At 36.7% G+C, this 125,000-nt stretch overlaps 2 protein-coding genes across 2 annotated transcripts in view; one reads left to right on the top strand and one right to left on the bottom strand.

Annotated features, from left to right (window-relative positions):
- LOC139698416 (U-scoloptoxin(05)-Sm1a-like) overlaps positions 1–4,921 on the bottom strand; it is a 62,621-nt gene extending 57,700 nt beyond the window's left edge. The window contains exon 1 of the mRNA XM_071597317.1: positions 4,648–4,921. The gene's annotated coding sequence lies outside the window, so the exon portion shown is untranslated. The remainder of the gene's footprint in view (positions 1–4,647) is intronic.
- Positions 4,922–42,516: 37,595 nt separating this feature from the next.
- Tdg (Thymine DNA glycosylase) lies at positions 42,517–111,471 on the top strand. The gene is made up of 7 exons (XM_071597305.1): positions 42,517–42,981; positions 44,221–44,334; positions 61,453–61,636; positions 69,596–69,665; positions 97,606–97,755; positions 97,906–98,048; positions 106,263–111,471. Exons 1-7 carry the CDS (start codon positions 42,884–42,886, stop codon positions 108,249–108,251), a joined length of 2,748 nt encoding a protein of 915 aa, XP_071453406.1. The 5' UTR covers positions 42,517–42,883; the 3' UTR covers positions 108,252–111,471.
- The last annotated feature ends 13,529 nt before the right edge of the window (positions 111,472–125,000 follow it).

Below are 125,000 nucleotides of genomic sequence, written 5' to 3'. Positions count from 1 at the left end.
GCGAAGCCATTAAATATTTGATGGAGTGTGGAACATGGTACTCTAATTTCAAGAGCTTGTCCGGGCTTTAAGGGACCGAAACGAAGAATAACTTCCAGTAAATAAAAAGCTCAACCTTTTCGGGAAGTCAGTGTGATCAGGGGAGCACGGTGAGATGGGCGCGGGCCCAGGATTCCTCCAAGATCCGAATCTTCTGGATGCCTACTTTGTCCCGAAATATTTGTACATACTGTCAGGAACACTAGTTCTATGAACGTAATCGTAGGCAGTAGAGTGAATGTGAGCAATCACGTCGGAAATCCTTGAGTGAGATTAAATTGAAAGACATCGAAGAGAAGAAATATGCTGCCATGTAGAGATTGGCTGATGAAAGGAGAATTGAGTAGAGGAGCGCGTCGACTAAATTTTAGGGTTTGTTTTTACTTTCTAAAATTAAGTAATAATGAAATTTTGAGTTTATAAACTTCCATGGCGATTATATTTCTGATGTCAAACAGTTAATTTGAAATTACCATGAACTCCCGCACTTCACTTTTGGGTATATATTTAGGTCCGAGTCCCCAATGAATGCGCACTCGAATTCTTAAATCAGACGAAGCACATCCGTCACTTTGAATCTCCCCAGTAGTGGATGTGGAAGTATTATTTGCCGATTTGAATTCAAATCAGCAAAATTTGCTGCTGTATCCTGTAAGAGTCGCGGACAAGAGTGTTGTTGCGCCATAAGATATCCGTGAGTATCCATACGAACTGTCAACTGTTTCTTTAGCATTGCTTATAACTATTTCATTCGATCAAATATTTCTACAGTGCTGCTAAGCATGTTATTTTTAAAATCCTCCTTTAGTTGTATTTGTTTTGATTCTTAATAAGCCAGGGTGCGTTAAATTCTACCGAAGATTGGAAACCAATTCATAATAATGCTGAAGTGCACCACCAAGAAAAAGCGGAAAAGCGGCCACCATTGCACGTGGACACCTATTCGTCCGATTTTATCTTAGGATGAGTCCATTCCGTGTGTCGACGATAGTGTTTTAATAACCATTTCAAAATCAAATGCAACAGGCTTTTCTTGTATTAATGACACTCTATATATCTGAGACTTGAAGGAAGGATTCTTGACTGCCCCTAAAAAGGCTGCATGCGATCTTCCTGATTTTTTCATAGTTAATAATCATCCGACTGATAGTCTTTTAAAGAATGACTTCTATTATTCTATATGTTGGGAATACATTTTTCCTAACAAATTGGGTGGCATCAATATTGTTTTGGCCATTGATATTGACTTCTCATCTGTTTAAATATAAGTGCCATCGCCTCTTATCGTGAAGAAAAAATATTAATAATTTTATATGATTTTTTGATTATTTTGTAATCAATAATATTTAATTATAAGGTTTTTCTTCCTGTTTTAAAGTTCAAATAATACATTTTGAATAAAATTGATATTTTAACTTATAAAATTAACATAGCGTTTGTTTTTATTTCATTGCAAAGTCCCATTCGTACATTGAACAATGTGGCCATTGGAAAAAATGGCCACGTTTTTTATGGTAAATTAGGCCATATTGGAAGAATTATTGCATAAAATGTATTCAATTATAAATCAAATCAAATTAGGTAACAGTTCTATGAGCGTGAAATATCTATTAGGCATCATCACCCAAATATTCTGCACAAATATTTACCTATATATCAGTGAATAATTCAAATAATTAGGGAAAATACCAAAGACACTAACACTGATAGCAGCTCAAATTAATTCTTCATCATATATCGATTGCACATATCATGCATGGAAGAAATATTTCATAATTACACCTTTCATTTCTCCTAGTGTTACATTCAACACACTAATAAGACCCTTCCTTTTCTTCTGATACCTATAACTATGGCATTGATGATGATATTTCTTCGGCATGATTATTTGAAAATATGTCAATGGAAATTTGTGAATGACGGTGACGCTAACCAATAGAGCAGACTAATTCTAATGTTTAAACCAGACGCGGGTTCGGGAGCCATCTAAGGAAGGCTTTCCGAGGAGCCACGAAGTGCAAGAGAGTGCAATGAAAAGAAGACGTTAAATGGAGGATAGTAAAAGAAATAATGGCGTGTGCAAGGCTTTTGCCAGTGTCACTCCCTTCTTCCTAGGTCAAAGCAAAACAAGCAAGCTATGGAGTACCAGCGGACGATTTCCTACCACTGCCTAAACGGCCATAGTCTACCATCTCAGTCTCTCCATTTCTCCCTTCTTTGTCGTGACCCAAGAATCATGTGCAAGCTGATGAGAAGTTAAATCTTGCTGCCGGCACTATAGTGGTAACGATCTGAAAATTGTGGGGTGACATTTCCATCCCCGAGTAATAATAACGTAATTCACTCAACGAAAAAGGCGACACAGCTTTCAGTCCATTAGGAAATGAAAGTCAGAATCGCGGTCCTGTCAGATTGACATATTTGCGTGATCAGTTCCGGATCGTGAAAAACTGGGTTGCTTCAGCGTATATTCTCTCTCTCTCGACCTGATTCTTCTAACCCTGAGCTCGCACATGCAAATACAAAGAAGGGCCAAGGCAAAGGAGAGATTTTGAGGTTTTTGATCCGCTATTCAGACTACTGTTTCCCTTTTAATATTTTCTGTAATTCATGCATTTAAGGACCTCATTAATCAACGAGGTTGAGAGTTAACTCTGATACACAACCAGTGATTTCAGTCCAATGATCAAAGACTCAATCTGATATTCACTAATCAAGTCTGCCCATCTCACCCAGAGACAACAGATTAAGCATGAATTTTCAACCTTTGAGCATGTTGGTATACGCTTCAAATGCTTTAGGCTTCATCTTTCATGACGAGCTTAATGATTTTCTGCAGGCTGAGTGCATTCGGTTACCGTGCCAAGTGATATGAAGAGGGGAGAGTGTCGTCGCCCGCGGGGAGAGGGGCCTGTGGCCCCTGTCCTCTGCTTTTTAAAGCCGATCGAATCACAACATAAATATGGCCGCGTGCACATTTTTTTCTCGGAGAAGAGAAAAGGATGTTGCAGAAAGAGAGGAAAGGGAGGGTGGGGATGTTTTCCAGGCGATCGGACTCAGGTTCGACGAGGGCTGGCAAAGAACGTTGCGAGGAATGAGCGGCCGGTCAGTAATGACCTTTGAACCCTTACGCCGATGAATCTTCCGATTTCGTGCGAACCGCAAAGGTTCGCTGAGATTCTAGAAAGCCGCTCAGCCGCACCCGGGAGGTTGACCGAGCAATTACTCAAATAAATTTTGGGGTCCTTAAAAGAAATCATCCCGTCCACGTCAAGACGGAAGGGTGGCGCAACAAGGGGTCACGCGTCGCAGCGAATCTCCACGGACACACTTCGGCCCCTTCATGGGTCGAGGAGACCCACCAATTCCCCCCAGGGGTCCCTTAAGGGAACCGAATGCAAGGGGGAGAATGTTCACAACCCTATCGGTGCCCCATTTCACTGTGCTCGAACGCGATTCATTTTGTATATTATATTCATTTGCAAACGAAGCTGTGAGTAGGAAGGAATATTTTCGACGTTCTTGTGTCCTAGTGATGGGAGATGAGGAGGAAGGGAGTCAAAGGCATGCTGAATCAATTTGGATATTATGACTCAAATATTTCATCCCTTTAAGGACATTCGTCCTGCTGAATGCTCGGGATGGGACAAACTAGGGCATAGATTTCTCCAAAATACGATTACAGCTGATGGCGACGGGCGTACTCACATTTCAGGGAGGCCACGAGAACTTAATTGCAGCAAAATTGTTCAATCACATTTGAAAGTTCGATTTCGATTATCATTATCATTCATTACATTAAAGCGATCAAATTTGGATGAATTTTAAAACCAATTACTGTTTAAACTAATTGTAGGAAGTTTTTTGATGGAATGTATTAGGGGTAGGCCTGATACTTATGGTCAATTAATCGTAGCTGAAATTCCAGAGGTTGACGTCGCCATAGGCTTTACCGCATTATGCAAGAAACTAGTGGGAAATAGGAATCATTAGCGAATGAGGGTCAACCTATGGTCCAAAACATCGACTACTGAGTGTAGACGTACCCTGGGAACTGCGCCTCTTCTACATGGTCAGAAAAGGGTGAATACCGTGCAGTTACGCAGATGGGATATTTCGCAGTTTTCAAATGAGTGTTCCAGCACCCGGGGTGGTGCATTAATATTTAATGTCTCTTAAGCATGGCTATCAGGAAGCCATGAACCATGGCCGTACTAATTACGGGATATATGATAAACCTCGAACGAAACTTTAGAAAAAAGGGTACGGGTGTTTCCCAATGGTTAAGGGGATGCAAATTTGAGCATATGAGCGGACACGTGAACAGGGTTCAAGGGGGTTCCATATTTGCCAGGCCGTGGGAGTGCTTCGCGGGGGGAGTCGATCCCCCTGTGGATCCCCCAAAATACGGGGGGGGGGAGAAAGAGGGGGTGTGTGGGGACAAGCAGAGGATTATGCGGGTGGTCGAGGGGAGCGGGGGAGGGAGGGCTGGGGGGGGGGCGGGGCGGGGGTCGACGGTGGAGCGAGAATCGATAGGTGCGGCGGTGTGTCGACGGCAGCGCGGAGGACCCGCCGGGAAGTGGCGCGTGGGGGTCAAAGGAGGCATACCTAGTGGGGAAGCGCAGTCGCTGGCCAATTCCATATATAATCCCGTGGCGGTGGCCCTTCCGGCACCCTGGCCCTTCTGAGCCGCTCGGCGGGGGCCTTCTCAGTGTAGGGGGGTCGCACGCGCACCAAGAGGGCCGCTTCCTTCCTCTCCCCGTGGCTCCAGAGCGAGCGAGAGTTTCTTCCCTCTCAGAGCAGCAGTGACGGCAGCAGGGGCGGTAGCAGCAGGGCCGGAGCAAGGCTATGAGGGCACACGGCAGCCGTCATCCTCGGCCGGCACTGGTGGCAGCGCCACTGCCGCCTCGCGGGGTAACATGGCGTCGGCGGGTGCCAGGGCGGGGCGGTGACGTCACACGCCCTAACGACCGTTGCTACGGACGAGATCGAGCCGAGCGAGGCTGCGTCGCGCCGTTCCACCCCTCTCCCTATCCGGGCCTTCCCTCCCTCCACACCCGGGTGCGCGGAAACCACCGACCTCGCGCCGCCACCCGACCAATACCCCCTGCCCCTCCCCATGGATGGGGAGGGGGGCGTGGGTGTGAGGGGGAGTGAGGAGCGGGGGCTGCCCTTGCTGCGTGCGCGTGCCCCCCCCCCGGGCACGAATGGAAAAAGACAGGCCGTGGACGCTGCTGCGGCCCCGTGTCGAGGGGGCCGGGTGGGCGAGCTAGGCTGTGCGTCCATTGATTCGTGAGAGGCGCGGGGGTGCGTGCGTGCACTGGTGGGGTGTGCGTGGGTGGAAGGAGCGCCGCCGCTCATGGAGCATTCCGCCTCTAGGGTGTGTTGACGCTGGTGCACGAGCGTGGGGAGGGAACCGATGCGTGCCCCGTTATGGGTCTTACGTGGCACAGGCCTGGTTGGAGCTTCCCTTTGGTCGCTATAGCGTGGTCCCTTGGTGATCGAAGGTCATTCGGAATGGCGAATGTCATTAGATTATCGATAGCAGTTTTCTCATACGGAAATAGTTTCAAAGCTTTGTACCAAATTAACGCGGTGGGAAAACCAAGTAATTTTCAATTAGTTCGTAATGGCAAATAGTAACAAATTTAAATGATATAATTTTAATTTTTTTAATATTAAAAATATGTTTAATTTTTTTATAATTCTGCCAATTCTATGAAACTGAAGTCACCATTTCATACCTGTGGTTTTATTAAACTTTACTGCCATTCCGATGGAATTTTCAAGTTTTTTTTGTAGATGTATTCGTTATTGAATGAATGAAAATCATTCTGACTGACATGGCAGGATCATTGATTTTCGTCGGGTATGCAAGTATCACATCATGTGCTGTCTCCTGCTGCGACTACCTGGATGACAGCCCTTTCATCGCTCTTACTCCTCCTCTTTACTGCCAATGTCACCATTCATCTGAGCCACTCGGGAACTCCATTCGGGTGCCCTCTTGACCCCTTCCATATTTTTTTACCATTTTTGCGTTGCAGTCATTTATTTATTTATTTATTTATTTATTTATTTATTTGGGATACATTGCTGTTAGGCGATAAGCCGGGTGGCAATGACATGATATAACAAACAGTAGTCATTCTTAAAACATATCACAGTGTCATTAAATAGTCGCCATTAAATAGTGTCATTTAACAATCCCATCATGTATACCTTTTGCATTCACGCCTAAATGATTTAATGCTTTTGGGTAAGGGCTCAAAGAGTTCATCAGGCAGCTGGTTCCACTCTTTGATTCCCATATATATATATATATAACTTGGCGGTGTTTGTCCTTTGGGGCATGTATTTGATTTTAAGCGGGTGATCATTCCTGCCGAGATAACATGGCTTATTTACACTCTCGTTCAGTTCTTTCCAGCCTCCGTCAGCTTTCAATATTTTAAAAATGGCACACAGTCTATTCAGCTTCCGTCTGTTCTTTAGTGACCCCCATCCTAGTGAGCCTAGCATGTCACTTACACTGTCGGTCTGCCTATGTCGCCCTAAAACGTACCTGGCAGCCTTCCTTTGCACTGCTTCTAATTTTTTCACATGCCCTATTTCAAAGGGATCCCATACTGTGGTCGCATATTCGACAATAGGCCTTACAATTGTTTTGTAGGCCAATTCTTTAGTTGATTTAGTGCTTCCTTTGAGGCTCCGCATGACCCAGTGGAGCGATTTAAAGGCCTTGCCTACCACATAATCTGTGTGAAGTCCCCACCCTAAGTCTTTACTTAGGTGTACCCCTAGATATTTACAATTATCTTTTGTTACAATCGTTTCTCCCATTATTTTATATACCCTTCCCTCACCTGCCTTCCTTTTGGAGAATGAGATGTGGATAGTTTTTGCAATGTTTATCTCCATTTTGTTGATTTTGATCCAATTAGCCACGTTATCTATGTCACCCTGCAGAACGTCGCGATCACTGCTGCTGCTGATTTCCCTATAGAGTATACAGTCATCAGCGAACAATCGTATTTTGGAATTGACACATTCCGCAAGGTCATTCACGTAACAAAGAAACAGAGGAGGACCAAGCACGCTACCCTGAGGTACTCCGGATGTGACGCGGGTTTATTTATGATGTTGATAGGATTATAACGTGTCTATTTTAATTGCGTAAAGCAGGATCAAAGCGGTTTCAGTGACTGTGGGCCTTTTTGTGAAATTTCAAATAGAGTCGTGCTTATAGAAGCTGCATGCGTGTATGTATGTTACGAGGAAACAATCACGTAGGTTTCATTCGTAAATATTGGGTGACACGAACGAGACGACCTGACAAGACAGCACATACATACACAGATATACGTGTATATATATATATATATATATATATATATATATATATATATAATGTATAACACTTAGCACTAGTGGACACAGACAAAAACACAGAAACACACAAAACACACACTTTGTGTGTTTCTGTGTTTTTGTCTGTGTCCACTAGTGCTAAGTGTTATACATTATTATTCACGTCCGTGAGACTTTCAAAAAGTGTTATATATATATATATATATAATGGGCTGACACAATATAACACAAATAGAAAAGAATAGACACATTTAAAAGAACACTCACACGGTAAATTGTTCGAGCTTTCGGCCCTCTCAGAGGCCTTCTTCAAGAGAGATAGAGATTGTTACTGTGTTTTTGTTTTCGTCCAGGTGCAATAACTTCATTACACACACACACACATATATATGAGTGATTACACTTCGCAAGGGGGATTAAAGAACCAACATTAGAAATTCAGTACTAGATGCGCATCTAAATTGAGAATTCCTTGGGAGCATGCAATCGAAATAATTTAATGGTTTAACTGTATATATCATTTTAATTTTCTTAAAAGAGCAGATACTCTCATCTCTTGAAGTACACTGTTGCATTATTTAGAATAGTTTAATTCGTAGGTTCATCTATGATTAGCCCAAATATTGTTTGTAAATAAGAAAAGAAACGCGAATAGTTTTGAATATGAAAGCACAAAAATCCATATTATGATAAAAAAACGAATGAGCGTGAAAAATATATAGTTAATCGGGGATTCACAAATGATTGCATTCACCTAGTGGGAAGAGATATGCTTATGATGATGATTGCCACTAGAGAAATAAAAATATAGTCCACTGAAAAGCACTTTCCTTTGTGGGTTATGGAAAACAATTCACTAAAATGATTAATAATACATTTCATTTTCCGAATTTGAAAATTCCCAAATTCCAATTTCCATTCTATGAGCTTTGAGGGCGATCACTAAATATCACATTAAACAAAGGAGCAAAAATATGAGCATGAGGGGTAAGCATATTTCCGTTTTCGTCTAGAACTGACCCATGTCTTGTGGTCGATGAAACCGCATACGAAATACTCTAACACTTGATTTGCATGTAATCTGGTATTCCGTTCTGGGTACAACCATAATTTTTATTAATTAAAATACGAAATAAATGCTTTAGAGACTTCAAACTTGGACTTTTGTATGGAAAAAAGGTTGAAGATTTTTTTTTGGTCAACCTTTTCTTTACATATCCCAAGGAAGCTTGCAAGTAATGCTGATGGCATCAATACGTATTTTCTCTTTCAAATGGTCGTTTGCCATGGAGATCCAATGTTATTCCTGGCGAATTCGGCTGTATTAAAATATATGAGGTTACACGCTTATGCTCATACACAATCATTACTGAAGAGTCTAAGATTATTGAAACTGTTGGTGTGAGGTAGTTACCTGTATAATGCATGGAAGGTTATGAAAATGCCATTTGGTGGGGTTGCTGCGAGTGGGCAAGTGAGTTACGCGATTGGAATTAAAGGAATATGTAACCGCTGGATTTTTTTGATGCTCCTCACTTACCATCAGCTATGCTAATCTCCTGCATATTTATTTGCATTCATTGAATACTACCTGCTGCTTTGTGCAAGCGCCATGATTTTTGATTAACAAGGGACTACTGCAAAGAATTCAAGGGCCAACCTAAGCAACTTCATCTCCATGAAGTTATTGACGCCTTTGGTAGTATCTTTTCTTTCCTTTATTCTACTCGCTTCCCTTCCTCCTCCGCCATTTTGGTTCTCCTCAATTTTAACTCCATATTGTCCTTCCCTTAATTTTGAAATGGCCATAGTCTATGCCTTATATATATTTAAAAAAAATTATATACATATATATATATATATATATATATATATATATATATATATATATATATATATCATAGCGGCTTTCACAAGGAGGAGGGAGTTGATGACGGGGACGTTGAGTAAGGATGTTAAGGAAAGACTCGTAAAAACTTTGATATGGAGCGTAGCTATCTATGTACGGCGCGGAAACGTGGTCATTGAAGCAGGAGGATAGGCGTAGACTGGAGGCTTTTGAAATGCGGGCGTGGAGAAGAATGGAGGTGAAATGGACAGAGAAGAAAACAAACGAGGAAGTACTTGGTATGGTGGGCGAAGAGAGGGGTTTGTTGGGAGAAATCCTACGGCGGCAGGAAAAGTGGCTGAAGGGGGTATTGTCCGGCAGCGGGATGTTGAAGACTGTAATTGAGGGGAGAATGTTAGGCAAACGAGGAAAGGGAAGGAATAGGATAGGGACGTTGGACGGGATGAAGGGAGGAAGGAAGAGGAAGAAAGTACTCAGAGCTGAAGAGGGGCCTGCTGTAAAGTAGGATGTTGTGTTTTGCTAGCGGTCACAAATTATTTAATTAGTAATTATGCCCATCTAAAAACCTACCTTAACTGGTAGATTACCTAATAATAATAATATCATAGCATTTCTCTATTGAACTCGTGGGAAATGAAGGATCTGGTGTTTTTCCGGGGAATGTTATGGGTGATGTTCTCTCGGGTTTCCAACCGGGTCAGGCAATCAGCGGCCAACGTTTCGACGGCTAACTTTGCAATCATCATCAAGGCTTCGAGTGTCGAGGTGGGATTCTGCTCGAATGTGTGTGAAGGGCACAGAAGGTGCAGCAGACTACGGCATCTCGAAAAGTCAGCCGTTGCGGAACACAGCCTCAACCTGAACCACATCATTGTATTTGACAATGCAAAGTTACTTAGCAGAACCAAAGGTTATTGGGATCGTCTAACGAAGAAGGCATTAGAGGATCCAGTTAGAGGATAAAAAATTCAATCGCGACACGGGAAACGCCCGTTAAACCTGGAAACCCTTGCTTCATAAAATCAAGACTCTTAACGGAGAAACTGAGAAGGCAGGAGTGCTGACCAATCCTAAGGAAATTGACCACGGCACTAGAATATATAAACCCGGTAGAATATCAATTCGAATTTTTTCCACCATCGCTACACTATTTGTTGGCCAACCTTTTTCAGTCCCCTCCCCAAAGAGGAACCTATTCCTAAAACGGGGATTCTGGATCGTTATTGTTATTTGATATTTCATATTATCTTACTGTTATTCTTCGGTACCTATTACGATCGCGGAATAAAAAACCTTTTGAACTGAGCTCAACAGAACTTGTCAATAGAAACCCTGAGGACGACGGCAGAGTTAGCCGTGGAAATGTTGGCCGCTGATTACTTGACCCAGCTGGAAACCCGAGGGAACTTCATGCACCGTGAAAATATTTTGACTGTGTATTTTCTTGGTTTTAACGTTTATTTTCTGGGAGTTCTAAATGATTTATACCCTCGCTTCTGCGGTCAATTGCTTATGACCAGCATCTGGACAGTTAGATAGTTATACTTGAAATGACAACTTACCGGGACACCATTGTGATATAAATGTGCTACGACAGGTCATGATGATGAGAGAGTAAAAGATGACTATGATAGTGTCATGGAAGTAAGTTAGGATATGGGAAGGAAATATGATGTTGAGGGGAATAGGGCAGATCTTGTAGCCTGATGGACAGAGAAAAAGCCCGAAGGGAAATGTAGGCTAATAAAGCCATAAGTATAGATGACATCCATGGAGGAATACTCAAATGTTTAGGAAAACGCTGAATGCAGAGTTAGGTTGGGCTCATTTTTGCATTTTTGAGGTTCCATTTAGGCCTGACAACTTCTTAAGATCAGAATTAATTCCCATCCCAATAACGGAAAGTTACGTTTAAATATGAAAACGGTTAGGGCATCGAATGTAATGTCAATCGGTGCTGGATTCCAAATATAACAGCTTCATTGCCTTATATTTTTTCTGGGTTAATACAAAGCCTACCTCTAATCGGAAGGTTATTTCCAGTCATGGCTATCATACACATCACCCGACTTGGTCATTATCATAGTCCGTCGTTGGCCTGTAGACTTGTAGCGCTGAGAGATGATCAACCTTATCGCTTCTTTTAATGTACTACAGAAAGTTATTCAGTTAATGTGACCTTCTTCCACATTATTTGACTACGCTCTGCATAGTAATTGATGACCCATGGTTCATCCCATTTTCTGAGCTTACCGATTCATTTCTTTTTCAGGCCGTTTAACCACCTAAGTAAAGTATCCATGCTGTATATTTTTGCTTTAAAGTTATCCCCATTTACACGTATTCAATATGTCTTGAAATACGAGGTCCCAAACTTGTCGAATTTGACATTCTCGAGGTCCAATTGAAACGTTTCGCGGCCAAATTTTAGTGTCAGGTCATCACTTTTTGAATCAGACGATTCAGGCCTGAAGGAACATGACCCCCTAAAACACATGCAACCCCGGATACACCCCTGGCGACAGGGGTACCGGATGTATTAGGATTGGCATTTGGATGTTGAATTATGTTGGCAGGGAGAATGGCCTTTGAACAGCAGTATGCCACCACTGGTACGGAGGGAGCGTTCGCTTTGCGGGCGAACTTCATTCCTGACTGAACAAAAGAGCAGCACCCCTTTACTTACCTTTTTTCGCCTTGATGGTTTTGTTCAAATTTGACGCATGAGTTGTTGAAAACCGGTGACATATCTGAGTGGAGGTGTGTGCCGTCGCCGATGATTCTCATTATCCCGCCGATGCATTTTGAATGGCGCGCCGTCAGTCTTTTACATCGGCGGTGCGGTGCGACGGACTGAGCTTGTACTTTTTATTTTGGTGCCCAGCCTCTAATTCAGTCGAGCGTGGGGTTCATTCATCATTCATCCTCCTCGGTTTCAAAAGTGACCTGGAGCACCCAGTATTTTGCTTGCACACTGTGTGAATGAAATTTTGTATTTAGGGGTCAAATCTTTTTTTTTTAACCCTGGAGGCGAATTTTTCTTCATCGATTCTGCTTCCAACTTCAAAATTACTTCGCTCATTTATTGTAATTCTACTTTTCAAGTAAATAAATGAGTCTGTTTGTTTGAGGTGTTTATTACCGACACCAGCGTGTACTTAATCTTGTTCGTCCTGGGTTTGGGTTTTTTTTGGGGTTTTAATGCTTCGTTTTCCTTATTTTTCTTATTTTTATATTCGTCTAAAATATTATTCAATTGCTCAGTTTCTGTTAACATGTCCATGACTTCAGCATTTCTAACGGGCTATTCCATCATGTGGGTGATTTCGTTTTGATCGTTTCACAGGAGGTGGTTATCCCGAAATGTGTTTATTGTTCTCTTCGGTATTCATTGAGTTGCATCGGTCTTAAGTCCCCGTTCTACATAATCGCAAAATAGGACAGTTTTTATTATGTCCTTGTTTAAATTTTGGGTCCAATTTGCATGCGCGGTACAGTTCTAATTATATCTTTTCTCTCTTTCACCAATTGCAAAACTTCAAACTCTTTGTTTGTTCCATCGACAATGACCAAATTATGAGTGCATACCCGAGGAAAAGGCGATGCGGTTTGAATAGCTACTCGCGCCGATTTCTTTCCATTCGCACCGGCGTCAGACACTGCCTACGCACCCTTATTGCTCAAACTTTCCATTCTCTTTTCCTACCGATAAATTGTACCATTTTGTGTGAATTGTGGTCAGAGTAATTATAAGACAAGTTATCCTTACTCAGAGGACCCAATCATCGCGCTACACTCTTCCGGAAATTATTTGATATTAATGATTCTTAGGGCGTTTCGAATGATATGGATGATGTTCGCTTGTGCGGAGATATTCTCAGTGAAACCTTACTACTTCTACATGAAAAATAACTCTTTATTCAAATCAAGAATATAAAAGCGGAATAAACTCTCCTCGTACCCTTGGGATTCGGTCGGTGTTGATTTGTTTCATATTTGTCATTCGAGAGTTTTTTCCTCCTCGTATTCAGAGGAAAACATGCAGCTTAACAAGCAAACACCTCTTGCTGTGGAAACCACTGAAAAAGTTGCAAATAATCTTTCCTGACACAATGTGAAGTCAAGATTAACCTGCTTCGTAGAAACGAGAGACTATCCGCCTAAATCCAAAGATATAGTTCCTCGCACACTGTGTGAGGGAGTTAACCAGTCGGAATGCTCTTATGGCAAATCTTGCATTGGGCAGTCAGAAATGAAATCCACTGTAAATGACGGGAACATCAACGGGCCACGGAGAAGCAGTTAGCACACCTCTCTACAGTCTAGGGACGCGTTTGGTGAGGATCTAACCCCGCGGTGGACTTCGAGAAAGTAAACCTAAACTGTCTGCAATTGGAGATTAACCTCACCAATAGTGATAGTGAAACACCATGAAAACTGCTATAGGGATAATGGGCAACGCTATTTAACACATGGAAAACATGTTCAAGTTGGAGGAGAACAAGACAGTTGGGGGATTATAGGATCAATTCGACAAATCAGGTGTATCCGAGGGCTTAGGCACCCTCTAGAAGGCGAATTTAAGTACCACGGCGGCTCACATTAAAATTGAAACGCTGTCCAAACCAAACATTCCGATGTGTCACATGCAACTCTGGTAAGCAAGGACTGAACAATTACAGCGAGATCTCCAGTTACCGCCTATGAGTCCTCACCTCCATAAAATTCATGAAAACCTCTCCCAATAACTCAACAATACCTGAAATTATCTCATAGATATCCATTTGAACTATGTCACTTACGATACTCCCATTTCCGCCACAATCGCTCCAAACTTTCAAAACCATCTTGCTTCTACCCTCTTGCTCAACTCCTAGTGCTTCAGTGACCATGTTTCCAAACTGTACATATCTAAAACTACGTTCCAAATCAAAGTTTTCACGAGCCTTTTCTTAACATCCTCACCCAACGTCCCTATCGATAATTCCCTCCTCCTTGTGAAAGCCTCTTTGTCTTGCGCGATTCTTCTCCTTCGTCCCTACTGCTTTGACCGTGCTGGTCCAAAACACTTCCCAGATACGTAAACTGTTCCACTGTCCTAGTATTCTAAGTTCCTATTCTAACTAATGTTGTCCTCTTCTTCTGCGTTTTCTGTCCTGCTGCTGCCGGTTTTCCCCTGCAAGGGTTTCGTGAGATGACGACCGCGGAAGCCTTGCCTCTCCCGCTACCGGACACGACACACGGCCGATTGGGCCGAGCCCCGTAGTTGCCAGGACTCATATTCTCTGTATTGTTCATCATATTAATCTTGGGAATGATAATTGAGGTGGTTTCCCGTTGCCTTCCTCAATAGTGTTTTTAACGTGACACCATCACTTACTGGCCGCCCTACTGGGGTCAGACGCCTTTGCAGCCGCCTCACTGAGGAACAGACGCTGCGTGGACTACTTTTCGTCTGGCTCCTAACCTTCGACCTATCTGGCATGGGTGACCCTACCAGGAGCAATTATCATTGCTCCCGTCAGCACATCTCAAGAGGTCATCGGAACTTATAAGCTTTCTACCACATCAAGGTTGTAGGCCATGGGAGGGAAGATATATAAATATATGTGCATACATCATATTTTTTATATTTTATATATACATTGTATATAAGTTTACTATATTTATTAATTACTATGTTTATACTATGGTATTATTATAAAATTCAGAAAGCATCTCATCAGAGGAGATGATTTGGCACCTTTGCAACAAGTTTGTCACAAAAATCTGTGTCATTAGTTTGTTTTTTAATAATATTGAACCTAAAAGTGTTAAGTATGAATTTGAATGCATGAATAAACCACTCGTCTGAATAAATGGAAGACAGGAGCAAGAGAGGTCGACAGGCAACTCAAGAAGTATTGAATAGTATTTTTCTTCTTCTCCCAATTATCAAAAATATTTAGGCCCGTCCCGAACTTTTGATTTCTCAAAAAAGCTAATGAAGCTGCAATCCATTAGCTTCCATAACACCGGATGAATCAGTTTTTTAAGATTTGGCAATTTGTTGTGTTTATTCCTGCAAATACAGCAAAAAATATCTTTCTCTTCGTTCCGAAGAAGGCGATTGAGCTAACTCTGGCTTAAGTTCTACATCAACTTTGGCTATTCTCATCTTACAAGTTAAGCATTTCAGACAATCAAGTCTTTGCTCTATTTAAAGGTCCAGTGAATGCTGGTGTGTCGGTAATCGGTGTCGTAGTCGGTCTCATCTCTTATTACAAGATCCTACAAACACAAGTCGCATTTCATATTTTTCAACTAATTGTAGATTGTATGCTACGAAATTTGGTGTTGACCCAAAGTTTAACTGTGGTTTACACTTCAACGAGTTTACCAATGGTCTCTGCTTTCTTAAATGAGGATCACTGCCATCCGCTACAATTTATTTCAGCATCCCCATCCTGCCATATTAAGTGTCAAAAATCAACTCATCATTATTAGTAATAGTATTTTCATCTGTATCTTTCATACGTTATTCATTGACTAAAATGTTCATATTCTTGACTAATAAAATTATTTCCATGCTACGGTCAGCATTATTATAATAAATCAATTCAAGTCTTAAGCTAAATTGAGATAAAACTTCTCAATATCATAAATAATCTCTTATGCGGTTGAATTTCGCCACACTTATAAACATTCAGGGAAAATATTGTAATTATTCCCTCAACAACATGTTGTATATTGCTAGAAATTCATTCCATTAATTTCCTTTCCTTGCAGCTGAATCTAACTTTAAACTGAACATTTAACTATTAAATTTGACACAATTTTTTTTGCACTACCATGAATCTAAATACAGGCTATTCATGAATCGAAGAAATAGCATTTTCCTCTCGGCAATTAAAATATGAGAAACGGAAAATGTGATTTGAATCAAGATACGGCTTAAAAAATACCATTTCTTATTATGTTCATGTCCTTGTGTAAATCGATTTTGCATTATGGTCGCACATTTTGAAAAAAATCCTGATAAAACGCGATTTTGTGTCGATTTTATCGATATTTTGCGATGCCAGACTACCTTGTGACGCCGGAGACTTGCCTCCGTCGTATTTTATGTTGATCGTAAACTTTACGTTGTTGCCTTCAATTGGATAGTATCTCGAAGTGCCTGTCATTTACTTTGAGCTTGTGATCACTTAATGCATAAAGCATTATGCTAATGATAAGAATCATATTATTTTGGTAATCTATTATATATTATATTTATCTATAATCATATTATATTGGTATATATCAGGTATATAATGGTATGGAAATTATTGAATATTATGCATTGCATTTTCGAATGGAAAATAATCCTGAAGCTGCAATAATTAGACCCGAAGATTCCTTTTGCCGTTATGGACCGATATTATCACAATCAAGGACGATCATCACAACAACCAAGTCTCTTCCCACCATGTGAATGCATTCGTCATTTTGAATTTTCATTCCTTTTATCATTAGATAGGTTTTTTGCGTCCTGTACAAAAATAATTCGTGTTATCTCAAGCATTCTTTGACCATTTAGCGTGATCCGTCGCTTTTACCCACGGACGCGTGCTGGACCACGGGACGGCATATAGCATGATGTTTGATCGTCATTTTTAGGCAATTTCGTGCTTTAGGAAAAGTGTAGTCTTTGACTAAATATCTGTTGGCAACACTCAATGGCCTTTTTTAATGTACAGGGTTCGTCCGGAAAATAAGTGTACTGATTTTTTCCTGCCGCTCCAGGCGCGCCCAGCACCGCTCTGACGGGCTGCGATTGGAGGGGGGTATGTTGGCAAGCGACGCTGAAAAAGGCAGTCGGCTCTGAGCTGTGGTGTAGTGAGGAGCTCTGTTAACGCGAACCTCCACGCTCGACCCACGTCACGGAACGCGATGCCGAAGTTTTTGGAGCAGCGTTATTCCATCAAATTTGCGGTAAAGCTTGGGAAATCGTCTACCGAAACTGTCGGTATGATTAACAAGGCTTACGGGGAGTCAGCCATGTCCAGAAACATGATCTTTCGGTGGCACAAGATGTTCGTGGAGGGCAGAGAAGAGGTCGACGACGAACCACGGCCTGGACGCCCATCAACGACACTCACCGACGAAAATGTGCGAAAAGTTCGCGATGTACTGAACTCTGATCGTCGTCTTAGTGTTCGGATGATAGCAGAGCAGTGTAATGTGCCAAAAACAATAGTGCACGAGTCGCCCGCGTCCGGCCAGCGATCAAAAACATCTGGCGGCTGCATCACGACAATGCGCCGTCTCACACCGCGCTTGTCGTGTCGGACTTCTTGGCCAAGCACGGCGTGGCAACGCTGCCGCACCCGCCCTACAGCCCGGACTTGGCACCACCGGACTTCTTTCTGTTCCCGAAGATAGAGAGGAGTTTGAAAGGAACGCGATACGGGACTTTGGACGCCGTCAAAGAGGCCGTGACGACGTGTCTTCGAGAGGTTCCCGATGATGCCTTCGCGTGTGCGTTCCAGGAATGCGAACGCCGCTGGAACAAGTGTATCGACTCACAAGGGTCCTATTTTGAGGAATATTAGCTTAAGATATGTAAAAGTGTAATAAATTTTTTTTCCTGAGCTCAGTACACTTATTTTCCGGACGAACCCTGTACGTACATCTTCATTCGAATATTAATTTTGTTTCCTATTTGTTATGTTTCAGTATTTCGTATGTGTGATACGCTGTCGATGGAGACAGATTTTTTTTACACGTCTCAGGTGCAGTTTTTCAGTCGTCAGCGTGTATATGAGCCAATGAAATTTTAAATAATTCCCAATAGTACCCTCAACGTTATTCTACGATATCAAAAATGGTAACAACAGTGTTAAGGTTTACTTTCGCAAGAGCAGTGACTTAAGCACTGGGCTCATTTTACGTTTTAAACCATCTTTTATCCATGCTCTAGGGAAGAACAGACTCTTCATAAGTCTCTTGTAGCATTTCATACGCCTAGGCAGACAAATTGTTCAGGGAAAAGCAAAATTTCAATGAAGTGTGATATTCGTCTGTGTTACCTTCATCTTTTCACCTTTGGTAAACTGAACACATTTCAATTTCCACCGCTGACATAATGAACTGCTTATTTCACATTAATGAAACCCGCAGCACGTTTTCATTATGTATTAAGCTATCAGCATATCAAAATTTTCTTTTCAACAATAAATTGCGTTAATATTAATTTCATGATGACTCTTTACTGGACAGACCTCGCATGTCAATTTATTTGAAAGAGAGAAAACTGGTATACTCTTAGATGAGCCTTTAAGATTCGTTTTTTTTTGTACAAATCAATATTTTGCATCCTTCTGGTCATTCATCAAGCACGGACCATAAGGTTATTCAACCTGTTACTTGAATTTTAGTGATTAATATTTTTAAAAAAATGTTGTTCCGTTGATCGTACGAGGGCATATGAAAATATATGCGCTGCAAACTAACCAGAAATTTCTTTCAAAATTTTATTTTCCAAACTTTTTCATTCATTTAAAGCCATGTTGACGTTAAGCGAGCCCAGATGAGTTGATGGGACCATTTTTTTATTTGAAAAGAAAAACACGTAAAATGGTGGCTAATCTACGAAGTTGCTGGATCGAAGTATTGATAGACGACACTCATAAATAGACGGAGACTGTATTACTGAACTGTACTCAAACTTGCTATAAACAAGGAATTTTATATAAACTTTTATGCCAGTATTACTTTTATAATCTCTTGCTTTATCTGTAACCAATGCAGGAGTTTTTATTGCGGAACTTGTGATGGATTAAACAGTAAACTATGAATTACCTACAGTAAACGTATGAATGTTATGTATGTACACCTATCCATAGTTTAATCCTAACATAAACAAAGTCCTAGGTCCTTGAAATGGAAGCCTTAGTAAGTTTTATTGAGATAAAGGTAAATGTGTCGTGAAAAGCAGTGATTTATTAGGAGAAAATTATTTTTAGTAATCATCAATGACAGAAATGGGAGGCATACATTCATTGAGAAGCTGCTTTCGTGAGTAATTGTGAAATCCTTTCTCATTTCGTTAATTTATTTATTATTTTTTCAATGTAAGTTCCAATATTGTACCGAATTGTGTCCTCCGTGTAATACGAGGACTGAACAGAAAGTAACTTACGTTTCGGCCTAGCGTGGCGGTGGGTAGGGCTAGAGCCTGATGCCTTAGCCCAGAGCGCCATGGTATCTATACGCCCCCACATTAATCACGCATCATGTTGTGGTAGTGTGCAGGCTGTGGTTCTTTTACTTTGCTCACTGCGAACTGTTAAAATGTACGCTACATTAGAAAATCATACGAGTTGTGAAGTGAAATCTGTGATTTGTTGTTTACTGGAAAAAATCCTCAAGCCAAATGAAATTCATGTGCGACTTTGTGAAGCTAATGGATGCGGAATAATGAGTGAAGGCGGAGTGAGGCAGTGGTGTATTCAATTTATAAATGGCCGCACCAATGTTCACGAGGAGTACCGCAGTGGTCGGCCTAGCCTTGGGGCAGATGAATTGGCGTATGGACAGTTCTTGGTATCATGAACATTTGACCATTCACTCTTAAACTAACAACACCACTGAAGCATAACACTGTCATACATCAATTATGCGGTGCGCAGCACCAATTTTCTGATGAATGTCAGCATATTTGCAGTTTATTGCCAGTAAAAACCTTATTACTAAACGGATTTTACATTTGGCGGAATTAACAAATGTATTTTTCATTGTCACTCACTAGTGTAAACAAATGACGAGGGGTCCGGGTTCGAATCCCGGCAGCGGCAGAAATGTTTCAGTGGGATCTCGATCTCTGCTTGACAGCTTTGAGTGAGTACACCGTCCGTCAGATGGGACGTTAAGCTGTGGGCCCCTTGACACCTTTCGTTAAAAGAAGACTAATGCCATCGCCGGGTTTCTCTCCACCCTTCATCCTTTCCTGTTCATCCCTAATGGCACAAATGACCTCAGCTATCCGTCACCTCCCCTAAAACTACTACCAAAAACCATAAGTGCTTTCCAAACACGGCAGATAAAAGCGTACTACCCTAGTGTGTGTGTCAATACAGCAAACATTCCCTAATACTTCGCTAACTACAGGAAAACTTACTTTCCGGAAAGCCCTCGTGTGCCATTAATTTTACCACGGAACATCTTTAAATAGTATATAGAATATAAGTGAATGTAAATGATGAAAATGCACTGACGATATTTCTATATAATAATGAGTTTGGCAAGAGTTTGTGGGGAACTAAATTGCAATGGAATAAGCAGTTTTAGAATTCGAGTATACTATTAAATTAGGACGTATATATGGATCCAATTTATCGCAATAGGCTTCCATGTATTTTATTTGCAGATCAATTCCACATTAAAAGGAAGTGAATCACTGAATGAGATTCAATCTTTTTGTACGTTAATGGAGACTACCTGTTGATTTGATCCTAATAGAGATGTTTTGTAGTAGTGAATGTTACATTAATAACTCTTAACCCATCAGATAGAAAACAAACTATTAAGCTAGGAATTCAGATTTAGAAATAGTAATTTGATTCATAGTGAATCGAAGTCCGTTGGTGTTATTAAATGCCGATACTGTGTAAATTTAATGTAGCTTTATTTTCATTTAAGTGGAAAAACTCCTGTTTTAATTGATGGGCTATAATTTATAGTTAATGGACGCGACACAGTGAAAGGTACCGCAACAGTAATGTTAGTGGATGGAAACCTTGACTAGGTGATATTTTTTAGCAATGGCGGAATTCGAGGGGGAAAACACTCTTAGTAAAAGCATCGTATGACAAGAATTTTCCGTATAATCTAAAGAGTTGTTGAATGTGTTTTGGTTACTTTATCACTCGCTGATATTATGATCCTGAGAACAACTTTAGCTGCGTGGTATATCAAACTAATTGTCCTGTAGCCCTCACATGACGTTGCCTTTACCTTTTTCGGAATAGGAACTAAAACTGATCTCACAAAGTCTTCCGGCCAGATTCCTTCCTCATAGATACTACGAATCAGCACATATAGCCTCTTCCTCCCAATTTCCCTAAACATTTCAGTAGTTCCGCAGGAATGTTATCCACCCCCACAGCCTTATTTAGCTTCATCTCCCTTAATGCCCTTTCTATCTCATCGTCGAGTATGCCTGGACCTAAGCTATCTTCCTCCACGTCATGTTTCTATGTCTAACTTTGTTGGTCTAAGTTCTTTACTATACAGTTCTTCTATATATTCTTTCCATCTCTCTTGGATCTTCCCTGCGTCAACTATTATCTTACTCGCCTTATCTCTAACTGTTAGCATAGATCTTCCTTTCTTACTTCGCGATAAAGATTTAACTTTGCTGTACAGCGCACCGATTTCACCCTTCCTCTGCAGACTTTCCATATCCTCGCACTGCGTCTTCCACCATGTTTATTTTGCTTTATTTGTTGCCCGCCTCAATTTATTGTTTAAGTCTTTGTACTTAATTTTGCCTAACTCCGTGTGTACATTCTTCCATTTTCTCCTCTCTTCCATCATTGCAAACATCTCATCCGTGATCCATGGTTTCCTTGTCCTTTTCGCTTTAACAGTTCCAATAGTGCCGTTTTCGGCTTTCGATAACCCTTTCTTGATACTTTCCCATTTTTCTTCGATATTACTTAGCTCTTTACCATCCTCCATGATTTCCTCTACCGCCTGTTTGTATTCCTTCTTTTTCAAGCCATTTAATGCTTCTATATTCCATTTTCTAACTCGCCGCCCCTGCCTTATCTTTTTGAAACGGACTCTACATTTCATAACAACTAAATTGTGGTCAGAGTCCGCATCCGCTCCCGGAGAGCTGTGGGAATTAATTACACTGTTCCAAAAGCTGTGTCTAACCAGGATATAATCTAGCTGATACCTTTCCGAGTCACCTGGCATTTTCCATTCTTACCTGTGTCTTTTGTGGTGTCTAAATCAAGTGTTGGTGATGACTAACCCCTGTCTCCTGCATAACTCAACTGCTTTCTCCCCGCGGCCATCCCTTGTGCCTAAACCGTAGTCCCCAACCTCATCACCGTCTCTTCCTTCGCCTACCGTCGCATTCCAATCCCCCATCACTATCAAATGTTTCCCTGAAGGAACACACGCGATTATGTCCTCTAATTGATCGTATATCCTATCGACCTCTTCCTCCCTCTGATTACTCGGTGGCATATAAACCTGAATAATAACCAAGTTCGTCGGTTCTGCTATTATCTCTACTAGTAATATTCTATCCGTTACCTGTTATTGGTTGACTACGCTTCTTCCTACCTCTTCATTTAATACTATGGCAACCCCTCGTAGGCTCTCGTCCCCGCCGCTGTATATTATTCTATAATTATCACTCCAGTAATCCCAGCTATCCTTCAATCTCACCTCGCATAGACCTAAAATATGTATTTTTCCCATTTCCATCTCTCGCTTAATATTTTCCAATTTCCCTCTCCTCATCACATTCCTAACATTCCACGTTCCTATTCTAACTAATGTTGTCCTCTTCTTCTGCGTCTTCTGTCCTGCTGCTGCTGGTTTTCCCCTGCAAGGGTTTCGTGTGATGACGACCGCGGAAGCCTTGCCTCCCCCGCTGCCGGGCACGACACACGGCCGATTGGGCCGAGCCCCGTAGTTGCCAGGACTCAAAATCTGTGTATTGACCATCATTCAAATCTTGGGAATGATAATTGAGGTGGTTTCCCGTTGCCTTCCTCAATAATGTTTTTAACGTGACACCATCACTTACTGGCCGCCCTACTGGGGTCAGACGCCATTGCAGCCGCCTCACTGAGGAACAGAAGCTGCGTGGACTACCTTTCGTCTGGCTCCTAGCCTTCGAACTATCTGGCATGGGTGACCCTACCAGGAGCAATTATTATTGCTCCGGCCAGCACAGCTCTAGGGGTCATCGTAACCCACAAGCCCTTCCACCACGTCAAGGTTGTAGTCCGGGGAGGGAATCTAATAATAGTAATGCCTTAATTGAAAAATGGTAGGTTAAACTGATGCAATGAAACGATAATACGCGCATATTAAAGGGTATTTTACAGCTGGAATTGCAGAAACTTCCCGTTAATCACTTATGCGAGGGGAGAGTAACATACATCTACATGATACCCCGCAAGCCGCCGCAAGGGCGTGTTGGCGGAGGGTGTTTGGTCACCACCCGTAAATAGGGACAATACCACATGCAAAATCAACAACATGAAAAACTACACCCACAGCGGCGTATAAACTCAAGCAGAAATCCCTTTATCCAACACTCATGCAAACATACATAAACCAAAAAACAACTGCGCCCCAGGATGCACCACGAAAGCCACCCACCAACGCGCAAGCCAGAACAAAGCAAGCAAGTAGGCGAAACTCTACCACATGTGTCCTGTGGGTTAAATACTTTCGAACTAGATACTAATGGCTGCGTAAGGTAATAACAAGGTACCCCAAAAGTCGACCATTGAAATAAACTTAGTGACCTAGTGCTGCCACCTCCTCTTCTCCCCGCTGCGATTGTCAATTTTAAATGACGGCAAACGCCTTTTCTGCGGCGACGAAGAGGAGTTTTGAAGCCTATTAATACTGTCTTGTTGCCCAGTATCACTCGAAAACCTTATGTGAGTCCGAAAAATCATATCTATCGGGACTAATAAATGAAAAACGAAGATAATTGTGGCTTATGACTACTAGAATGACTTAATCAGCCTTCAAACGGAAACAATCCTTTCCACTGCATCGCAGACCGTTAGAACATCAGCGTCATTAGAATGCGTCTTTTTTTATTTATCAAGATACGTGCAGTTTAAAACAATGTATACAAAATTCAGTCTTACAAGATACAGTCTTCCTCCTAACGTATACGTACGAATCAAAAGTGCAAATGACTGTCAGTCGCTGTCGGTAGCCTCCGCTAAAACTACTACTACGAATTAAAAATTATTTGACGCATTTATAAAATAAATGCAATTATAAAGTGAAAAGAAAGAACTGAAAAATGAATCTAGAAAAAATAATAAAATGTGATTTTATTTCACCTACGGATTATCAAAATCTCTGTGATTATGAATTAAAATATTTAAACAGTGGATTAATAACTCAATTTTTACGTAACGCTCAAAGATTTATCAATCACATTATTTACACCGATGTTAACGTCGTTATAAAAGTGGGAGAGATAATTTCTTTTGTTGTATTGTAGATTTTAAGCACCTTAAAGCTGAAGTATCGAAATATATTATTATACGAGGGTCATCCGGAAAGTAGTACCCGTTCGTGAAATAAAGACACAAAAGTAAATATTAACAAACATAAAAAATTTTATTTGAAAGAGGATACTTTAAACTACTTCTCAACATAATCTCCAAGCAAATTAAGGCATTTGTCATAACGTGTGACAAGTTTCTGTATTCCTGCTGCATAGTCCTTCGCCGCCAGCTCATTGAGATACGCGAGGGACCCATCTTGCACAAATTTTTGCATAATGCAGATGGTGTTTAACAATTTCATGAACAATTGTTCGAGAAACATTGGGAAAATGCTCACAGATGTCATCAATTGTGACGCGCCGATCGTTCCTCACGAATTCGTCAACTGAGCTCACCAGTTGGTCTGTAATGACAGACGGTCTCCCCGAACGCTCATCGTCGTGTGTGTTCCCCCTCCCCATGTTGAAGTTGCGACACCACCGCCGAACAGACGACTCGTCCATTACATTGTCTCCATACACCTCCTTTAATTGGCGATGAATATCACATGGGCGAACGTTTCTTGCATTGAGGAATTTAATCACTGCCCTCACTTCACAACTAGCGGCGTTCTCAATTTTTTTAAACATTGTAAACAATCACAGAAACAACACAGGCAATGCTAGCGTCACGCAACTTGGCTCAGAGAAGGCAGACAAGCCACTGAAGCTATCTGACCTCGTCCAGCGGCTACTCGCGTCGTCAGCACTTCAGGCGGCACGAACGGGTACTACTTTCCGGATGACCCTCTATATGGTATTCTACAGCTAAATGTAGTTTTGGGAAGGATTATGATAGACAAACTGAACAACAGACTGATACATTCTTCTAACGATACCTAATCTGACACTACATTCGACTGCACAAATTTTCTTCTACCGCCCTTCATTCCTCCCAATATGCTAATATAATATCCCTTTCTTAATCAATTCTCGACTGCCTAACGTTCTATTCCTCAATCAGTGTCGTCAACCTCCCATCGCCAGTTAAAATCCTCTGTATCCACCTTTCCTGCCTTGTTTGGATTTCTGCAATTAAGCACTTCTACTTCTCCCAAATTCCTAGCTCTCTCTCGTTTGTTTTCTTTTCCATGCATTTCACATTTTCCATCCTTCTCCATATATAATTGGCGGCTTTTGAAATGTGGATACATTTCAAAAGCCTCCAGTCCTATAACTGTCGAATTTGTTTGGGATGACTCATTAAAAATATTCTGTTGAACTAAAACAGTTATTAGTTACAACTCCTGTTCTGGCTTTCAATGATCCTTCAAAAACAATTACTCTTTGGGTTGATTCCAGTTTACACGGCTTTGTGGCCGCAATATTCCAAATTGGCAGTCTTTGGTAAATACATCTCGCGCATTCACTGTTACTTTTAATTCGGTACGCTAAAGTGGAAAAAGCATTCCTTGCACGGCATTTTCGGGGTTAAATTAATCAGTGTGTGTATGTTTGGGCCGCATTATGCAGCCAATAAAATAGACTATAATTCACTCTTGGAGTTACATAAAAAGCACTCCATAAAGCTGCTATTAGGATGAAATGTACATTGCTCGGGCTGTAACCTTATAATCATGAAATAGTTCATAGGCTATAAAATATCTACATCTTGTAGATGCTTTAAAAGATATGCATTTCCAGCTAAAAATAATCATGAGAGTAAATGCAATGGAAATTGTCAGTAATTCTGTCGCATTCACAATGGGCAAAGAGTTTTGGTTAAAATTAAGTGAAGTTTAGTCGAAATGGAGTTAGTTTTTAATGAAAGGGATATATTATTCACGTGTGGCCTAAATGATACAATAATGCCCATCATATAATCATATTTTCAATCCATAAATGACGAAAGTATGATAAAATACATCAGTTGATAGAAGTTCCTAAGGTTACGAAATAAGTTTTAACAAGTGTTCATGTCTGACTGATGCATCGTGCAGATGTGTCAAATTACGAGCAAGCATGAATGAAATGAGAATAAAATGGGCCGTCTTCTTCCATCCGTCTTAAGTATCAACAAAGTAAACAATTCTAACATTGATAATGAATTCTGGCAACTGTGGGACAAGGCGCACTGGGGCCAGTATCGTTCCCAGCAGCGGAACAAGCAACACCTACATGGTCGTTCGTTCGCCAAGGCCATGCGCATCCGAGCTGATGGAAGTGAAAAAGAAGAAGTCGCAGTAGAGAACTTACGCAGCCAGAATGTGGTCATGTAGTGTTAGGGGGATATTGAGGAAGAGGAAGTTAAGAGAACATCAATAGAGATATGGAAAAAGGAAGTATGGACACCTGACGTCTCTGTGACGTCAGATGGGGGCCAGCGGGGACTACTGGAGCAATAGTTACGCAGCTGCGAGGGTGGGGATGAGAAGAGTCAAGAGTCTGTAGCCTTACTACTGAAAGGGAAACTAGGGAAAAGTATAGCGAAAGTAGAGAGGTGATGATATGAACATGGTGCAGGGCAAACAATAGGAAGTCCGCGAGACACGTAGTAGAGAATAGTTGTAAGGATTCTTCAAAAATCTAGTATTTACAAATGTATGCAGATTATCAATTAATAAAAATAATATAACTACGAGGTACAAACAATTTTCTTTGTTACCATGGGTTCAAGTGTGACGTGATACATTTTAACTAAACAATGGACACTATTTGTATGCTGTTCATTCACTTCTGTTAATAACCGTCCAAATGATTTTGGGGTAATTGTGTCATCTTAATAGTTCGTCTTTGATAAATAAAATATGATAAACACATTTTCGCCCGATTAGCATGATTAAATGAGTGAACAGATTGAAAGCTAGGTTGAATAACGTGTGATGGGATACTGGAGGAGATGCACATCTATTTGCAAAAAATCCTCAGGCATGTAACATCAAAATAATCCTTAGGTTAAAGAGTGTGTCACGTAAATCCTATTTAAAAAATACTTCCACCTCTTGACTACACTGATGGGTGAAGTTCTCGTAACTTAAGGTAATATGTAGGGAACTCCCAAAGTTTTTTGTGAATGCGGAAGGAAAACCCATCTACTACAGTTAAGAATTAAAATAAAACAAAACAGTTTCGTAAAAAATGTCACGAATAATTGGAGACAGTTTTGGTTGAAATAATAATCGAACTTTAATATGCCGATTTCGATGCATCATGGCGATCAGAGTCTTTGAATAATTATGCCATTCGCAATTAATTTCAACGCAGCTTGAATTCTCTGCCATAGACATATTGGTAACAAAAATATAAGTATAAAATGCACATATGAATTAAAAGGTAGTTTTTGCGAAAGTCCAGGGGTAGAGCGTTGAACTACTGACCGGAGGGCCCGGGTTCGATTCCCTGACAAGCCTCTCTGGGCACTTGCAGTATCCAGCTATGTGATTTTTCGGTTGCCAGATCTTCCTGCGAAACCGTAACCGGCCCCCTACCTTGATCTGTGAATTTCACGCGCCGTCGGGTTTAGTAGTGGGTGAGCTCTACCATCACCTACCAAACCGACCTTCGGGTTGATTACTGTGTTTATGGGTAATGGTTTATGAAGAACATGAAAATTGCATAATGATCGGGGCAGATGCATGATTAGTGTAGTGCGAGATAAGTTATTACCATTCTTGATTCATAACATTCATGTGTATGACCATTCATGTTAAGTATCAATGCAAGTTGTTTACCTATATCTAGATATTTATTTTTGCAATGTACTCCCTCGCTAATGACATTCTTCGGATAAAATATTCTATGCAGTAATATTCTGTATTAGAAATCGACAATGGTTTCACAAAAGCCAACATATTTCTTAGAGGAATCATCTCGTTAATACCATAATCTGAAACCCAATACTTGTCATCACTGTTTATCGCTTTGCTTTTCAGATATAGTTGGCACAATAATGATGATACTACAATAATTATAATACTTTTATTGTTTCTGGGTGTTAAATCAGGTAAACCCTTAACACCTCCACGACTGGTATCTGTATACATTGAAGACCGTTGAACGACACCTCATGATATTAATAGTACATTTCTGATTGACTTAGTCTAAAGCTCTTTTTGCTATCTTTTGAACCTTGCAAATTCTTCTTTGGTGGATAATTCAATAATTTTATCGTTGCCACATATGCAAATATAAGTTTCACTCGGCCCTGGATTTTACAGCAGGCCCTGATTTTTGAAGCAATGAAAATTCAGTGTCCGCCATCAAAGTGCATCCGCGGGCGACCCTAGATTTTTGTTCTAACCCTGAGCCCAACAGGCCTTGGTTAAGTCAACCGTTGCTAATTATTTAATTGACGAACATTCAAGGTTATTTGAACGTCCAAAACAACTAGCGGCCGGCTATCGATTTTCTTATCCGACCCTATTTTGTCAGTCACTCCTGAATTTTACGACCAGGTCCATTTTATAGTTATCTATTCCTTTTATATCAGGTAACCGCCCCTGAATTTTCATCATTGCTTTTTGGATGTCAAGCCCTGATTCTTTAATTCCTGTTGCTAGGTACTCGTCCCTGGAATTTGGTAACCGACCAGGATTTAATAGCTCATGTTATGTATCCATTCGGTGAGGTTTTCACAGGATATGGAATTTTAGAAAGGTTGTTTTATGCACAACTTGCCTGAGTTTACAGCCAGTTCCTTTTTTTACGCATTTTATGTTTTGTTGGATATTCGACCCTGTATTTTGGAGCCATCACGGTTTCCGGCAGCTGCAATTGTTTTTGGAAAACTCAACTTGGTTTTCAGCCCTAAGCCTTGCTTCATCGAGAACTCTTCATGTTTTTTTTAGAGTTTCTTATTTCGGTTTGCAGGGATTATGATTCTCGGGAGCCGCCGCTGACATTTGAACATTCAGTCTTAATGTATGTCTATCCCTATGTTTGAGGTCCGCCTCTTGCCCCCAACGGTTTTTTAGGTTAGCCGATCCTGTTGTTCGGCAGCCGTCATTTTGTTTAGAATATTACCGTAGTTTCGTAAAGTATCCTTCGTATTTTTATCCTGAGCTGAAGCCATTACTTCTCTGTAGATAAACCTTTAATTTTTATTTGTAACGGAAACAGAACACAAAACTATCGCTCTAGACGATTTATAATCGGGGATTTCCTTCTAAATTACGTTTCATTTCGCAGTAGAGTAGTTTCCTGGTCTGCGAGCATTGCATTTGAATAGTGGAATGTATTGCACAACACAAACGTATTCGTTCGATGCAACTAAAGGAGAATAAAAAAGACTCGGTTCCAAGAAAGTGATGTGTTTATATTCGAGTTGTTTAAAAAGGCTATTTTCTTCACGGACTTCCAGGGGACATGAGATGATGTGTCAGGGACTGGATTTCTATTTCTGTACATGACATTATCGTTTGTAAGCCGGTTGTCATTTTCGTCGAAGGAATCCAATGATCGATTCAAATGAAACTATAGTTTCTGAATTTTTTAGAGGAAATTTGAACAATCTATTGGGTGAAATGTCGTCTTGGTAGAGTTTGTTTAAGGAAGAGGTCTGTGGTCCTATCGAATTAAACGTAAAACGGTGTTTGCTCCTGTGCATTTCGACCCCACTCAGTGAGCATGGAGGCTAGAATAAGTTTACAATCTTAATTTTCTCGTTACATTAATAATTTTAAATACAAAAATATTCTAATTCTAAATTTCTACATTTATTTTCTAGCGAAAATGAATTTTGTATACATTGTTTTAAACTGCACGTATCTTGATAAATAAAAAAGACGCATTCTAATGACGCTGATGTTCTAACGGTCTGCGATGCAGTGGAAAGGATTGTTTCCGTTTGAAGGCTGATTAAGTCATTCTAGTAGTCATAAGCCACAATTATCTTCGTTTTTCATTTATTAGTCCCGATAGATATGATTTTTCGGACTCACATAAGGTTTTCGAGTGATACTGGGCAACAAGACAGTATTAATAGGCTTCAAAACTCCTCTTCGTCGCCGCAGAAAAGGCGTTTGCCGTCATTTAAAATTGACAATCGCAGCGGGGAGAAGAGGAGGTGGCAGCACTAGGTCACTAAGTTTATTTCAATGGTCGACTTTTGGGGTACCTTGTTATTACCTTACGCAGCCATTAGTATCTAGTTCGAAAGTATTTAACCCACAGGACACATGTGGTAGAGTTTCGCCTACTTGCTTGCTTTGTTCTGGCTTGCGCGTTGGTGGGTGGCTTTCGTGGTGCATCCTGGGGCGCAGTTGTTTTTTGGTTTATGTATGTTTGCATGAGTGTTGGATAAAGGGATTTCTGCTTGAGTTTATACGCCGCTGTGGGTGTAGTTTTTCATGTTGTTGATTTTGCATGTGGTATTGTCCCTATTTACGGGTGGTGACCAAACACCCTCCGCCAACACGCCCTTGCGGCGGCTTGCGGGGTATCATGTAGATGTATGTTACTCTCCCCTCGCATAAGTGATTAACGGGAAGTTTCTGCAATTCCAGCTGTAAAATACCCTTTAATATGCGCGTATTATCGTTTCATTGCATCAGTTTAACCTACCATTTTTCAATTAAGGCATTACTATTATTAGATTCCCTCCCCGGACTACAACCTTGACGTGGTGGAAGGGCTTGTGGGTTACGATGACCCCTAGAGCTGTGCTGGCCGGAGCAATAATAATTGCTCCTGGTAGGGTCACCCATGCCAGATAGTTCGAAGGCTAGGAGCCAGACGAAAGGTAGTCCACGCAGCTTCTGTTCCTCAGTGAGGCGGCTGCAATGGCGTCTGACCCCAGTAGGGCGGCCAGTAAGTGATGGTGTCACGTTAAAAACATTATTGAGGAAGGCAACGGGAAACCACCTCAATTATCATTCCCAAGATTTGAATGATGGTCAATACACAGATTTTGAGTCCTGGCAACTACGGGGCTCGGCCCAATCGGCCGTGTGTCGTGCCCGGCAGCGGGGGAGGCAAGGCTTCCGCGGTCGTCATCACACGAAACCCTTGCAGGGGAAAACCAGCAGCAGCAGGACAGAAGACGCAGAAGAAGAGGACAACATTAGTTAGAATAGGAACGTGGAATGTTAGGAATGTGATGAGGAGAGGGAAATTGGAAAATATTAAGCGAGAGATGGAAATGGGAAAAATACATATTTTAGGTCTATGCGAGGTGAGATTGAAGGATAGCTGGGATTACTGGAGTGATAATTATAGAATAATATACAGCGGCGGGGACGAGAGCCTACGAGGGGTTGCCATAGTATTAAATGAAGAGGTAGGAAGAAGCGTAGTCAACCAATAACAGGTAACGGATAGAATATTACTAGTAGAGATAATAGCAGAACCGACGAACTTGGTTATTATTCAGGTTTATATGCCACCGAGTAATCAGAGGGAGGAAGAGGTCGATAGGATATACGATCAATTAGAGGACATAATCGCGTGTGTTCCTTCAGGGAAACATTTGATAGTGATGGGGGATTGGAATGCGACGGTAGGCGAAGGAAGAGACGGTGATGAGGTTGGGGACTACGGTTTAGGCACAAGGGATGGCCGCGGGGAGAAAGCAGTTGAGTTATGCAGGAGACAGGGGTTAGTCATCACCAACACTTGATTTAGACACCACAAAAGACACAGGTAAGAATGGAAAATGCCAGGTGACTCGGAAAGGTATCAGCTAGATTATATCCTGGTTAGACACAGCTTTTGGAACAGTGTAATTAATTCCCACAGCTCTCCGGGAGCGGATGCGGACTCTGACCACAATTTAGTTGTTATGAAATGTAGAGTCCGTTTCAAAAAGATAAGGCAGGGGCGGCGAGTTAGAAAATGGAATATAGAAGCATTAAATGGCTTGAAAAAGAAGGAATACAAACAGGCGGTAGAGGAAATCATGGAGGATGGTAAAGAGCTAAGTAATATCGAAGAAAAATGGGAAAGTATCAAGAAAGGGTTATCGAAAGCCGAAAACGGCACTATTGGAACTGTTAAAGCGAAAAGGACAAGGAAACCATGGATCACGGATGAGATGTTTGCAATGATGGAAGAGAGGAGAAAATGGAAGAATGTACACACGGAGTTAGGCAAAATTAAGTACAAAGACTTAAACAATAAATTGAGGCGGGCAACAAATAAAGCAAAATAAACATGGTGGAAGACGCAGTGCGAGGATATGGAAAGTCTGCAGAGGAAGGGTGAAATCGGTGCGCTGTACAGCAAAGTTAAATCTTTATCGCGAAGTAAGAAAGGAAGATCTATGCTAACAGTTAGAGATAAGGCGAGTAAGATAATAGTTGACGCAGGGAAGATCCAAGAGAGATGGAAAGAATATATAGAAGAACTGTATAGTAAAGAACTTAGACCAACAAAGTTAGACATAGAAACATGACGTGGAGGAAGATAGCTTAGGTCCAGGCATACTCGACGATGAGATAGAAAGGGCATTAAGGGAGATGAAGCTAAATAAGGCTGTGGGGGTGGATAACATTCCTGCGGAACTACTGAAATGTTTAGGGAAATTGGGAGGAAGAGGCTATATGTGCTGATTCGTAGTATCTATGAGGAAGGAATCTGGCCGGAAGACTTTGTGAGATCAGTTTTAGTTCCTATTCCGAAAAAGGTAAAGGCAACGTCATGTGAGGACTACAGGACAATAAGTTTGATATCCCACGCAGCTAAAGTTGTTCTAAGGATCATAAACAAATGGATAGAGAGTAGGGCAAAGGATTACTTAGGGGATGACCAGTTTGCGTTTAGGAAGGGGAGAGGTACGCGTGATGCCATTGCAGTAATGAGATTATTAATCTAGAGGAATGTAGAATACAACCAGGAGGTATTTGCCTGTTTCGTAGGTTTCGAAAAAGCATTTAATAGAGTGAATTGGGAAAAAATAATGGGAATATTGCAGAAAATAGGAATAGATTGGAGGGAAAGGAGGCTAATCCGCAACCTGTACATGTCTCAGACTTCTTAGGTGCTGGTGGGAAGCGGGGAGTCCGGATGGGCAGTGTTCGGAAGAGGTTTAAGGCAGGGTTGCCCGTTATCACCGTTGCTGTTCAACCTGTATGCAGAGGAAATGATTAAAGAGGCATGGGAAGAACTGGAGGTAGGAATGAAAGTGGGCGGGGAATTCGTAAAATCAGTTAGGCTCGGTGATGACAAGCTTTAGTTTGTCAGTCAGCCAAGGGGTTGCAAGCATTGCTTAGTGAATTGGAAATTCAGTGCGACAGGTATGGGATGAGAATCAATATTAATAAAACAAAGGGTGTGCGATTTTCTAGAAAGAAAAAGGTTAAGCTAAACATTGAAATAGGAGGGCAAAATCTAGAGCAGGCAGAACAGTTTACGAATCTCGGTAGTGTTTTGGACCAACACGGTCAAAGTAGTAGGGACGTAAGGAGAAGAATTGCGCTAGGCAAAGAGGCTTTCACAAGGAGGAGGGAGTTGATGACAGGGACGTTGAGTAAGGATGTTAAGAAAAGACTCGTTAAAACTTTGATATGGAGCGTAGCTATGTACGGCGCGGAAACGTGTTCATTGAAGCAGTAGGATAGACCACTTGGTATGGTGGGCGAAGAGAGGGGTTTGTTGGGAGAAATCCTACGGCGGCAGGAAAAGTGGATGAAGGGGGTATTGACCGGCAGCGGGATGTTGAAGACCGTAATTAAGGGGAGAATTTTAGGCAAACGAGGAAAGGGAAGGAACAGGATAGGGATGTTAGACGGGATGAAGGGAGGAAGAAAATACTCTAAAAAAGCCGAATAAAATAAAAGAGCTGAAGAGGGACGTGATGTAGAGTAGGATGTTGTGTTTTGCTAGGGGTTACAAATTATTTAATTAATAATTATGTCCATCCAAAAACCTACCTTAACCGGTAGATTACCTAATAATAATTATTATTATTATTAGATTAGTAGAATGGAGATCATTAGATACGAGTAGCACTCGTAGATTAGTATTGGACCAAATGTATACATTTTCGAAGGACTCTTCGAAATCCTTCCAAAAGAATTCGTCGCAAGGTAGGAAACCGTTGACTAAGAATTTTTAATCCCTAGTTTATCAGTAAACCGAACATAAATAAGCACCGAACGTAGGCTTACCTTTTTACCCCGGGTTATCATGGTGTAAAAATCAGGTAACAAGATAAGGAAATGGAGGAAAAAATCTTGCTGGCAGTACTTTACCAGTTCTGCCAGCAGGATTGATTACACACACACACGTGGAGAATACACGGTCGGATTGGTCAGGTTTTATTGAGGAAGTGAATACTCAAGTTGCTAAAATGCCTACCTGGCAGTGACCCGGAAATTATTTCCTCTGAGGGCCTTTGGGAGTGGTGACCGCTGAGACAGGTAAGCCCATTCATTTATACTCTGTTAACGTCAGAGACTTTCATTTGACTGAAAAGACAACATAAATAGCAAAACTGTTTAGCTTAGTATACTGGTCACACTTTTGGTCTGCACCTTAGACAAATATTACTTGTACCTCTGGCGAGCACTTCATCCAACGCTCGCCGTCACAACTTTCTGGCCTGATCGGTTTATACCTGGAGATATTTTCATTTTTTTTCTGTTGAATATCGAGTTTTAATAATATGAAATCACTCTTACTCTCCAGGTGGAGAAATGGGAATGGGTCTAATTCATGACAAAATACGAGTTACGTAAGTTAATAGTTAGAGGAGAAACTGAAAGATCTCTATTCAGGGCAATTTGTTACGTTCGTATATTCGAAATAATTTCACTTGAGAAAACGAGGTGCTTCTTGGTTTTGTTGCACGTTTTAAGTGTCATAACGGAGCATTTAGTCCCAGTGACGTCATGTAGACTAATTCACAACGTTCACAGAACCCCGTCGCGTTTTTGGGACACTGCAATTTTTCAATTAATTCTAACAAATATAGTATACTTTTGTATTTAAACGGAAAGGTTTATCATTTCTCAAATGTTGCATATTTTCGATCAAGTCAATCAAGTATTTTTTTGGAAAGTTCCAACCCTAACGTTTAACAATTGTAACTCCAGTTTGCTTTTATTCCCTTTTGTACTGAAAAAAGAAATCATAAATAGCGCTATTCTTGTTCGGGCCCAGTTGGCTACCTCGGTCGTCAGTTACCTGCCAAAATTTATTTTTCTAATGTGCTCCCACCAAATGATTATGTTTTGAAGAAATCGTTTCCTAAATATTCTGGTCGGCTGAAATGGATTTTTTCCATAGATTGCTATGAACCTAATATTTTTTTTATTTATCTTCTTACATGATTTTATAGGCGTATTCAAGGGACTAAATACTTTCTGCGACTTTGAAAATAACGAAAAATAATTATTTGCGGTTCCAATCGAAACTGATCGCTTTCCATGGCTCGTTAAATGGTCGGCAGAAACAATGGAATTAAAGTTGATACCGAGTGAAGTGATCGTGAAGTAGATGTTCGCTTTAAATAGGCTCTCTACCCATTTTCGGGAGAGATAAGGAAAAGCGTACGACACAATTAAAATTTTCAATCTTGTAAATTGATTTTATTTCAAGCATCGCAAAAGAAACTTATTCTTCAATACGGGGGTAATTTGAGAAGTTCTTGGAATGGAATAGAAATAAACAACTGGCCTCGCGAAAACTTTTTTATTTTTCAATATATTCTCCCTGTTCTCTAGTTTACTCGATACAGCGATGTTCTCATGTCGTGATCCCTTCTGGAAAATTAGATTCCTTCAGGCCTGTAAAACGCCCGTCTACTTCAGGTATTAGTTCTTTGTTTGAATAGAATCTCTGTTCACCAGGGAAAATTTTGAACTTGGAGGAGAGATGGAAATCTGATGGAGCCAAATCAGGCGAATTAGGTGGGTGTAGCAACAATGCGTATCTTAGCTCACGCATTTTTGCCATAGCAACGACACTTGTATTTGGTCGTGCATTCTCTTGATGAAAGATGACATTCTTCCTTGCCAAACCTGGCCTTTTTTCGTGTAGGTTGGCGTAGTATTGTACAGTATTTGCTTGACCAGTGGGAAGATAATCTATCGGCAGAATGCCTTTCGAATCCTAAAAAACTGAAACCATTACCTTTCCGGCCGACCGTATTGCCTTTGCTTTCTTTGGTGGTAGTGAATCAACATGTTTCCGTCGCTTTGCCTCTGAGGTATAGCAGTGGACCAATGTTTCATCTGCAGTCACAAACTGGCGTAGATAGTCTTGTTGGTTGCTCTTAAAATGGGTCAAACATTGTTCGGAAATTTCTATTCTGATTCGTTTGTGATCATGCGTCAAGAGTCGCGGGATCCATTTAGCAGCTAATTTTCTCATATCCAATTCCGCTGTTAAAATGTGATATGACCGTTCAAATGACATCCCTACAGCTTCAGTGATTTCTCGCACTTTCAGTCGGCGGTCCACTATGATAATTTTATGCACTTTTGCAAGAATTTCTGGGGCAATTGCACATTTTGGCCGACCACTATGCGGATCATCATCTAAGCTGTCCTAATCAAACTTTTTTGCCCACTTGATAACAGTTGAATTTGGAGCAGTCCACCAGAGTTTTCTGAAAGTTCCCTTTTATATTTTAGCTCTTTTTTTACGAAGTATTTGATCACTGCTCGAATTTCAAATTTTTTCCAGCATCACAAATCACTACAGGGGGACAACAACAGAGAAACGTCTGCACCACAGATCTCTTCTCAGGGCACTGACGCGTTACGTGTTTACTCATGAAGCATAGCCTTTTACCATGAGGGAAACTCGTTGCGCCAGCGCTGATATCTGTGGACGACCCCAAGAACATTTCAAACTACTCTACTATTTTAATGAATGAAAGAAAATAGTTCGGCACGGAAAATTTTTTCCCATTCATTCCTATTGAAAAATTAAGCGCTTGTAGATTCGCCATGCGGTTACTTTCTTATGATTTAAAAAATTTTTCTTCGACTTTGAAGTCTCCTTTTTGTGTAAAATTGCCTATTGATCGGTAGCAGTGTGTGAGTGTTTAAGAGATTTTGTAAAATTATATAGAGTACGAGTAAATGGATGCTTGCCATTTGCAAGATGGGTAAATTAAACGAAACATAAATTCAGAACAAGTTATCGACCACTTTAAAAAAATCTCATGATTGTTACATTAAAATAATGAATTGGTAAAGGACTATATCTCAGAAATTCTCCAAATGTTGCTTTCACCTTCTGCCCTAAGCCGTGAGCTGATTTTGGATGCATGTTTTCCAATCCCGTGCCTGAAGAAATCTGCTGCCTTACAATTTCACCACCTGTCTATACCAATATGCAATTATGTGTCTCTATCAAAGCGCTGAGTTTCATAGCTACGTATAGCGAGAGATCCGTAATCGTAAATTGGAGATTTTCGCGAATTTTCACGAAACCGTCAGTTCATCTGTCGAAAGGTTAGGCCGACCACTGCGATCCTCGTCGTGAACACCGTTGCGGTAATTTTTAAATTGGATGCACCACTGCCTCACTCTGCCTTCATTCATCATTCCGTCTATGTTAACCTCACAAAGTTACCTATGAATTTCAATTGGATTGTGTTTTTTTACCAGTAAAAACATAATCACATATCGCACTTCACAACTCGCGGAATTTCCCATTGCAGCGCACAATTTAACAGTTCGTAGTGAGCAAAGTAGAAGGACCACAGTCTGCACACTACCGCAGCAGAATGCGCACTGGGTGTAGGGACATTTATACACCATGATAGTGGCTCTAGCCGCACCACCTTCCCCCTGCTAGGCCGAAACGTTAGTTACTTTCTTGACAGCCATCGTAGTTTAGATGACGGGACAACGTGTTCCGTGACAGCACGATCAAAAAAAGGAGGAGAAACGGTTTTGACTACGAATTGCGTAAAAGTCTCTTTATTAAAAAATGAAAAATTAGAGATTTTCCTAGTAAGGACAAATCCTCCCAGTGAGAATAATTTTGGTTGAAATGAATATCGACGTTTTGATTATCATTGATGTAAAATGGTATTTTTTGTAATATCCGAACCTTTGGATCAATGTAATCATTATTTGACACTTGATATTTCCTATATAAATCAATCTTCACGCATCTTGACTTCAAAATAATAGTAAATGTGCGAAAGTGATCAGAATCTCATGTAAAGATGGATCGAATGCTTAAAATATTTCAGAAGCATTGTAGCAATATTCCATCAATCTTCACGCATCTTGACTTCAAAATACTAGTAAATGTGCGAAAGTGATCAGAATCTCATTTGAAGGTGGATCGAATACTCAACATATGTCAGAAGCATTGTAGCAACATCCGTTAAACTAATGTCATCCATATTGTTTGCTTCACGCTCACTTATTTAATTTCATAGCAAGAATATAGAATTACGTGAAGAATGGAAAGTGCACAGTATACATATCATTCGACTGCAGGCATAAAATTTCACCTTTCCCGTTAAATTATTGAATGACGTCTACGAAAACTGTGTTTAGCGTAGGTTTGTCGTGCACAAAATGCCTTTAAAGTTGCAAAAAACGCTTATGAAAAGAAATGTATCAATTTCGAACAAAATATAAAATTTTAACACGTCAGCTACATTTTCATCCATGTGTTATGGTCGTAGATCAATTATTTCGTATTTGAATCATTAATACTAAATGTTTCTGCATAGAAAATTTCCGTTTTTCCGATTACTTTTCATTAATTACTCTTTTAAAAAGTACTCTTTTGGGATCAACTTTGACGCAGTTTCTTTAGGTCGATTTTTGCTGTACTCTTCGGGTGATTAGAAAATTCCAATGAACATACACAATCTTCTAGCCCTGGTACAAATGTCCAGCAACGCTGGTCGGTTATGAGTGAGTCAGCTTGTAGAGTATGTGTTTAGTATTTAGTGGCTGTACCTATATACTTGTATAGCAAATAATAGGGTTAACTGAAGGGATAGATAAGTACAGGATTGGATTACTGCATTAGGTAATAAGTGAAGAATCTTGCATTAGGAGAATCCAAGGGCCGTTGGCTTTTAATTCCAGCCATGCAACTGCCTTCCCGACACCCACGATCCTACTAAATGGTGCTTTTATACCTTGCCATACGCCATGCGTTGACTACCTGCTTACCTATCTGTAGATTTTGATGATATTTGGCGATTTTGATAATGTGGGGTGATTTCGACCTAAAATCGGAGGAAATTGATTTAATTAAATGAGTATGAATAGGATTGGAAAGAAATCTTTTGTAGGGGATCAAATTATTGACGGGAACCACGATAGAATATTTTCTACCTGCCATTCACCATTTAGTAGTATTAGTAGAGGTGATATCGATTTTAAGCTAGTAGTGCCATAAAATTCAGAGACATTTTAGATCAAGTGCACAAGAAAGTAAGCTTATTTATCCAAAGTTATTTTATAGCGATATAGTTGGCGTTCCTGCCATATTACGGTGCAGCCCGAAAAATGATGAAATCGTCTTCAAACTGTGATAGAAAGATTGTTTTACAGTAACTGCCTCATTGTAGTTGTCACTGAAATGATGAAACCTAAAATTGAATTTTTACCTGCGATGCCGTAAGGCTACATCTGAAAAATGTACTAGTGTTCATTGAAAACAACTGGAAAATACTACCATAAAATCACCATCAATCTCCAATATACAATGATGGAGTTTGCAAACTGCCATCTTTCTGTGAGGAAGGATAATAATAAAAGGGGAGTGCGGTCTTGCGTTTATCGAAATATCGGGGGATCGAGATGGTGCGGGGGCTAACGTACTGGCTTCCCATCCAGAGGGGGCGGGTTCAAATCCCGGCGGTGTCGAATATTTTCCAGAGGTGTCTCGATCCCTACTTGAGGTGCTTTGTGGAGGGCACTTTGAGTGAGTACGGCGTCCGTCGGATGGGACGTTAAGCTGCGGACCCCTTGGCGCCTTTCGTAGAGAGTAGGCTAATGCCGACGCCGGGTTTCTCTCCACCCTTCATCCTTTCCTGTCCATCCCGTATGGCGAAAATGACCTCAGTTGTCGGTCGCCTCCCCTCAAAAGTACTACTATCGAAATATCTATATATAAGCAGACGATCGTCGTCTGGGAACGCCCCAGCTTATGTCTTTCATGGGAGTAACATTGAGAACAAGGAAGAGCCCCGAATGCATCGCAAAGGTGTTCGAAAAATCTCCTCGTAATTGACATGATTTCTGCGTCCTATAGATTTTTTCTCTAACTTGCATGTTAGCTCTTGTTTCAACTCCAATTGATTATTTTCTTCCATATACATTAGGTTGCTGAAAGTGATGAGCAATAGCATACCATAACAGGGCCATGGACCATTGAGACGAGCAATGAAAATAATTAAACATATTCAAATGAATCCGCAAGCAAATTACATTGAAATAGCTTAATTAAATAAAACTACGGCATTTGCCATTTCTAATTCCTAGAACAGCAGGCTAATGGAACACTTTCGTAATAAGTTAAATCAATGGAAGGCGAGAGTAAATTAACTGGATTTTAATAAGGCATTCGTAAAAATATGTACATTCTCATACAAATGATGTATTTCTTTGAATGTATGTGACATTTGGAGTCACAGATGCCCACAAATTCCATAGATTTCACAATTACATGACGTTCTGTTTAAATATACACATTGAAAAACTGTACTTACACTGTATTAGGTTCTCTGTATTGTTAGAAAAATAATTCTAAACTCTCCAGAGCCTTAGCACTCGCGCTTTGTGCATATAGTAGCATCCAAAATCGTCACTGTTTCTGTGCTGCCACCGAGCATCCCCTAATCAGCGCATACTTTTTAATTTTTATTGCATTTTATTTCAAATTCCATATTTTTACGGCACCTCTTAAGTTTCCTTTTATTATCAAATTTATTTCCTAAGTCCCACATTTTGCGCCTGTCATCTTCAGAAATATTTTAATGTGTTAAATATTCTAAAATTAATAATATACTTTCTCGTGAAGCATAGACGTTCAAGTTTACTTTAGCAAACTTGGGAAGCTGATGCAAATATAAGACGATTCTCTTTACTTTAAAAATTACCTAAGAACACATTCAAATACTTCTGAAAAGTTTATTGCATCTGCATCCTCAGGTCAGCTTGTTGCACTGATATAACCGAGTTTTTTCATTAATTGAAATTCACGTTTAAGGGGAACTTACAATTTGGGAATTTCTATGAAACGCTAGAAAACAGCCTAGCAAGAAGTCCCTTATTACGACAGCGAAATTGGCAGGTTTATCAGGCAACAGTAAACATCTCGCTGTCCTTGGACTCGGTATCCCCATGAAAACGACCCGGGCAGAAACCTGGTGTGGCTTCTTCGCACCCAAGACTTAGCAAGCTAGGTTGAATAACGGATGGGCCATAAGTCACTAACTTCAAACAGTAACTCATTTTGATGGAGGCAAATTGTATTTTTGTTTTTCCAGTTTCGTGACATAGTAACATATATAGTCGAAAGCTATTTAGAGTTGATCATAATAATACTACAAGTATGGAATTTTGGATTTTAGAGTAAACCTTATTAAAGTTATGTTGGAAATTACTACTTTGTGGTACACAAAGAAACTATACAGTTATTACTGAGCGTTTTGTTCTATTTTCAGGAGTCATTATTTTGAACCGAGCGTAGTCAGTGTATATATGGTAAAACCTTATTTTCTTCAAATTCGCGCACTTCGGCCTTGTGGATCTTGATTTTTTTTATTTTGAAACTTTATTTATAAAAATATTTATTGTGAGATCGTAGGATGAATGCTGACGGATATGCTATTACAAATTTTAGAAATAAACTTTGACGTCTACTTGTTTTGAAACACGCATTTGATCCTTCAAATATTTTAGTATCGATATAAATGAAATATTCAGTTCTATTTTCTTACTTAACTATTAATATGACAGACGTATTTAGAGAGAAACTTCGTATTTTCTAATCTTGTTTATGTTTACGTATTTTAAACCTCAATTGTTTTTTCCTTATATGGCTAACTCTATCCCCCACTCCATTTCAAGTCCCACCCACTTATCGAGCGGAGGAGGGCTGGCTTCCAGCTGATTAGAGAAACATTCTGGGTGCAGTGGAACCACGTTTCACGCGACATGATATTTTAAGTAGAGTCTGTCCGAAGATATTTGAAAGTATAGACGGGAGGTGTGTGTATTTTACCGAGAAAATTTGAAGCTAGCTTAAAAATGGAGTCAGAGAGTGCATGTTATTGATTTTTCAGCTACCTTACGGTTAACCAATCGCAGAGAAGCTCACGCTTTTTAAAGGGTGAGGTTTCGATGCTCGTTTGGTTAGCCATATTTAAATGGCCAGCCATTAGTTGGGAGACCTAGCAAAACCGTCGCGCACGAGACGCATAAAACCAAGTTTTAGCAAGTGAATACGTGTGATCCAAGTTATTCTCAATGCAGGTTGCTACCCTTTTCAGAGAAACTGCTACGCTCCTCGGAGCTACGATGGAAGCGCAAGACGCGACTGGGACAGAAGCACAAGGCTTGAAGTTGTGAGTAAACTAGAGCCTCTTATTTGTAAACTTTGCTTTACATATGTGGCAGCGTAAGAAATGACCTTAATTCAAGTATATTTGTTGTTATTGTAGTTTTGGAGTAGTTATTTTCCATTTCCTTCAGTTATCCACCATTTTATAGTTAAGTGTGAAGATTATAGACTTAACGTAGAAAATCGTTACTTGGCACAACATGGAGTTTTAGTTTAAGGGCAGTAGACTGGTTTTTTCTATAAACATTAATTTTATGATGTTGACAGTCATTTAGTTTCTTCCAAATTTGAAAATTTTATTAACTTATCGTTCACAGTAAATAGTAAGGGTTTGTGTTATTTTATGTAGTTAAACATTATTTTAATTTCTTTGTAGCATTAAGTCCCTAAATTTGTTTTTTGCTTTTTTAAACATTTTTTTGTGATAATAACATGCCAATAGTTCAACTTATACTACGGGATTTTTATGTTAAATGTTTGAGTAAGGTCTTCTACGCCCATTTATTTGAATTTCAATTGCCCGTCTATAGGAGGTTGTGGCAATGCTAGCAATTTACGTTTACCAAAACAATATGTTAAATTTGACGTAATAGCTTTATTAAAAGACGTACTTCTATTATTCATAAACACTTTTACCTTTGTAAAATTAAATACATCTTTGCCGCCATCATGTCACATGCATTATTATTTATTGTAAACAACGTAGGCGTTACACCCTTTGTTGTTGAATGAATAATTAAGCATTCGATTTTTATATTATAATGTACGTTGAAGTTATTTGTATTGGGTTTTGACTTTGAATTGGAAAACAATATATTTAATTGGTCATACTTCATGGGAGTTCCTCTCTTTCTGTACTTTCTAAGGAAAAACTTCTTATACTCCAGATTAAGAATTTTTTACCTAACTCATGAAAATATTGACACTCAGCAGTATTTAATGCTGATATAGCAAAATTTTGCTAAATCACAGAGTCAAAATTAGTTCATTGCTGGCCAAATAGAAGTAATTCGCTGTTGGAGCCTTTTCGAGCCCAATCTCCGGCCTGCATGACTGTTGATTCATGCTGCCATTCAAACAGGTCAGCTTTTCCTGAAAGTGCAATGAAGCAGGAACCCCACGATGATGGATATGAGACAAGTGGTGACCTTGAAATGAGGGGTCAAGGTGAAGGCCAAAAGCTAATAAGTCAAATCCCAGTTAGCATTGGTGCAAAGCCTGAAACAAATGATGACCCCTACAGCTTTGTGGACGATGACCCAACGCCTCCACCTCAGCCAAGGGGTCCTGCTGCCATCCTGCAGCCTGTTCCAAAGAAGCGAGGTCGGAAGAAAAAGATTAAGCCTGAAGAAGTTGGGTGAGAGAAGTTTTAGTACTATTTTCTTTACATGGCAGCTTTGTAGTATGTTCGGGTTATGCAAACCTAATGATTTATACTAAGTTAGACCAGAACAGGAAGTATAAAAACATCATATTCAATTTTCTTAGCTCATTGATATTATTGAAACATGTTCTGTTCGACCCTTATTTACTCTGAAGGGGAATGCAGTAAATCAGGAGTTTTATGATATGATAATTAAATGTATGCATGTCGAATTGACCGTTTTGAACAAAACTGGTGGTTTTTTAACAGCATACCTGTGATTTTACTAATAATCAATTCGTATTCTCATGAAAACAGTTATGTAATCAGGATTAATGAGCCAATCTTTTTCATACAAAAATTGCTGTTGAATGATGCTTCAGTGTTTATATTTTTGGTAATATTTTGATCGATGAATAATTTATTAGTCATTTAAAATGACTGTATGGCTGTGTGGTACTTTGTATTGAAAGTTAATGGTTAGCTTTGTTGAGTATACACATTTAATGCATTATCTCCGAGAATATCACATCATGGTAGTTCCACACATGGCTCTAAACTACTGTACCAGCAATGTTTTGATCCACAATACTAGTGTAAACTTATGTATGACTACTTAAATCTGTCAGGGTAGTGATTATTTTAGTTTTTTGCAGTCTTATAAACAGTGTTTACCCAATGAAAGTGACTAATTTATGTTGTCATCTAAGGAGGCTATTGAAGTGATATAGTGATCCCAGTATTCTTGGTAGCGTTTTAAAGTTATTATTCATGTGGCATTTGTTATTTAATTTACATTTGGCCATATTTTAAAGGTAATTTTCTTTTAATATTCAATTGTTCCCGGCTCAACCATGTGGAAATACATTTTAATTAAATGAAGAATATAATGTATCTTTCTACTGTCCTTAAGGACAGTGGAAAGATACATTATATTCTTCATTTAAGTAATTTTCTTTATGATGACTATGCATACCTTCGAATGAACTGTACCTATTGTCATTTTATATCTGCCTTACCAAGGCCCTTCTGTATTTCCTGCCCCCTAAGGTTTATGTTGAAGCAATTCCTGAGTGCCATAACATTTGCATATTGGTTTTATTACCCCCTGGCAATTCCAACAGTGATCATGCTTCTTGAATAGACAGGCTAGGCATCAGCCCGGCAAGAACCATTGGTTCAGTTCCCATTACAAATAACATTTTTCTTTCTGTAATTGGCCATCTCTGTCTTCTATCATGTGTTTTTCACCATCATTGAGCCTATATTCCTGGATGCATGTCAATCTATATAAGTGTGTTTATCTGTAAAAAATGTACTCATACCACTGAGGCTGCAATATCGAGAGTGTCATTGGTTCTTGTGAAAGCAATGAATTTAAGTGTTTTCGTCAACATACTTCATGATTACAGTACATGGTTAACATAAATAAAGGAAACTGAATGTTAAGTATAAGTGGAAGTTACTGTGTCAATTGGATAGAAATTAGTATTTCTTAAAACCCCTTGCATCTTCACCAATATATTATCTTTTTAACAGTTTATTAGGCAAAGATACACAATTGAAGAATGAATAATAAAAACTTTGTAAGGTCCCCTGATTTTTGTTTTAAAAAGTTTTAAAAATAAAACACTAATAGTGGAATGTACCAAGTTATTATTATTCAATTTTCATCATGAAGTTCCATTAAGTTGAGCCAAAAAACCATAGAATTCATGCAAAAATGAGGTTTTTCATGTGCAGGAAACATTACGTAGAGAATTTTGCACGGTCACTGGCATCATAAAAAATTGGATGTTGCATTGGTCTCCTATGTAACCAAAATTTAAGTACTAGCACAATTGTATACTGTTGAAGAAATTCTTGATTAGTGAACACCTATATTAAGTCTTTCAATAGTTGTTTCATATTTTCATTAGTTTTTTCAATCCCAAATTAATTCTTTGGCACTTTTGATTAGTAATTTTGACTAACATTTTCTATAGTTAAACTTTATCCTTTTAACCTCGCCATTGGGAATTCTTAATATCACACCACAGACCTACTCATTGAGTCTGTAGCTTGAGTTGTAATAACATGTATTTTTCAGATGCTTGACAAGCATAAAAATTCATGATCGAGTAGACAGTAATAGCAGGTCATTGCTTGTTAAATATGAATTATTTAGCTATGCTTTTTACTTTTTTTTGCAGGAGGTCATATTCCGAAAATGTCTTGAAATTATTCTAAATTACCTGTGAATTTACTCTTTTCCAAGTCGTAACAAAGTTGATATTATATAATATTCTTTTGAAGTCTTTATGCAAAGTGTAAACTTAAATCATTTTCATTAAGTAACCTAGATAACCTTCAAAATACTTCATCGTAATATGGATATTTTTAAAAATATACAATAATGACTGTTCTTAGGCATTTTGTTAAAACCTATGTACATTTTTATATTAAATTTGATTTGGTGATTGATGGATTTTCATTAAGATGAAGATACACTCCTATGGCTGTCGATTTCAACTTTTATCCTCAATTTTAATAAATTTGTGATAACAGGGTATGAAAAGCCCATGTACTGGGGAAGATTGTTAATTTGGTGTTGCTTTATTTCAAACTACTGCAAACTACTTTTCCGGATGGTCAGGTATTATTATTATATATTTGAGATATCAATCACAAAAATGTTTCTGCTGGTTCAGGGAGCCATCAAAGATTTCAAATGAGTATATGCTTATATTTCTCCTAATGTAATCAATGTGGCATGTAAAATGTTTAAGCAGTGACTCAGGATTGTGCAATGTAGGTGCCGTTGTCCTTGGATAGAAAGTTACCATAACAAGATTGAACACTTACAAAGTAATTAGAATTCCAAATAAGGAAATAGTGATTTCTTTTTGATGTTGTATTTAATGGTTTATATCAATGCTATTGTTTTACAAAACAAGCATTGGATAAATATATCTTACAGTCCAGACATCCCCCAATTGTGGTAGCATTATTGAATACCACGGAAAGACAAGATATACCAAAAAAAGTTAATTGTAGAAAGGAGAAAAGTGTTTCTAAGTGTGCAGATTTGTTTGTGAGACTTTTGGCTTGGTGGGATTTTGCGCGATACTGTTGTTGAATGAGTGGTGTAACTCTGAAATAGTTCACCAGTCATCTGCTGGAGGTGATTTCTTTCAGTTAGTACTCAAATTTTTCCTAGTTGCGGGCAATATTGAAACATTAATTAGCTAATAACATCAAGTATTTTTTTTAACATATTGCTACTGAAAATTTTAATGGCCATCATATCAGTATTATGGCCAATGTAGAATTCAATTTAATTTTTCTTTGAAGGTACTGCATTTTCAGGTTTTCTTTTTTAACCTCAGTGTAGATAATTTTGGCTTCCTTTAATTTTTAGCCATTATTTGAATATATGAGAGGAATTTTATTGGAAAACATTTGGTCCAGGGTGTTCTTCATGTCCGTATCCCTGCATTCTGGCTGTAAATGGTAGATTTTTCTCTTATATTTGCGATTGTCTTGTGGTTTGCCTTCAACATAAATGTTTCGGGCGTGACATTCAATTGTAAAGTCATGAAATGGCTGTTACTCTTGTATTAAACTGTTAACATTACTTTTTATCATTGTCATTCAATTCAAATAGATCCCAGTGTTTATCAGACTATCATTCTTATTAGAGCCAATCGCTGTATAGCATTGTTGTAAATTTAGGAAATAAGTAAATAGTCTTTCTTCACTCGAGAGAAAAAATTGATTATGGATTTCATTTAATTTTTGATTGAAAAGAAAAGGTGTGTACTGTATTTGCATTGTTGGTCTCATTTAATGAACATGTTCTGTCACTGGAATTGTACTCATGAGATTTTCAAATATAGCCAATTAAAGACTATACTGCTAAGTTTAAAAACTGTACAGGCTCCCACTATATTCAGTTGAAATTGGCATTTCCTAAAATCCTCACGAGGGTGTATGTTATGGGTGACATTTTTTGTCTGAAAACATAATATCCGTAAGATTTTAGTACAATCAGGATGAAAATTTGGGTCTCATTCATTCTCCAAGCAGTTTTTAGTACCTTGAAAACTGTGTTTTTTTACAAGAGACCATTGAAATTGGGTTCATCTGGTATCCTGCTAATATTTGTCTATTAATTAATAACTAATAATTAATATGATTTCATATTATGGGGTCATAATGCTTGGATCTGCTTTATTTTCTAATTGCAGATTTCAAAACCATTTTTATTAAACAGAGATGTGAACACTTGTTGCATAATGATTACTTTGTAGGCAAGGGTTACTAGTGGGATGAATGTTCCTGAATGCATATTGCTAGTTAATTTCAGAGGTCATCCCTCCCCAGTATTAGTAAACCTACATCATCATCCCTGTCTATAAGGGTTTAGAACCCCTGCAGTTATTAGTCAATATTAATCTATCCACATCGTTCATTGTACATTTTATGTCCTTGGTGGCAGGCCCCATTTTTCCTTTGCTATTCACCTATTGTGTACAGTGATTTTTAGGTACAACAAGTAGGCCCTCAGCATTTAAATGTGTCTACAGGTGGTATTTTTGATTACCCTGTCCTATATCATCCTAGAGCATAATTGTAAAGATGGTGGAAACATTCCATCATAAGTCACAAAACTTAATATTTAATATCAAACATAGCTGTAGTTAGAGCATTTTTAAGTTCTTTTGCACCTTTTTGTGTATAGTTTTCTAAACATCAAGAGAAGAGAGAAAATAAGTAAATATGACCCTCTTAAATTGTAAGAAAGAGTTTAATGATGTCCTGTATTCAAATTGAGTGTACCTGAATGTATAGGTTGAATGAAAAAATCAAATTTATTATCATTATTTTTACCAAAAAACTATCAAAGAGTCATAATAGATTGCCTAAGTTCTAGTTCATTATTATCAATTTCTGGGATGCTACAGGAAATTTATTAGGGTCTTACACTTACTTCCATTTTGAAATATTAACCATCAATTGAAAAGAAGTCAAATTACTGCATGTACTGTTTGGATTTTTATAAGCCATGAGATCGTGACATATATTTTGCCTTATATAGCAGTCAGGGTTGGTGTATCAGATAGTAAAATTGAAATCAAAAAATATTTACCAAGGATATACTTAAATGATATAAATGCCAAATCATTGCAGAATATGCTGCAAAACTGTGCTGTAAAGTAAGGGTTAGATGTCACAGCATAGATTTAAGGGTATGTATTAGGCCATATAGCACGCATATGTAGTGAAACCATTACAAATGCGTAATTGGCCAAACTGAATTGATGTATACATTTCATGCTAGAGAAAGGAGAATTCAAGTGCTTTGTGAGGTCCTCTTTTCAAGTACAGAGTTAATCAATTCAATGGTCAAATAATTCATCAGTGCACCATATCAGACTGCTGCAAGCTGATATTACACAATACCACACTATGCCCACATAACCTTTAGGTTAACATGGCTAATATAATGTAATGAAGTCTTCACTGTCATGCTAAGGGGATCCTAAAGTCTCTTAATTAATTGCCACAGTTGTAGTAGAACTCCTTTAATATGGAATAATTTGGGTAAAGAGAGGCCACCGGGCTTGCTGTTGTGTTTTAATCTTATCCTTTTCAATATCAAACCCAGCTCCTAGTGAATGTCTGTACCGTTGCCTTTTGACCCTCTCAGTAAAGACCTATCAAGGGCCCCACTCACACCCACACACTGATATCCTGCATGTGAGTGTAAATGGTAGTCTTCTCTGCCCCTCACCCACTGCATTTTACAATTGGTCAGGTATTTAAGAACATGATGTGACATGCACTACCATTATGTACTTATATGCTTGTTATGGTTGAAAAAGTTCAATACTCAAAATCCTACCTCACCTAAAAGCTGCTTTTTGTGTGTCTAACTGCCAAAATTTCTACAATGTGACTTAATATCTTAAAGTGCAAGAATTCACCGAAAAGGTCAACATCCGAGTAGAATGAGAATTATTCTTTCTGGTGCTTATAGAACTACCAAATTTCTATTTAAGTCCGGGATAGATTTCATGTCCATGAGTCCTCTGTGGCAGGGACCTGGTGACCAGCAAAATGGTTTAGTGCCATGCAAGTGGGAGAGGAAAAGAGACCAGGGTAAAAGATATTAAAATAGACCAATAAGTGCCATTAGGCTATAAATTTCTAATATTCCCGTATCTTGACTAGGGCATGTTGAGTTATAGTGTAGTATTATTAGGTCCATTCGGGAATAACCTACCTTTATGAGGAAGAAGCACTATGAACCAAAACTTGTTAAAATAGTCTTCACCGCTTGAAGAAGTCTGCTCATAGTTACTACCACCACTGATACAAAAAACCTACAGGTGTGAAACATCTTTTATAATTTCCAGTTTACAGAATTTGCACACCTTTTAGGGCCAAATAGATTTGTCTTTGGTAATTTTAAAGTCTTGTTCAGAGCTGTGTTAATGTGTTTCAGTCTTCCATAACTTCACTGACCTCTCATTAAGGAGCTTAGAATAATTTTTCCATTACCTTAATATTTCTGACAAATGGATGTTATTGTGTTGTGCAAATGATTGTATAACAATTGAACCCAGAATTTTTATTGCACACAACTCTTTGGATCTTATTTTATGTTCAAGAAAAAGTTTTAATGGCTATGAAGAAATGAAGTGATGTATATGCTTCAGTACTAGTCGGGGAAGATAATCAACAGCTGAAGTGATTTTTACTATTAGGGATCCCGGTCAAGGCGAATGATTTTTACTCTGAAATTGTTGCATTAAAATGCACATTAGCGGATGCCTCCATTAAAAGTTACTGCTGTGGCATCTCCCGCAGTTTCTTTGGAATGGTTAGGTAATTTGGTAGGGGTAGGATTTTCCAGGAATGAGGAAGAACCTCAGTGCCCTGCTCTTAACAAAAGTTGTTAAGGGGTCCTCTTTTTAAAGTCAAATTTGATAAGATTAAATACTCTCAAAGTGCTCTCCTCATGGAGCCAAAGTAGATATCTGAATACTCTGAAAGTGTTGCCACCGCCAGGATTTAAACCTGGGCCCTCGGGGTGGGAAGCCAGTACACAAGACACCACACCGTCCTGCTCCCACATGATGATTCAGTGTAGCTTCTTAACATCAGTAATCATCACTATGGGATGACATTATCTCTTCCAAAAATTGTTGAGGAACATGACAAGGCCATGCAGGGAGGGTTTAAAGGTATTCAAATCAGTCTAATGGATAGAAGTGTTTCAAAAATTGAGATTTCATATTCAGGCCTTAAAAGGAGAAATTAAAATTGGGCAATTACCTGTATATTCTCAAATAATTGCATCACAAATTTCAATGCTACTAAGTTGGTAGTTTTGGTGAGGTAGTGTTTGAATGTACATTAACATTTTTTATAGATAAAGTGAAGGGTGTTATGGACCCATTGTATGTCTACTGAGACACAACAGCTCATTGAAGGCGATAAGGTGGTAATGAAAGGTGAAAGGGACTACCTAAAATGAGGCGGCCAAGTGTAAATTGAATAAAATAGAAAATTATAGGAGCAGATATTTGTAAGGATTTGCTGGTACAGGAAAAGTGAAAGAAAATATATTCCTCACCAATTTAAGTTGCCCATAGTTACCTCATTAAATGCAATTTTGTGAGACTTGTTTTTAAGTTCTTACAGAGATAAAATTGTGTAAATTTCAGGTGAGAATGAAGCATATTTAATATTAGGAGTTGAGTGATTTATTCCCTTTAACAATTTCTTCTGGTCTCTTAATCAATTTATTGCATTGTGGTTTGCATGTGTTGAACCATACACAAGAATATACTATATAATTTTAGGGGCAGTTATTAAAATGGGATGGCTAAGTTGAGGCCTCAGGCTGAGTTGGTCATATTCCAGTAGTTGGTGTAGCTGTGTAACATTTGATAAAATATATGTTTTGGGAATGTCCTTAGATGTTTGATTTACACATGGCACTTCTATTGGCATTCCTTAGATATATGCTGCATTATAATTATAAACTATTAAAGCTATTGCTTGTTAATGCAAGCCATATACTCTGGGACTCACTTCACTTCCTGGATGTTTTCTCTTTCTAAATGATTTCTCTAAGTTATTATATCATGTTTGCCAAACTCGTGTTCAAAATGCTGATACTGACATAAGATAGTCGTATGCCATTTAAATGCTCTTTAAAAGCTAAATCCTTTTTACTCTTTTCATTTTCTGTGTAGTCTATCGTAAGAAATAGGTGTCTCGGCTCATGTGCGTAATTATCATTTATCTTTTTGTTGTTTGGGGTTACAGGTGAATGATTTGTTACGAAATAGTTTTAGGAGCCTCCCTGGGAATATATATATATAGTGTAAGTAAATGAAGCTGGACTGTTAGCAGATAGAAATTTAAGATGGAATGAATGACATGCTGTAGCCAAAATGAATATGGTGTAATTAGAAAATGTGTGGCAATCAGTTTTGGTATTTTTAACAGTAAAAGTATTTCATGATAATTATCCAGAATTTGTAAGGAATATAATTAAGTAATCTGATGTTGAGTATTTGATAAAATCTAGCCTCAGTTGATAAAATATTGCCAAAGAGGGTTATTACTGACATGTTATTAGGCATTTGACAATCAACATAAAGAGATCTTGCCCTAAATTGAAATTATATAAAACAGGCATAGAATATGTACATTACCCGTGTATATACATAGAACACATGGGCTCAATCCTAAAGCCCATTCAATTATTCCTAAACCAAAATGCATCTGCCACTTAGATCTCAATTATAAATTTAGATTTGTGAGTTTCAGAATGAGTTCAAATGTGACTCTTTTTCCCATCATATCCCTCTGCCAAAACTTCTCCAATTTCCATCCTTCGGTGTTGATGCTAGGATCCCTGGCAATGCCCTGGTGGGGTTTATGTGTAGATGTAGACAGTAGCAGTTGCAGTGCAACATATTATCATGCATTTTCTATTGGTTATGATAGTAATTATAACTTCAACAAATATATCCACTCTTTTACAAGTTGACGGTAATTTCAATGTAATAAAATGCTTTGTGTTGCTGCTACCTAATGAGTATGAAGAACACAGCTGGGGCCCCTGGCCTTGTGGATGCAATGTGGAGAGTTCTCCATTTTTTAATGACAATGAAAAATCCTTGATATTTAAAGTGCTGTAATAAGCTATAAGGCTGAGTTTTTTACTTTTCATTTTACATACCATGCTAATGATCAGACCCCATATGTATGCCTGGTTTTGATCCACCGATTGAAGACTTTCTTTAAGTAGGTAAAGATGTATAAAACAGCTGGTTATTTCATTGCATACATTTTAAATGGTGGGTAAATGAGTGAAAACACCTAGATGTGTAAGGTTCACAACCTGTAAATTCAAGAATAGTCCAAGAAAAAGCTGATAATGTGAAATCAAGCAACCCTAGCATTTTTTTCTGGATCCCCTTTGACCAAATCCTTAGGTTCTTTCTTTCAGGAAATTTCTCATTGACCCATTCTTCATTATTAGTGCTCACTTCCTATTTAAGGACACCATATTATAGTCAAAGAACTGCATGAGGTGCCGCAACAGCAACTTTAATGGAATCATCCACTAACATGTATTAAATGCAACAATTTCAATTTGTAAAAATCTTTCACCTTGATGTTGTAACCTCTTTTTCACCATGGTTGTATTCATTTTAGCTTTTTGTATATGCGTTGCAGGTGACTTTATCATTCTTAATGAAGAATTTTTTGATAAATTTGAGACAATTTATCCATCTCAAAAAAGACGTTTTATTCATCTACGAGTAGGTTAACCAAAAATATTTCAAACTAAAATTTGATCATCAAACATGCATAACCATTGCTCTCAAGTTTTATGGCATTGTTGGCATTTCTGTAAATCTAGTTAATGTGTATATTCGTTGCATTAATGTATCTCTTATGGTCTGTTTTTCTAAAGTATCTCTTGCGACTATTTTTAGTGCTCTAACTAAATTATTTATTTAATTTTTGTCATTTAATATTTCTATGCTCGATGCAATTTATTTGCACCATCATATTTTAACACCCTAAAGCTTCTTTAATAAATTTGCTGTTGACTTGTGAGAACCACAGTAGAATCAGTTGTGGCTTTTAGATTGTTTATAGAGAAAAAATGGCTTCAATAAATTGCATGTCTTATGGAAAATTCACTTTGACAAGTAATGGCATTGTGAACACTTAACAAATGGCCTGACAAACATGTGTAGAAATTAAATTTGAGTGGAATTTTCCTGAATGACCTCCTAAAGGATTACTTGAAATGTACCATAATATTTCCTTTTATGTATCTACTCAAGAACCCCTGCAAAGCTTACTATCATGTCTAATGGGTCGATGGGTCTTTTCATTATAAAACCCCTAATTATTCATGGCACTGCTCAATCCCTACTTTAATATGTACAATATGGTAATACTTTTAAAATGATATATTAACATAAAACACCTTAAGAATATTTACTTTGTGCATTCTAATATTCAGTGCAGGTCCACCCAGTCATGAATGAGTATTTTGCCGGCCATATCATGAAACTTTTGTTTAAACTATGTATTTTTGTGAAAGCTTTAAAATGAAAATATGATTATTAATACCATCTGTGAAATATTTTATATGTTATCAATATTTGTGGTGCCACCAAATTTATTATGCCTTCATATCTGAGCTCTCGATTCTGGAATTAAACTATTCGATTGGGGAAATATTCTAACATACCGTGGGATAGAAGGACCCAACTATCTACATGTTTTATGAAATGTTATTTTCCGGGTTTGATTTACCTTTCATGAGAAAATTTAAACCATTGGTACACTTTTCCTTTACAATTTTAGAGAGGGATTGACTATTTTTGTGTAGGAAGCTACTCTTTACCCTTGAAAAATGTTTCTCTAGCTCATTTTTCCATTAGAAAAATAAAATTCAAGCAAATATTTTAAAATAAATGAGATATAAATAAGATACATTAATATCTTTAGCTAATGATTTTACCAGTGGTAATGCAGTAGCACAGAGAAAAAGAAATTATGTAGGTATGAGTAGATTTTGTGGCTCTTCATGACATTTTGAAACTAAATTATTTATTTATTGGGGCTAGATAAAGACTTTGTAGCACCTTCTGCCACCTAACCCCTTTTCATTATGAACTATGGGTAAATGTGACATATTAAATTCATGAGGTCTGTATAATTTTCTGTGTTATTTGTGGTAGGCTGTGTACTATGGTTTCTACCAAATGACATACGTTGATTAGCTGTTCCATAAATTTGCAGAATAAAAATTTACTCTCCAATTTTATGAAGTAGGCTACACTTCAAGGGGCCTTTTAAATTAATCAAGAGAATTTAATTTATTGTATTGACCTGAAAGGGGATTGCCATTTTGTAAACTGACTTATCTTGTGTTATCTGAAGACACATATAGTATGTACATTTTTTCAGAAAATGCCCATGGGTAATACCAGTTATTCATAGTTTATCTATGTTACATCTTGAATAGTTGTATTGAATCCATATTGATGGAAAAATTAAATATATTGTATTTTCTTCTGAAATAGATTTCCTAAATTCAGCCAAATCTAAGATCCTGCAATAATAGTGAGTGGTAAAATTACTTCGATTAATCAGGTATTCAAATGTTGATAATTATAGTGAATTGGCTGGCCTGGCTTAATACAAAATACTGGAAATATTGGTGCTTTGGCAACAAATATCCTATCCCTTAGCATGTCAATATAATTAATATTTTTTTATTTCCCTTGTTTCAGTCTCCAATACATTTAATAGTGCCATTGGGCAGTATTCCCTGTTATCAAGAAGTTTGTGAAATTGCCTCATTATTTTGAATACTAAGCTGGTAAAAATACCTTTGATCACATAACTTGTGGTTTCATGGCTATTTAAATACTTTCTTAACTCCAATATATTCCAACAAGCCATGGTCACTATGCGGTGTTTTGTTCGGAAAGGTCTTTCTTGCACTGCCAGACCTCTAGTTTGATATTTGCAAAAATTATTTAGTGATAAGTTCATTTTGCCCTAGTATTATTCATTTAAAACAACGGACACATCATGAGCAGTATTTTGCCATCAGCATGATTAGCATAATTATGCCATTAGTCCACTCTGCATTCTTTGCAACAGTGACGTTGGCACCCATTTCTATATTTATCTGTAATTAGTTATAATGTACTGGTGGAAAGTCAGCAATGCCTTATCCTCCAAGATTATATTTTTGTTTAAAAATCCTGTGAATTTCTGTTGAAATTTGCAATTTTATGTCCATCGATGATTTGTGGCATAATATGTTGTATGCTTTATAAATCCTTATCATGTATGGAAAAAATTATCTTTAATTTATATCAAACTGTCAATTCTGGGAATCTTGTGATTTATTAGACAATGGCTGTCAATCTGCAATAGTACCATATTTTCCCATGGATAACATGCACCTTATGTATAACGCGCACCCAGGACTTTGTAGTTATCATGAATTTGTATAGATACCATGTGCCCAGGGCTTGAACGTGTATAGAGGCTGCGCATCTGTATATACATAAATAGATATATTTTCGCGTAAAAATTATATATAGTGTGTGGAAAAATCCATCTACATTTGGATTTTTTCAATTTTCATTACATAACACGCATGTTCATTTTTTTGATCATCTGAACATTTTTGCATTGATAATGCATGCGTTATTGATGGGAAAATACGGTAGTACTGACATGCCTATGTTATTATTGTTAACTAAAATTGATAAATAAAAATCAAATCTGCTTCAGTGCTTTCTGTCAATTGTGAGCACTGAGATGAGTTAGAACTGAAGATAAAGCTCATTTAGAATGCTTAAATAGAATATATTAATGACTTCTCATCCTGAGAGGGTCTGTCCTTCGGTGGGTATCAGCATTTTTCCCCACTCCAAAATTTTTCCCCACTCCTCTCTGCCATGTCCTGCCATCCTCCTTCATTTGGTAGTATTTTTTACCCCTCTTGATGTCTCTCAGCATTCCATGCTTCTTTTCTCTCTTTCTCTTGATTTTCACCTTGATTATTTTATTAAGCAGCCATGCCTCAGGATAAGGCCTACCCAATTACTCTTCATATTTGTGATTATTTTCTTCAAATACTGTGGAACGTCGCTCAACAAGCACCTCATATTGCAAGTAATTGGCATAATAAGCAAAATTATTGGTCCCGAAAATGACTCACTTAGCGAGTAACTTTTCACATAGTGAGTGACAAGGAGAGAGAAATTCCCAGATTTTTTGAATGCCTTCTACTTCAGTTTGTGTTTAGCTCTCCGCTAGCATCGTAGCATTGCTAGTAATCACACATTTTTCCGAGCTTGTCTTCAGACATTATTAGTATTTTTTTGTGCAAAGGTTAATAATATTTTGTTTATATTTTTCAAAATTACCCCAAAGAAAAATTCATATGAAGAAAGCCACAAGAGAATAAAAATAATAGTAGAAATGAAAGTTAAATTGCTGAAAAGCAAGAAGAAGGTGTTATTGTGGCTGATCCAGTATGCACATCAGCAATTAGTTGACATCTAAGATTTTTCTCCAAGGACACGGACAAAACAAATGAGATAAATGATTGAATGAGAGTTATAAAAATGTCTACATAATGGTTACGTATTCTCCGGGATGTTGAAAGGTTGCTTCTTATATGGATAAAAGTAAAGCAATTGCAATGGGACACCATTAGAAAAATATAATTTAAACATAAGTTTCAGGTTTATCTAAGTGGAATTCCTTCATGATGAGGGTAAAGAAAGAAACTTTGCACTTCTACATAAAGAAAAAACATTCTTTATGTGGAAGAGCAAAGTTTCCTCCTTTACCCTCGTAAAGAATATAATTTGTTAGAAGTGTAATGTGATTTTTGCCAACCTCGGTAATAAGATGTCAGGATTATTAATGACTGAAAAAGTATTTAAGGAGAGCCTTGCTTGGTTCGAGAAGTTTACAAGAAGAACCGGCATTGTGAGGCATGGTGAAGCAGCAAGCTCCATCTCAGAGGCAGCAGAGAAATTCATTGGTTACATCAAAAATCTTGTAGATTCTGAGGATTACCTGATTACTGGTTATTACTTGGTTATTAATTGTGATGAGACGAGTCTCTTGTGGAAGAAGATGCCAAAACGAACCTATATTTGTAAACTTAAGTGTAGAGGGGAATGCATTGCCTGGCCACAAGCCATTGAAGGGCCGTCTGCTGTTGATATTTTGCACAAATACAAGTGGGGATTTGAAAATTTAACCACTGCTTGTTTACCATTCAGTAACTCTATGAGCCTTCATGAATTGTGAACTCCAAAAATCAGGCTAAATGTGATGTGAAGATCATGGGAAACTGCTGTGTCATACCATCTATACAAGGTATCATCCATCTATCATTGCCCTCATGAGGTAGTGGCGTTGGGCACCAGAAATTTTTTTAACGATAATACCGAGTTGCATAGTTACAAAATTTTTCAAGCGTCGGCAAAAAAAATGTTTCTAGACAGCTTTCTAGTAAAAAGGAATTAGGTACATATCATAAATATGAAACAATTTATTTGGATTTTTTTTTGCTTTTAGAAATTGAGTTCACATTCCGCGTTGCTTTATTCTGCGTTAGAAGAAAAGATGAACGTGATCAACGATCTTAAACCTTGTGCGCAAATATTTTTTTCCCGGCATAGAACACATTATTGTATTTTACATTAATGTACATCTATGTGAAAAGTTTTTTTGCTGAACAAGTGTTTTGATTTACGAGAAAGATAGCAGAGTGAAATTGTGCGAGGTTACATTGTATCTTTTTTCTCCTCCTTGCCTTTCTCTCGAACACTTTTTCGTTCCTCACTCTATCAGCACATTTAACACTTTCTTATCTTCCTTCTTAGTCTCCTCTCAAAGCTCTCCCAATATCTTTCATCTCTCTGGTTAATAGTCGGAATTTCTGATCTATGTACAGCCATGCTCTAAAAATTACTGGGCAAATCATTTCCTAAAGTTAACGGGGATGTTTCTTCTGCGAATTTTGCCCATTCTTCCCTTCCTTGCAAACCTCTTTCATAAATATATTAATGCATTTCTCTCAAGTCATCTAATATTGATCATCTTGAGAATATTTTTTATCACATTAATCTAGAACCATCCCCTTCCTCTCAAACTTTTCCCTCTTCTGTCATGTATGTGTCTGTTTGCTGGTTGGACTCTCATATAAAACTCTAATTAATCACACAGAATGAAAAGGGACAGTTTTCTCATGCATTTATTTATATCATGACTATATTCTGCATATTTCAGCCATCAGTGCTTAATCACGTGTCTGTTAGCTCAGTTAATGGAGAGTTTACTGTACTTCACATACTATCAACAATCTTTCTGTAAGAATTTACCTGCCTTTCTATTTGTTTATCTATTATTATATCATTCACAAACATTTTGTCAGATATTCCACGAAGTCTCTAGTCTTAGTATGGTAACAGAGAGTGAAACGGAGGGTAAATGCCCTTGTATAATATACATAGCTATGTTAACAAAGGAGAACTTCAAGAATGACTGCACACTGTACGTAAAAGGTAAATGACTGAACGAGGGCTCCCTGAAAATCTGTTGAGCTCTCAGCCTGCAGTACTGAATTGTCTAAAGAAGGATGGGTTAGTAATTACTCCTCATTGTCCGTCCTATAAAACCTTTTGAGTTTTAGAACCATAAATCATTAAAATGTCTTTTAAATGGGATAGATATTTATTTCTGTGAGAAAATAAGTCAGATTTTGAATTGTGTATGAAGAGCAAAATTAAGCCCAGTTGTGCGGAACACTTAGAAATATAAAGGACTGGATTGAGATATGCCTCAATGTTTGCCTCAGAATTTTGCCACACATAAGCAAACCTAGTCATTTTTTTAAAGAAATGATGCTTTCAGTGGGTAATGAAATCTTGATTGAATTTTCAAGGAATCATCTCTCATTGTCTGATGTACTTCCTCTTGCAAAAGAATAGGATAATTATGGTTATTTTTTCATTTGATGATAAAGATATAATTCACAGTGTTGATATAGGTGTGGTTGTTAAATTGAAGATGTGAGTTATTGGCTCTTTGTTTTTCGAAAAATAGCCTGAGTCAGTATAATTATCAAGAAGAAATTACTCCAAATCCAGTATTTCCAACTACAAAGTGGCCGTCAATGGTGGGAAAGTGTGTTGTAAACTGAGCACAGAAGAGAAACTGCATGCAGTCCTTGGTTGAGTGTTTTTTGTTGGAATCTCCCATAGCAAACTGGAATGTTGCTTTCAATAAGCATTTGGTCATATAGTGCAGGATGTGCCTGCTCAACCCATGAGTCAATCATGTATTAATGGTTCACTCCGATGCCATGGATTAGTTCATCTTCATTGGTCATGAGCTTTCCTGACTTGGCAGTGTCAATGAACCCATTTTTATAGTGTTTCATTAGCTCCTTCATTCACTTCTTTACTTACTTATGGGCCAAAGTGGAAGCACTTTTTACAAAAAAAATAACGCTGGAACAACCTACTGGATTGTGTAATTGCATATTATGCTTCCTTGGAGTGTGCTAGTTTGGCCAAGATAGTAACTGCTACATTGGTAGATTTTTCTCCTTCAAATGATTGATAAGGGTCAATTTCTTATTCAATTCATATGATGATGGAATTAAGAAATAATCACCTCTGCCTGTTTTTGTAATCAAGAACTGCAAGTCCTGTGTGACATATATCTCCTATTGCAATTGCTAACATGTTTTAGGAAATCTCGTAATATTTGAGCAATGAGTTTACGTTTAGCTTATATTTTTCTTCAGTAGTTTATGCTTTTCAATTGAACACCGCCACCTTTCTGGAGCAGTATATGTATACCCCTTTCTACCTCATGCAAAAATGGGTATTATTGGTGGTCATAGATTTCTCCAGGCTTTATCAGCATTTGAGCCACTTATGTAACTAAGAATTTTCTTGTTACTACAAAATGAGAGATCTTTGTTCATGCTAGAAAGCTTTCCCTTCATGGAGGTTTATCTCTTTTTTCCAGGCTGGAGAACTCTGAGAATTTGATAAATGGTGATCCAATGAAGAAGAAAAAGCCAAAGGATGAGAAGATGCCATCTAACTTGAAGGAACGGAAGAAGCATGACAGATTCAATGGAATGCCAGAGGAAGAAGTCTCAAAGAGGACTCTTCCTGATCACCTAGCCCAGAATTTAGATATTGTGATTGTGAGTACTTCTCCTTTTCAGAATCACTATATCCATTCTCAGAAATCAATTCCCTGTATGTTCTATATTTTTAAATGTGGAGTCCCTGGACTAGATGCTGGTATTAATTTTTTTTTGTTCTTAGTTGTCATTTTCATCACGACAATAAAATGCAATCAGTAAACATTTAGGGAAACCAAAAAACTGAACTTTGAAATATTCAGGTTCAAAATACGCAAACTTGAAAATAATTTAATAGTCGCAAACAAGATAACCTGGCAGGTTTGTGTTTATACTTTTGTTTAGACTATATGTAGAAAGAAATCACTTTCTGCCTTATTTATTTAAAAGATACAAAAATTAATTCCTAACTGTTGGCATTAATTTTCAAACAGTGGACTTCCAGTCACTAGTACAAAACACCAAGTCAACACAACTAATTTTCCCAGAGTAGATGATTAATCAGCATCTTATTTGAGTCATCTTTGCCTTTACCATCTAGAGTCTTATCTCAAAGTGCCTTTTCGTGTGATATTCTTGTCAGAGTTGATTATCATTCTGCTTCTTCATCTGCTGGGCTTAGGCAAGGCTCTCTTTTATAATCATGTGAAGTACCTTACATTGAGTCAGCCCTATAGTAGCTCTTTCATATTTCCTTTAAGAATTCTCCAAGGTAATATGTGCATCAGATTTTCATCCCTCGTAATATTATTTCTTTCCATTTTGATGATGAAATACAGATTTTTTACATATTTGGATATTTTTGTAGCTAATGGCAGCAGAAAATTGTTTAGTAATCTCAATGGCTTCATAAAAAATAAAATGCTCTGTACAAATAACATGCATTTAGTGCATGCTAACACTGATAAGTGATTCCTTAGTTGTTATTCAAATCAAAATGAAAGTAGAGTAATTACAATCAAATTTATTGCTCATTTCCATAAACTACTCGGTAGCCTTAGACATTTCACATGTATTCCACCAAAAATTATTGACCCTTCTGAATTTGTATTAGCATATGAAAATATGTTTGCTATTGAAATTTTTAGGGAATGGAAAGTGATATTGACTGTTTTGGAATGCGTTAGAGTACATAACTAAGGTTGTAGGATGTTGAAAACTGGAAACAATACTTGTAGGAGTAATGACTCTTTAAATCACACACAGTATTCATTAAACTTGGGATATGCATGAGACCATCATTTTGTTTTTCTGGCCAGGGGGGGCATGCATTTTTCATTCATCATCAGATGTTAGAGTTGTGAGCATTGAGCTTCAGACCAACGACAGAGCATTCAGCAAAAACTAACAACTTAAACAGTATCAATGCCCTAGTTCATCATGATGCCCTTTAGAGACTTATGACTGAAAGTATTCAAGGGCTTACTATACGAGGGTAAGGTGAAAAGTTCTCGGCCTGACACGAACCAGGCGTTCCAATTAGTGACAAGTAATGATTCCTGATTGGGGGTATGTGTAATTAATTTGTAAGACAAGTTTAAACTTGTTCTCTCCAGTAGTATGTGAATGCTTATTGCTGCAGTAGATGTCTTTTGTATTTTTTGTTAAAATGGAAAAACTTGAAATTGTTGCGGTCATAAAATTCTTTGTTTTGGATGGATTAACCCCTAAGGAAATTTATCCGAAGTTGTCAAAAGTGTCCAGGGACTCTGCTCCTTGAATGTCAACCATTAAAAAGTGGGCAGCTGAATTTAAACGTGGTCGCACATCCCTTGGGAGATGACCCACATGAAGGACTTCCAAAATCCACGACCACTCCAGAAACCATTGAAAAAGTGCACGATATCATGTTGGACGATAGGTGAGTGTGATACCGAATGCTGTGGGGATATTGGAAGAAAGGGTGCAAAACTCTTGCACAAAGAATTAGGGATGCAAAAGCTTAGCGCTAGGTGGGTGCCATATTTGCTGAATACCGATCAAAAGCAAATGCACCCACAATTTTCGCAGCAATGTTTGGACTGATTCCAGAGGGAACCAACCGATTTTTGTGTGGCCATTTGTCGCCATGGATGAGACATGGGTCCAGAAACCAAAGATGTGCCAGAAACGAAACAGCAGTCTAAGCAGTGGGTGGAAGCCGGTGGTTCAGCGCTAAAGAAAGCAAAGCAATTGCATCTGCCATTGATCATTGGAAAGGTCATTGCCTGTGTGTTTTGGGATGCGGAAAGGGATCCTGTTAATTGATTACCTTGAAAAAAAGAGAACAATTACAGGTGAATATTACAACAACCTTTTCGACCAGCTGGATGGTAAAATTCATGAGAAGAGACCTGGCTTGATGAAGAAAAAACCATGTTTCACCAAAACAATGCACCTGCTCATGAAGGTTCAGGTAAAATAGAAAAACTACGGGATTTTGTGTATGATTTGCTCAGCCTTCCCCCCTATTCTCCTGATTTAGCACCCTTAAATAATCCTTTCCATCATCCTCTCAGGTCATCTGTTACCCATCTGCGTTAGCAGCATACTTCCTGGAAATATAATGGATACCTGCTCTTCCTCAGTATTCTTCATCTTGTTTTCACTTCTGTGGAAAGTTGCTTTTTGCTCTTTTTTTGCCCTGTATGTTTATAATTGAATTGCCATGTTGGCCTGAGTTTCAGGTTGTACCAAATGTTTCTGGGATGAAGTACTAATATGTGTAGGATTTGTAGGCAAGCGTACCAAAAGTTTGCTCATTTGTAGAGAAGAATATCACCGTTTGAGGCTACATTATCAGTAAGATGGTGAAATGGGAAGTTATATTGCCAACAATGGCTCATGACTGGTGAGGAAGGTTATAGAATACAGCTTCAGGCATCACTGTATCTTTGTGATTCGTTTTCAATAATATTGCTATGGACAGTCCTATGGTGCATAGCACTTCAACTAGCCTCCAAGACCACTGTCTCCTGGAAGATTAGTTCTTTCAGAATTAATTCTGAAACAGAAGGGCTCATGTCTAAGGGGTAATTTTCAATGGGTAATTTGAGTTTTTCCTTGCCATCTTAATTTGAATTGGATAGCATCATTTTTTTCCTTTGAAACCGCAACTTGGTGCTCTAACATGATTAAATAATGATGGCCCATGCTCTGTGAAATCCTCTCTTTCCATACCACTGCCATTTCACTTTCGTATTTTCTGCAGTAGGAGTTGGTCCTCTAATACAAAAAACTGTATTTTGAGCAGTCTTACTCTTTCAAAAAATGTTTTTTTCATTTTTCAGTCACCTCTCATATAATCAACTATAAGTATTGCATGTTGTCTTTCTATGTCTCTTTAAATGAGTCACAGTTCACTTTGTTTGGAAAATCCTTGTGGAACAAATCTCTGTAATTGCATTATCAGAAAATTCAAACAATTGAGATTTTAAATCTATCATTGAAAGATTAGTAAACATCTGCTTAATTTACTAACCATATTCAATAGAATAGGGGAATAGGGTAGAAAAATGTGAACAGTAGTTGATCATCATCATGTTTTCAATCAGAATTTTGGCATATAGCAGCTCTCCAATCACCAACAATTTCTAGCAACTGCTTCTGCTATATCCATTCTTTCCTGGCTCTTGTAGTAATTCTGCTGATTTAATTTCTCTATCTTCAGTGACATGTCTGTCATTTCAATTTATGAGTCTTGGTAAAAACAATTTTTATCAAAACAAAATTAATAGAAATTTGTACCAAACCAAATGAAAAAACATACAAACATCATGATTTGATGACAAACATGATACATCACTATGAAATTGAAAGAACTGGGACTGTTTGTATATTTAAAATTATTAAAACATTAGGCATGGTATTGTGGCGCATGGTAGTCTAGGGTAGAGCATTAGACTACTGATAGGAGGGCCTGCGTTTGATTCCCGGGCAAGTTCATCTGGGCACCCTCAGTTCTACCCAAGCTATTAGACTTTTTGGGTACCTGATATTCCTGGGAAACCATTGCCGGCACAGAGAAAGGAATTGGCCCCCTTACCCTGACGTGTGAATTTCACATACCTTAGGGCTTAGTATAGGGCGAACTCTACCATCATCTACCAAACCGACCTTCAGGTGAATTACTATGTTTATGGTTTTTTTTATTAGGCATGGTATCTTTCAGCCTCTAAGCATTAATGTATGGGGGTCTTAAAGCCCAAATTTTACTTCTTATAATTTGAACATTTTTAATGGGAAATTTACACAAAATTATAATAACTGCTTTTTTAACCATATCAGTTCAGGGAGCAATAATGCAATCTGAAAGTCACAATGTAGAGTGAAAAACTAGTGACTTTCAAATTGTTGTTCTCTTCAAGGTACTATCATTTCCAAAAGTCTGTAGTCAGTCTCCAGTTAAAAAAATTGTGGAAATAGGAAAGTGATCATTATATTGGCATACATTTAAACACCTTGGGTTGCCATAATTATGCATCTCACTGATGGGCCAGAGTGGCTGCTAGTTATTTAATTCCAACATAATCAATGTATTACCTTTAACCAATCCTCAGTGGACTAATGACAGCCTACAGACTTACGAAAATGATAGTACATGCCTTCTTCTGTTGAGAGTGTTTACGAACTTTAGTCTGCTGTCTAGTAGGGGTTAACTTTTCTTCTTCAGAAACAAAAAATTAACCTCATAGCATCCATCTATGGTATATCACATATTTAAAGTACTGTAACAAAAACATGTTTGCTGAAGAGCCATTGAACCATTGAAAAAAGTAGACAACTCTGGGCCCTTGCAAAAATGTCTTTATTTTCATATTTTAAGACTTCTCTTTCCTTTTTCTAGAATCCTCTAAGCCAAATATTTCCCTGTATTATTTCTGGAACACATTCTTCCAGAAGCTTGGCAAAAAATATAAATTGAAAGGCATGAACCAGAAACACAAGAACAGTTAACATATTTAAGAAGTTCATGAAAATAACCTCGACTAAATGTACACACAGTCTGTGACTGAAAATGTTATGTGGAATGAAGTCTTGTAAGGCTTGGAAACTTGTTCTTTGGTGCTTAGAATAGGGGTTTTGAGATATGGATGTGAAAAAGAATGGAAAAGTGACAGAAAGGAAAACAATCCAATTAGGGAAAGAGAGAAGGTGGTTGGTTGTGAAATGTAAAGAAGGCAGGGAAAGATTAAGTTTCATGGGAACATTGAAGACAGTGATAAGAGGGGAAAATGTGGGGTAAACAATGTTGTGGAATGAAAAGATTAGATGTGTTGGATGGAATGAAGGGAGGTATAAAGTATGCGTAGGTAAATAAGGTTATATATAATTGTGTGGCATTATGAGGATTGTGCTATGCTGTACTGGTTTGGAAGTGTGGTGCAGTTCTGGTTTAGCAGTTTTCATCCTTCAAAACTCTTCTAACTAGTTACCAGTTTAGTAAAATATTTTATTTCCATTTGTAGGGTAAACACTGCTTTCCCTTTCGTTATGGGGCTGCTGATTGATACTCCAATTGATCATTGCTTAGTGAACCACTCAAATAGCAACGATTCCAATATGGAATTCTGAGTTCATAATTTCTTGCTTCTCCCCTCTGTATTTTTTGAACGAATGAAGTCCAAATATTTTCTTTTTTCTTGAAAATGATGAACAAAGTCTGCGATATTAAATCATAGTATCTGCCATTTTTCATGTTATTCTTATTCTTTCATTCTAATGCCTGTATAAGTTCCAATTGTTTTTCTAAATTCAAATCCTTTCCTTTCTCTTCTATTCTGACACCTGGAACTAGAAAATAACACCTTTAAAAAGCCTTTTGCATGCCACTAAAATAAGAAAGGATCTAGAAATTATGATACAAGTCATTAACTGTAACAGCCTGCAGCATAAACCCCTCTCCTTCCCAATCATATAGGCCCTTAAGACTCCACAAAGTATCAGATGAGTCAGGTGGGTGACAAAGAGCACTCATTTAAATTCATTTTGACTTTGTGATTGATAACTTGCTGAGCATAATTAAAAGTTTGTTTAAAATGATCCTTTGAGTGGCACATGGTTATAAATTTGTAAGTTATGCGACCACAACAGCTACACCAAAACATTCTTTTATTCTAGGATGACCAGAATAACTATTCTTTTTAACTGATTGAATTTTCAGTATGATTGTAATTGTGAGATCAACAAGGTCAAAAAATTACTCTATGAGGGCCTCCTAGTTATAAGCCATATGTAATATGGCAGAATTCTACCGTGTTTCAAAATCCTTATTAGTGTTAGCAGAAATTCTCAAGGAGTGCAACGGCCTTGTTGCCATAGAAATACCTGTAAATGTATTATGATCACTCCTTTAAGGGTAATTACTACTAAATTGGTGAAGGGGATGAGTATGGAGCAAGAAAGTGGGAGAATCAAGGAACACCCTAGTATGCTTCATAATTGAGAACCTCAATCACTTTTTGCCAAACAACTCTTGAAAGAACAGCATGACAGTGATTTCAAACCACAAATCTTGTATAAGGGAAATTGAACCTTAGCTGGACTTCTTGGAACTGTTAGGAATAAAATAATCTCATGGTAAACATTTGCAGCTGTCCTCCTAGACTTTCCAAATTCTTCAAATTGATCCGTTCAACCGTCTCCCTCCCCCACCTCAATTGCCAGCCCATATGTGCCGCAGGTGCCTGATGGCGGTCTTTGGTTGGCCTAGCCACCATTTACCCACCTAAGAGAGAACTCACAAGGTGGGAACCCATGCGGTGCACTGTTCTCCTTATCTACGCTTATATAGTTATCAATAATTCAAAAACAGCCATTTTTTGGCCTCTACATTGGATTTTGTTACTTGAAAACAGCAATAAAGACAAATAGAAACACCCAAACCCTAGGAGGAGAAAAACTTACATAAGAAGGAATCAAACCTACAACTCTTGAGTTGGCAGGCGAAGATGGCATCCCACTGTCACCTGGGTCAACTTCTACATCCTTGCACAGATAATAATACATAGAATCCAGCGGCCACAGTTACAGAAATGAAAATTTTAATAATGGCAGTTTTTTAACATCATGGCTCCAACTTTAATAATTTGAAAAATACCTCATTTTTAAGCCTTGATTATAAACCCTTTCATTTTTCACAAAAAAGGAAAATGTAATAATTTTGCATTTCTGCCGGATAGAATTTTTATTCCCCGACTGGTTTCGCTACACTATGGCGTCAGCAATCTAGACCTGATGGTGATACACTGTGGCAAAACTAGTTTGTAATAAAAATTCTGTTTTGTGGAAACACTTAAGTTATTTGTTTCTTCCTTTTTTCATTACAATGGATTTACCTTAACTATATCTCAAACTATTTTTTTATGCACTTCCATTTATATTAGCTATAGAATTTTTAAGTTAGTTCCGCATCTCCATTTCATCCATGCAGATGGTCTTTAATTTATGAAACTGAATTCAGCCTTGACATTTGTTTTTTTTTCTCTATTTTCATTGATTGTATATATTTGCATAAAACTAATTCCTGAGTGCTTGCTATATTAATGGAATATTGTAAATGGAAACTCTTCTTCAGATATAATACATGTGCCCAATTCTGTTACTTTAAATTGGTACATTTTTCATGTGGCCAAAGATGATATAGATTTAAAGTTACAAGAGAGAATCAGGGCATTAATTGATTCAAATTTACTGATGCCCTCTTGAAGTCTTTATACTCTTATCTATTTTGCCACTTTTATGCATAGTTTTTGTAATTTCTGTTATTTAATCACACCCCCCAATATACTTTCAAAAATATGAAATACAAATTCAATAAATGCATAAGTAGCTGTATTTCTCTGGGCTGAATTTTTGCCATGGCTTCCTGCAAGATGATCAAGAACTTCAAAAGTGCAAACCCACTGGTGCATCAATTGGTGTTTGATATTATTATTTGAGTGGTATATGGTCTAATTTTTGTAATCATGAATTATTGTTGACAAAGATGCTTTGTTGTTTAATTCTCCTAAGTTCATTGTACTTCTTTAATTGATACAGATTGGAATCAACCCTGGTTTGTTTGCTGCCTACAAAGGTCACCATTATGCTGGCCCAGGGAATCATTTCTGTAAGCTTCCATTTTCTTTCAAATGTCTTTTCTCCCTCCTTAATTTTGTCCTCCTCTTGTTGTATGTATTGTAAGTATTAAGCGTGCATTTTTGTAAACTGTTAGTAGAAACTTCATCAGGAGTGCCTTACTCACACATTTATGGCTTAGTTAACCATACTTTCTTCATTAAGCTTTGTTCATAGTATCCTGTAACTCCTATGGTACTCATTTTGGCAATATTTCCATCTTTTGATGCTTCTTATTGGTAATGTTTTTATATCTTAAAGTTGATCTTTCTATGTGATATATTTAGTATTTTATAAAACATTAGCTGTTGGTTTTCTTGCTCTGTCTGGGTCATGGCATTGTAAAGTGAGCGTTTAAGATTTGTGTACTGGAATCTATAAGGTTTTAGAGTGTCTAACAAATACCGTACATTTATAAGAATTTTGGCATGACTTGTCTAGTAGATTACCGTACATATCAGTATTCATGATAATGCACACCACAGCAGCACAAGCTGTTATGATAAGTATCTGGACTGGTACCTGTTTACATGTGTATGTTAAATACAACATTTGTGTAAACAAAGGAGAAAGTTCTCCAGGTCAAGGTAAATAAGAGTTCAAGTTAAAAATAAGTAAACATAATAGAATCAGGAGTCACTTATGGGTATTATGAATATCCATAATTTAAGAAATACCTTTGTGGATTTTCACACTCCTTTACTGGAGACACATAGCACAATGCATTGTGCACATTTAGCCAATGATTATGTTTCAGATTCCTAGAAACTGCGGGAGATGCCGCAACAGTAACTTTTAATGGATTAATCTGCTAATATGCATTCCAATGCAACTATTTCAGAGTATAAAAATCAAGGTCAAGATGAATGATTTTTACACTTTAAAATTGTTGCATTGAAATTATGTTTCAGTATTGCAAAATGCATTGTGCCATGTACTTCCAGGAAAAAGTGTGGAAAGTACAAAGTTATTTTTTAATTGTATTAAAATTTAATGTTTTTAAGCGTAAATGAAATTGTTTTACCCAAGTGGCTTCTTATTGCCTAAATACATCAATTGAATATTTTTCGGGCAAGCCTAATTTCAATATTTGTCATGATCATGAGCCAAGCTCCACTTGGATTGTATGTTAGAGTACATGCATTTCATACCAACCTTCCAGCTTGTAATGCTTTTTAACTTCCAATTTCTTAAATACTTCCCCCGTGCAATTAATTTGACATTTATGCAGTTTGAAGCCATAATCTTCCAGTTCAGTAACACTAGTTATTTCTCAACTTCATGACTTCTGAAATAAACCCCCGATCATTTTTTCGAAAGAGCAAGGTTATAAGTTATGCTGGGAAAAAATTATTTTTAATCATTGATGCTGAAATCATAGAAGAGCCCAAAGAAGCAGATTTTTAGTGCCAACTCAGCTCGATTGGGTGCATAATTTACTCAGACATCACTTCACTATATCAGAGCTATGCAGGTGGATGTATATAAAGCTTCCAGGGTAACTTCTGTATTCAGAACTGCATGTGGGCTTGTGGCAATTAATCCTCACATTTCCAAAGGGTCAAAGACTGAGACATATCAAGTTTTAATTCCTACAGAAATCAAATAAGCTGACAAAAAATTGTGGTACTGCATTTCTGTTACTGAGTGATTAGCTTCGTTTTTATCTTTGAATTGGCAAGCATTTTTACAGCAGTTCTAATATCAAGCTTTTCATTTTCCGTACTTAGTTTGTCCATCCACAGTAATAAATCCGAAGGTTGGTTTTAACTGTTGTGGTTCGTCTCTTCGTCATCTCCTCAGTCTATGCCCAAAGACAATGTGGTATTCATATACATATTTAGAGCAGGGGGCAGATCCATTTTGTGCCACCTATGGTTTTCCCATGTCATTTGGATATCCATAAAATTCCACTGCTTGGATTTAGTTGGTCAGAGTCGAAAGGTATATTTCAGGAATTGAGCCCAAAACTCACCAGTCAGTAGCAGCGGAATATGTTCAGCATGTTTGGAAGTAGGAATATTTATTGTTTATAAGTTGTTAGTTTACCAGCTTTTGGTAACATTCCAGCCAAAGAGATGGTATAGTGAGAAATGAGATGCTGGAATAGTCAAGTAGACAATGAGAAGTGATGTGTCAAAAATTGGTGATTAATTTTTAAAATGCTTTATATTTCAATTATTTCACCCAGATGTTTTTTCATCCATGTACATAACTATCATCACTGATTTAACTTATTGATTTAGTGAAACTAATGAGAATTACATAGGGGCTGTGGGGCAGTGAACTTGGGTATGAAATTATGCTTCATCACCCATTTAATTGAAGAATAAAGCATGTAAGTGGTGACCACATGATGTATATCAAGTTTCTTGATTTAATTATAATTCTTTCAATTACTAGATTTTAGGGTTCTCAAGGAATCGGATTTGGGAAGCAAGCAAATTTTTAAGCATACCACACATTTCTTGGCGAAATTTGCTGCGACTTCTGTAAATTTTTCAAAGTTAACAATTAGAAATTCAAAATGTTTTCAAACTCATTTTGACCAATTTATGGAGTTTCATTGGCCAACCTGGGTTCCAACCCATCCAAATTTTAGGAAGTATATTTCCTGATGCAACAGCATTTTGAACGTCACAGGGCCTATAAATATAGTTACTGTATATGACATTGCCTTTAACTAATGTTTTCAGTAGATGCTTCTGATTTCAAATCTCAACATTATCTGGCGTGCCAAGGTCTCAAAATTTGGATTTCTCCTAATTTTAAAAAAATCACAAATTACGACATTGTGTACTTCAGTCACCTGCCTGTTTACATTAATGTTGACTTTAAAAATAACATATAATATAGTGCATTCCTTCACCTTCACCGCCCACTCCCTTTCATTGTGTTGTACTACCTTCCAGAGGGGGGCGCAAGGTGTTAGAACATGAATCTTACAGTTATAAGGAGTGGTATAAAATGTGTGTTCTCCAGGACAAAAATGCTGTGTTGGCAGGAACCTCTTAAGCATAGTTTTGTGTAATGAATGTAGTCTGTAATGCTATCTAGTTTTCCATGATAAAAGTAGCTGTGATAGAGTCTTAATTTGAGGAAATAATAAGCAAAAAATGTCAAATTGAAACGTTTTTCCTTCCATTTTGGCTGCAATGGCCCTGACTACTTTAATTGATAATTATAGGTTGAGAGAGGCTAGATGTCAGGATTCCTTTGCGTTGGCATTTCATGGCAGTTTCATTTACACTGCTCCAGATTCAAGCCAGCTAAGGACAATGACTTCAGCGAAATATGTGAAATGCCACAGCCATAAGATGAAAACATGGAGAAATCCTGAAATTTAACCTTTCAGACTGGATGACCATGAAAATCTTTGCAAGAAATAATACAATAACATCAATTTATGTCATGCAGTAATTATTAAAGGGAATTTCGATCACCTTGGCACCCATAATGTTACCTTTCTACTCTTCCAAATCTATTAATAAATATACAAGTTTCAAGGTTACATTTTTTCAAAAAACCTTTTTTGTGAACCTTGTTCTCCTGTATCTAAAATTTTTTTAGGATTGAAATAATCATGTGTTTCATAATTGCTTTTCAAATTTAAGTGGCGAAATGTTTGCAAACAGTTCCATTCTGAAAATCTCCAATTTGGCCAGGATGTTCTGTTTGAAACTTAAGCAAACAAATCTACTTATATTCCCTTATGATTGCATCTCTCTTTATAAATATTTTTAATTGTTCCAGTTGAAGTTTTAGTTGTTCCAGTTGAATTGCTTTCAGTAATTTTCATTAAAGTTCATACAGTTTATATGAGTATAGTTCAATTTGTATAAATTTATCTATTAATTAGGTCAAATTTATGGAAACTTTCTCACATAAAAAAGTTAACATGCATTTTAAAACTTCATTTTTTACATAGTAATTTTGTGGCGAAACTGGAAAAGGTGTCTTTCACTGCCTTATGTACTGCTGATCTATCTTATGTGGTGTAAATTTATGCGCCATGGGCATCGTTGTTCTTTTAGGCTACAGTACACTGGTGTGTGCCTTAAGTAGTCCTTGTGTGCTGTGGTGCTATTATTGAATGTTTAAAGAAATCAGGAGCATGGGCATCAGTAGGAATTTTGTTCCCATATCCAAATATTGTGTTCCATATAAAGATTAAGAGGATATAATTTTGATTTCATACTACTGTGCAATCAAAATAAAGTGTTACAATTTTTAGGCATCTACCAGTACTTCCACAGCTTTTCAAATGGGAAAGTTTTGTACTCTTAATGTAGGTGTGTGTGCAGATTTTGCTGTTAATTTTGATCAATAATTGGTTAAATGTGTGCAGTAATTGCTTCTCTTGAGGTTTAGCATTTGTTTAATAGTAGTAGTTTTAGGGCAGGCGACCGACAGCTGAGGTCATTTGTGCCATTAGGGATGGACAGGAAAGGATGAAGGGTGGAGAGAAACCCAGCGTCGGCATAAGCCTACTCTTGACGAAAGGTGCCAAGGGGTCCGCAGCTTTATGTCCCATCTGACGGACATCATACACACTCAAAGTGCCCTCCACAAAGCACCTCAAGTAGGGATTGGGAAACTACTGAAAAATATCAGCTGCTGCCAGGATTTGACCCCAGGCCCTCTGGGTGGGAAGCCTGTACGTTAGCCACCACACCATACGATCCCCCTTTGTTTAATATATGTCAATATCCTTAATTTGTGTCGAAAGGAAGATTGGATCAATATATCCCTTCAAAATAACTAGAAATATGGCTTTCTAAAATATCAGTTTTCTTGCACATCGAGTGTCACCAAGAAAGATTAAATAAATGCCATGCAAAATTCTGAAATATCTATGCCAGGTCATATTCATTTTTGTTGAAAATACATTCACAGGCATGAAAATATATAAATACCTATGATGTTGAAAGTGTTTTACTGTAAACAAGCAACTAATGTTAAAAACTAAGTGTACTTATAATTAGACATGTTTTCCTAGTATTTTGTTTCAGAGATCTCTGAATTAAAGTTGTTTTTCAAAGCAGTTGAAATTTCAAGCTGATTGAAAAGGCAGCTCAAACGCACTTGAGAGTCTTTATTTATACCATTTTTAGAGGCACATAATTTGTAATTAATGAAAGAAAACTATCTATATTTAGTATTAATTTGTAGCATATCCCTTAAATGGTGAGTTTGGAATAAGAAATGACTTTTTTATTCATTTCTTAGTAAAATATATTACAGAAATATTAAACAGCAGGTTATATCGTGTTATTTTCAGAGATGCATGTTTCAAACTCACTATGCCACAGTAGCAGGTTTCATACATTATTGTATGTGCACATTTGTGTTTAGCTTAGATATTTTGGAACTCAAGACTTTACAGATAAACTATCTTTTGTTATTTTATTTAGCATTTAAACTGATTTTTGACCAAAATTGTACTTTAGTTTAGTGCATGGCAGTTTGGCAGCAATTATGAGATTTTAAAATAACCAGTTAAAATGATATGTAAAATGGTGAATACTGGGAGTTTTCAATAGAATAAATCTGAGTAAATCGAGTGGAAATGTCAGTTGAAAGTATCATGCATATCTTATGTTTCCCCTGATTTTTTTATAAATTTAAATTTTCAATTCCTGTAGTCACCTTTTCACAGTAAAGCCTTGTGTTTTAATCCCATTTAATTTAAAATATTTTGTAATTGGAAGCTAACAGCAGTTTTTAACAAACTTTGCAGTACAGGTAAATTCTAAAACATCAAAAGTGACATTCAAAGCAATAATATGTTTCCTTGATCTGCGAAATTTTCATATATATTAAATATTTCCCAAATGTAGTGTTAAAAATTTGAGCATTGCAAAGATTTTGTAATTTTATAAAGGTATCATGATTTTGCTCAAATTGCAATAAAGATCCTATTTCCCAAAGCATATTTTGTTTAGTCAGTATCTGGCATGAAGAATTATTCGAGGTCCTATAAATGGAAGCAGCACCTTTCTAGATGAGCTTCTGCAGAAGGTATTAGATTGGAAGAGGTCATTAAATGCTATTTCAACTAAGTAAAAGATTGAATGCTCAGGTAGTCATCCATACCTTATACCAATTCTGAAGGTGCTCTCTTTAGCATTAGGTGCATATGCACTTGAAAATTTAGAAGGAAGAAAGTGAAATTAATTTAGAATTTGTGGAAAAGGAAATGGAAGAATTTGGTTCATCATTATTTAATTTACTAAAGCTTCAAGATACTCTTTCTGAAAATAAAAGTTTTAATACAAGGAGTTTCTTAAAAGTTTTCAATTCACAAAATTAAAAGTTGTCAGTAGTCTTGATTGTTTTAAAGTCGGCATTTTTGTACCATCCAAAATTTCCCATTATTCTTTTCTTTGCTTTCATTAGCCCTTAGAATTCTTCTTTAAGGCAAAGAAATAGATAGTCTTACTATGCAATAAATAAGTCCTTAACCAACCACGCTGCATTATTTTAATCAGTTTCATTTGATGAATTAGAATCCATGCCAGTGATCCATTGTCAATCCATTCGTTCTTCACCAGACATTTGTTTTTTCCTGGCTACATGATTGGTTTTGCTTTCTGAGGAATGTACTTTCTGCTATTCACTCAATGGTCATTCTGTGTTCTTGTAAAACTATATTTCATCCATTTAAAAATGGCTGAAAAATAGGAAAGTAAAATGCTTGTAAAATCATGCTATCTGGCCTAACAAGCATTTAGCAGAGCAGACTGCATCTTTTCTATCATCCATTTTAGGAAGTAAACATTTTTTTGAGAGTATACAGCATGAGCATTGTCAAAAACAGCAGGAAAACTATTCCCCCATAAAAGACATTGTTCTGAGAATGTATGCAGACATGAGAATAATGCCCAAATTTATCATTTATCCTTTATTGAATTTCCTTTATCTTAATTTTTCTTCTGATTTTAAGCATTAAATCAGGAACATAAGTGTTTTAAAAGAGGTCTACATAAAAAAGTTTGTAATGGTATTATATTTAGAGCCCTACTTTATGTAATATAATGACTTTAAGACTTTCCCTGAGGAATTATATCTGAATTATGTCCTTTTTGATTTAAAAGAGTGAGTGGAAAACACAGGACTAGATAAATAATGAAAAAAATCAAATAATTTGATAACATGAACTCCCTTGATGTAAACCTCTCCAAAAAAGTACATCATTTAAAATATCCTATTATGGTATGCCATATTTATTCTTATTCCTGCCTAAAAGTTTTCTATTGGTATAAAGCAACAAAGTTTTATATTTGGCAAGAAACAATGCAGTTTTTGATTTATTACTTGGATGGAGTTATTTCATGTTGGACATTTAATTACTAGATATGTGATCGATTGCAAACTGAACTATATTAACTGCATATGTTAATAATTTTATTAGGTAAGAGTTATTTGGTGCTTTGAAATCACATACATTGACCAGGATTCAAAACTAAACACATGAATAGTTCACTTACTTGAAGCTTCAAACCTAACAATTCTCTCTACTTTTTGGCAAGTTCTCAAGAATCCACATTATGTTTAGGTATTGTGGATTGGATGCATATTACTGCGAGCAATGCGTTTTAAGTCAAATTGTAACTATGTTGTGCATTATTGATGGCTAATGTACTAGGTTAGGCCAAGTATTTAGAGGGTATATATGCCAGAGGAATAGAGTATTTCATTGGGAAATCCTATTAATACATGCCTGGGATATAAATGATAAAAATATTTAAGAAAAAATAAGAAAAATCATCCGGTGGTTAGTTTGATTGGTAAGAGTGAAGCCCCCCTAATGCTGTCCAATGGTATGTAATATTGACACTTATGGGTGGCAGGTCAATTTGTTATCCTGAACCCCCTGCAGTTTCTTAGGAATGTCTCGTACCCAGCATATTGTACAGTTGGTGAGAATGATACAGTATGTATTGGTTAGCGCTGATTAGATTTGATAAAAGGCATTTGGGAACTTGTAGTAAAATGTCTCATTGATCATAGTAGGAAAGCATTGCACTGTATTTCAGAAAGTGTGGAATTGTCAAAGTTTCTTGTTTAGGCTGCATATTTTAATATAAAAGCATCCACGGATTGAAGTATGGCCCTCTCCCTTGAATCTAAGGAGTAATAGTAGCATAGGATTATCTACTCCTGGAGTTTTTTTTAACTCTTTAAAGCTCGGCCATAATGCCCTTGCATGCAACCTCATAGCAAAATCTTGAATTCCAAATATTTAAGTAGCTATGAAATATTTATAGCTATGCTGTAATATCTCTAATGCTGTTATGAGCTGTATGGTGCTGGATTCTATCTGTATGTGGTCATTTCTGTTCTTAGGGTTTTCATTTGGGTTTGGGTTTACTTATTCCCATGGTCAATAGTGAAGATGTATATTTAAAGCTATCCTTTGTCTATGCAGGCACTTAATTGTGGAGTTGGCAGAAATTGTCACCTTTTCATGTGTAGTGTGTTAGCATATTTCTATTTGCATGAATGCCCAATAGTTGCATTTTCATATCTCATTTAAAGTTAAAGAATGCATGACTTGTTGGCTGATGAAATTGGTCCTGGAGTGATATATCTAGCATATTTTGGCCTTTTATTTTCCTTCAAGCTTTTCTTGTCATGTGTCACCTTGAATGCCTGCCACAGAAAATGTATTCTGTCAGTTTTATTTCCACTTCTTTGAAATACCTCGTGCAGTATTGTGAAAATTTTTTAAATATGTTTTATCGATGTTTTCTTTTGGAGTACTTTTCATATTAATGAAGTTTAACCATTCATTTTTATTTTACTGTATTTTAAATGCTGCATATGTAATAAAAGCCATTAAATGATTGTTTTCTTGCTGTTTTTGTGGTATTAAAGCTGAAATTTTGTGTATATAATTCACCAAAGCTCACAATTTATTTGTATGCATTGTAAATGATTTTGCAAGGAATGTAATAAAATTGAAATTATGACATTTGCATTTCTACAGAGCTTATTAATTAATTTATCTTGGTTTTATTTCATTTATTTATTAAAGGCTAAAGGATCATTTCCCTCTGTTTCTTCACCAACACAGTTGTGGTAGTAGACTGAATGACAAAGAAGCACTCTTGGTTCTCCCTTAAAAGCCACACCTTAACATTCTCTTATAACACTTAACCAAAGGGGTGCACTGTGTAATTTATTAAAGCAAATGCATTATCCAGGAAGTTAACCCACTCTCAAAATAACTAACAAAAGTTTCTCTTAATATAATGGTTATTTTTCGTGGTGTTTGCTTGCTAGCTGTTACAGCCACAATAATTATTCCCTGATGTAACAAAAGCCATTAAATGATTGTTTTCTGTTTTTCTTATCATATTAGAGTTTAATTTTATGTTTAGATTTTCAGCAGTTCCATTTTCTTTGTGGATAAAGTTTTAAAGGATTTGTGGACAAAGTTTTAAGATTCAGGAACGGGGCCTGAAAATTTTTATCCTGATATGTACGGTATTGTTATTAAGAAAGAAACTACTTTGTATCCTTTTTCCAGTTAGTGTACCTGCCATGAAAATGATTAGTTAATTTAGTTTCATTACGTTATGAAGTAACCCAAGCATTCACTAAGGGATGATGTGAGCTAATACTGATTAAACAAATTGCCCATGGTTCTTGTCCCCAAGAAAATGGCAGAAATTCAAATAATTCATCCACATTGTGAGTGGTAAGACATTAGAAAGGGGCATTATTCTTTAAGCCCACAGCAATGAGGGATGGGTTACCGAACTGCATTTAGGTTTAGTTAGGCTGGTTTATATTTAGGAAGTAAATCTTGTGAAATGTAAATGTCAAGAATGGTTGAAACATTTCATTCTACGGAGGATTAAACTTCCTTTGGGTATTGAGTTTCCACAAGTTCTTTAAGCTTTATTTTTCAACATGCATACACACATGTATTTAATAAAACAAGACTTGGGTTAAACAAAGATGCTCATGAAAATGGGGGAACCTATTATTTTTTTACTCTACTGTGGTTATGCTGTCATACTGTTTTCATTAGAGAAGTCATAGTGACATCATAAAGGATTATAATAGCTAGGCTAGTGATTTCCTAGCTACTGCTGATTAAAAAAAATATTAATTAGGACGTACTGCGATAGTTTTGTAGCACACTCGTTTATTTTGACTAGGAAAATGTTTTTATTGGTAGTTTATTTTTGCCTCAAAGCTTTGCTAGATCTCTCAATTGAATAATATGAAACCATTTACTTGTAATTGTCACATCTCATTCTGTTTTTCATTTTTAGTTAGATGTTAGCTTTATAACATTATTTGGAAAGATTTCATGCCATAAATTTCTTATCAAAGTAAATAAAAGCCTGAAAATGTAATATTTTTATATCAATCCAGGGTATTGTACCCAAGATTTTCCAGTATAATTGATAAAAATGCCAAACAAAAAATAATGTTAGTTTTACACGAGTTGGACTCTGGCTTAATTGTACAAATTGAAATTTTCTGCTCTTGGTAAGTATTATTCATGTGCTTGCAGTTGTTCCTGAGTGATGAGTACTTTCATTTTTTTGAAATGATGCACATTTTCAGGTCACTGAATCTGTGTAACTTTTGCAATTAATAAAAATTTTTGATAGGAAAATCCTGTGGTGTGGAAATTTTCAGCCTGCTTTACCTTCAAACTTAACACTTGTGCTGCATTTTGCAGGAAGAATCATTATTAATATAAACTTTGAATCATTGTAAACATTTTTTTCTGGAAATTTTTGTCATTGTATTATAGAAGAACCAAGAATGTAAGTTAGTGTATTTCTCAATCCATGGACAATTTTAAAACATTTGATATGCAGTTGCTGTTTTTGTCAGACTAGCCCATCCTTATATTTTACAGATGATTATTAGTGAGGTTTAAACAAAAATGGCATCAGTGTTGCACTGTTGCTGCATGATTTGCTGAGACATTTATTTTCTCCTTAATTTTCCTTTTCTTTTTAATCATGACCTCCATTCACGCTTATCAAAACTATGTATAATATTTACTTCTCTAGGAGATTACAAAAGGATACTGAGTATTTTATAATGTATTCCAGGCTTAATAATTCTTAAGACTTGTTCACCTTATCAGTTTTTAGAATTGAAATGAAATTGAAAGTTTTATCTTTGTGTTTCTGTATTTTTATTACATGATAATATGTAAATTTTGGCTATCATAAAGGAATGAAAGGTTAAATCAGGGTGTGAGGGTAAGGTGGTTCTTAAATGTATGAAAGGAGCACATTCTAATGTGCTTGTTATACTGATATTGTCAAGTTTGAACGAATTCTGTTTAATTGTGATTCTGAATTGCAGTGCTTTAGAAGTTTTTCAGGGTATTAAATTTTGATGAGGATAGGTTTAATAGGGATATTCCGTTTGTTCTATGCACTCATTTACCTCATTGAGTATTTTGCCACAGCCTAATTGAAATATCCAATTATACCTTTACATTCTGCCATGCCCCTAAGCATCAACATTTGGAATGAATTGGAAACAATCCTAATTTTGACACTTTATAATTTCCCTCTTTTCTCTCTCTTACATCTGTTAGTCTTTCCATATAATCGCCAAAGTTAACATATTGTTGAATATGATTCCTCTCAAGATAAAGTTAACATGTTGTTAAATATGATACCCCACAGTCCACCAAAAAGGTAATTGAATACTCCTGAGAACCCATTAGTAATTTAATAATTGCTTTATGAATTTTGTACAGTTGCCCATATGCCAGATTAAGATGTAATATTTACATTTTAATGATTCCACTGTTGCAACAAATAGAAATGTGCTGGAATTGTTTCAGTGGTGGAAGTTGGTAAATGAGAAGATAATTGAAAATTTATCTCTGTCTTTGAGTAACTTAGTTCTGAGATAATGTCTATTGGAATTGCAAGTGGAGAACATAATTCCACAAAGCCAGTTACATACGGTTTTCATCCTCGCATAACTGTTATTAGTAGATTCTCCAAGAGAAGGAGATGTCAAAAAGCTTAGAACAGGTAGAGAAAAAATATTTACCCATGCAATATGTTTTTCATAACTATAACAATTAAAAGGTACAATTTTCATCTGCTGTTTTGTTTTCAAGTAATTTTCCAATACCAGCTAAGTAATTATTTTTATTGTGGCTACTGTATTTATATGCCATGCCGTTTTGTATTTATCTAACCGCTATCACTTCTTTGCTCATTTTCTCATGATTCTTGTGACTGTTTTGCTCCCAGTTCTCCTGTCTCTGTTACGCCTCAAACTCTGCTTGATCTGCATGTAAAATTTACTGCCTTAATTGTTTTTATGGTGGGAACCCATCTTTGCGAAAACTGTTTTTAAGCTTAATTTCACAATTGTATTATTAATCAATACTTGAACACCTATGTAATATCTCATCAGGGTGGTGAAAGAATTACTGGTTTTCAATTTATTTTATTCAAATTTTCACATTATATATCAGTTTTTTGGTGGTTTTGGTGGATGGAATGCTTTCTACAGTGCATGTGTGTTATTGTCTGTAATAAAAATCACTTCATTCCTTGAAAAATTTTCCCTCTGAACTAAGTGATTTCATAACCATTATACTTATTCATAAAAGATATTTTCATTTCATGAAGCCGTTAGAGTGTACAACCTGTAAAACTTATGTTTATGTATCATCCCGTATTTATCTCCGTGCAGTTTTCTTTGTAATTATGTTATCTTTTTGAATTATAACTGAAATGAATATGCCTTGTGACATCAAATTTCATGTTATATAGATGGTGCTGATATTAAGGAATGGTTAGATTTGAAAATTTCACTGGGGAGAGGATGAATTTTAGAATATTATGAAGTTTTCATTTGTCATCATTAGTATTCTTCAGTAGCTTAAAATATATTCAATGATCATTAGCATGTGTCTCTTTGAATTAGGAAGGAGTCCAAGGGAATATGTATAATAATTAATATTAGAATAACAGCTGTGCCAAAGGTAATTTAAATGTTTGCCTTGAAATGGTATCAATTAAGCTTTAAATACAGACAAAATGGGGATGGAAAACACTGATTAGATGATATTATTTTCAGTTTAAAATGGTTTCCTTTCCATTTTTATGCCAATGAAATGCATTACCGTGTGGCTAGTGCGCTGAAGTCATACGTTGGATACAATTTCTAGATATTAAACCAGCATATTTAGGAATAATATTTTAAGTATTTATCATTTGAATTATGTGTGCTTTTAATTTTAAGAGGAATAAGCTCAGCAAAAAACATACTTTGGTTTTGCTTTGAGCTTATCTATTGTTAGTCCTTTATTGTCAATTTAAAATTAATCTTAATGAATTGAGATTTATTTCATTCACTCCTGAAAAAACTAGAAAAATCATTATTGAATACTTAAATAATGTGTTCCAGAGCTAAAAACTTAAGAAGTGTAGGGGAAATCATTCTAGAAGTAGCTGGTGTGAGTAGATAAAAATGGTTAGTTAATATTTAATGCAGAACCATACCATGTTGGCTTAACTGTCCACCAATGTAAATAATTTTATGTGGAGAAGCCATATCAATGTTCCTTTTTTACCTTCCCCTCAAGATAAAATTATTGATATTCATGCAAATACAGAAAATAGTAATACAAAGCAATAATGCATGAACATGATTGAAGGTTTGGAGGATTAGGGCTCAAAAAGGTAGGATGAGGACTTGTGAAAAGCAGAAAAAGCGAGAAGCTAATGGGATTTCCTTGTACGCCTTCAATTTCTTATCTGGTATTTAATTGGTGATCCAGCCACATCTTGACGTTTTGCATCATTTTTAGAACTGGTCATAAGTTACCCAGTTGGTCAGTTCTGCTCTCAGCCAAAATATGGCTCTGAATTGCCTTTTGCTGGCTCATAGGCAGGAATAAAGGTAAGGGATAGTAGTGGAAGAAGGGTATGATTAAAGGAACATTGTTGGAAACAGGGTATGTATGTGCATAGGATGGTTCATAAATCAGCAATTGCATCAGGTATCCAAACTAATACAATTCACGAAAAAACTTCAAAATTTGCCCTAGATATGCAATGAGGAGTAAGGTATTCAAAATTCCAAATTGTTAAACTCCACTTAAAACAACACTTAAAGTCAACTCATTATAAATGTTTTCATTGTAAGAAAATTATCAATAATGTTTAATCACTAATAAAAAACTCTAGTTTTTTTCTGAAAAGTGTATTTCATTTTTGGGTGTGCAGACTCTTATTTTACTGCCCAGTTGAAGTTAGTTGGGTTGAAAAATGATGCAATCATGAAATTTAATGTACCCTTGCTCTTGTTTGTTGAGTGCGCCTTGCTCCATTACTTTACTAATGTAATGTTTTGTACAACATTTAACAATTTTCAATGTTACTGAGGGAAGCAAATGGATTGTTTATAATATTGATATTATTGATGCAATTAAGTGATGTTAGGGCCATAAATATGCTTTTTAAGCATTACAGTAATCAACTTGTGAAGATAATTCACCAGTTGTTTCATTAATACTATGCCCTATTAGTGTATGCTTATCATACATTGACTGGTAGGAGCAGCATGTGAAGTTTCTTTCCCTGTGGAATATGTGGTTTCCCTTTAAGATCTGGTGGCCTAAAAACAGCTTGGGTGCTTGCTGGTAGTGCCTAAAGATGTTACATAGGTTTGAACCCAGGTCCTCTGGTCAGAAGCAGAATGTTCTATGCACTTTTCTGCTAATCCTCAAAAATGCACATTGTCATTTTAAAGTCAGCATTTGAATTTCCAAGAATTTGCATTGTGAAAAAATTCATAAACACAGTAATCAACCTGAAGGTCAGTTTGGCGGGTGGTGGTAGAGCTCACCCAGTACTAAGCCCGACTGCGTGTGAAATTCACACATCAGGGTAGGGGGGACAGTTCCTTTCCCTCTACCGATTATGGTATACCAGGAAGATCTGGTACCAAAAAAATCACTTAGCTTGGGTGGAGCTGCAGGTGCCATGAGAGGCTTCCCCGGGTATCGAACCCGGGCCCTCAGATCTGTAGTCCAATGCTCTACCCCTGGACTACCGCAATCTGCTGCATTAATTTATGTTGAGGCAAATGTATTTTTTCCATCTCCATCCCATTGGTGGAAATTATATAAAATAAAGCTCGTAAAACAGTTAAACACTTATGCCTTGACTGACTTTGATTGCTAACTAATACTTTCTAAGAAACATTGAACATAAAAAAATTGAGTTCTCCAGTCAAAATTGTTCCATCAATTGCAGTAATTAAATTTCATGTCACTGAAAATATATGTATATAAATAAATAACCTTAATACCAATCCCTTTGGGGTATCCCAAATCAAATAAGGCTGATTTGAAGAAAATTCATTAAACTGACTCCCTTTTTATAATGTCTTCCGTACTGCCCTGTCCTTGATTCTCTTGTTTTTGCTACATTTGCACATGCTAATTTTCCCCTTAGACCTAAGATGCCTTGTCTTCCTCACACCATAGCTAAGAACCACCATTACTCTTCTGGTCTACCTCTTCCCCTCAAACCCTCAATTCTACTTGCACTTCCCACCTCTCCTTTTATGTATCATGTGGTGATTGAACTCTCATTCATTCAAGCATGCATGACTCAGTCAGTGAAGCATATACATATATTTCATATTTTTCCATTACCTGTCCATCCAAACCACAATCATTTATTACCCTCAACACTCCTCATTTATTACTGTCAGCACTTCTCAGTTACTTAATACCATGCCTATCGTGGCATACCAATGTTTTGCTTCCATACAATAATGTGTGCCCTGTTTTCCACATTAGACCAAGATTATTTTTTCATATGCCCCACGTACTACGTACAAGCTTTTTACTTACTCAACAGAATCAGGGAGGACTCTGTAGAGGTTATGAATATAATAATTAAATTAGCTTTATCATTTCTATAAGTGTTAGTTGTCAAGAATGCATTGATTCTTTGTTTGTTACCATTAAAACTTGTAGAAACTACAAAGTTTTTATTTTAATTATTGGCTTTTCGGCAACATTTTGGTTTAGAGGTCATGGGGAGGATAAGGTTCAGGAGCATCAGGTTCCCTTTGCATTATTCTTGCGTGAGCAATAATGCAAAGGGAACGTGATGGCTCTTACTCTCAGGAAAAGCTTTTGCTTCAATCTCTTTACAGGTATTGTTGTGAATTTCCCAACTGTGTATAAATTAGTAGCTGGTTTTATGGATATTGACCACCTATACATGTCACTTGGCTCATTCACTCTCAATGCTTTCAGTTCACCATGTATATTAAACATGACATACATAAAGGCAGTGTTATTTATGATGTTTTCTTAAAATATTTTGTCGTTGTTACCATCCTCTTTTAAATGTGTTAGGCCATTTGGTTAAACACATTTGTTTGCTAGTCTAAGGCTATTTACAATGTGTTCAACATTGTGGCAATACATCCAGAATTGTGCTAATACTCTTGATAAGCACATTTATTGTGCAAACAAACATTGCTGGCCATGTATGTCATGGAAGGATAATGCCAAAAAATTTGTTATTCAATAAAATAGTATGGATTGAAAGAGAATGTAAGCCCTTAAAAGCCATGGCAAAATTGCATTCACTGAATTAATGACAAGGACATACCTCGTGGAGCAATAAATGTGAGATACAGGAGATTGGAAAAAGAAAAGGCAAAGACTGCCATGCAAACTTCTACTGACGCCATTCACAGGTTGATGCTGCCTTTTAATATCATCCATTGGGTGTCACTTTCCTCAGAGAGGCTTGGAACAGGAAATGGTACTATTGATATTATTCAGAAGTTCAGTTTCACTTGCGTTCAATGTTATATTTGGTGGGGGTAGGCAGACTTGTCTGGATTTTGATGCTGAGTAGCTTGAATATGATTTGTAGGAAAACAAGCCAAAATACCTTGAACAGCAGGTGCAAAAGACGAACAGCATATTTAAAGACTTGAGCATCATTTTTATGCTTTGCTACTGTAGTAAAAAATGATGCATTTCAATGTTTATGATTTGTTGATGATATTAATCTGATATGAGATTTATTAATCTATGGAAATTTCATAAAAGAAATCTACTCCATAGCCATTGGCTCACTCAATTATATAACAGCACAACCACCTTATGTCAATTGATACCATTAATTTCAGTTTTTATAATTTGAAAGTATGTTGTCTCCTTAATTGTTTCTATACAATTATACTACTCTGCAGTATAGCAATGAACTAATTTTCCTGTCAGGTATAAATAATTCTGTCTCTTGAGTTTCATGATAAAATGCACATAAATGGGGAATAAACTTAAGTTGTTTAAAGACCTGACATCAGTGCTTTCAAAAACAAGATGCATTTAATGTTGAAGTAATCCTAGGCCGTTATTTTTGCCTAGTTACAGTCTTCCTGTTAGCTTCTAACTCTCAGGGAAGTGTGAGCATGTGCTTCATGCCTTTCATGAGGCTGTATTTTTCAAAGGATGGAATGGTAGTGTTCCGTATATGCTCCATAGCAATCTTTGCCTCATCAGTATTCCTGAACATGGTTGAAGTTCATTTTTTTCTCTACTAATGCTGCCTTACTATTTACAATTTGTTCTCAAAACTTCAATTTAAATTTTATCACTTTCTAGGGAATATTTCTAATAAACGAAAAGTCATCCAAGAGGATCATGGGTATTTAGAATATTCCATAATGCCTCTACAGGTTGTGTCTGTATTTAGCGTGTTACAATAGGATATTAAGAAAGAGAAAGCATAAAAGGGGTAGCCAATGAATTATGAAATGGCTAAATATATCTGAAGCCACATTTTTAATTTTCATTCCTTGTAAGTATTGGAAATATCTCTTGAACAAATATTGCCTCACTTATCGCTCATTGAAGTGTGATTTGTGTGCCATTACTCAAAACTGATTACGTAGTAGAATGCTGGTTATCCATTGGTCCCAGGAAGAGTCATTTCCCCTCCTGCTATCTGCTCGTCTTCCTTCCTCTTAAAACTCAATATTTTTAACCCATTGGGCAAGTTTTTCCTGCAAAATACTCAAGATTTTTACATGACTTATAAACATGAATTTGGCTCTCTCACCAGTCTTATTTTAATTTCCCTTTCAAAGACTTTTTTTAAGTGGAGCTAGTGTCAATTTGGCTGTAGAAATTATTTTGAAAAAAATGACTAAATGTATATTGAGTATCAGTATTTAGTATGTGATAACATAGACAGCCATCTACCTTCATCTTTAAGAGTAGGTCATTGAAGCAGGATGGTACGTGAAGATTATTTTAATTTAAAAATTATGTTCATCTTGTTCATTCTAACTGATTAGCTTAATTATTAGAAATACTCTCAATTATGAATGAGATAACCTTACAGGAGACCTTAAGTATGCATATAAATGGATGCATCATACTGACATTAGTGTGTGTGGGTTTTTGTGTAATCATCAGCAAAAACAATGTTGTGGAATGGCCTTTGCCATCCAAAACTGTCAAAGCTTAAAGCTCTATCATTAAGTACAAGAGGACAGGGCTGCCATCTTCACAGCACTGTTATTGGTGACTTAATACACATTTAAACCTGCTAGAAGAGACTTATTGTCACTGTTGTTTGCTCTGCATCTGGTATTCTGAATGTAGATGGATAGAATGTAGAGAAAAACTACATGGTATGGATATTAGGCCAGCAAGTTTGGACATGGAAAGAGAATGTGACAGAGATAGCTTAGGTCCAAGCTCACTTGATGTTGAAATAGAAAGAGCATTAAGAAAATTAAAATCAATAAGTCCATGGGGGTGTATGACATTCCTGCAGAACTACTTTGGATTTAGAAAAATGTGGGAGGAAGAGTGTTTATGGACTAATTCATAGCATGTATGAGGGAGGTATTTGATCGGAAAATACTGTCAGATGTGTTATTTCCATTCTAAAAAGAAAAGGCAGCCATATGTTAGGATTAGAGAACAATGTTTTATTTCGCATACAGCTAAAGTGGTACTCGGGATAATCAATAAGAGTTGAGGGCAAATGATTACTTAGGGTATGATCAGTTGGGGTTCAGGAAGGGTAGGGGCACACATGATGCCATATTACTATAGAAGTCACTAATGGAGAAGAACGCATAATACAATCAGGATGTATTTATTTGTTTAATAGGTTTTGAGAAACCATTTGATGAAGTGGTTTGGGTAGAAACAATGAATGTATTACAGAAGATTGGAGGTGTAGGCAAATAATGCACAACATGTACATGTGTTAGACAACTCATGTACAAGTGGCGGATAGAGTCGAGAGTTGGCAGAAGTAGGAAGAGGGGTAAGACTGTGGTGTCCGTTATCACTGGTGCTTTTCAATGTATATGTGGAGGAAATGGTGGTGGGAATGAAAGACAATGGGGAAGTCATAAAATCAGTTAGGTTTGTGAATGATCAAGTGTTAACTTGCTTTCAGCCAAGGGTTTGCTAACATTGCTGTGCATATTCCAAAGAAACTGCGGGAGATGCCACAACAGTAACTTTTAACGGAGTCATCCGCTAATGTGCATTTCAATGCAACAATTTCAGAGTGTAAAAATCATTCGCCTTGACTGGGATATTAGAAAGGTAGATATGAGATGAGAATCAATGTAAACAAAACATGTTGTGCAGGTTTCGAGAAAGATAGATTAAATGTTGAAAAAGGAGCTCGTGTACTACTGAGGTAAAACAATTTACTTATCTTGGAAGTGTTCTGGACTAAGATGGTCAAAGTAGTAGGGCGTAAGACCTAAAAATTCAATTGGCAAAGAGGCTTTCACAAGGAAGAGGGAATGTATGATGGGGGCATAGAGTAAGAAGTTTTAGAAAAGGCTCATTAAAACTTTGATATTGAATGTAGTTATGTATGCACAGAAATATGGACATAGAAGCAGGATGATAGTTGTAGATTGGAGGCTTTTGAAAACTGGGTGTATAGAAGGCTGAAAAAGGTGTAATGGGCAGAAAGGAAAGCAAAGAAGGAAGTGTTAGACGTGGTGAGGGAGGATTGTTGGAAGAAATCCAAAGGAGGTAGGAAAAATGGAAACAAAATTTCAATTTGCGACGGATGTTAAAGACTGTGATGGGGGAGAAAGTTAGATATGTGAAAAAGGGGCACAGTAGGTATTTAAGAGGTAGGCATTTTGGAGGATATGGAAGGGAGAAAGTAGAATTAAAGAAGGGTTTAGTTTAGCGTCAAATGTTAGGGTTGGCAAGAAAGAATATTATTTTACTGTTATATAGTCCATCTAAAACCTATCTTAAATGGTAGAATACCAATAATAGTAATAATTATCATATCATGTGAAGTTCTTGTGGTTTCCCTACCTTAATGCCTCCCTGTAATATACACAGAGAACCTTATGAAGCAACTCAATTGGGAATTGTTTAATCACCAACCACTTATCTCATATTTGACATCAAGTAATTACCACTTTCATGCAACTAAAAGTAGCTTGCATCACCAAATTTTGAAGATAAAAACATGTTAATATGTACTTTTCAAGCATTTTCGAAGTCACAGTTGACAGAATTTTATGAAGGCAGGATATAAGAGCTTTTAAAGTGCGGGGAAAAGCGACTCAATTTGAATGATGATTGATTGAAAGTACAAATATATAAATCTTTGTTGCACCTAATGATTGTTACAAATTTGTTATAATTATTTTTTCAGTTAGTGAAAGGTAGTTATTTTCCGGACATATCTTGTGTGTTCATAATCCATAGCTGTAGACAGGCATATGCAATAGAATGAGCATTGCTAGGAGAAGACTACCTGAGTGATTAAAGGAAGTGGATGACATGACAATGTCCTGCACTGCAGTTAACAATTCTTTAATTCTAATTAGTTTCTGCCTCTTAATTCCGATTTTTATGCACATTTTTTCTTCCCTGTACCTCGCTTCCCTAACTTTCTACCCATTAAACAGCCTTTACACATTCCATTTCTACCCAATATGCATTTCATCCCCTCCATGCCTAACAGTTTGTGTATCATTTGTTCTTCTTTCTTTCCATTCCACTTATTTCAATTTTTTCCACACCATATCTCAAGAGTTTGAAATCTGTACTCCTGCCTTGGTGACAAGAGTTTCAGAGCCACAAAAGACTCCATGAGAAAGTTTTCACACTTCTAGTCTTGTCCCAAGGCTCTTGTAAGCAGCTCCCTTCCCTTTGTGAAAGCTTCTAAACCAAATTAAATTTTCTTTTACTAATCTCTACACCCTCCATCAAATGGATACCTTTATTTTCACATATTTTATTCCAATTAATTAAGATTATATATTCAATAATTCCACATTATCTACTTAAAATATATTGTGTCATTTAACCAATAAATAAATAAATAAGCATCCATTATAATACTGAAAATATTTATGAATAACTATGTTAATTTTACGATATCAATTGCATTATACATATAATATGTCTTGTGTGCTAATTTACGAAACAAAGATTAAGGCAAAAGGGTGAGAAATTAAAATACATTAGGCATTAAAAAAATACCACCTACCTTATGCCTTTGCTTACTCTTGGGATTGAGATGGTGTGGTGACTATCGTACTGGCTTCCCACCCAGAGGGCCTGGGTTCAAATCCCAGCAGTGTTGAATATTTTCAGTGGTATCTCAATCCCTACTTGAGGTGCTTTGTGTAGGTAACTTTGAGTGAGTTCACCGTCCGTCGGATGGGGCGTTAAGCTGTGGACCCCTTGGTGCCTTTGATAAAGAGTAGGCTAATGCCGACGCAGGGTTTCTCTTTATCTCTTCATTCTTCCCCGTCCGTTCTCTTATGGTGCAAGTGACCTCAGCTGTCAGTCGCCTTCCCTAAATACTACTACTACTAGAGTAATCTGGCTTCAACTGTTAATGTTCCTTTTTCATTTTCCTGTCATTGACGTATTGTGTGTAGGTAAATGTCAAGGGAAGCCCAAGGACCTTTTTGAGGTATTTATAATGAGGTTGAAGGAGAGATTTAAATGGAGGTATAGAAAAAGGATACGGAAGATAGTGGGTTGCATTGTTATTTTAGAATGTAGCTATTGAGAAGGAGGCAGTGAAACAAATGGATGGGCAACTTCTTTTACCATTTTAAGGTTTAGCTCTCACTCATGTGATATAACTGCATTTGATCAAAATGATCAATGTCACCAATAGATTATTTGTAATTTGCAGTGGCCTCTGCTGTGGATGTAGTACCACAACCCCTGGGCCTTCTATCTTTGTGTAGTTTATGGGATAGGACATGGGGAGGATTTTTCTAGTTCATCCCTAAATTGTCTGTGGTCTTTCTTCCATTTTTCCCCTACTGTCATCATGTAATGATGGGAATTCAAAGTCTTCTTTCTACTCTTAGAGAGGCAAAGGCAAAAATTTTCTGCTTGTGATTGGATGGCCGGGGGATGCTAATGGATGAACCATTACTTTCTTTTAACTTTCCTAAGTTTGAGCCATACTGGGAAGGTAAAACCTCCACGCAGAGATTACAATGTAATGCATCATATATGTTTTCATGTATGGATTCTGGCTGATACCCTTAAATTTGCCCAAGTTGTGTGACTTTGAATCCACAGGTGTCGCAGGGAAAGGAAATGTCCCCTACCCAGTTGTGTGAATTTCTCGTACTCTTGGCCATGTAATAGAATGAGAAATCTCTCTCTCTACCCACAGCTATCAACTAACCTTTTGGTTGATTATATTGGTAATACCCCTCTTTATAAACAAGGTATAAGAACTTGGGTAATACAGTACGAATGAGGTGGTTTAGCTAGGATAAGGGAAAGGATTAGAGCCTAAGTGCAATAGATTGGGAATAGTGAGGATAAAAGTATGTGGGAAGCAAGTCTTGCACCCTCTCTTTCCCGAGAAGTGGGAAAGCATTTCCTTAAAATGGGCAAGAGGGCAAAAGAACTATTGGAAGGAGATATGGTTTGGAAGAGAGTTGCTCTTCATTGGAAACCAAGTCAGTAAATGTCTGTGTAAGGGAAGACTTGTAAAAACTGGCATGAAGAATATCTTCTTTCCTATTCAGTTACCAACCACAGATCCAACTAAATTTCTCTCTTTCCAAAATTTCACTGTATTACTATATTTGAGCAATTTTAGATAATCATGTCTAAGTAAAATATATAATAGGCACAACAATTTTTAAATGCATTTCATACTAAGATGATTTTCTGTGGAGTCTGGCTGAATGTTTTTTAATTGAGCCGTAAGTGGAGGAGCTCTCAAAATCCATCAATTCTCCAAATTATTTCCTGCGATTCTTTTACCTAAATGATTTCACATAATTAAACAAACACGAATAAATTGCGATATAATCAGTAAAGAAATCAAAAAATTAATATTAGAAATCTCTCTTTATAGTTTTACTTAACTATGTGGGTTGTTCAATAAATCATAATGGAAAAAATAAAATGAAACATTGTTTTGGGAATATTTTGTTTATATATCAATATGATCTCCTTTTAGCCCAATATAACTTTCCCAGTGTTTCTTCTACATTTTTAAGTAGTCCAGAAACTAGGATTTTCGGTTGTCAAACTATGTATCTGTGTCAGTGATGAGCTCCTCATTTGGAGTGAATCGTTTACCATCAAGCAATTTTTCAAATTTGGAAATAATAACGTCACTGGGAGCAAATCTGGTGAATATGGTGGCTGTTGTAATATTTTGAACTCTAACTCCGTAATTTTGCCATTGAAACTGTGCAGGTATGCACAGTTTCAATGGCAAAATTACGGAGTACCCGTGCTCTGTCTTGATGGAAGAGAATTTTATTCTTAGCCAAATGAGGACTTTTTTCTTGATATCTTCACTCAACCAGTGCAATAATGATGCATATTACTCTCCATTTATGTTTTGTCTCTTTTGCAAGTAATATATGTAGATTTTTCCTTGTGCATCCAAAATCTCTCGACTATCATTTTGTCGGCTGATTCCTCTTGCCTCCTTCGGAGCTGGGTCACTTTTATAAGCCCTTTATTTTGACTGGTCCTTTTGCTCGAGGGTGTACTATTGCATCCTTGTCTCAACCACAGTTATGTATTGACCAAGAAACTTGTAAGGATTTTGGCAGAAAAATGCCAAACCAGCCTCTGACTCGACCACACGATTGCATTATTCTCCACTGAGAGCCAATATTGCCCCCACCTTGCCAAGATTTTTTTCACTCCCAATTTTTCATGCAAAATTGAAAGAACTGTACTTTGTGATATGCCTGTGGCCTCAACTCTTTTGCAAACTTTGATTTGTTGATCACTTAAAATCTTATTGTGGATTTTGTCAATCATTTCAGAGGAAGTTACTTCCATTGACATCCGGAACAATGTTAATCATTTGTGGATGTAGGGCCATGTTGAAACTCATTCACCCAATTGTAAACAGTTGCAAACAGAGGAGCAGATTTGCCATGGGCTACATTGAACTCTGCTTTGACCTCTTTTGGAGTTAAACTTTCTAAATAGAAGTATTTAATCACGGCAGGAAACTCATTTTTTCCTATTTTTCTAAATATGAAAAGTTTGTTGCTTCAACTGATTATGAAAATGAAACAACGCAATGTATTTAGCTGAAACTTTTACAGCAGTCTAGTGCAAGATGAGGTTTACTAAAAGCAAACCTTTTCTGATACTTTGGGTAGTTTCTCTTGGATTTTCTAAGGAATTATTGAATGACTCACGTATTGTTATATGATGAATCTATGAAGAATGAGAAATATGTTCAACACTATTTTATTTCAGAAGAATGATTTAATTAAGTTAGTCATTAAACAAAAAATATCAGTATGTATATGCCACATTATACTCCTTTTGTGTATAACTTGGCTTCCCTCTCCATTGGTTTGGCTCCACTGCTTAAATAGCCACCCCACTGGAATGAGATTCCTTTAATGTTGCCAAACCGAGGATCACATGTTGCACGGATTACCTTTAGTCTCTCCCCTATTTTATTCCCATACTCTCCCCTATTTTACTCCGGTATTTTCCCATCGATAGCGCGCACCCAGAACTTTGTAGTTATCATGAATTTGTATAGATACCGTGCGCCCAGGGCCTCATAGTTATCTTGAACGTGTATAGATGCCACGCATCTGTATTTACATGTATAAATGCATGTAAAAATTATATATAGTGCATGTAAAAATATGTCTATATCGGATGTGTGCATGTAAAAATACGTGTATGTTTGGATTTATTCAATTTTCATTACATAGGGCACATCGTCATTTTTTAACCATCTGAACATTTTTGTTTTGAAAACACATTATCATATTAAAGTTATCGATGGGAAAATATGGTAATATCATTTTAGAGTGTACTTCTCCATGATTTGATCCTTAAAAACAATTACATTATTCCTTGTACAAAAGGAGAAAACTGTAGTGTGTAAGTTAGTACATTCAGTTTTCCAGTCTTTGACAATGTTGTTGAAAAGAGGTTATACTTACATGCTACCTTGCAAGCCACTGCTTGATTATGTGGCAGGGGGTGCTTCCACATAGTCATTCAACATCAAAATTAAATGTTCCTAAAAATTTAGTTGATAATGAAAAAGGTAGATACTTCCAATGGTGGAAATAATTTTCACAACAGTTACTTGAAAATTGGGAACTCTGTGTAAGTATTCCTCATTTCATGTAAGATGAATGCTAGTAAGGGGAATAGTAATTAATATCTTTTACATTTTATGAACATTTACTAATGCAAATATTTATTTATTTAGGAGTGATAATTTGTGATTGTTAGCTCTTTTACATGAAAGAAAAATACACTGAAACATTACAAACACTCTCTTGAGTGTTTATAATGTTTCAGTGTATTTTTCTAAGTTTTATTTGGGCTCAACTGCTATATTTCATTTAAATTTGCCCTTCCATCTATTGTTACGTTCTATGTTCTCTATATCTTTATGGCTATGTTCTTTGTCGCATGCCAGACTGACAGAAAAATATAATTTATTAATAAATATATGGTCATTATGGACTGGTTAAGATAATGTGTATTAAATGCACTTGTGTGTTATTTGTTTATTGTTTAGTAGTTTTATAACACTAGTTTAACATCATGACTTGTGGGTATTATCCTACTGTATATTAAGTTACATTCATGTAGTGTCTTCTCTAATGGTTCTAAAGTCTATTCTTCTTTCAAGAGTAATAAAAAATCTTTGAAAAAAGTAAGCAAATCAGAGAAAGCACCAAAATACTTTTAAAGTTAAAGCTGGAGTGATCAATTAGAAAATTATAGAAATCGATGGAGAACTCAATACCAAAATGTTTGTAGCCACTTTGTGTATGCAAGAAATAGACATACCATTCGAATTCTAGCAGAGAAGATAAAGGAATAAATTATTTTTATTATATTTTAGTATTTACCAGTTGAGGGAAGCATATTTTTAAACCATGAATTTAAGTATTGATTTCTGTAGGATAGTATCAAAATGTGTTATAGTAAATAAAAATATTCCACTTGTTATGTAAAGCATTTGCAGAGGGCTTAGTGTTCTTGGATCCATCACACAATTCCTGGGTGCCCCATTCTGTAGTCTTTATTTTATCTGCCCTCCCCAATCTACTGATCACTCCTTCACTGATTTTCCCCATCAGAAACTGCTAAGAAATTCTGCAATTTTTCCCCTTCTTGACATCCCCTCTTTGTTCATCCCCCAAAGAAAAACCAATCCTTGGTTTGGAAAAATGACACTTTAAACCTGTCGGTTCTATAGCTGACCTCTCTTTTATTGTCTTTGTGACTCTCTTATGCCATACTATGAGGTTATTCATGCAAATCAATGAGGCCTGGAGTTCACTTGGATCGGGATACAATCATGATAGTTATAATTCGTTATTTCCTCCTAGCCCACTTACTTCCGTCTCAGATGTATGTACACTGCATATAATATTATGGAGGAAGTGAATACTTACTGGAATATAATGAGTAAAAGCATAAAAACTATTCAATTGAAATTAAAGCTATTCATTGGAAAACTTCCAGCATGTTCCTTAACATTGTGCAAAATTTAAGTGAATTATTGGCTAAACATCTCAGACTTTGTTTCCAATTACTCTTTAATGTTCCCGGCTTTTTTGTGAAGATGAAAATTATGCTGCTACATTTTCTCAACATTTGATGGCGAATACAGACAAACTCTTCATGATAGAATTAATATTCCCTCATATACTACTATGGCTACCTTGGTCTATCACTTCCTCTTAAGCCATTCAATCTTCTCTTGTTTCTCTACTTGGTGATTTGTCTCTTATCCATTCTCCCAACATAACAAAATCAGTGAAGGATACATCTTTCATACGGTTCACCTTTCCCCGTGATTCACTTACTCCTAGCTCTCTCTTTCCTCAATTTTTATCTCACATGATCTACAAGTACCCCTTACTCATCACATGATATCTATCCTTATTTTAAACTGCAACATAACTACCTAGGCCGGCATTAGGTTTTCATATAGTAGGTACTTAGTGTACCATAAATAACCTTTATCCCAGCATTTATATATCCCTAAATCTCTTCCTCTGTCATTCCATCGCTCACAAACACACTTCCAAGACATGAAAAATCTTCCACTTGTTCTGTTATTTTCCCATTTACACTGACTATGTATCAGGCTCCCCATTCAGCTTATGAACACTTTACTTTCATTTTGAATGCATTTACAGATTTCTTTCTTTTCCAATTTACAAATTCAAGGACTTAGTCAATGCTCTTCTCACTATTACCAAATAAAAAACCCTGACAGCCCTCTGAAAGTTTGCATTTTTCCACTTACTCATTGTATGAATATGTTGTCCTGGTTACTGACACCTATGGTAATATCACAAAACTGTGTATTTGTACTTATGTAAAACTTTGACTAATATTCCTATTAATTTTGTTGCAGGGAAGTGCTTATACCTTTCAGGGTTGACTCCGGAACCCATGTCAGCAGATGATGACTACAAATTGTTGCAATATGGAGTTGGTTTTACTAATATGGTCGCAAGAGCCACTAAAGGAAGTGCTGATTTAACAAGGAAAGAAATCAAAGAAGGTAAGCCATGTTTTCTTATACTTCATGTGCTGCCTCTAAGAGTACTTGGGCAATAATAAAACTTTTATGTCTTTAATTTAATGCCTTTTTGTCATTGTCCCAAAAGATGACATAAGTTTAAGATTTCAGAAAAATTATTTTATATTTCAGGAAGCCAAATTTTGTTGGACAAACTTCAAAAATTTAAACCAAAAATTGCGGTTTTTAATGGAAAACTGATATATGAAGTTTTCTCTGGCAAAAAAGACTTCACATTTGGAAGGCAGCCAGATTTTGTTGATGGAACAAATACGGTTCGTATATTTGCTTTCATAACTGTATTAATATTTTAGTGGTTAAATTAATATTTAAAATACCCCAGTTTTCATAGCTTGATACCTACTATTTCTTAGTGCATAATTTGACCCAGTGGGAAAGTTCTCCATGATATTTTGCCAGAAAATAGAAGTTAGTCATTTATATTTATGCATTTACTAAGCACTTTTTACACCTATAAATATGGGCAAGAAATGTCAGACACAAATCCATCCCCCTTTTTGTAAGCACATCTCCTTTGAGATATATTCCACCTGTTCATGTAAACCACCCATCTTCTGGGCAATACCAGAAGAATCAATCGAAAATTATTGAAATATAACACCCAGTGGAAACACTTTTCATTATCGCGGCTCTTTGATTGTACTCCGCACTTGCATCTAACATCTCAGCCATTTTGAAGTTATGACTGTTTACTAGATGCCTATAGCTTTCAAGAATGCCAATCGTGACCTCCAGTGGAACTATGATATGGGGGGAAGTTCAAATTGAAATTTGTCTGGATTTAAGCGCCGCACCCTGTATAAATTACCTCTCAGGCAAAGTTGATTTTTTGAGATTTTTCCTGTCTTGCTGAACATGTAGACTGGTTTTCTTTAACGCAGGAATAAAATGTTTTTTGTTCTAATTCTAAAATACCAATGAAAATATTGAATGGAAAAATAAGTGTCTCCCTGGCCTATGAGCAATACTGTTTGGAATGCAAGTCGTCACCTCTCAGTGACATTGCCCATGTGCTGGTGGAAAATGTCAACGGCGATATTACGGTCTATCTAGTGATTCACCAGGAGCACTTTGTTAAATCACATTGCTTGAGACCTGTTAGTATATAACAGTTATGGTATTTCTTTCTCACAAGGATGTTTGCAAATTACTGACAATAATGTTTTCAAATAGAGAAAAAAATATGTCATTGCATATCATACCATATTTCTTTAATGACCACAATTGTGTTTTCGTCTCTTTTTATACAAAATTGAAGTCCCTTAGCTATAAAAATCATAAAACTTAATTAAATTTAAATGGTGACTCATGGAAGTTAAAGGTACACTGTCACTTGAGACGCTTGTGACTTACCCTCCAGCCGATTAATGCATACCAATGATAAGTCCTTCACTCAATATCTTGCAATTAAAATTATATTATTATTTTTCTGAATAACCCCATTCTTGTACTTGCTACAATATTATGCATACCTACCGGGGCTTGAATCCATTCAGATCGAAATGTAAAATATTTGAAAAATGGACGAAATAAAATCCATGGATGTTAATAAAAGTCATTGATTTATTTTATTAATTTAGTTTTTTTAGGGATATATTATATTTTTTAGAGTAGAGCAGATGACATGAAAAGTAACGAGCGTTAGAACATATTTCTTGTCACAAATGAACTTTCAAAATGAAAAGAGTAAGGAAAAAATTAGAGCAGTTATTGTGAACCCGAATAAGAATTACAGTATGGCTTTGCTATCTTCACAACCTCAATTGCCATTTACAAATTTCATTAATTGTGACCAAAATTTCAAATTCATAGTCACCCTAAGCTTTTACATGCTGTCCTGCCATTCCTGTAGTTAAAAAATGATATTATAAGATTTATGAGTCTTGAAGATTTTCTGGTGAATGGGTACATCAATGATGGCAAAGGATCCACATTAAAATCTTCTCTAGTCAACAGATTAGGTTGTACAATATGTGCCAACATCCATCCAAAAGTGGATTTTCATAATGTGCAGTATAAGAGCAATTACCAGAGCTATATTAGCAGTGCCATCACTACCAATTACACAGAAAACCTTCATGATGCTCACAGACCCGAAAAGGTCTCCCTTCTAAGGGGGTAAGTGGTAGCTCAATATGTGAACAGATTGCATGAATCCCTCAACAGGAGAATAAAAAAGCTTACTAAATAACAAGGGAAAATAAAAATAAAAGGTACTCCCCCAGTTATGCAGGCAATATGCCCACCACCAAATACCAGTAAGATCAAGCCACCACATGAGGACAGTGGAAGCAAGTGCATGACATGACTCATGATAAAATATGTTGCCTATCGAAGGGCGTTTACTGTCATTCTGTGGCCAGTGCCACTCAAAACCATGTTCACCAACAGGAATGAGTGTAGCATTGCTTTCAGCGTAGGAACAAAAACCAGTTTTATTTCTTCGTTGTCCAGACTTATTGACTCGCTGTTGATGTAATGCAGTCTAATCAAATAGCATTATCCCTTATCACAGGAGAACAAGATGTTGGCAGCACTTAAATTTTGTGCAGTGGAATAAAGATAGGTTCAAAAATGTGTGTTTGGGCTTTTATATATGCATGCAAAATTCTTTTCATAAACTACATGGCCAGCCAAATTTTACCATTCATTTGTAATTCTGTAGAAACAAATTTAATAATGTGAATTCTCTGTAATAACTGAGCTGTCACTCTTATGTTAATTTGGACTGGTGTCAGAAACACCTCAAGAATCATCACTAGAAGTTATTCATATCTTTTAAGAGACAGATCCTGTATTTGTTCACCAGATTTCCTATCTATATGTGGAAAATGGTGCATAATGTCCACTGACAGAGCTTTAACAAGTACTTAATATTTCTTGTTATGTTAGAATTGTTAGTTATGGTAGGTCAAGAGATAAAGCATTAATACAGCCATGCATCAAGTTTTAGTGGCAACATAGCACAGTGGTTTTACTGGCTAACTGTGAAGGAAAAAATCATCTTTCTTTGTCTAACAGTAACATTTTTCTGCCTACTTTCTACAGCCTCTTCATTTTGGATGCTTTTAACTTCAATTTCCCTTTCTTTGTTACCTTTCAGAAGCTCCCCCATGTATTCTTTTAGATATTTTGGGTACTCCCTTAGAAAAAAATACTATTTAAAAATACTAAGTAAAAACATTAGGAAAAACATAAAAGTCCTTAGTAGTTATTTCAGGCATCTAATGGTGATTATTAAAAATGTTAGTAGTTGCTACTCAAAAAGTTATTAGTTTACGATTAAAAAGTCATAGTAGTTGACTACTAGGCATCATGGATTAAAAAAGTCATCATGCTAACTCAGGAATAAAATAATTTTTTCATCAAAAAACTGCGTTGTATTTCAACAGCTTAGCTTTATTGGCAAACGTGATTGAGTTTTTGTGATTTAACAATCACTTTCTTTAAGTTTCTCATCTATGTTAATACTAAATCAACTTCAAGCTCTTATGATTATGAGTTTTACTTTGACGTAAATAAATTGGCAATTATGACCAAAAATCCTATTATATTCATAGCCACAGTAAAACAGCCTGCAGATTAATCATGGCCTATTTCATGCATAAAGATAATCGAAGAAAAATACATAATCAGACTGAATGGTTTCCTGAAAAATATATGCTTCTAATTTTCACTAGGTGCAAAATATTAGATGTAAATTTGTTTCTTATGACTATTTAAAATGGAGAAAAATATTTCTTTCAGGAGAAAAATTTTTCTCTGTCTTAACCTAAAGGTTTTTTTCTTCCTGTGGTATCATATTCAGCGGTTATTTTATGAACTATACCATAAAACTTTCCCTGTGAACATGAATAAGATATGCGGCTGTGATAATTTCTTTCTTTCTTTTAAGATCCCCACTAAATGCATGTGTTTCTTTCAACTGAATGTGTGGATTCTGCTTTACCTAAGTTGTAACCGTTTTGCAGATAGAAGCATATTACTCATATTGAGTTGAGCCATTCATTATGGGTTTTCAGAAAAAGCCATAGAAGATCTTAAAGTATTAAACTGCCATATATAGTGCACCATTAAAAGTACCTTCTACTAAAGAAGTACAGAAATCTGCTGCCCAAAGTCCATTGCCTCTGCCAGGGATGTCAGTATACATTTATCATTGAAAATTCTTGCACCAAGTCAAAATGTCCACATTTCTCAATGGAGAATGAAATTGTGTCCCTAGAAAAGTCATCATGATATTTTTCATTTTGCCACTGGCTGGCCAAATCAGGAACATTTTGGCAAGTAATCTTGGGACTAAGAGAGAGGCAGATAAATTAGTGATGTAATCAATGGAAATGTGTATAAGAGACTGAGACATACAGGGGTAATTAATAACCACTGCATTATTTAGTAATGGAATGCAGAATGTGTTTGGGTGCCCTCCTCTTCAAAAAGTGTTAGTTTAGCCAATAGATGCTCAAAAAAATGCCAGAACCAGAGCTTTAGTTTTCATCTTTCCAACCAGATATGAATATCTTTATAAAGTCTTTTGTGGATGAATTGTCATCATTGCACGAACATAGTGTCCAGTGCAACATTGATGGCATTGATCAGTATGTTTTCAAGGAGGTACATACATTACTCTCAGCAGTAAGTTTTGTAGCTAGACCTATAATTCAAGATATAAAGCAATACAATGGTGAGTAGGGATGCTCATTTGGTTTAAACAAAGGGCTAGTCAAAGGGGGAAGGGGTAAGGCTAGATGAAAAAAGGCTGGGTGAAATTGGGTGAGCAAGTGCAGTCCTGCAACATGTGAGGGATTACTCAGTATTTCACAGAGCTGTAAAAATGAAGAGAGACGTTGAAGGTGCACCCATAATAATGTTTCACCAGCAAATTTTCATTATCATCAAATGTTTTGTTCCCGATTACATGCATTTTTTACTTTTGGGTGTAGTAAGGACATTTTTTTCAGCATGGTTTGATCCAGCAAAGTTAGGGAGGTCATGGTATATTGGGAATAAAATTGAAGAAATTTATTTTTGTATGTTGAAATTCAAGCCACTTTATGAAATAACAAGAACACCTCAAACTTTTAAAGTAATTAATTTATGGAATGCCTCAGAGTAGTGTTATTTTCTCCTATTTCTCTATTTTGTGAGAAAGATAACTTACCCTCAAGCTACTGCAAGTATTGTTTCCTTTCAGTGATTTCCTCGCATCATATTCTCAGTACAGATATTTCTGACATATTTGGCGATTGCCTCTAAGTCAGGTCATTTGTTTTTTCAACTCAATCTTTATATGGGATTGATTCAATAAGTTTAATGTTCATCTCGTCTTGCATATTCCTAAAAATGTGGACTGCGGGGGTACACCATAGATATGGTCAGCTTTGGTCAGCATGTTTTGGTTCTGGTGTCAGTTCAGTTCTTAGCTTCTTTACACAGTTCTGGGTCTGTTGCTTCTGATAAATTGACAGAAATCAAGAGGGTTATACTGGAAATCAAAAGCTCAATCACCTTCAAGGAATTGTCACTTATTAAAAGTTATACATATGATTTATGAAAAGTTTCCTACTCTCACAGAGTTTTGCATTCATTTTTAAAATTTTTGAGATTCAAATCTGAAAGATAATCAATCAAAATTTTTAATTACATTAGTATTGCACAATAAACTTTTTATTTTTGGGGAAAATGGTAAGATAGCTCTTTTTTACAGCACTTGTTCTATATAAAGTCAAATAGATGAAATTTAGTTTCCAATAGTTTTGAGATTGATAGCAACATATTTCAACATGTTACATGCGAAAAAAAAATTGGTGAAGAACCCTTCATATCAATTTTTTCTTGTCATTAAGCTGAAATAAACTAGTTCACGGAATGTGGATTCCACCTCATTTCAGAAAACGTCTTACTATATGAACAATTGATATATATTTACATCCCACAAAGATAAATATAACTAAGCATGCATGATTGACTGCTGTGAACCATTTTGCTTGGGCCAGCACCTCTGTTTTCAAATTATAATGTAGTTGGAAATATCTTATCTTAATATATTTTACAGCATACGATAAGATGATTTTTTTTCTAAAATCATGTAAATAAAAATCACCCGTGCCTAATGTTTGAAGGCTCTAACTCCATGGGTTAACGTTCAATACTGATTATTATTTTTACCCTAGATGTTCATTATGACTTATTCTGATTTCTATATTTTTAGGCCATTATATTTACTTGTAGATAATCTTTTCAATTATTCAATTGATGAATATTTTAGTTGGGATTGATATTATTAAACTCATTGCTATTATGAGACATGAATGTCATGTTGTTCACTTCTCGATATAAAGAGGTGTGAGTGAGATATCGAACAAACTTGACACTATTTCATCACAACTTATCACAACAAAACAGTGTGTGCTGTTCTTATCATCATTTGTTTAAAAGAATTACCTTAACAAATATGACAACAGGAGACAAGAGGTTAAGCTACACAATTCAATTTAAAAGATTGTTAGACTATGCTAAGGAGCATGGAAGCAGAGCTGTAGCAAGGCATTTTAGTCCACAATCTCTTTAGACTTTTTGAAACATAAAAACTTAAAATTGCCATTACAATTAAATTGTGGGTATGTCGAGCTTTCGTGCAGGTTGTTAAAACTTTTTTCTTTTGGGTACCCTACTGATTTGAGAGTGCATATTATATGCCGTCAAATACAGCAACTTGGGTGGGTGGGTGTAATTACCTTTAATTATGTTGTTACCTAAGAGATTTTGTTAAACATTGTGATAGCTCTGAAATTAGTTTTATTTTCTCATACAAATGCATGTCCTACCATGTGCTTTACAAAGTTTTTAATTTTACTCCGTTAGTTTGTTGATCATATTTTACGAATTCAAAGCAGGATGTCAGTGATGCTATAGTAGGTCAAAAATGTTATAGCTTCTAGACTGCCATTTCTGTGCATCATATTTCTCTCTAGAATAATTTCTAGTTTCTCTATTGAATATCATTATGGTATTGCACCAATGAAGATTTCTGTGTTGAATAATCTCTGAGGCCTCATAGTGTAATGAAGTTTTTTGCATTAATATTTGCATAACTCCTGAAAATATCTATGATTTAAATATGTAGAGCTTTATTGTCATTTGGTAATCCCATTAAACTTTTCTTAGAGAAAGTTTGTGCCTTAACTGTAAAAGATATAGTTCAGTAAAAATGGATTAGTGAATGGGGCAAAGGTAAAAACCATGGCAATATTGCATGGATTCTTATATGCAGAGAGACATGAAAATATGCATCAAATACCTAATGTTTTCTCTGCTGTGATAAAATAAACCCCATTCCTATAAGTAAAAATAATATAACTTTAAAGCATGTATTCAATTATAATGCCTTATTGGAGCGTAAGTGACTTAGCAGACAATTATTACCTGTGCACTACAAATCAGCATGCTAAAATCAAAATATAATTTTGAATGACTCAGTGGCTGACTCAAAAAAAGCCTTTAAAATGGCAATTTTTGGCCTTCGATACATTGAGTAATGTGAATTTGAAATCATCACTTGCATAGCTATTCTGATCTCAATATATACTAGAATTTTTGCATTTTATATTTCCATCAAAAAGTCATACATATTCCTTGTTACCTATTAACTTACTTCAACTAGATGGTTGCCCATTTGTCCGATTGTTTACTCCATCACAATATTTATGTTACCATGTTTCTGTACAGCATCCATTGTAATAGTTTGTTAAATATACTAGCAGCATTAAGTTTTAGTTCATCCAGATAAAATAGAACAGTGACCCGTTTAACAGAAAACTGAATGTGTATCCCTCAACTTGAGAGGAGAGGAACTGCCATGCCTCAGCATGAGTGATAGTGGGAGGAGGAAAATTCAGAACAGGAGGGGGTTGGAGCTATTACCTTAAAAGTGCCAAGACAATGCATACCAGCTCTGTTGAAACCAGACATATGACAGGTGGAAGCATGAAATGGGCTTGTCAGAATGGTGACTGTCTTTCTAAGGCTTTATGCTAGGACTGGTTGGTCCATCAATTGCAATATGGCCACCAGTAGCTTGTGCAAAAGGATGCCAAATACTTTCCATAATTCTTTGAGGATTTTGCCAATAGTAATGAGAGAAATGATATTTTTAGGTAATTCATGTTATTAAGATGAATGGGTGATTCAGGTTCTGTGGAAAGGGATAGTAAGATGATTAGAAATAAATCTGACTTGGTGTTAGCTTACTTTTTAACTTTTGATGTGTATGCCTGATGTCAACTTAAGTCAAAACATGCATTAACATGTTTGCATCTTTGAATGAAATTGATTTTGTCATGAGGACATGAGATAATCAGTTTTAAAGAAGTTGTGCAAGACAGTAATAGCTACACTTGTCTCATAGTGAGTCCTTAGTAAATTAATTATGTAGTGGTTTCATACTATGTCGTTTCATTTATTTTCAGTACATGTGGGTGATGCCGTCATCGAGTGCTCGATGTGCACAACTACCCAGAGCAGCTGACAAGGTGCCATTCTATGCTGCTCTTAAAAAGTTCCGGGACTATTTGAATGGCATGATTGCAGATTTGGATGAGAATGAGGTAGTTTTCAATGATGCAAAATTAAAAAATTACACTGAGCCTGAGATCAAGGATGAACCAAAGGAGGACCATAGTTTCTATGGCTATGGCAGACTCCCCAGTAATGGTGAACTGACAGATCTGAGTAATGCGATAGTGAAGAAGGAGGATCAGCCGCCACCTAAAAAGAAGCGAGGAAGGCCAAAGAAGATCAAGGTCGAAGGAGTCGAAGAGAAAAAAGAGCCTTGCCCTGAGACAGCCTTGAAACCTCACAAGATGGGTGATGCCCCAAAGAAGAAGCGAGGCAGGCCTAAAAAGGTGAAGACCGAAGAGAGTGGTGCAATGCCAAATGGCATTCCTGAACACACCAACTCCTCAATGACCCTCTCAAACTGTTTCTCACCTCCAATACAATCACCAACAAACTTTTGCCAGCAGAATTTCTCTCCCACATACACCAATCAGTCTCAATCGTATAGCTCCCAAAATCCATCTCGGTCCCCTTCATCTGGCTCCCACAACTACCACCAGTCCCCAGTGCAGTCCACTCGCTACAGCCAATCTCCACAGCCCCCATCACAGCCGTTCACACATTCAGATCTCTCCTCGGAGATAAGTGCAGCAATATCCTCAGAGCATAATTTGGGCTCACCACCTCCAACTTCTCCCAGTCTTGGCCCTCCTGACTTTGAGCCTCCCACCAGCATGCCCGAGGACACAAGCGATGGTGCCCAAAATTCCTCAGGAATTGTGAAAGAAGAGAATTCGGGTGACAATGTAAGGGGTCAGAATGAGTGTCGATTTTCCAGCCCCACTCCGCCAGATGAAAACTCTGGCTTGAACTACCAAAATTATGGTAATTTTTCTACTGAATCAGAAACCAATTCAGCTTTAGGATATCCATCAGGGTCAGCCTCAGATTACAATCCTAAAAGAAATATAAATCAAGATGTCTCATCGAAGAGCTTATCTGGGCTGGAATCTTTGGTTGACCAAATACCCAGTATTGCTGATGGTGAAACACCATCCCATGCTTCTGCTGTGAATGGTGGAAGTGTTGAGCCATATGACCACAGCCATGCCTCAAGCGCCCAGTACAACGACGAGTCCTCTTACCTGGCAGGCTATCCCAGTGGACCTCATTATAGTGGTGCAGGTGGTGGAAATGCTGGAAGCTATAGCCCTCATTACACTAGTGCAAGTGCAAATTACTCTGTCAGCACTTCCAATAGTTACAGCTTGCATCACACCAGTGCTGGCATGAACTTCTCTGTCACCTCCTTAGCAAATAGTAGTGCATCTGTAGCCCATGACGTCCCCAACCAAGTTCCCAGTTCGTTTTCCGTCACAAGCCTTGCATCCAACTACAACCCCATCAACTCATCCATGAACTCCTACTCAAATTTGATGGGGACCTCGCATCCCATGGGAAGTCATATGATGCCTGGTGCAAATAGTGTTGGTGGGGGTGGGATGTTTGGGGGTGGTGGGAGCCCCATGGGGGGCAGTATAGTGGGAGGTGGGGGTGGGATGGGGGGTTCGTCGATGGTGGAACGGGCGTGTGGAGGTATGGGGGTACCAGGTGGCAGTGTTGGTTTGCCCCCTTCAATGGGTAGTGTCCCAGGGTCATCAGCTTTGCCATACCCCTATGGTCAGTATTCTCCTGGTGCACCACCCTCTTATGGAGGGGGACCAGCTGGAGGCTTTCCATATGCACCTGCTACACACGGACTTCACATGCCCAGTCCCAATTACCCCTATCCATCTCCATATTCCAATGGTCCCCCCTACCCTCAGCCTGGCTATCTTCAAAACCATGTTCTTGATCGAATAAAGCAAGATAGAATGGATATAGGATTTGGTGGGTTCTGATGAGAGTTTCTGGGTTATATTTAAGAAATTTTGCAGAACAGTAATGTAAACAATAAATTTTATTGGATACTATTATTGCCAACTCATCAGTGCATTGTCAATGTCAGGTATTGGGAGTGAGAGAGGTTTGATTGTTTGCTGAAGTCGAAAGTTGTGATTATAATATTTGTGTTTTTGTTGTATTCTGAACTTTTTACTAAGCTTTGTAATATGTCTTTAAAATTTAATTGTTGGGAGGAAAGATGGCTTTTGTTTAATAAGCTCTTGTTAGAGATGTTTCTGTCAAACTTGTAAAAATCAAATTTGTGCTGATGCAGTTGATATAAGATATTGGTACTTATTGCTGAAAGAAACTTGTTGAACAAAAATTGCACAGGGTAAATGAGGGTGATAACTTGGTTAATATTTAGTGTTGAAATTTTTCTCAAATCTTGGATGGAGGTCTTATATGTATTTGGTGCTGACAGTTATAGTACAGCACAGCAAATGATGCATGAGCAATGCATTCCCCCAACATATTGAGACTGGATCTCAGTGTCAAAATCTCTCCATGAATGAAATCTCTTCCATGAGTCATGAAGAAAGGATAATTTATTTGTAAACAAGTTGTTTTGCATATTTCTATATGTTATCCACAGTTCACTTTTATGGAATTGTTTTATATTTACAGTTTTTCATAAAAATTGTACACTGTACATTACAATGCACAATGTACTATTCTAACTCAATTTTTACCTTTTAAAATGTTAAAAATTTTCATACATTAGAAAGCCAATCATATGAGTGCATGTGGAGCATAGTTAGTCAACCTGAAAATAACTGTCACAGTATTACATGATTAGGCGTCAAGGTTGTGTTTTTATCTGTTTTCAATGTGAATACTTTTATGTTAAGAGCTAGTGCTACCAAATTCTTTAGGCTATCATCGTTTATTGTGGATAGTACAGTGACATGAATGCTTCCCTTTCTGTAGAAATTTCCAGAGTTCTTAAATTCAAGGCTTCTGCACAGAGCTGAGCATAATCTTCCTTTGCAACCTGCAGCAAATTGCAGTGCAAAGTAAGTTTTTAATAATTTTTAAAAATTATTAGGGCTCCTTTGAATTGAGATAATCTCTTTCATATTATAATAGAGCTATGTATTTTTCTCTCTAACTATTGTAAATATATTTCTTCATCTTGTTAGAATTAAACACTGCCGTAGCTTTTAACTTTTTTGTCCATTCATTGCTGTTTTAAATGCAGCAGTAGAGTAGTGGTGTTGGTGAGCAGCTTGTGCAGATTCCTGGAGAACTCTTAGGCGCGATGATTCGAGCCCTTAGAGATTTAAAAAAATGTGAGGCAGCAAATAATATCAATGTATGGTATGCAGGTATTCTGTTTGAAGAATCTCATATTGAGACTATTGCATCACATCATTACTTTAAATAATTGACAGCTTGCCTTATGAACTGGGACGATGATTTACAGTGGGAACCGTCCATTTCACTTTTAGGAAATCAAGTCATTATCAGAGGAAACTCCTTGTGATCCCAGCTCAAGGTCACACTGTCACAAATAAACTTGCAGATTTGCACTAGTTCTCAATGTATCCATGGCTTGTTAAAGTGGTAAGTAGAGGAAGTAGGAATTTGCTATAATATTAAACACATATTCATATCACATAAACAGTTATGTTGTACAGTTTGCCAACATTGAGGTGCACATGAGGAATTTTTCTTACTAGTGTTTGTTTTCCTCATGAACCACCGGGTTGCATTTTAAGGGTGAAAATGGACCGATATGTTAACAACTGCAGGTGTTAGCCAATCTGCAGGTGTAGCAAGAAATATAGATGTTTTATACATTGAAAATTATGAAGGCAGACTAGCCAATATTGACTAACTCACTCTTCTCCTTCCTCTCCGATGTCATATCTATGGCTGTACAATAATGGCCATCAAACTGGTACAAACTTGCCATTTTACTGTTCCTTGTCTTTCATTCCCCATTGTCCAATTTTGTTCCCTAGTAACTTGTATTCCATACTGGTTGTTTAAAAGTTTGATTGTTAGTAGCATATGTGTTGTGATCTTGGAAAGAATATAAATGTGTTCCTATAAAACTGTAAATTAGTGTTTCACTTTGTTTCCTCTTCATCTATGCAATTACTACTTTACAGGAGTGCATGAAAGGATTGACACTTTTATTTAGCCATTTCATGCTTCCATATTCTCATAACAATAATATGACTAGTGTATTTGAAGGATTAGTTGTTATCGCTAATGTTTGAAATGTGAGTTTTTAATTGAGGTTAATGTTACCTTTAAATGTAGACCCAGTTATCCAAATGTGTTGTGACAATGGTTTTTCTTGGTATTTTTATGAAAATCTCACGCTAAAAAATCTCTGGCTTCAAAAGGCATATCCTATGTGTTATGATGAGCTTTTATGTGACATAGCCTTTGCTCAAAGTGGATAACCTAATGCATGAGTTGTTATAATTTATTTTAGAGTGGTTATAAAGTCTTAAAAGTCACCTACTCAATGCAAGTGCTGGTTTATAGGTTTTTATTTTTCAGAAGATATCCCTAGCCTGGCTCATCATTTGAGTCATATGATCCATGTTGTGATTGTTCATTGTATTTTGTCACTTGTTAAAGTGAGATATGTCAAAATCTGCAGCTCTATGCAGATATTTTAATGAAGTTGACTACTATGAATGCCTTTCGTAAATGTACCTTACATATTGTTAACTTTTACTTTGGCTGTCCATTGCTACAAAGTTTTATGTTATTTGCTCATTGATCCCTTTGAAGTAAAACATGATTATGATATCATATCATTATATATTTGTTGAAAATGTCTAGTTTTATTTTACTGTTATTGAAGTTGTTATTTTTAAGAGAAAAATATTAGTTTTTTGTTCTATATCAGAGTATAAGCAGAGTATAGTTCATAAGAAAATGCATTGTTTTACTGAATATTATTTCAACTTTACCAGTCCACTTTGAGCCTTTTATTGAAATAATGTAATGGTTGTTTATTAAGGAAGAAAGCTTGTGTCACATATGGGATTGTATTTATTTTTGGCCAGTACATATGCTTAAAACTCATAAAAATTACCTTGAAAAATTTGGAATTTGTAAATTGGAATATTACAAACATTCACTTAAATGTTTTATTAATCTCTGTAAAGAATCTCAAAGTTTGATAAAACAATAAATTCACTCAAGGATTTTCCCTTGAATTGAATAGGAAACAAAATATTTTTTGGTTCATGTAAGACTACCTTGCATCTAAGATCAGTGTGGCTTTGGGAATCAATATCCCTGGAAACTGAATATTCAGATCTTTGGATTGTTTGATACATAGAAGAACTACATTGAATACTTCAATTGTATAAATACCAGCCAAATTCTGGATCATCATTTGGGGAGCAAGAAATATACCTAATAATGAGGGAGAATAATCATTAGCCATGAAATGCCTATGTCTTATGGAAGGGAAAAAAATTTCTCATTGAATGTGAAGAGGAATTTACAAAACATCAAAGGAAATATTACTGTAATTTATTTTATTTGTGCCATATGTGACTAAATATTTCCAGATTTATTCCATCCGTATATCACCAGCATCTAACTTAAGTAGAAGGTCTTGCTCACTTGGCAACTTAATTGAACCTCTGATGCCACACAAGACTTAAACAATCAGATACCTATTTCTACTCTTTTATAAAATCCATGATATTTCTGGCTGTTGAGTGTCCTACTGTTTTGAGAGTGGAAGAAGGAAGGGATCATTCCCTCTAATTTTAATTGCCTTCATTTCTGCAATGTTGTAACCATATGAATTCATTTATTTATTTGACTGAAAAACATAACATCTCCATGCCATATTTTCCTGTTTTTTGTAGGTCATCGCAGTTACCAATTGCACATACATAATTTCTTACAAAATATATTTGATTTGGTAGATTATAAAAAAATGGTAAATGCATTTGCAACATCCCTGATAGCCATACATGCATCTGAATAAACCAAAGAATTGATTAGATGCTTGTAATTAATGTTCAGCACAAGTATTCTTTATATTTACAATGACTTAGTACAGAGGGTCAGTAGTTAACTGATGTTTCACATATTGCCAACTCTATTGTGATTTTAAACATATATTAACTGGTGAAGTTACATTTAAAATATTTTTTAATTGTACATTTGTGCTTTAAGTACACTAAAAGAGCTGTGGATTTTGTCAAATTACCTTTTTAATTAACTGCATAAAATTTCACATACCTTACATATGCCATTTTGTTTTGGGGTTACTCAATTCAAAAAAATCATTTTAAATTATTTCAGGAAACTAAATCACTTTCACTGGTTTTTTCTACAGTAATGCTCTTCAAATTCCAATACATTCATTCATATATATGATTTTCTGTTCTTGAAATTTCCATTTGTCTTGAAAGTATCTTTGATTAAATATACCCATGGCATGGGGTCTCTTGATATTCCCCTTCCCTTCATACCATTCCTCCTAACTCATCTGTCATGTACGTATGCTTGGCGATTCGAATTTTATCCAGTCTCTCAACGTGATCAAAACAGTTAAGCACTCTTCTTTCATACTTGTCAATTTTCTGTACAACCAATCCACATTCTTCATGACCCAGTCATTTTTCATCTCATTTCTCCTATTTTTACCACAAATGCTCTTTAACTACCCAGTATCCCCTGCATTTATTTGAATCAATAGTCATCTTGGCATAATCATGTTTCACTTTCATACAGTAGTATGAGGAGAAAGAGAATTTTATTCACTGCCATAGACTAACTCATTTTTAATGCACTTCATGCTCTTATACTACTAACTTGCTTTTTGCTCATGTTCACGGACCTCTTCATCTATCCTACCATCTTTCATCCAAGATGTACAACATTAGTTATTTTTTCATTTTTATAAAAGTTTATACTCATCATGTAATTATTCTTCTCAATCTCCTTTTCGAATGCAAGTACATTTGTCATGCATGCATTTACCCTTAATACTAAGTCTGAATACTCAGTACATGGTACTCTGTAAATCTGTAGGGCTCTTGGCTAATGAGACTGTGTTGTCCACATATAGGAGGATAGGTTAATTTTCATCTCCAAATATTACAGCAGCGTCGCACCTGCATTCATCCCATACACATCCAAAAATATTGAACAACTGTTGTGGCATTAAACATCCTTGTTTTATGCCATGGTTTACTTCAAAGTAGTCACTCAAAGACTCATTCACTCTTAAACCTCACATTATTTTAATACATGGCTGTTGGATCATTAAATAACTGCATACGCACTCCATTTTCTCTCAAACATTTCCTCTAATTACCCCCTCATGTACCTCCTTCAAATCAACAAATGCACAATAAACTGTCTTTCATGAATGCATACTAGTTAAAGAGCTACAGATGATTGCTCTCTTCTCTATAGTTTCAGCAAACATGTTTCATAGGCTTTTGCTTGATTTTGTGCCCTGGTGGCTTCCAAGATTGCTGCTTAAGTTCAAAAAAGGCAATAGTTAGTCGCCAGAATGAAGGACAAATGGTGGTATAAACATCCAAAATCATTTTGCTTCTATAGACACTTGTAATTGTACAAGACTTGCTGTAATGCTAAAAGTGGTCCAAATACAGTGAACCAGGATCCACCAGAGCAGATTTCACCTACCATTTCACCCCGTATACTCTAGAGACTAATGGCTCAGTCTTATTCAGGCTGTCACTTACTGATTAACTTACTCCCCTTCCTTTTTTATGTATGGAGGCTCAAATATTGGATCCATCCAGTAACATGGTTCTACATTAGTTTTTAAAATTAAGTGATGCAATATGGACTGGTGAGAAATACATTTTTGTCCAATATTGACTTGACATTTATGTGCCATGCCTCTAGTATTCAAGCCATCAGAATCCTCCCACCAACAATCTCTGACTCAGCAGTTATCGACATAGTATGATCACATTCTTAATTACATTCATCCCTTTCACCCTCCCTTGTTTGGGGCTGTTTTACTCATTTCCAAAATATCTTCTGATTTCTTTCCAAACCATGTGTTACGTTTTTATTTGCTTTTCCTCTTTTGTGGGGTTTTTGCTCAGATTGCTTTTATCTCTGTAGATATTATACTCTTATTCTCCAAGTTTCCTTGCCTTAAGCTGCCTTCATTCCCTTCTATTCCTCTTTTTTTTTGCACTCATGTAATATTTCACTTCTTCCATCACCAGTCATCATCTTACATTATCTCAGCTGTATTGTTACCACTTACACTTGCAGCACATTCAAAAATATGTATTTCAAACTCTACCAAGCATCACTCACACTTCTGTTTTCCTTGCATTCATATTTAGCTTGGAAAGCTTTATTCTCCTCTACCATATCCTCAAATATTCAATCATTCTGTATTCATGGTTAATTGAAATGCAACTTTGATACACTAAATCCAGTTTATTTTGTACTCCAATCTTTTATTTATCCCGCTTTCTCTCCAGATCCACTTCTGAGTAGTCTATTCTACATCAAGAACCTCTTTTTAATCTTAGATCCTCCACTAGTTCTCTCAATCCCTGATCATTAACAACAAAATAAATAACGTTCTTAAACCCCTTTGCCATGTATACAAATAAATAGATTTGACTTAAATATGCATTCAAAACAAAAATATTTTGCAATGCACACATCCAATGGTTTTCACCTTATCATTAACTCAGAGGTGACCAAAAGAGAGTACAACTTTGAGGAGGCATTAACACCATTCATGTCTCCAAATACAGTTAGCGATCTGGTACAAAATGTGCTGCAATATCTTGTAATACTAAGCTTCATATGAGCCAAGAGAACTAGGTGATACAATTGCACATTTCCTTACATCTTAGACCTCTCATTCAGGATCAATAACACCATGAATTCTACATGTATTATTATCAACTGTGAATCATAATGCTTTGCAATTGCCATCAATTTCAACAAACTCATATCCCATGTACTTTGTTCCACATACACGTAAGGAATCCATTCATCTGGCAGTAAAATTAGTCACCAGTTTGTACAGATTTCCATGCTCTCCTCTCCAAGTACCATTAACATCGTCATGTCTATCTCTTGATAGGGCTATCTTATATGACTGACTCCAGCCATCCAAGGGTTTATTCTACTTGTATGAGTGATGAAAGATAGGGGATGATGCGAGGTCATAGTGTTTGCAGTACTCCCGTCTGAAGGCTCACTCTTTTCAGCATATTACCAGCAAAACCAAAGGCTAGTAATACCCCTTGCCTGATTTCACTTTGCTAAATAAGATAGTATCCCTTCTAAAGGGGTTACCTTGAAATAGCAAAAAACATTTGCCATGCCCTGGCACTAAGTGTACAAGCGGTACAAGCGTAGGTGTCCTGGCATATGAATGGCTGAAACAACTGACATATCCTCTTATGAATTAGCTGACAAATGGGGTGTTCTTAGATAATTTCCTAGGTCTCTTTTGGTAGTCGGTCTACTCCTGGTAATGTACTGACAAACCAATATGCTCCCTCCCTATGACTATAGATGTTGGTCAAAATTGTCATTATAGCACAAGATGTATGTACTGATATGGTTCAAATGAGTCTTATTTGTAGAATACATTAAAACTTCAAATGGAATGCATTAATATACATGAGTTAACACTTTGCAGCAAGCAAAATGACAAAAAAGGGAACAATGCTATTGCAGTGAATGCCGCAATGGGAAGGTTATGAATCATGTTTCAGTCATTTATACCATAGGTTATCTGTAGGTGTTTTGTTTGCTAAATTTAAACGAGGCCTATATTATTAAAACCATAAAATCCCTTTAAATCAAAATTCAAAGAGACTAATAGATTGGACTGCCAAGTATCCAGGTTGTATATGTGAAAAAAAGAGATGAATTTAAAAAACATTTCTTACAATTCCAAATTTTTATCATAAAAATTTCAATGTTCTTTCATCTCTTCATTATAATATTATTGAAATTGATCTTCGGTGTTTATAATCAATGTTATTACACTATGCTCAGAAAGTATCCTTTCATGAGAATATATTAATAAAACAATATCAAAACAAATTCCTATACAAGTGAGCACAAATTGATGTGAACTTCCATTCAGAGGCCTAAATCATGAAATCTGTGTTATTAAGGTTTTTGGAGAAAATATTAGAACATCTTTTTTCACTTGCAATTTCCTTGTTGCATCATTATTTTATCTGCTACTGTTGCTTCAGTTGAAGTGGGCCAAGTCTACTATTCTATCTCTTGATCTGAAAGATTCTCCATAATTCCCAATAAAATAATGGAACTCTCCGTAAGCAAACACTACACTGGTAAGTTCCTTTGACCATCCTCCGAAATAATACAAACATACTTGTTCTAATAAACTTCATCACTTCCTGTTTTGATATGGTTGTTGCATGTTGTAGAAAGATATCAATGACTTCCTAAAAGAATAAGCTTTCGAGCATGAAAAATACACAACTTATACTGGAACCAATAAAACTATAGTAATAAACCCAAAAGTTGAGTTGATAAGCTCACCCAGTAGTAAGCCCAACAGCTTGTAAAATTCACACACCAGGGTATTGGGGTCAGTTCCTTTTCCTGTGATGCCTATGGTTTCCCAGGAAGCATCCTTGGGAATCAAACTAAGGCCTTCCATTCAGTAGCCCAGTACTCTGCCCAATGGACTACTTTATCTTTCTGCTTATGTCCCCACTTTATCTGTAAAGGACATAATATTAAACAGCATTATGATACCCCATGTATACAGATGTGTAGTAACAATGCCACCCCTTTCACTAATAGCAAACCCTACATTAAGTGGAAAACTTTCTCATCTGGAAATATATTATAATCCCCTCAGGTTCTACTAAAGGCCATTTTCAATGTAATATATTTTTGGTAGTCATTTAAGTACACAATACAAACATACATGTGACTTATATTAACATATTCTTATAAAATGGGTCGCGATAGTTCAGGGGTAGAGCTTGGACTACTGACTGAAGGGCCTGGGTTCGATTCCCAGGCAAGCCTCTCTGGGCACCTAGAGGTCCACCCAAGCTATGTGATTTTTCCGGTACCAGATCTTCCGGGAAAAACCATAACCAGCACAGGGAAAGCAATTGGCCCCCTACACTGATGTGTGAATTTCACTTGCTCTCGGGCTTAGTACTGGGTGATCTCTACCATCTGCTACCAAACCCACCTTAGAGTTGATAACTATGTTTATGATTACAATTAAATATTTTCTCATAGCGATATGGTCAAAAGAACCTCTGGCAAGGACAAGGAAATTACTGAAATATCTCAGCACACTTAGTCACAAATGGAAATAATTGAAGAATCTTTAGGCATCTTAGCAATGTCACAGGATGGTTATCAGTCTTTTCATCGATTTATTTGATATAGCATTACAGCTCTATGGAACATGGCAGAAAAATATTCTTTAAGGGCATACTACTGCTCAGTTCCTGTGAGGCTACTTTCACCATCAACCATCTAGAGTTGACAAGCTTCAGGAATTTGTGAGGGATAATTCCAAGGTGAGTTTGCAATTTAAAGTAATTGCCACCACAACACAGCCCATAATTTTAAAAATTGAGAAATTTTAGCTACACACTGGTCAATGCCTATTCCAAATTGCTCAAGCTAGCCAGAAAGGCCTTTTGAATAATGTGGGGACTACAGGATCCTAAGTCAAACTATTGCATTGATCATTTTTCACCTGTTTGTAGTTTCATTAACATTTGGGTCATTACATTGGCAAACAATTATACCAATACACTAACAGTGAGACCACCAGTCCTGTCAAGACTAAGGACTGGGCAGTTGACTAATCATGCCTTGACAAAACAAAAAGTTAAATCACACAATACCTCCAATGAAAATTAGTCCATCCCCACATTACTGTCAATATTGGTTTAGCATCAAGTTTATGCCAATATTTATCTATCTCTGAGTGCTTATATAATAACCCACATCATTTGAAAACTCGGATGAAAGCATTTGCACAAATATCTTAGGTATGATGGAAATTTATTTTAACTTTTATGGTTGAGATTGGCTGAATAGGCCTATCAGAATTAGAATATTCCTAGCTACCACTTTCCTCAGGTCCCATATCCTTAAAACCAAAATTTTTCTTTGCTAGTACAAAAAAGGAAGCATTAGAGTCAAAGAGCAAGCAAGCACAGGAAGCAAGAGATAATATTCTCATTCTTAACAAAGTTATTAACCATAAAATGTGGCTCTAAAAATTCTTTTAATATTCAATCGGTTACAAGGCATAAAATATACTATTTCAAGGAATTTATACAAAAAAGATATACTATCGGTCTTCTGCCAGTTAACATAGGTTTTGAAAAGACACATCCTATGCCATTGTGCAACAATCCAATACTTGCCTCTCCCAACTGAAAACACAACCATTCAACATTTACAGTAAGTCATTATTCAATTCTGCATTCTTCTTTCTTCCATTGATTCCATTCCACAAACCTATCCAATTCCTTTATCTTCTTCATTTACTCAAGGTTCTCCCATCTATAACAGTTTTAACATCTCATAACCAAACGAATTGCTTTGTATCCATCTTTCCTGCCCCTTTTGAATTTTTTCCTACTAACATCACTATTCCTAATACTTCCTCATTTGTTTTCCTTTCTGCCAATTTCACCTTTTTCGCCCTTCTCTACACCCACATTTCAAAAACATTTAACCTAAGCCTATCATCTTGCTTCATAACCATATTTCTGTGCTGTACAAAACCACACTCCATGTCTCTGACATTAATTCCATCCTCCATGTGAAAGCTTCTTTGACTATGCAATTCTATCTTCATGCCCTTAATGCTTTGACCATTTCGGTCCCGAACTCTTCCAAAATGGGTTAACTCTGCCACTCTTGTTTCTCAAGAAGTACATAACCTTTGTTTTGTTTACATTAATATGCATCTAATGTCTATTGCACTGACTTTCCTATTTCCACAGCAATGTTTGCAAACCCTTGACTAAGTGCAAATAAATGATTGCTCATTCACAAATTTAACAGATTTTATGATTTCCACATCCACTTTCATTTCTACTGCAAGTTGTTCCCATGCCTCTTTAACCATTTCTTCCACATATACATTGAAAAGCTTGGGTGACGATGGTCACCTCCCTCTTAATCATCATTTGAACATTGACGACCCTGCCCTCCATTCATCACATGCACTGAAGAGATCTGAGATATGTACAGGTCTGAGATAAGTCTCCTATCACCCCTTCTATTGCTATTTTTTGGAATTCAATTTTCAATTCTACTGTATCCACTATATCTGAAACTTTATCAAAATCTACAAATGAGACAATACATTCTTGATTCTATTTTATATTCCTATCTCCTAGTAACCTAATTACTTCGCCTCAGCCCTTTGTGAACCAAGCTGACAATCCATTAAGCAATGATTTACCCTGATGTTTATTTTCTTACTGATGATCCTGAGAACCACTTCAGCCATGTGTGAAATCTAGCATGTTGCTCAATTGTCCTCATGTCTACCACCATGGCCTTATTTCATTTGATTTCCCTGAAAGCCTTTTGTATCTCGCCATCAAGTATGCCTGGACCTATTGCATTTAATTCCCTAAGCCCAAACTTGTGGGCCTTATTTCTTGAGAACATGTTTCTTTTATGTATTAATTCCATCACCCCTGACTCTTTTCCTGTGCAATTAATATTTTTCCTGACTTATATTTGATTGTTTGCATGGATTTTCCCTTCATACTTCCTGACAAAGCAGTTTTAATTCCTGCATAGTGCACCAATATGTTAGTTAATCTTTCAATACCTCACCCTGTGTGATTTCATAGCCATGCTTCTTTCACTGTGTTTATGACCAAAGTTTATTATTTTAACCCCTTATACTTTCTTCTGCCTATAACTGTGCTTACATGTTTTCATTTCTTTTCCATATCTTTCTATATAATATTCTTGTCCATAGTCCATGGTTTCCTTGTCTTTTATCCATATTTTCTTTTGTAGCAATTAATATTCCGTATTTAATATGTTCCCATTTTTTCCTATGGTACCATCTCTCTGTTCTCACTCATGTTATTTTTTCTACTGCCTGCTAATGTTCCTCTCTCATCATTCCGCTTAGTTTTTCACCTTCCATGACAAACCATCTTCCCTGTTTTAAACTCTTCCTGATACACCTCAATTATTTGTAAATTTAAACAAAATAATAATTAACACATTAAACTTGATGAGATGGAGTAGTCAAATTTTATTGAGCAGATCATTCAGAATCGCCAATTTGCATGACTTTCAAAGAGTTATAAAATGCAGCAGAAATTCATTTGAGTTAGGGGAAAATCTAGTGAAAAGAAAGATGGTCTCTTCCACTTCCCCCATCTGTGCAAATGTAAGATTTTACTGAGTATGCCACTAACTTTCATGAGGCCTAAAATTATTCTAGGAACGTAATTATCATATTTCAATGGATGTAATAGATGAAATAATGATTGCAAATTGAAAAGTACATGAATGCTTCTTAGAACTAGTCAAGGTTCAGACAAAAAATCTAAGTGCTTTCCGTGGGTAAATTAATTTCAGATGGATCTGGTTAGATACAAGGAAACATGATTTGTAGATGTATTTCTTCATCTACTGTTTTTTCCTTTATTTTTCAAGATTTTGTGTTGAAGGAATGGCAATTATCCCTGATTTCCCCATGTAGACTTTCTTCTTCTTTCAAAGCCCATATCATTAATCATCAAAGTTATATCATTTTGAATTTCACAATTATATGGGTATGAACATTATGATCATATTGCACCTAGCTGGTACAAAATAGTTTTGTGGGAAAATGTTTTGCCCTTACAGCTGTCACTTTCAATCAAGAAATAAGCTCATACTTACAAGGATAACCGTTTTTCCTTTTATTTCCATGTCTTCCTCTGCAGCCTGTGATGTAGTTCTTGATCTACCAAAACAGTGACCTATAGGGTTTGTAATTTATCCAATGGACTATCAAGCCTTTCCTCTTCAGAGTACAGGCTCCTCAATACATGACATGTTCATGATTTTCAATCCCATCAGAGTGAATAAAATCATGAAAAACCAAAAACCATGAGGGATTTTGTAAATAATGAAAAAAATTAAGAATTGTAACTTATTGGCCAACCTTGTGTGATTAAAATCTAGAGAAACAGTGAATTGTTGATGCCTTTTCATGCATCCTAGTTCAGGTAGTGATTTGTAGGTAACAGGTTCAAATATGGGTGCTTTATTGTGGCACACCAAGCTAAAAAACTAATAACTTTTTTCTCTGTAAGCATCATCTGTTTGAGTTAAAACTTTCTCATAAATTCATATTTTTCCCTCAAATATGACATCAACCCATGATTGCATATGGAATATGTTATGAATCATTAATTGCCATATCCCTTTATATTTCCTTATGCATTGAAGACATTCAATTTTTATTTTTATTGCAATGATATAAAGTAATGTCGCATATTGCTATAATAAAGTATGCCAATTGCATCACAAATTGAAAGCACCTATTTCTTTTTAAAAATATAACTAACGAGTGGTGGGTTGCGGTGGTCCAGGGGTAGAGCGTGGGAATACTGACCAGAGGGTTCGATTCCTGAGTAAGCCTCTCTGGGCACCTACGCACTCTCCACTCCAGCTATATGATTTTTCAGGAACCAGATCTTCCTGGGAAACCATAACTGGCACAGGGAAAGGCACTGGCCCCCTACCCTGATGTGTGAATTTCACATGCCATTGGGCCAAGTATTGGGTGAACTTTACCATCACCAAACCGACCTTCGGGTTGATTACTGTGTTTATGGTTATTTAAATCAATTTTTGAACAAAACAACAAGAAAATAGACTCCTACTGAAAAGCTACCCTGATCCCATCGTGGGGGGCAGCAGTTTAACCATTAGGCACTGGTGGCGCAGACTGAGTGAGTTGGCCTGGCATCAGCTATCAAAGCTGTGGGTGAGAGTGAATTCCATGGTATCGGCCACAGTACTGAAATTTGGAGGACAACAGGAAACCACTACATTATTCTCCCTAGAATATGCAGCCTTGCATTCAAATATAGTTGAATGGAGGGCTGCAGAAACCAATCCTAGGATTGAAATGGTGATGATGATGATGATGAACTCTTCAATGCCTGCTCCAGCATGTGCAAAAGAGCTTTTGCCACAAAGTGTCTTTGAATGCAGACAAAATGGAATATAAAATTTGCATAAAATTTAGTTGCTTTGGCACCCCTTTAGAGATTGATGTGATTGCAAGTTGGTGACACCATGTGCATGGCTTGTCCAGGTAGAGAAAATATTGTTGCATAGGTAGGGATGGACCCATTTTTGATGTTGCTTGCAATCCATCAAGGTTTCTGCAAATGATGTAATTATTCAATCCTCAAGTGACTTTGTATAGATTCATGTTTATGAATGATGAAAAATGTAGGGATGCTAGTTTAACATTTAAAAAAGTGTACTAACAGAGGTAATGGAATGAACTGTGATTTCAAGAATCAAAATGGGAAATGCCGAATTCAAACCCTTACAGTCATCACCCTGAGCAAAGTTAACTGCTGAATGTATTCTGCCCATTCGAAGAGGTGGAAGTTTTCACATTTTATTTATAAGCAGATTTCATCATGATGTGGTATTGTTGCAAAACTTCAATGGCTAATGGAATAGGTAGTGAGCAAAAACATGTAAAACACAGTTTTGGGACGACAAGGGACAAGTGTCTGAGTAGTGATATCTTTAAGCAGTTCTCATGGAAAGCCGCAACTACCGTCACATGGACCGAATGCCAATGCATCTCACTGCTTCTAAGGAACTTGAGAAAAACATGCCCTCATCTTTTATTACGCTGGTGCATTGTAAAAAAATATATTATTTAACACATCTGAAATCTTACTACAAAATAGGTCTTGATGTCATATAACTGCATGGGTTATGTACCATCCACATAATACCACAAAATAAAGTACATAATGTATATAATTTACTTGTATTTTTCACTTTTATTCTGTTAAATCATACTTTAAGTGATTTATTGAGTTTAGAAATATTTTCCAAATCGATCACAAATAAGGTAAATCAAATTAACACATGTACACATAAATTTTTCTTTGATTATTCAATATATAATCAACAGCAGATCCATAAGAAGATTTTACTTTAGGCCATGAATCCCAACTTGGTGGTCTAAATCCACATCATTGAACTTTTCCCACCAGACTCACATTATTAAACAGTTGTTGGGGAATTTGCAACCACAGCAACCCAGCCATCCTGAAATGAAAATATGTATCAACAAAGATATTTTGTATCAGCGTGATAGATATGGAAATACTATTTATATAATATGTTCGGGCATTAGTGGATGTCTCTCATGTATTCAGAGGGCTAAACTTCCTGATACACAGTTCTACTTGAATAAAGGCAAATCAAGTAAAGCCACATCCAGTCCTCTCATGGATTACAGCACTATCTGAGTTTGATTAGCCACAATGAAAGCATCCAAAAAAAGAGGTTGGATGGAGTGAGAAGAGGTTTGGGAACAAAGAGGACATTCTCCCATGCCATTCCTGGCAGTGAGCTTGATCATAGTGGGCATATTGCAAGGATGCACTCTCTGGGGTGTGAGATGAATCCGGAATACTCTCATTTCATTCAACAAAATCCACAAGATTACTCCAAACACCCACAAAATAAAATTACTTTCCACCAACCACAAATTCAAAATAGAACACCACTGGTCAAACCTCATTCCTCAAAAATATTAGCCATTCCATCTCCTGACATGGTTACCACTCCTACAACAGTAAACGAAATATCCAGGAACAGACTGGAACTGGCAGACACTTTGGCTTGAGAGCATTTCAATGGGGATGATATCCTATGATGAGGCATTACATAGACATAATCACAATGCAAAAGAAGGAAAAACACCTCTCACTACTGAATGGTCTCATATATAAGGTACTGACAATTATTTTTCATCATTACGTGGTCAGTTGCATGATCTATGTAGCAGCTGCCGCCCATTGAAAGGGCTGGACATCAAACGGGGAAAGCAATCTCATCATATCTTCAATATTAGGGCACCATCATCATAAGCTAAATATATCAGAGATGTTTACAATCATGAAGAAAGTGGATAGAATGCAAGGTCTGACAGCAGTAAGGAAGAAACTTTTTGAAAAGGAATAATAATAATACATAATAGGGTCATGAGGGAAAATTCCATCTTTTTGTCCAGTCATCCCATCACTTCTACTGTCTCTTCCATTTTCCAATCCCTTTTAGTTGCATCTGAGGGAGGCTGAGGTTGATACTGGAAGGCAATCCATGGGATCTTGAAGCCTTTCAATGCAGAAACTCTTGCTTTAGACTTCTCTAGGCAGCAGGGTGACTGCCACCAATTTCATGTTGATATGTACCTATTCAGGCACATTAATTGATTTGTAATTGTTCTCTTGAATGAATTCCACCCTCAAAGGATGGGTATGATCTTCAGGGGGCAGTATTTATTTTCACCCACAAACAGTTTGATAGAAACTACACATCCTCTATCACAGGTAGAGAAGGTATACCATTTTGCTGACTGGGAGAGACATTGTCCCAATTCTGAAATAAGGGGGGAATATCATTAAATATATCATGTCTACAAATGGAAGGGATCCTGCGAG

Source organism: Hetaerina americana, unplaced genomic scaffold (assembly GCF_022747635.1).
Source record: "Hetaerina americana unplaced genomic scaffold, ioHetAmer1.1.p SCAF_85, whole genome shotgun sequence".
Classification (NCBI taxonomy): domain Eukaryota; kingdom Metazoa; phylum Arthropoda; class Insecta; order Odonata; family Calopterygidae; genus Hetaerina; species Hetaerina americana.
The sequence above is the reverse complement of the archived record's forward strand: the minus strand, read 5'-3'. Positions and strand labels throughout refer to the sequence as shown.

What these genes read in the sequence shown, in the direction of transcription:
- Tdg (XM_071597305.1), top strand. Translation starts at nt 42,884, where the DNA reads ATGCAGGTTGCTACCCTTTTCAGAGAAACTGCTACGCTCCTCGGAGCT. An exon ending in ATTAAGCCTGAAGAAGTTGG is followed by an intron (nt 44,335 to 61,452) that starts GTGAGAGAAGTT and finishes TCTTTTTTCCAG; the next exon opens with GCTGGAGAACTCTGAGAATT. An exon ending in AGAATTTAGATATTGTGATT is followed by an intron (nt 61,637 to 69,595) that starts GTGAGTACTTCT and finishes TAATTGATACAG; the next exon opens with ATTGGAATCAACCCTGGTTT.